Source organism: Mustela putorius, unplaced genomic scaffold (assembly GCF_011764305.1).
Source record: "Mustela putorius furo isolate JIRA1106 unplaced genomic scaffold, ASM1176430v1.1 tig00000738_pilon_pilon_pilon, whole genome shotgun sequence".
Classification (NCBI taxonomy): domain Eukaryota; kingdom Metazoa; phylum Chordata; class Mammalia; order Carnivora; family Mustelidae; genus Mustela; species Mustela putorius.
Genome location: NW_025421463.1, coordinates 1313714 through 1436945, shown reverse-complemented (window position 1 = coordinate 1436945; position 123232 = coordinate 1313714). Strand labels below are relative to the sequence as shown.

General features: G+C 57.5%; 1 protein-coding gene across 1 annotated transcript; it reads right to left on the bottom strand.

Moving 5' to 3' along the window:
- Window positions 1-15097: 15097 nt before the first annotated feature.
- Window positions 15098-96430, bottom strand: PHF21B (PHD finger protein 21B). Its single transcript, XM_004771132.3, has 13 exons — window positions 95930-96430; window positions 94930-94995; window positions 38994-39086; window positions 36284-36634; window positions 34020-34160; window positions 26358-26409; window positions 25127-25203; window positions 23769-23823; window positions 23002-23024; window positions 20827-20985; window positions 19078-19153; window positions 18612-18715; window positions 15098-16379 (listed from the first exon to the last, which is right to left on the bottom strand). The coding sequence occupies exons 1-13, from the start codon at window positions 95981-95983 to the stop codon at window positions 16161-16163; spliced, it is 1470 nt and encodes a 489-aa protein (XP_004771189.1). The 5' UTR covers window positions 95984-96430; the 3' UTR covers window positions 15098-16160.
- Window positions 96431-123232: the final 26802 nt, after the last annotated feature.

The following is a 123232-nucleotide window of genomic DNA, read 5'->3' as shown; positions in this document are numbered from 1 at the left end:
CCGCCCCCATGGCCTCCTTTACCCTCAGTTACTTCCTCTAGGGCCGCCCTGGGGTTTAGGGCTCAGCATAGGGGCTTGGGGCACGGGGGCACAGACGGAATGTGACAGGCCTCCCGCCACCCTTCACCGAGTGTCGGTGATGTATCAGACGCTGTGCTACGCGCCCCGAGCTCTTGCTGCGCGGGGGAGGGGAGGGCTGCGGGGCACAGAGAACAAACGTCCACTGCAGATGTCCCATCCGCCTGTCCAGGCCCGGGGCGCGGTGCTGACCCCCACGGTGCCTGTGTGAGTCCCGGGAGTGCCCCGGGCTCCATCCCGAGCTTGGAGCAAGCAGGTGCTCCCTCTTCTCACCCTCGTGGCGTTTGTTCCCCTCCCTGACCTGCCGGTGTGCTCTGCCGCTCCTGTCCCGTCTTCTCTGTCGTTGAAGATGGGGACATGTGACCTTGGGGCCGTCTGCCGGCACCTGTCTGTGGACGGCAGACACACCCCCCAAGGATTGGTTGGACCCAAGAGTGGGAGAGTGTCCTGCTACCTTCTCTGAGACTTCGCTGACACGGATCCGTCCTGTGTCACGGTTGTAGCATGACGCCCCTGGGTCCTGGCCATCCGTCCAGTTCATAAGGACACTGATCCCATTCAAGTCTCCAGACCAGAGGAGGTACCTCAGGGTCACAGGGTGCTGCAAAGGGGTCCCTCCTGCTCACTGAACATGTCTTCCCTGGGGGAGGAAGGCTCTGTGGCATCAGATCACTTGTGGTCGGAGGCTGGAGGACAGCAGACTGGCGATGCGGGGTCACAGGCCGGCGAAGGGCAGGTGTCTCCGTCCACTGGGTCCCTGCTGTGGGTGGCCTGGTTCTGGTTTGCTCCCTGCCCCCAACTCTGCTCTGTCTGTCCTGCTCCTTCCTGTGCCCTCGGCTAACCCAGACCAGAGCGGTCCCCTCATGCCCTTGGAAAGTGACCAGGGTTTCCTTTCTTTCCTGTTCTGCCACAAAGCCTTATTCTTTTCTTCCTCTTCTTCCTTTTTCTATTTTTTCCAACCCAGCCCTCCTGCTCCGACCCGCCCCAGCCTGGCACGGAGAGCGGAGACACAGCCCCAGCCTCTGGGGAAGCTGCCTGCCGTCTGCTCCGCTGCCCCGGGGAGGGGGTCTGTGCTCCCACAGTTCAGCACAAGCCCAGAAAAGCCTCAGAGCTCCGTTGCCAGGGAAAGGGGGGGGGGACACAAAACACAACCTGAAATAAAAATGATGGGTCCCTTAAGAGCACCCCGCTGTGAACAGCAGAATTAACAACGACATTAAATCAAGTCCGCGCGTTCCGCAGAAGGGTTTACGGTGTGGCGCGCGGCACTGAAACGTAGGTCTCAAATTTCCTGACTCCGAGAGGTGGCCCGGAGATGTCTTCCTACGGCTGCTTTGATAACCATCTCCCTTTCGCGAGCGATAATTGCAGAATCCCAGGTTCAGCACCGCGTGGCCTTGTCACCCTTCCTTGTATCAAAGCACCATTTCCCCGTCAGTTCCGCGGCAGAGGAGAGCGATTGCGGCACTAGTGTGCGGCGGGCACGTGTGGCGCGTTCCAGCGTAACACCATGAAATGTGATGTGGAAATGAGGACTCCAGGGTGTCTCTGTTGACAGGACATGTGGAATAAATTGTTCAAACATTCACTTTTGCAGGAACGACCAAGATTTTAAGTGACTCCGGAGATTAGGCAGGCTGCCCAGAACTTGTAGCTGATATCCGCAATGAATTATTGAATCCCGTCCAGAACATGAAAGTCGGTGGCAAAGCAAGTGGCTGGTGCGCCCCAGAGAGAGCCAGGCTGCCGCCACAGTGCGGGGAGCCAGGACCGGGCACCCTCACTTCTGCCGCCAGCGGAGAGTCACAGCTGTGTGGCACTGGGCCAGTCATTCGGCCTGCACAGGGAGTTCAAAGTCAGAAGGTTCTGCCTCTGGGGGTTCTGTCCCCACCACTTTGGGTGGGTGAGCAGGCTACGTTCCTCGAGCCTTTTCTCGCTGGTACAGTACGGAAGGCGGTACCCACTCTGCAGTCCCCTGTGTGCTTTTGAGCACCTGCTTTGGGCCAGGCAGCCCCAGTCTCACAGATACAGAGACGAGAGAATGCACTTCCCGCCCTCAAGGGGCTTGCAGAATGTTTGGGGAGTCGATAAGCAAAGAAATGCACCAAGAAGCGTATCGAGGGCTAAAGCAGTGTGCACAGGACACAGGCCGGTGCGAGGAGGGGACAGAAGAGAGAGTCCGGGCACCTCCCAGCTTTCCCATCTTGAGATACACGGCGGCTGAGGGCGGCGTCTTCCCTGACATGGAGAGGTTGGGAGAGGAAGGGCAAGTTCTGCTGGTTTGATCACAAAAGGTCTGCTGTTGTGTTGTAAGAACTGCTGCTCAGAAGGGAGAAGAAACTCAGTGACAGGAAGTGTAGAAAGAGAAGGTGAAAATCACTTGAAATTTTCCTGCCCATAGATAACCACTGTTCTTATTTTGGGAACGGGTACTTCTCTCCACTGCCGGCGGAGGTACCCGTTGGTCCGATCACTTCGGAGAGCAATTCAGCAAGCTGGTGAAGGTGAAGCTGCTCCAGCAACCGCGTGTCCAGGCAGGGAACCGAAGAGGTCGGGGCAAGAGCATCACGGCGGTGTTCTCATCAGAGCAAATGATTAGGTACAGGCTGAGCGTCCGTCAGTAGAAGAAACGGCAGATCAAAAAGCTGCATCCACGTGACCAAACAGGAAACATGAATGAGGTGGATCTGTGTATCCCAGCGCGGGTGGGTCTCTGAATAGTACATTGAGAGGAGGGAGAAAACCAGAGAATGATAAAGGCTGTGTGTTCTCACTGTGGAAAGCTCTGAAAGGCCCCCATCCTACATGCAGTTCATGAATTGTACAGTATTACACTTTTTTAAAAAAGACTTTATTTCTTTATTTGACAGAGATCACAAGTAGGCAGAGAGGCAAGCAGAGAGAGAGAGGAGGAAGCAGGCTCCCTGCTGAGCAGAGAGCCGAATGTGGAGCTCGGTCCCAGGACCCTGGGATCATGACCCGAGCCAAAGGCAGAGGTCTAACCCACCGAGCCACCCAGGTGCCCCCAGTATTACACTTTTTAAAGAAGTTTTAATTTTTAAGTAATTTTATACCCACCATGGGGCTTGAACTCACAACCGCAAGATCAAGAGCCACGTGTTCCACCCACTGAACCAGCCAGGTGCCCCAGTGTTACACTTTTTGAACAATATATGTAGAAATGTCTTTGCAAAAAAGTGAATGGGCAGGAGACATACCAGATTCCTCAGAGAGGAGAGGAACCAAAGGGTCCTTAACTGTTTCTGTCATGTTTTATATATGTAAGTGTTCTGTGTCCAGTGTGGCTGAATCGCGCCTACAGGACTTGACCTTTTCACAGACAACATTATGAGCTCTGGAAAGAACACAAAAGAACAAACAAACAAGAAAGCGAGCAATGACTTGAAGGCCCTGGAGAACGAACAAGGCCAGATTCTGGAGGGAAGTCCATGCTTAGAAAAATCAATGGCACAGACGAGCTTCCATTATGTAGCTTTGAAGCTGAGCCAGGGTGAAGTTGGCACTTCTGTTCGAGCGCCTTTATCTCCAGTAGAAATTCACAGTCTCTTTGGCCTGAAGAACAGAGGACAGAGTTTGGGAAAACAACAGTCACTAGAAAGTGGGTAGGGAATTCCACACAGGAGAAAGCCAGCTCGGGGGAGCCTGAATTCTGTGCATGCACTCTGCTCAAAGTTCTGCCTGCTCGCTGAGCCACACCTGTGTGGGACAGACACCAGCTCCGGATAAAAGACCCAGCCTGAGGTTTGCGCTCCCAATAGACAGCGTCTGTGGCTTGACTCCAGCAGAGCCCAGAGCCTCTGTGACGTAGTAGTAACAATGTCCAGCACACAATGAAAATGATTATATGGAGAACCAAGGACATGCAGTGTACTCTAAAATTATCAACAGACACCAACCTTAAAGTGATAAGGGTGTTTGGAGTGACTTCAAGGATGCTACAGTAGCTATTACACACATCCTCAGTATGTAAAGGAAAATAGGCTTACCATAAATGCAAAAAGATAGGAAATCTCAGTGAAAGATAAACATAGAAATCATAGGAAACAAAGGGGGAATTCTAGAAAGCCAAATACAATATCTGAAATACTCTGTCATCTCCATTACCGGGAAAAAAAAAAAGAAAAACCCCAAAAGCAAAATAAAAACACTGGCTGTGTTTAATAGGAGAATGGAGATGACAGAAGAGAGTTGGTGACCTTGAACGCAGCCTAATAGAAATTACGCAATCTATAAAGAGTAAGTTGGGAGTACCTGACTGGCTCAGTATGTAGAGCGTGTGACTCCTGGTCTCGGGGTTATGAGTTTGAGCTGCACGTTGGGTGTAGAGATTACATAAATAAATAAATAAAGAGTAGAAGGATTGAAAAAAATATGAACAGAGCCTCAGGGACCTGTGAGACAATATCAGAATATTTTATATATGTGTAATTGGTGTTCTAGAGAAGAGAGACTCGAGCACAAAAAAAAAAAAAGAAAAATTAAAAATTAATGGCTGAAAATATTTCCAGTTTGGTGAGAGACATAAATTGTCACATTCAATCATCTGTGAACCCCAAGCTGGATAAATGACAAAGAAAACTACACACAGGGATGCTACACTGGGCCTTCTGACAGCCAGAGATGAAAGGGAAATATTTTTTGTTTTAGATTTTATTTATTTATTTGACAGAGAGACTCACAAGTAGGCAGAGAGGCAGGTGGAGGGGGGGGGAAGCAGGCCCCCCACTGAGCAGAGAGCCCGATGCGGGGCTCGATCCCAGGACCCTGAGATCATGACCCAAGCCAGAGGCAGAGGCTTCACCCACTGAGCCACCCAGGCGCCCCAAAGAGGAAATCTTAAAAGTATCCCGAGAAAAACGAAACAGAAGACCAGCAGTTGAGGCTACCTGACTTACAAGCAGAAACTATGAAGGCCAGAAGACAGTGGAACAATATCTTGTTCCAATACGATACTAAGGAACAGTCGGAAAGGAACAATACTGCATTACTCAGAGGAGGGAGAAAGTGTCAAAACCCGAATTCTCTGTCAGCCGAAAATGTTTAAGACTGAAGGTTCAATCAAAGCTTTTTGGAGGGTGGGGTGAGGCCAACAGGGTGACGGGCAGTAAGGAGAGCACGCGTGGTGGTGAGCCCTGGGTGTTCTATGCGACTAATGAATCGTCGAACACTATGTCAAAACCTGGAGATCTACTATACAGTGGCTAACTGAACATGATTTTTTTAAAAAACACCTTTTTTTAGGTTAAAAAAAAAAAAAACTAAGGAATTCCTTTCATTGGCAAACCTGCACTGCAGAAAAAAATGCCAAATGAAATTCTTTTTTTTTTTTTTTTAAGATTTTATTTATTTATTTGACAGACGGAGATCACAAGTAGGCAGAGAGGCAGGCGGAGAGAGAGGAGGAAGCAGGCTGTCCATGGAGCAGAGAGCCCGATGCGGGGCTCGATCCCAGGACCCTGGGATCATGACCTGAGCTGAAGGCAGAGGCTTAACCCACTGAGCCACCCAGGCGCCCCCCAAAGGAAATTCTTCAAGGCGATAGGAAATGAGAACAGATTGAAACCTAGATATTTTAGAAATGATGAAGATCACTGGAAATGGTGAACATTTGGGTTATATAAAGGAATCCATTTCCCTCTTCATTTTAAAGAAATAAACAGGGCTGCTTAAGGCAAAAGTTATTAAGCTGTCTTATATGATCGAGGTAGATATTATACTTACAGTAGCTGTAGCATTGGGTCCAACAGGAACGAAAAGGTCCTTAACTATTAACAGGGGTTCAGGGTTTCTACCTTTTATGCGGACTGGGACAGAAGTCATCCCAAGTAAACTAAAAAGGTACGGGTGTATGATAGCCCTGGAACAGCTACCAAAAAATAATACAAAAAGATAACCACTTCAAAAATAGGTGAGTTCAAGTGAATTCCAAACAGTTTTTAAAAATCCAAAAGAAAGCAAGAAAGGATAAACGTGAGAGCAGAAAGACAATGGACAAACAGCAAAAAAATAATAAACCAGTAAGCCTAAATCCAACTGTGTCAGTAATTATCTTCTAATGGTCGTGCACTGAACTCCACAGTTACGAGGCAGGGCAGGTAGCGTCAGACGGGTGTGAAAGGTAGACATAACCATGTGCAGTTTATTGAGAGGCTGAAGGTGGCCAGAAGCAAAGACATACCACGCGCAGTGATCATCGAAAGCCCGGGGTTTCTCTACTAATAATAGATAAAATAGACTTTACTTTTTAAGGAACTTAGGTTGGTTTACTTTTATTTTTAAGTTTTTATCTTGATTCTGGTACAGTTAACGTACAGTGTTTCAGGTGTATAATACAGCGATTGGGCAATTCTATATGTCCCCCAGCGCCCAAGTGTACGCTTTAATCCCCATCCCCTGTTTCACTCAGCCCCCCACCCACCTAAAACAGACTTTAAGACAGTATTACTAGATCCAGATGGCCTTTTTATAATGACAAAATGGTTAGTTTATTTAGAGGACGTGGCTGTCATAAATGGGAATGCACCTGATAATGGGATTTTAGATACCTGGACGAAGAAATCCTGCAACAGATTTGAGGGATAAGTAGGCATTTCCATAATCATGGCCGGAGATTAGGGCACCCTATCTCAGCAGCCAAAAGACCGGCTCAACAAGAAGTTGGTAAAGTGATAGATAATCTGAACAACATTACCTATCACCTTGACCTCTATGATGCTTACACAGTACTGCCCCCGACAACGGAAAACACACTCCTCTCCCCTGCACACGATGTGATCACCAATATAGACCAGATTCTGGGGCATAACATAAGTTCCACTAAGTTCAAAAGATTTGAAATCATGTGACTACAACCATGGGATCAAGGTAGTAATAAAAATCCTATCTAGAGAAAACCTAAATATGTGAAAAAAATTTTTAAAGAAAGAAAAAGGAGCCATGCTTCTAAATAATTCATATGTCAAAGAAGAAAATCACAGCGGAAGTGAGAAGATAATTTGAACAAGACTCATGCAAAATATCAACATTTGGGGGGCGCCTGGGTTGTTCAGTGGGTTAAGCCTCTGCCTTCGGCTCGGGTCATGATCTCAGGGTCCTGGGATTGAGCCCCGCATCAGGCTCTCTGCTCGGTGAGGAACTTGCTTCCCTCTCTCTCTGCCTGCCTCCCTGCCTCCTTGTGATCTCTGTCAAGTAAATAAATAAAATCTTTAAAAATATATATATCAACATTTGGTAAACAATTAAAAATAGTACTTGGAGGAAAATCTAAATGCTAATATAAAAAATAAATAAAAATAAAAAGTCTAAAATCAACAACTAATGTTCTAACTTAAGCTATATATTTGTATATACACGTGTATATATGTGTACACACATGTACACACACATATGTGTATGTGTATATTTGTGTGTATATGTATACTTGACCCCAACCCTGGTCACAGCTGATTGACTGGGAGGTGCTTCTCACCCTAATGAGCCAATCTGATACACATGTGTATCAAAGTAACACATTCAGTAAAGAGAAGAAAATAATAACAGAAATAAACAGAAAATTAAAAACTAGAGAAAATTAACAAAGCCAAAAAAGTTAGCTTTTTAAAAAGATAAATTCAGGAACCCCTTTCTAGGCATATTAAAATAAACCCCAAATTAAGAATGAAAAGGCAGTTATCACTTTGGAGTCTGCAAATAGTAAAATAAGTAAAAATATTATGAACGGTTTCATGCCAAAAATTCAAGGTAGATGAGATGACACATTCTTTGAATAATTCAGCTGAACTGAACTTGACCCAAAAAATGGAATGTAGCATTCTAGTGGCCTTGTATATTAAATACATGAAAAATTTTTAATTACAAAATATATCTCCCCACAAATAAAACTCCTGGCCCAGATGTCTTAACTGGTGAATTCTAACAAACATAAAGATGTTCTATCAAAAAGTAGAGAATACTTTCCAACTTGTTTAATACCATAATCTAACAAAGACTTTGCAAAGACAAAGATCCATAGATCTATGGATCTATATCCCTCATAAACAAATACAAAAATACTTCATGAATGTTAGCAAATCCAGTAAATCAATATGAAAGGTAGTACACAATGACCAAGTAGAGATTACTTAAGGAATTCAAGGTTGGCTTAACATTTAAAGATTACCATAACTCACTGTATTTACAGAATAAAGGAGAAAACTCACGTGGTTTTAAAGAAATGTAGTTATAAGCATTTGGCAGAATTTAATGATCAGGATTTTTTAAAAATTTATATATTTATTTTAGCAGGGGGCAGAGGGAGAGTGAAACTACAGACTCCACACTGAGGGTAGAGCCCTACAAAGGGCTTGAACCTACGACTTCAAGATCATGACCTGAGCTGAAACCAAGAGTTGGACGCTTAACCGACGGAGTCACCCAGGTGCCCCTATCATTCAGGATTTTTTTCAAATGTAAGCAAACTAAGAACTACTCTTATCTGCTGAACAATATACTTAATGGTCAAACTATTGACACTTTCTCTCTGAACTCAGAAACACCCAGATCCTTAGTCTCACTACTTTCATTCAAATCCTATTGGAGGTCCTGGCTATAGAAATAAGGCAAGAAAAAATAATAGGCACAAAGATTGGAAGTCAGAGTAAAACATTCTCTGCAGATGACATTGTTGTTTATGTAGAAAGCCAGCTAGGATCTACAAAACAGCTGCTGTAACTAATGGATATAGCAAGGTTTCAGAACATAAGGCATGTCAGGGTTCGATCAGGGAAAGAAACCACACAATAATTTGAGACGTTAGTATGAACAACCACGAAGTGTAAGAGGGCAGGGCTGCATGAGAGTAACCGAGGACTATCCAGTTTGGGAGGACTCCCCATCCCCGTGGCTGGCATGCAAACTCCTTTGGAGAAGATGGGGTCATGGCCCTGTGGTTGGTGACGTGTGCTGGCTTGCCTGGACAGAGCTGGTCCACAGGCACTGGGCATGCAGGACACACCCGTGTGGGTTGCTGGTAAGTGGAGGCTGGTGGAGAGACATACAGAGGGAAGTGGAGCTTCAGTTGAAAGTTTAGAAGAAAAAAGAGCGAGAGAGAAGGGCCCTCGGTGTTCTAGGCTCACATGGGCTCTGAGGGCTGGCAGCTTCTTTCCTGATGTGCCAGTGAGGGTCCCGGGGAGCTCTCTGACTGCACGGTCTGCCTTGTACGGCCCCTCCTCTCATGAGCCCATGGAGCCGAGCTGGGCCCTGCAATCTCGAGTTTCAGCCAGTTCCGCAGGTGATTCCAATGCTCACTCAAGTTGGAGAACTGCTCCTCTAGAATGACCTTAAAGGCATGCCTTTTGTCCAAATTTTGGGTAATTTTTTTGATCCCCCAGAAAGGCTGGTCTAATCATGTTTTTGTGTTATTTGCCCAGATCCTATTCTATCCGTGCAGGAAGATGTGTTCATTACCCCATGGGAGACTCCTTGGGAAATCCGTGCAGTTTAGGGCCATGCCCTCTGGTCAGCGGCTAAAACCAGACGGTTCGCTTGTGTCTGGAAATCATGTAGGGAATCTAGCATTGCATTTGCAAATCCCGCACCTTTGGCCCATCCTGGACCTAAACGTCCTTTGGCATCACACCCCCGTCTCTCTGTCGTAGGCACCCGTGTACACACACGCATTTGCACACAGACGCACATGTGCATACACAGCAGCGTGCTGGTGAGTCTTTCACTACCGGCTCTCTAGGAATATCAGGCCCCGATCTGTGGCGTGTGCCCGTTCCTGCAGCATCAGGGTGCTCACCATGGACCGTTTCAAGCTACTGACACCAGGTCACCGGACATGGATTTGGGGGGAGACGCATACGAGTGGTGGCCCTTCCTGACCAGGCTTCCTCCCTTCCAGCTCCGGGGCCCCGGCCAGGGCCCCACCCGTGGAGGCAGTGAGGACCACTCTTGCTGACTTAACCCGGGGGAGGGAGGAAGCTGGGAGTAGAGGCTTAGCCACCCACGCCGGCCGCCAGCCCGCCCTTCCACAGTCCCATTTCCTACACTGCAGACAACCGTCTGCTGCCCCTGGAACAAGTCGATCTCTGTCACTTGACCTCAAAATGGACAGTTTGGAGCCACACTGTCCCGTAAGTGGGAGGGAGTCCCTGTGTTCTGTGTGAGACTGGGGACTCTTAGGGGTGGGTGCTGGGGCTTCATCCTAAGGAAGGGGGCGAGTGCAAGCCCCGGCCAGCACCCTCCGTGGCCTGGTGTGGGATCCTCCCAGGGGTCCTGGATTGGGCGAGGGACCCGTTGCACCCAGCTGCCTGAGGTCTGGCTCTGTGGGTGGTCTCACACTCTGGTCTCAGACTTCTCCGCGGTATGCGCCTGGGAACCCCCGGGGGCACCCCATCCCCATGCAGAGTGCCGTCACCAGACCCAGCAACACCACCCAGACACTGTCGGTTGTTTGGGGAGCCTTGGGGGACTCTGAGAACTGCGGCTGGGGCCAAGGCTGAGCTCAGTTTAAAAAGTGCTCTCCCACCACTGGGGACACACATGGGCAGGAGCTGGGTGCTGTGCTGGCCTGTGTGGTCAGTAGTGCTTAGTGGGCTTGTGCTCCTCAATCTGTCCCCTTGCTCCTGTGCACGGCATCACCCTGGGCCTGGGTCGCCATCCACAACCCCAGACTGGTGAGCGGCTGGGTCAGGAGTGTGCCTGCTCGTGGCTTGGCAGGGTGGCCTCCAGCTGTCCACCTGTGCCCTGAGAGGTGACCAGGGTCCAGTGGGCAGAGAAGCAGAGGTGCTGGGAGCGCGGGCACAGAGCCACAGACCATGCTGAAGCCACCTGCTAGCTGTGTCACCTTAAGCGCCACTCCAGGTCCCCGTGCCTCAGTGCCCGATGAGGGGCTGTGACATGTACCAGAGGGTCCAAGGAGAAAGCCAGGCAGGGCGGGGCGGGCCCAGAGCAGGCGGGCCAGGGAGTGGGCTATGCGGTGGGCCAGCTCCATGGTGTTCCCAGCCCATGGACTGTGTGGGGGCCGAGGAGGCAAAGGGGGTGGCACTGAGCGTCCCGAGGGCAGGGCAGATGCCGGAAGGACGCAGATTTCAGACACAACCCGCAGAAATACGTCCCTTATGGGCTGAATCGCATTCTGCAAAAAGAGGTTGGAGTCCTAACCCCCAGGACCTGTGAACGGGACCTTATTTGGAAGCAGGATGACTCAGTTTACGTGAAATCATGAGGGTGGGCCTAGTGTGTGTCCTTGCCCTTGTGAAGGAAGGAATTCTGCCTGAGACATGCCCACGGGGGGTGGGGTGGGGGTGGGCACAGGAAGAGGAGGCAGAGATGGGGCGATGGGTCTGCAGGCTGGAGAGCGCCACAGGTCGCCAGCAAGCTGCAGGGACAGAAAACAAGAGGACACAGGGAGAGTGGGCCACCCCCACGCCAAGGCGCGCCTGAGTGCCCCGGGCGGGGGGACCGGCCCAGCTCATGCCTTGAACTGGCAGAAAATTCCTTTCTGTGGTTTAAACCCGTGGTCTGTGGTGCTTTGTTACGGCAGTGTCTGGAAGCTAAGTGCCCCTGGGGGAGCGCTCTGTGAAGTGGCGACTCCCCATCACCATAACCTTGGGGAGCAGAGGCCACCCGGGGGATGGCCATCCCGAAGGCTGGCATCGGGGAGTCGCCCACCCCGAGTTTGCTTGGTGTGCACTGCCGAGCTCTGATGGGCCCTGCTCCCCAGGGCCGGGTCAGATGGAGCCGGGGAATCGGAAGGTGCTGGAGACCCCATGGAACCCTGGGATTCCTGGCATATGGGCAAGGGGCCCCGGGGTGCTGGTCGTGGCGGTGGAGGGACAGGAGGGGCCGCAGCTGTGCACACACTCTGGGGCCCCTTCCTAATGGCGAAGCTAACCCTGGAGGGGCTTCCCCAGGAGGCAGGGAGCTCTCATCACGGAGCAGGGGTGATGGGGGCCCATCCAGACTTGCAGGGAACTCCTGCCCTGTGTTGGGGTGCTGGAGCCCCCCAGGCCCCCACCTCACTTGTCCGGAGCCAGGTGGGCTGTCCTGGAACCTCCGTGGGATTAGAGGACAAGGACCTCACGGAGTCTGGGTTCACCTCTGCAACTGCAGGTCCCAGGCGATCCCGCCCCTCCCCCAGCCTCAGCTTCCTCCTCCCCTGCCCCCACCCTCACTGGACAAGTGGACCAGCAGCTGGACTGGGAGTGGGGCCCATGGGGGCAGGGCCCTGAGCCGGGACGGAGGCAGCCCAGAGGCCAGCAGCTCTGTCTCTCAATAGCCTCCCTCATTTATTCCATGACTCCTCACTGAGCACCTGTTTCCTGGGTGCCAGGCCCTCTGCTGGATGCTGGGAACTGGTGAGCAAAACCGACCAGCTTCCCCGCCTTCGTGAAGCAGGCAGAAGCAAAAAGGTGAGTCACAGAAAGTTGTCGGTCTGAAGAATCAAACAAGAGGGGAGGAGAGGAAATGCTGTCCTCATGAGGGGGGCTGGGGACAGCTGCACCTCAAGGGGACTATGGTCCAGTTCCCAAGCAAGTGGAGAAGCCAGTCCAAGAGACGGTGGGGCACGCCTGGTGCAGACATGGCACATGCAAAGGACCTGTGGCAGGAGCATGCCCAAGTGGGCTCCAGCTAGAGCAGGGAGGCTGTGTGGCTGGAACAGAGCGAGGAGAATGGAGAGAGGCAGGAAAGGAAGCCAAAGGGCCAGAGAATGTGGTGACCGCGGCCTTGGAGGACTTGCTGCTGAGCAAGATGGGCAGGACAGCAGGGTTTGGCAGAGGCATTGTCATGCTGGTGCTGCTAGGCTGAGAACTGAGATGGAGCGCATGTTGCGCCCACAGATGCGCTGGCGGGCTGAGACCATGGTGATGCTGGTGTGGGCGGTGACACATGGCCACCCCCCGCTTATATTCCAAGCACAGTGCTAACGGCCAGGTGTGGGGGGTGAAACCACTGGGCTGCTGGCTCGTGTATTAGGAAGATGGGACAGGGGCAGGAGGGTGGGCCTGGCAGAGTCAGATGCTTCCTGATGCCCAACGGGCAGGGGTGTGAGGCAGAGGCCCCGCCTGGAGATAACCACCGGGAGCAGTCAGCCCAGAGACCGAGAACCAGGAGGCTGGACGATGTCAGCCTAGGAATTCAGGACAGAAGTCGGAGCATAGACCTAGGAGAAGAGACCAACTGGAAAAACCAGGTGTGGGTCCTGAAAGTCTCCTTCAGCGGGAGGCCATGGTCAGCACGTCCCCCACTAGATCTGGCCACAGGGAGGTCACGACTGACCTAGAATTGGGCAGCGCCAGGGGAATCATGGGGCGAGGGGCAGCCTGTTGGAAAGGACACGAAAGGGTGGGAAGAAAACAGGAGACTGAGAACAATGGGAACCGTGAGTCCCCAGGATTGGCGGAGGGGCTCCTCATGGGCCCCAGGGGCTGAGACTGGGCCGGCTCTCAGGGAGGCAGTGGGGCGCTGGCGGAGGGTGCAGCCAGGGTCAGGCAGAGGCGCCTTGAACTCTAGGCCCCACCCAAACTACGGGATTCTGGACCAGCTTGGAAACAGGACAGGACTGTCAGAGACCACCGCTGGCTGGGCCGTGTGCAGCCCCGCCCGCCCCTGCAGCCCCGCCCACCCCTGCAGCCCCGCCCACCCCTGCAGCCCCGCCCGCTCCTGCAGCCCCGCCCACCCCCTGCAGCCCCGCCCGTCCCTTCCTCTTTGATTCCACCCTTGGCCACATCTGGTTGTCCAGAGGCGGGCTCCTCACCTGACTGGGCCAACTGGAGGCCTTTGAAGGGCCTGGGGTCAGGATGCAGGGGTCTGGCCCCCCAGTTGGGCTGGTCTCTTGGAAGGCCAAGGACAAAGCCCTGCAGTGATTGTAGGGGCTCATGTGCCACAGAAAAGAGCGGGTGCTGTCGAGGGGCTGAGGCGCGGGAGAGGGAGGGAGCAGCGTCCACACCGCATAGCGCTCCGCGGGGTGGTTTCCTGTTGCTTGTGACCACCACCCGGTCCCAACAGGTGCACCTGCCACCGGGAGGGGGAGGGGGGCGTGGCATCGGCACGTAGAAGGTGCCCACGAGCTCTCTCGTCCCTCCCTGCCTCCTGTCGGGGCAGGACCCTGACTTTCCACCTCCCCAACGTGTCCCACCTCCGCCCCTCGCGCTCCTGGAGGTCTCTCTGCTGAAGACAAAGCAAACCACGCAGCTTTGAAATCCTCAGTCGAGTTTAATACGTCGTACAGAAGGAAAACTACATCGGCATATTTAAGACAAACACTTTTTCTCTACCCTCACTATCCACTGGACGGTCCTCCTTGGTCCAAAAACACTAAGTCTCAAGACACGTCGGCAGCTACCCCTCCCGGGTCCAACCTTCCACATTCTCCCATTACATTTTTTTTTTTAATTTAATTCAATTCAATCCATCCAAGAAGAAAAACAAACCAACAAAAAGGATTCTGAAGACATTTACATCGCAAGCCACATGGGAATGCGTAATTGGCATCTAGAGTAACCAATATAGAAGACGTGTGTCTCACAGTTCACTTTGTTCATCAATAAAAGAATATAAAAATCTTGTTCAACCCAGTGTTAAGTGTATTAAAATAGATCTGTATCGTACAGCACAGTTTCTCCCGGAGTCGAGAAAATGACGGGAGGGACCATGGCAGTCTGTGGGATCCCGGCCAGCCTCCCCGCTCTGCACCTGTCGGCGTGCACGTGTGAGTGTGTGTCTGGGGCTGTGTGTGCACACACACACGTGTGTTCAATGCAATTGGGCACCGTGTGATATGCTGGGGTGGGAGCCCGGTGGCTTCCGGATGCTTATCCTGTTGTGCTATGTCCCTCAGGACTGGAGAGGCTGGGGGGTGAGCCTCCACCTCGGGAGGTGGGAGCCCTTCTATGACACGCGTGCCCCCAGCTCTCAGGATCACGAGGAGACAGCAAGAAGAGGGACTCTTGCGTCTCTGAAGGCCAAACCCTCCCGAGGCCACTGCCCCCCTCCCTCCCCACGCTGACCCCCCCCCCCCCGTCTGAGGGGACCCTCCGGATCTCTCCGGTTGGGCGGTCCCCCAGGAGGGGTTTCCGCATTCGTACCTTGCAGCAGAGACCACCGGAAGCAGGAAAAGAAGTCAGCAAGCGTCCCCCCTTCACATTAAATATCTTACAATAAAAACGCCATACAAAAATGTAAAGTTATTTTTTGGCATAAATGTCTGTACTGGCAAGAAAAGAGGAATGGAACACTTTATCGGCTCTTTGAAAGGAGAAAAGAAAAGGCTTCAGTCGTAAGTGGAGGGATTCAACCCCAGAAAGAAAACCCGCCACAGGCCTCCCCTGCAGCCTGCAGCTCCGTCTTGCCCAGAAACTCCGAGAAAACCACATCGATGGCACAAGGAGCCCAGAAGCTCAGCAGAGGGCAGGAGGCATGCAGCGCGGGCGCTCCGGAGACCCGGGGTGCGGAGGCCCTGGCAGGTGGAGACTGCAGAGTCCCTCCCCGGAGGGACCCACCTCGTAGTCTCTTTCAAGTTGGACAGCCGTGACTCGGAACGCTAATAATACTGACAGAGCGGGGCCCGCGTTCCAGGAAGGCGCTGGGGCGCCCCGGCCTCGAGCCCCGGGCCCCTGAGTGGGAGGGGCGCGGAGTCCTACCTAGATTCGCTACCCACGGCTCGTCCCAACTACTGCTACTACTTAGCTAGGTCTTCGGGTTCCTGGCTCCCCTCCCCACCTCTGCCCTTCTCTCTCCCGGGGGGCAGCCCGAAGCCGAGGAGACAGCGGTGCCTGGAAACCGGAGGCCTGGGCAGCCCCCAAAGAGCCGGGCGCTGACTGCGTCCCCGGCCGTCCCGTGCCCACCTGGCTTCCTTGGCGTCCCGTCGGAACGCGGACAGGACGACTCCATCCCCACCGGTCCCGGCTCTAGGACTTCCACCCGGTTCCTTCTCCCTCCTTTTCTCTCTCTCTCTCGGTTGGGTTTTATTTTCATCTGAAATTCATAGTGCTTATGAATTAAGGCGGACAGAAACCTCAGGTCTGCTGAGCGGGGTCCCAGGAACCTTCCGTGGGTGTGAAGCCGGTCCCGCGGGGTCAGTTGTGCCCCTGGGGGTGCTGGAGGGCAGAGTGCATGGCTGCGGCTGGGGGCTTGGTCCAGGCCCCGGTCAGCAGCGGGGCGGGGCTGGTGGTTGCCATGGTGACCTGCAGCCTCTGCCCGCCCTGTATCCGTCTCAGGAGGGCCCGCAGGCGGTCCAAGGACAACTGGGTGCCCCTCTGCTGGGCCAGCAGGCTCGTCTTAAGCTCTAGGCATTTCTGTCAGGGAGAGAGAAGGATTGGGGGCGGCGTCTCAGAATCCCACCGTGCAGGCCGCCTGGGGCTGCCCCGCTCGCAGCCCCTCTCCCACCGCTCCTCCCCTCTTGCGGCCAGAGCCTGAAAGAAACCAGCCTGAGGGCCTTCCACAAACCAGGCAGCCGTGAGGCCTGGAATTGCAGCCAGACACCCAGGAGAAGTTTGTTTCAGAGTTCAGGGCTAGAAATGGTGCGCCTGTGTGGGAGCGTGGGATGTTCTTCCTCCTGTGATGCTACCTCGCTGACCAGGTCATTTCTCCTCCTGCTGAGGAAGCTGGGAGCCACTTCTGGCTCAACCACAGCAGTGGCAGGAGATCTGCAGATGGCCAGCGGGCTCTCTGCTCTGCCTGCTGCCTGCCGGGCTCTCGTGTTTCAGTTGGCTTTATACTTATCACGGCAGCGCAGGGAGCAGCCGGGACGGGGCCCAAGCTGGAGTGTAAGCTACTTGCTCCTCAGGGAAATAACTTCTACTCCCTGAGACTGCACCCAAACTCTGAGACAGGAATAATCACAGAGCCTCCCCTTGGGTTATTCAGATTAAGTGAGACTAGGAGTTGGCATTGCCCTTGGCATCATCATTACAACCACCATCACTACCATCATCACCATCACCACCATCACTATCATCATCACCACCACCATCATCACCACCATCACCACTATCACCACAACCTCATAACCATTACCACCACCATCATCATCATCAACCATTATCACCATCACCATCGTCACTACTACCAGCACCCCTCAACACTATCATCATGACCATCACCATCACTACCATCACCACTGCCATCATCACTATCACTATCATCACCACCACCATTTTAATCAATACAATCATGACCATCACAACAATCATCACCATCATCACCACCATTATCCCCATCATCAACCATTATTATCATCACCATCATCACCACCCCATCATCACTATCACCACCTCAACACTATCATGACCATCACCATCACTACTGTCACTACTGCCATCATCACCATCACTATCGTTACCACCACCACCAACCACCACCCTATTATCACAACCATCATGACCATCACCACCATCATCCCTGACATCACTATTACCACCACCGTCACCATCATTACCATCACCACCATCACCACTATCATCACAACCATCATAACCATCACCACCATCATCATCAACCGTTATCACCATCACGACCTCAACACTGTCATCATGACCATCACCACTACCATCATCACTGTCACTATCATCACCATCATCAGCACCATCACCAACATCACCACCATTATAATCACTACAATCATGACCATCACAGCCACCATCATCACCATCACACCATTATCACAACCATCACTACCATCATCACCAACACCACCATCACCACCATCATCATCATCACTATCATCACATCACCACCACTACCACTATCATCACAACCATAACCATCACCGCCATCATCACCAACCATTATTACCATCACCATCACCACCACCATCATCCCCATCACTACCTCAACACTATCATCATGACCACTACCATCACGACTGCATCATAACTATCACCATCACGACATCACCACCATTATCACAACTATCACGACCATCACAACCATCATCACCATTGTCACCGCCATTATCACCATCATCAACCATTATTATCATCACCATCACCACCATCATCACTATCACCACCTCGACATAACATCATGACCATCACCGTCACTATCATCATCACCATCACTGGCATTACCATCACCACCAAACACCACCACTACTATCACGACCATCACCACTATCACCACTGACATCACTATTACCACCACCGTCACCATCATCGCCATGACGACTACCATCACTATCATAGTGACCATCATGACCATCACCATCATCACCGCCCTCACCACCGTCTTGCTGACCGCCACACTACAGAAAGGAAGTCATTATGTTCACTTTACGCAAGAAGAAACTGAGGTTCAGAGACAGGGCTTTGCCACCGATGAAGAGCTAGGTGGGAGCAGAGCTGGAGGGCCTCAGCTCTTTGATAGCGCTCTGCTGAGCAGGTCACAGAGCCACACTGTCTACCTCCTGGCTTGCTGAGTGATGCTGCGGAGGTTGTATTCTGGGGCCTCAAGAACAGTACAGCGAAGCTCTGGACTTAAATCTTGGGGCTCTAAGGTCCCCCGGCCTCCTGCCCCCACGCCCAGCGAACCTTCACGGCCGAGGCCAGGCGCCGGTCCCGCTCCTCCAGCTGCTGGTGCTCGCTCTGTAGCTCGCTGCCTCTCTGCAGCAGCTTCTGCTTCTCTTCTTCCTTGACTGGCGAAGAGAAGGCCAGGTGAGGACACAAGCCAGGTGAGCCAGAAGGCTGGGCCGCGGGTGAGCCAGAAAAGCAGTAAGAACCCAAGGTCTACACCTCCAGGCCGTTCTGCCATATCCTCCTGCAGAAGCCAGGGGCCCCGGCTGCATGCCCAGGGGCTGGGAGCGCCATTCCCCCCACGGGAACTACCTGGCACCCAGGACCAGGTAGTCGTGGTCCTGGCTACGGGACCCCTGGACCCCTGGCTGACAGGGTCCGGCTCGGGACAGCTTCGGATGGGCCCAGAGTGAGTCCAGAGGATGGGGCTGGGGTTGGAGAGAAGGGAGGCGGTGCCCTTCTCCACTGCCCGAGGCCGTCTTACCCGTCTTGTGGGTGACGTAGGAGTGCACAATGGCCAGCATCCCGGTCCAGGGCACACTGTCGTCTTTCTTTAAGGCCTAGAGAGTAGACAGGGAGATGAGCAAGTGGACGGGCCAGAACCTGCCACGGCCTGGCTGTGCCCCCCTAGGGGAGCAGGGGTGAGGAGCAAGCTCTCTGAGCAGCAGGTTCCTCAACCATGATGGGATGGGGCCGCCCCCGCCTCATGGTCGGCTCACAGGGCTCCTCAAGGGCAGGAACCTGTTTCTTGCCAGGGCCCCCCACGGTGCTGGCATGGAGGCCCCAATTCTTCCTGACCGAATGCATCCACGAATGGTCACCTGCCTTCCTCCCATGTCCTGGGGACCCGAGAGCAGCCCCAGGCAAATGGGGACACCTCGAGGGCCCAGTGAGGCCCCACCACCATGCCCAGGTGGGGAAGATAATCTTGTGTCCCTCGAAGAGCTGTGAGCCCCCAGGCAGCCACGACGCAGGGGCTGGTGGTCCCCACAGGTGACAGTGACAGAGGTCCCACTGTACCCACCCAAGTCCCCGGGGATGATGGGAACCCACAAGAATCAGTGTTTTCAGAAATAAAGGTGATTCCCCTATGATTATACAAGTAACACATACACATTATGTAGAAAAACATCCTTCACACAAAAGCATAGGAAAGTTCCCACGTGCCTGTAACACTTGGAAGGCTGCCCTCCCCCGTGTCTCATTCTACCTGCAGCTTTCTCGGGGAGCTGATGGAGCTAAGGAACCACTATAAAGCCTGGCACCTTCTTTCTTTAAAACTTAGGTGCAGGGCGCCTGGGTGGCTCAGTGGGTTAAAGCCTCTGCCTTCGGCTCAGGTCATGATTCCAGGGTCCTGGGATCGAGCCCCACATTGGGCTCTCTGCTCAGCAGGGAGCCTGCTTCCTTCTCCCTCTGCCTGCTTCTCTGCCTACTTGTGATCTCTGTCTGTCAAATAAATAAGTAAAATCTTTAAAAAAATAAATAAATAAAAATAAAACTTAGGTCCACATAGAGAACACGCCCTCAAAGGGTCACAAACTCTTTGTAACGACCATCTCCAGTAACCGTGTAACACAGTCCTGAGTGCACCTGCTGGGATGAAGTTCACTGTCTCCTACTGCCGCGAGGCAGCTGTATCTCTTCCTTTATAGACAAGGGGCGAGGGGTTTCTTCGTGCACAGAATTTTATCTGTATTTGGATTCCTTCCTGGGACTACGTTCCCCAAAGCTAGATTCTGCGTTTAAAAGATATATATATATATATACATTTTTAAGGTTCTTGATAAAAGAGTATCTACTACTCCCCGCATCAGCACCAGAAGGGAGTGTTTCTGTTTTTCCAAACCTGCTAGGTTTTCCTATGTATGGTGGCAGGGACATGGAACGCGTTGCTTAGCTAGCTTTGTTTTGCAGTTTGCGATGCTAGTTCAGGTTCTCCCCAGGGGGAATCTGGAGCTCAGAGCTGGAGTCATTGGGTCAGATCGCTGCAGAGGGGACACCTCTGCTCAGTCATCCCCAGTGGACCTCTGCCGGCAGTGTCTGAGATGGTCACTATGGGGGGTGTCCTGGCATCTAGCAGGCAGAGCCTGGGGGCACTGAGACCCTACAGTGAGCATGGGGCAACCCCACAGATTCCCCAGCCTCAGATGCTGTGCTGGGGAGGGTCCTTTTGTGCAGGGAGAGTCGGTGGGGTGCAGGAGGGCCTGCTGCCCAGCAGCACAGTCTCCCGTACCTTCTGCTGGCACTTGGGGCACCGCCACACGCCCTTGGGCGCGGTCTTGAGGGGCGGGTCCAGGCAGCTGAGGTGGTAGGCCCCCGGGCAGGTGCCACAAGGCTGCAGGTCGGCCCCTCGCTTGCAGGCAGCACAGAGCTCGTCATGAGCAATCTCGCTCTGGAAGAGAAGGGAGGCAGGAGGCGGGTCGGTGGGGCTGGGAGAGAGCTGGGGGGGCCCCGGGCAGCTGCCGCCCTGACCTGCTTGGGACCCAGTGTTTCTCAGCAGCTCAGGGAGAAAGACGAGCCCAGGAACTGGGAGGGCAAGTGGCTGCCCAGCACGTGGACTCCAGGGCACCACCTGGGCCGCGTTTCCTAGGGACACAGCCACTGAGTCAGAGTCAGACAGGGTGTGGCACCCCAGCACCCTGATTCAGCCCAGCTGGAACCCGGATGCCAGGCATGGGTCACAGGGCAGGTGGTCCCGCTGGGGCTTAGGACACAGTCCGCCTGGGCCCCTAATTTCCCACTGTCCCATATCCTGGGGGGGTGGTGCAGGCCAGCGCTCACAAAGCCTCCCTCCTGCCCACCGCCTTGGGGGGGTCTGCGGTCACAGCTCTCCAGTCCTCTTGATAGCATCTTGGTCTAACCTGGCATCTCCCAACATCCCATGTGGGTTCTTGCACTCCTCTGTGCCCACCTCTGTAATGGGGGTTAGTGCCACCTGCCCCACAGGATGCTGGGAAGACCCAACAGGACACACAGAACACACTCCACATAGGAGCCTGGTAAGGGGCAGCTTCCTCTTTCCCTGGGCTAAAGGAACTTCAGACGTCCCTTCTAGAGTCGTCCGCCTTGGTTGTTTGACCTCTGCTTACACACCTACAGGGACGGGAAGCTCACTACCTTCCCAGCCAGCTCGCTGCACTGTGGACAGAGGAGCCTCTCATCACCCCGTGCCTCCCGTGACCTGCAGAGTCTGAACAATTTCCCACCACCCACTAGAAAACCTTCTCCATGCACAGGAAGTATGTTCTCTGCCCGTGTGGACACAGTGCCTTCTGACTTCACGGTTGCAAAGGACCAGAGGGCTCTCATGGGGGTGACCCACAGCACGAGGACCCGGTCCCCAGGCTGTCCTTGATGGAGGGGGCAGCAGACAGAGATGAGGCCTCAGAAGTCCGTTGCCAGCACTCACGTCAGTGCAGGAGCCCCGGGCCAGTGAGCCATGTGCCCAAGATCGCTCAGTGAGCCAGAGGTGGATGCCAGACCAGTAGCAGGGTCCCCTTTCCCGAAGCCATGACCCCTCCAGGCCTGGGGTCTGTGGAGGCAGGGCTCAGGCTCGAGGCCCAGCCTGTGCCCTTGCTGTTGGGCACAGGTGTCTGTGGACGAGCACGACAGGCCCCCAGTACCAGTCTGACACTACACGGTTCTGGTGGTGAAAAGGCCAGGATCACTGGAGTTTAAGCCTGTCGCCTGCTGCTGCTCAGTGGCCTGACTGATATAGGCATGTGGGGGCTACCAACTCTTTTAGGATTTGATCCAAAATTTATTTAGAAAATGAGGACACAGGGCACCGGGGCGGCTCAGCGGGTTGAGCATCTGCCTTCGGCTCAGGTCATGATCTCAGGGTCCTGGGATCGAGCCCCGCGTCGGGCTCCCTGCTCAGTGCTGAGTCTGCTTCTCCCTCTCTCTGCTGCTGCCCCTGTTTGTGCTCTCACTCTCAGATAAATAAAATCTCAAAAAAAAAAAAAGGTCACAACCAGCTTGTGTCCTGGGAAAGCAGGGACACCAGTGTGCGTGGAGCGTCGGGGTCTCATAGGATCACTGAAACGGAGTCCTGAGGGGTGACACCCTGAGGATTACGGGGTCTAGACCCTCATGAGGTGGGCAGTGCAGACCCAAGAGAGCAGCTCCTCCTGAGGTCACACAGCAGGGCCGAGCCGAGCCAGGTCGAGCCTGGCTGGCCCCGGCGTCAGCGGCCGCCTCCTGGGCCTTCTTGGCCCCGGGGTCCCTGCGTCCTCAGCAGCGGGTGGAGAGAGGTCGTGTTCGAGGCGCCTGTGGGCTGACCCGGGGGGTCTTGCAAAGCTCTCGGTAGGGAGGACGGAACCCGAAGGCCCTCCCCTCTGCTCACCCCTGCCAGGAGCACCCCGCCTGCACCCGCCGCACCCCGACCTGCTAGCGAGGGGACACCTACCTTCCAGCAGGGGTCCTCATTGGCTAGCACAGGGAAGAAGGGCGGAGAACACGTTAGCGGGCACCGGAGGGGCACCACTCCGGACCGAGGCCACGAGGCCCGGGGAGGCAGGGCTTCCCACCCGGGGCAAGGCGGGAGCATCCCGGGCTCCGGTCCTCACCTGGGGCGGGACAGGAGCGTCACGGGCCCTGGGACGCCCAGTTCTCACCTGGGGCACGGCGGAAGTCAGGCTCCCTGCCCTGGTTGTGGCCGGGACCCACCCGGGGTCCTGCCCCACAGGCCGCCCCGCAGGCCGGCCGCCCTTCCACGGACCCCTCACAGGGACTCATTTTCAACTGTGTGTGTGGTTTTGCTCCATAACCCACTCTCCTTCTAGTAAGTGAGGCCAATCCACACATTTAATGATCACAAAACATGGTTTTTCTCAGTTGCTGGCTCAGAGCTGTCCACAGAGGACACTGTCCAGAGGGGAGCAGAGCTTCTGTGTGTAAGGGCTATTCGACCGTTTACCACAGGCTGTCACGTCCAGCCCTCACGTCATCGTCCTGGCTTGGGGCCCCGGCTCTGGCACAGGCTCCGCCGGCCCTCCTCCTCCCCACAGATGTCGGGGCGAGGAGGCCCCGGCGAGGAGGGCCCAGGAGCTAGAAAGCACCATCCGCCGGAAAGCAGCTCTGTTCCCACACAGGCCTGGAGGGAGCAGTCACCCACGCTGCCTTGGCCCTGGGCCCTGGGGCAGCCCTGGGGAGCCGCGGTCCGCGGGCACCTACCTCTTGCTGTGAGGAACAGGGGGGTGTTGAGATAGTTGGACGCCAGCCGTTTCCTCTGTAGGGGACGGAAAACAAAGCAAAGGCATCTCACCTGGAGCCCTCCTCGGGGACACGGCTCCTGCCCAGGACGCACCCGGCACAGGCTCCCCCCACGGCTCCGGAGGTCACCACAAGGATGGACAAGGGGGCAGCAGGGTGGGGGAGCGGTGGGGGAGCCGACTCTGCCCCGTGGGAGGCACGGAATCTCCCGTCCCCTGCGGGTACCTCCACCTCGCTCAGGAAGGACACCCTAGAGAGGTTTCTGGCACATTCCTCAGGAAGGACACCCAAATCAGGTTTCTGGCACATTCCAAAAGGGGGCTTCCGCCACAGGCCAAGCCTGTTCAGACCTGGTTTGGGGTGGCTTTGCTGTGGAGGGGAGATGGGTAAGTGGCGTCACCCCCTCCTCTCAACATGTGGTCGGGCTGTGCTCACAGCCAAGGGTGAGTGGAGGGCCGCCCCCGGAGCTACAGTGGGTCCTGGGCTCAAGGGTCACGGCGTCGAGCTGACTCCGGACTTGCTAATCAGGTGGTCTCCCGCCGGCCACCACAGACTTGGGACACTACGTATGGCTGGGCTGGCAGAGCGGTGGATGGCTTCATCGGTGAGCACAGCAAAGGGGACAGGGCCCTCGTCATACAGGTGGCACACGGCTTCCGAGTGCTGGTCAAGAAACAGCTCAGTGACAATCTTTCAGAAGGGGCCCAGTGCTTGGGACACCATCTCAGGGACAGAGCACGCTCAGGAAGAGTAGGGAAGCAAGGGCATGAAGACGGGCACTCGGGCACGTTCTCCGTGCAGGAGCTGGGGGGACAGAAGCAGAGGGCAGGGGCGGGTGGGCTCCCCCGACTGGGGCAACCATCGCTCTGGCCAAGACCCCTGCCCAGGGACGCAGGACAGCAGCCTGGACTGACCAACACCCTGGGGAGGTGAGAACAGCAGGACCTCGACCCTCCCACAGGCCTCCTGGGACCTGTCCCTCTGGCAGGGACAGCCCGAGTCTGGAACGTGCCGGACACCGGACTCTGGGGACCTCGCTCGGCTTCAGAGAGCTGCCGAGGCTGCCGGACCACGGGCCCCAAGGAAACGGCTCCCCTGTTAGGGGATGATTCTGGGGCTGCTCCCCGGGGCCTGGACAGGGCTCCACACCTGATCATCGGGGTGAAGAACCAGGAAACCTCGTAACCTGCACCCAAGCCACGCTCCCCCGTGCAGCCCGAGTGAGGACCTGCCATTCTGATGTGCGTCTGTTTCTCACTCATGGTCATGCCCTGAATGCCAGTCCCCGGACGGGCATGTGACGGGGGGCCGGGCCTCACCTCTGTCTCCAGGAGGCCACTGTAGGCGGGATTCGCTGTGCTTCTTCTCTTCCGCTCTTGGCGTTTGCTCTGGATTTCTGGGAAGGCACAGACACAGTGGTTGCTGGATCCCTCCTGTCCTGGGAACCCCAAACTCTTCCTCTGCAAACCCTCGGCGTCCCGGTCCCCTCCCCCGCTCTGCAGCCCATCTGCCCGGCGTCCCTGCCCCAGAGTGGCCTCCGAATCACTCACTCTGGGACAGACGGGTGGGCAGGTGCGCTCTCGGCATGGGAACCCCCATGTGCCATCATCCACCCCGGGGGCGTCTCCAGGGGGATGTCTGCCGGCCAGGCTAGTGCCTGCCCAGCTGCACAGGGAGGCTCAGGGCAGCCCCAGGAACCAGGTCCACCTGCCAGTCAGGTGGGCTCTGCCCACGTGAAGCCTCCCACACGAATCCTTCCGAGAGGGCCCTGGTGTGGTGTTCCCCGCAGTGACCGTGAGCACCCAACACGCACGGTCCCCCGCTTTCCTGCCTTCTGCTTTGCCTGCCACATGGAACCTTGAATCTATTTCTCTGAAAACAGCTGTTTTGACATGTTTTTCTAACTTGTCTTCTGGACTCAGTTTTTCCTTTTAAATCTTTGCAGTATCATTCATGTGTCTCCTGTAAGGCACCCCAGACCAGGCTCCAAATAAATAAATACTTGGGGACTCGTGGCGGGGGGAGAATATTCAGGAGAGCTACTTATAAAAAGCAGAACCAGTCAGGAGGTATCAGGAAAGCTTGTTCATCCCGACCTCACGACGACACTGCAATGTGTCAAGGTGCAGCCTTCCTCGTGTTGCGGGAAGAGGAGACGGAGGTTCAGAGTGGAGGGAGCTTGCCCATGGTCCCCGGGCTCAAAGCAGCACGAGCAGGACTCAAACGCAGACCTTTGGACGTGACCGGGAGGGCCCAAGCCCGAGTGGCTAGCAAGGGGCAGGGCCAGGCGGTCGGGCTCCAGCGACCACCTCCCTGGGCTGCGTGCCACGGGGGAGCACCGGACGAGCACGGGACACACACGGTCCCTTTGCCAAAACCAGAAGGCGGGCTCTGTGCAGACAGCCATGGAACCGGGGGGAGCAGGAAGGCATTCTTGGTCTTTGCGCTGATGACCCTGGCACTTGGGACAGACCCCCCCGGAGGCGGGTCACTGGTGGGACCCGCTGGGTCACCGGCCAGCACCCCAGCCGCCGCCGCGCAGAGCCTCACCTTCCAAGTGCTCCGTTGTGACCAGGCCCAGAGCTACCATGAAGGCGATTTTCTGAGGGAAGGAAACAGAAAATTAATGTTAATTAATTAACGTTTCAACACGGCCTCCGGCGTCTGTTGACTCGGTGAACGTTGGCGGAGCGCCTCCTCAGCCTCCTCACGGGGCCGCTTCTCGGTTCGGGTTTCCTTCGTTTTCACCTACCGTCCGTCCGTCCCAGGACCCCACCACGACCCCACGCTACAGTAAGTTGCTGTGTCCCCTTAGCTCCTCGGGGCTTTGCCAGATTCTCAGGTTGTCCTGGTCATCAGTGACCTTGACCGCTTAGAGCTTGGGCTGGGCAGGAAGGACGCCCCTCAGCTGGGACCGGTCTGATGGCTTCTCGTGATGAGACTGGGTTATGGGCTTGGGGGCGGGAGACCACAGAGGGGAACCCCTTCGCAGCCCACTGTATCCGGGAACACGTCAGCCATGTGACTCCTCTGTCACACGCTGCCCTCGATCGTGGGGCTGGGGTGTCGCTCTCTCCATGACACATCCCCTCTCTGCCCCCCGTCCACACTGTCCTCGTCGGGAGGACTCACACTTCAGGAGGCAGGAACAGTGCTTTTTTTGGCCACGCAGATGGAAAAACTTGGGTGTAGTGGAATTTACCAGTCTTCTCTTTCACAGTCTGGCTTTTTTTTTTTTTTTAAAGATTTTATTTATTTATTTGAGAGAGAGACAGTGAGAGAGAGCATGAGCGAGGAGAAGGTCAGAGAGCGAAGCAGACTCCCCATGGAGCTGGGAGCCTGATGCGGGACTCGATCTCGGGACTCCGGGATCATGACCTGAGCCGAAGGCAGTCGTCCAACCAACTGAGCCATCCAGGCGTCCCAACAGAGTCTGGTTTTTTGAATCTTGCGTACAGACTCAGGTTACAAAGCAAGCTGCCTGTGTTTTATTGTAGAACCTAACTTCACTGTTTACATTGATTTCATTATTACTATTTGTAAGTAGGCTCCACGCCCAACGTGGGGCTCAGACTCACAACCCTGAGACCGAGAGTCCCATGGCCACCAACCGAGTCTGCTGGAGGCCCTCATGGTTCACATTCAAATTTTTGATTTGGAGTTGACCCTGGGGTCAACGCTGTGAAGGATGGATTCCTTTCATTCCATCCTGCATTGGTTTCTTCCAATCCCACTTACTGAAAACTCCATCATTCCACTTTTTGCTGGTTTAAGGAGCCCTTCTAATCATATACTGAATTATCCTGAGTCTCTGTGGTTCTTTCCATGCCTCCTCTCCCGTTCCTAGCTGTGTGGGAGTGATGACGACACCTTTGGTCCCCAGGCGTCATGGGGTTCTGGCAGAATTCGAACCCTCTTCCTGTTCGTCGTTTCCTTGGGTCTTCTTGCGAAACTCAGAAACCATGAAGGACACCGAGGTGTGTTTACTGGGATGATGTGAAAATGATAATACATTAACTCGGGTCATGATGATAACTTTCGGACATAAAATTTTCCTTTCTGGAACCACGGTGCGCCTCTCCGTTCTTCTTCTGCCTTCGGGGGTTTCAAACGTACCCTCCAGTGGCTGTCCACTGTTGTTAGTGTGTTGATTTTTTTTAAATTTTTTTAGTTATTCATTTGAGAGAAAGAGAGAGAGAGTGAGAGCAGGGGGGAGGTACAGAAGGAGGGGAGAAGCAGACTCAACGCTGAGCAGGGAGTCTGATGTAGGGCTGGATCCCAGGACCCCGAGATCACGACCTGAGCTGAAGGCAGAGGCTCAACCCACTGAGCCATCCAGGCGCCCCTAGAGTTTTTTTTTTCCCTTTTCTTAAGAAAGGGAGAGAGAGAGATACCTCTAGAGAGAGGGAGAGGGAGAGAGAATTTCAAGGAGTTCCCTGCTGAGCACAAAGTCCAATGTGGGGTTCGATCTCTCGACCTCAAGATCATGACCTGACCAGAAATCAAGAGTCTGGGCACTCAACCAACCGAGTCCCCCAGATGCCCCAATCCCAGGTATTTTTATCTTGTTGCTGCTACCACAAGGAGGAGTGCCAGTGAGGCTTCTAACACCCTGCTCTGCATGTCTGTGACAATTATCATTGGTTTGCATTAATATTAACCCTGCCGTGCCCGATTCTGTCGGGAGTAGTTTTGTTTTTGTTTAATTGATTCTCTTGGGTTTTCTACATCATTTCAAATAGTGACTGCCTGCTGTTCCTTTGCTTTTTTCTTTTTTTTTTTTTTCACTTCTGTGCTGTTCAACATAGTTCTACTCCTCGATCTATCTGCTTTCTGTGATCTTCTCTGAGTCACTGAAACCCTCAGCTACTACAGAGAAGCCCGGCCGAGAGCTCACGCTGCCTCCCACCTTCTCCCGTGCCTTCCACGCAGGGTTACAGGGGAGGCCTTTGGACGTTGCTGGAAGAACATAGGATCTACAATCAGAGTTTCAGCTCGACTCGGGTCCCCCAGGTGCGGTGGTGCCCGGCGTGCTTCCTGCCTCTTGGCGGGGGGGTGGGGGGGCAGGCCCACAGAGCAGCATCTCCCGAGTTCATGGGCAGACTTAAACCCTGGCATGCCCAGCCTTTTAGCTGGAAGGACAGCTGGGCTGGACATAAAGGCCCCCCTTTCTTTCTTCAGGATGGGGTAGGTATTGCTCTACCGTATTCTGGGCTTGAATGCTGCCGGGATTCTTCCCTGTGGAGTGACATGATCGCTTTTGCCCGGATGCCTTCCGGATGCTTCTGTGCTGGGTGATGGGGCAGTGTGGACCCTTGGCGCACACGTTCATTTTCCCTGGTGCTCAGTACCCGGGACAGAGTCCGTTAACACGTACATAGTCTTTCTTCTTTGATTTCAGTCAACTTTTCTCAAATAAGGTTAAAAAAATTGGGATGCACCACCACGCCATAGAAAGGGGGGCGCGTCAACTCCTGGCAGGTGTGCACTCACATGAATGCAAGACTAACAAAATCATTAACGCGGCCACAGGGCAGATTCTGGGCTCCGGCAGATTCAGCCGATGGCAGTCCGGGCTGTGGTTTGGGGCCACCTGGCTTCAGTGCAGTTTCTGGGCCCTGGGGCTGACCACACGGTGGCAGAGACTCTAGGAGAGCCCCCCAGTACTGGTGCCTGCCTCGCTGACCCCACCAGGAAAGACTGGACTGAGCAAAGACCAGCAATGTGGAGACCTTGCTCCTGGCTCCCGTCACCCCATCCTCCACAGGAGGTCACTTGAGTCCACACTGGCTGGAGGACAGGAAATGGGAGAAAACTGCCTCCATGGAGAGAGCCAAACCCACATCACCTGCCCACGTGGTGGGAAGCGCCACTTTATCTCCTCATCTCCGTTAATTCTGGGCTCTGGCTCAGAAGCCTCCACTTATATGTCAGCTGGGTCCTCTTGGTTTAACTTCGTAGGGATCACTCTTGACTATTTAAAAACTCCTTCTTCCTTTTCTATTGTGTGTACTTTGCTCACTCGCTTCTGCCTCCTCCATCCCTCACTGTGTCTTCTGCTGTGTCCAGGGCCCCCTGAGCTTATCCACTCAGATTTATTTCCGTGCATAATTCCAGCTCACGCTTCATTCTCTCTGGTATGGTGACCACTCAGCCTTCTCCTCCCCCGAACTAAGCCTTGTAACTTCTTCATTAGTGGTGATTCTTTTCTGTTCTCTTTCTTTGAATACATAGTAAGGTGTTGATTTTTTTTTTTAATCTAGTGAGTATCCTTTATCTTATGGTAAAAATGCTCTCTTTCCCCTATTTTTTCCTTTGAATGGCTTTGCAATGATGCTTTGCCCCATGCCTCCTTTTGTTAAAGGTCACTGAAGGAGGGGACTGTCCCTGGATCGGCTCTGCGCAGGGGATGGTGGGAAGCAACTTAAAAGCTCCTTCGAGTGAATTGACTTCATTCCATTTATATTACAAATTATTGCTTCTTTCTCTGTATCTCTGTGCTGTATCTGTGGTGGTGTATTCTTTTGCTTATTTGTTTTTTGTTTTTCTGTAGGGTGGGTAGAACAGAGGAACAGGGAAAGAGAAAATCTTAAGCAGGCTCCATGACCAGCACATAGCCTGAAGTGGGACTCGATCTCACGACCCTGAGATCATGACCTGAGCTGAAGTCAAGAACTGGACGCTGAACCGACTGAGCCTCCCAGGTGCCCCAAAAGCACCTGTTATCCCTGTTCACTCTGTCCAGTACCTTTTTAAATTTCAACAAATTACATTCTTCATTCTCAGATTTTTCAAACCATTTTTATATTCACCCGATCTTACTTTGTTTTTCATGGTATTTTTTTGCTTCATTATTCCTTACTGAATTCAAATGCATGCTATTCCTTTCTGAGAAAAATTTGCGTGAGTACCCTAAGTGTGCTTCCATGTCCGGCGTTGCTAGAGTACGCCACAAATTAACTCAGGTTCCAGACGCTGACTGTGCCGGCCATCCTTGGCAGGGGTTGCTGCCCAGATTCCAGAATTTTGTCCACAGGGTCATTATGGGTACAACTCCCTTTCCTCTTCCTTCTGCATTTCTGTCTTCTCTGCCTCCTGCTCACCCATCCCTTTGGGCAGGACTGCCATCCCCCTGGCCTTGCCTTCCTCCCCAGGGGCAGCTGTGGCCTCTGGCTCAGGTTGGCTCCTTTCTTTCTTGGAGAGCTTTTGGGAACTTCTGGCCTGGTCACTTTCACCCGAGCCCGGGGGCCTGGCTTCGGTCCTGCTCACTGCTTGTGTTTCTGGGAAACAGCCATAAACAGCTGTCTTTCTGTCGCCAGCCAGACCCCGAGACCTGACCTCGAATCCACCCTTGAATCCACTTGAACTCGATAACCTCTCTTCTTCCCCAAGCTCTCCTTTTGGGATTACCTCTTAACTCAGGCAAATATGACCCGAAACTGCCCCTTGGTGGGATGGCCACTGCCCTGGACCATCTGAACCAAACTTGGCCCACACCTGCCCAGATGGGCCACGGAGCGAGAGTGCTCCATGAGAGAACCCAAACGATTACAGAGCTAACAAAGATCTCTGCTCACGGAGGAGCCCCAGCCGCATGTACATAACATACAATGTACGTACAGACGTGTTCCTTCTACACGCGTGCGTGACCTCATGCTCGCCTCTACAAACGATGACAAGGCTTCCCCATCTAAATATTCATCCTAACCCTAAACAAAAGGTACCCATTCACCCTGTCTTAGGGAGTCACTGCATGGAAAGGGACTCCCTGTGACTTCCTTATTTGCTGCAAATAAAGTTGACTTTGTGCGATCACTCCGCCTGGCACAGCTAATTTGCCAAGAAGTGAACTCACGTTGCTTTGGTTACATTCTAACATTTTATCTGCTGTTGCTGTCGTGCAGCTACGTCAGGAGCCCGAGCCCCCCTTGATGGGTTTCAAGAAGGGGAGGGTGACTCGGTTATTTCTGAATTTTAGGAAAATCTTTCTAGCTGCCTGGAGAATACATGGGGAGCGACCCCATGCGGGGGCAGGAACAGGGACTGTGGTAACAGGCATGGCGTGGAGGGAAGGAGCATGTGTGTGCACACCTCTTGCCCGGGGAGGTGGCTGGGCCCTTGTTCTGGCTGTCCCCCTGCAAGGCACATGCTGGTCTGAGGGTGGCCACAGTCTCAGTCGGATGCTGCCTGAGGCCAGGATAATGGGTGGCACAGAAAAGGCCACAGTTCTGTCCTAAAGGCCATGGACCTTGAAACAGGGAAGAGTGGGCAGAGCCTTGGAGTTGTCCTGGGTGCTGGTAAACTTGAGGCTCCTTTCCACCACCAGGCTGGCCTGCCATGGGCTTGCTCACGCAGCCCCGGGAGCCACCGACTGTCACCAGCTACCTCTGGGCTCCAAAGGGCTCATCTGAGGAAGTTTCTGGGGCAGCTGCCACTCTGGCCTCAAGGGCTCCTGACCTGGGTTCTTCATGAACAGGTTTCAAAGACGCCACCAAGCCCCGCGTCAGCACCACACAATGCTCCCAGATCTCTTTAAAAAGAAAGTTTAATAAGGATTTTTACGCCAGGACATGTTGTAATTACAAGTTCTATGTAAGTCATTACATGTATTTACACTAATTATGTTGTTAAATGTAATTATGCTAATTGTATAAACGCACCATAGCTGGATTCCATGTACTTTGGGAGAGCGCAGAGGATCCACCCAGAAAACCTACGACGGTGCAGTGGGCGCGAGGCAGCCCCGCGGGAGGACGGAGGGGTGCGCGGGGGAGCCTCGGGCTGCAAGCTGGCCTGGGGCTCACCGTGCAGACGGCAGGTGCTCCCACGGCACCAAGGGATGGAACTGAGTGCCTCTGGAGATCAACGGGGCTGGGGCCGCAGACCAAACTTTGTTGCATCTCAGCCTCAGTGAGTGGTGGGCTCTGACTCCCTGCAGGCTTTTTGGACACTCTCCTGCTCCAAGACATTCTGTGGCTCCCCAGTGCCCAGGGTCTAAAGTTCCACCTTGGCAGCCTGCATGTGGGTCCTCCAGGATGAGGCTCTGGTGCCCCTCAAGCTGTGTTCAGAATTTCTCATGCGTTCGTGCTGCCCGGGCTCCCAGTAGACCAGCTGACTCCCCTGAGCCTGCCAAGGGCCTTCCCACCTTCCATGTGACTGCCTGGGGAGCGCCCTCTGCACCATACACCGTCCCCCACACCTCTGCCCCTCTGTTGAGGCCCCACCTGCTCCCTGGGCCCTGCCGACCCCAGCCCTCCTCTGCAGAGCCTTCGCCGGTCCTCCTGGCTGCAAACACGCTCTCCCCCCAGCTCTGGATTTGCGATTCTCTGACGATGCTTGAGTTTTTTTTAGCCAAAGTTGAAGTCCTACTGGTCATACCAGGAGCAGCGAGGTCCCCTAGGGCCAGGACTCTATCTGCCCCATCTCGGCATCCCAAGCCTCAACACGGAACCTGGCACCCAGCCAACCCTAAGACGTGTCTGATGAATGATGAAGGGATGAAAGACTGACTTCTTCCGATACCGACAGCATATTGATAAAAAGAATCCTTAGGAGCTCTAGGAGCCCCATGGAGCCTCTTCTGCCCACTGAGGAGAGGTGGTCAGGGAAGGCTGCCTGGAGAAGGGGACGTGTGAAGTAAATCTTACAGGATGAATGAGTATTGGGTAGAGAGAGAAGGGGGGGGGCCCAGGTGAGGCCAAATGCATGGGAAAAGGCCCAAAGCATTGACTGTGACCCAGGAGGGCAGAGGACACAAGAGGAACACAAGAGGGGTCACCTGCTAGGACCAGAAGTTACCAAAGAGCTACTGGCCTCTACACCCCCACAGAGCAGGGGCTTCTGTGCTAACCATGGATTAGGACAGCACCACGAGGGCCCACATATCCCTCCTCCCTCCGGGGGTAGGTGGGGAGATGGCACGAATGCACAACTTCTGGGAAGTTCTATAGGTACTTTCAGGAGTCAGCTGCCCCTCCCGCGCCAGCCCTGGCTGCAGCTGACTTCTAAAGCATCTGCGGTCTCGCTCTGCCTGCCCTCAGATGCCCAAGAGTGGCCACAGGCAGGGAAAAGAGGCAGCGTCACGGCAGCGCCACGTGGTGCCAAGAGCCCTGCCTCCTGCCGGAGGAGACCCTGAGCCATGGATCCTCCCGGCTGTGCCCTGCGCTGTTGTCCCCACCTCCCACAGCGATGCCCAGAGCCCAGCCACCCTACCTCGGGGTTCTCCTGGCTCGGGGGCCGGTCCTCCTCCTTCTTTTTGGTCGCCTGAGCTCCCTGAGATGGCTCCTCCGTGGGCGGCCGCGGCTCCGCCGTGCTCTCGGGCTGCGTCTGCACCTGAGGCTGGATGATGATGACCTGGAAGGTGGGGCAGGGGCGCGGGGTGAGGGGGGCAGCCGCAGAGGGAGAGGGGAGCTGGGAGGGCCGGACCGGCATGGGGCCTTGGAAGGCAGAGTTACAGAGCAACGAGGCAGCCTGCACCAAGCCCTCCCGTCCAGCAGGCGCCTGCACCCGGGGTGGGCGCCTCCAGACAACCCTTTAGGCAGGAGGGTCTGCCTGAGAATGAGCCTGGTTGCCTAGAACCCCGAGGGGACTGGGTTCAGTCCTGTGCTACCGCATCACAGCTGTGTGACCTCAGGGCGGTCACTTTGCCTCTCTGAGCCTCACCTTCCTCGCAATCCTCCCTCCAGGGCAGTGGTGAAGACTCAGGAAGCAAAGACTCAGGAGAGCTTGGTTTCTTCATCCCCAGCTCAAGTGCAGCGAAACTGAGGCCAAGAGGGCTCAGCTTTGCCACCTGAGGTCATCAGGGGTCTGTCCGAGTACACTGCCTGGTCTGTCCCCTGCCCAGCCTGCCGTGTGCCCGAGGCTTTCAAACATGGCCTGGGGAATAGGGGTGGGGAAGGGGGAGGTGGACTCCAGATCCTGCTCAGCACGGCCCAGAGTGGCCCTACGTTGTCAGCTGTCCTCAGGGGTCACAGCTATTGTTTGGTTTGATGGAAGGGTCTGAGGCTGAGAACCTGAAAACAGCTTACACAGCCCAGCCGCTCCCTGCGGCAGACGCCCCTCCATCGGGGCCTCGATGACTTTATTCATCTTTTGGACGGGAAACTGGGGAGGAACCATAATCTCTCCTGGATCCAGGGGAAGGAATTCACCAGGAACAGTCAACCAGGGTTGCACCCAAGCCAAGAATAACCTGACCTTGTATTTGTTTCCCCTAAGAATGTGACCATCTTGTGAATTTGAGGCTTCTAAACAGGAAGGAAAAAAGGCACCCATTTTCCTGCTCACTTATGGGAGACTCTTTGCTCTTCTTTTTATCACAATTTTAAATCCTTAGAATTCTCTGGATGGAAAAAAAAATGCCCCTCTTTATATTCATAGGAAGAAAACCATTAAGATCCCCAGTAGAAAATGGCAAAAAATATTCTCAAACATGTCACACAGAAGGAGACAGAATTCTTGAAAAGTATGGGGGAAACATCCAAGCTTCCTAATAACCCAAGGAATTCAACTTTGAACAGCGAGCATCTGTTTGTACCAATTAAATGAGCAAAATGTGTTTAAAATGACAGCCCTGAATGCTGGTGAGCTTGCAGTGAAAAGGGCAAATGCATCCCACAAAAGGCACCCCACAGACACCCGCTAAGTGCGCCCAGGGACCAGGTATGGTCCCGAAGAGCGGCTCCCCATCCTGGGATGACGGAGAACCCCCAGGGCTCCCGTCCACAGGTGGGAGGACCCAGAAGCGTAGTGCGCCAGACACACACCGTGTGCCGTAAAATCTGGGCACTCGGAAGTGGAGCACCAGCTTTCAGGCTGGGAATTAGGAGGGACGCTGGCCCCAGACAAGAGGGGGTGCAGCCTGGCAGGCCCCAAACTGGGCACAGAGGCAAGGAAGCTAAGAGAGGTGGTACCTTTCTCGCAGCCCCACAGCCCCGAAGGCCTGACCTTACAACCTCCACGAGCTCAGAGGGGGACAGGGAGAGGACCTCAGTCTCCTTTTAAATCTCGGCAAGAAATCACGGACTTTCCATTCGGGCCCTGGGCTTTCCCCAAAGTCCTCGGCTATCCGACCACACCAGCCAGAGGCCCTGCACCAGCACAGGCATCGTCCGGCCACACTTCCTACTGGTTAATTCATGATTCCGAAGAGGAAAGTAATTCACTCACGGACCAGTCCTCCTTTTCCCCTGGTGTTCACCGTCCAGCCGTGCATTCCCTCAGTGACACACACACTCTCCTGCATCGTGTCACGCACCTGCCGACCCGTACCCACCCCCCGCCCCTCTCACACCGCCCTCCGACCGCCGGGTCGCTGGCTCCCTCCGTACTTCTCCGCAGCCCAGTCTTGCCAGCGTGGACACCCTCGGGGACCGCCCACTCACACCCCATTCATTCGAGGGCTTCTGGGTCCTTCCGCCAACCACGCACCCGCTCTGCTGGGGCAGCCGCCTCCTGGTGAGCCGGCACACACCCACCTTCTTGTCGGCGCTGATGAGGAGGGGCTGGACCTTGACGCTGTCGCTGACCACAGACACCGCGGTGCTGGGGGCGATGGCGGCGGCATTGCTGGGGGCGGTGGAGATGATGGCGTAAGCCACCCCGGCACTGCTCAGGGGAGAGGCGACGGCGGCGGGCTCAGCGAGGGCCTGGGGCTGGCTGCCGGGCGCTGGCACATGGCTCACGGTGTTGTTGGCGGTGGGGAGGGCTGGGCTGGGGTTCTTGATACTGACCACGGTGGCCTTCTGGAATGTCGGGGGCTGCTTGGGCGGCCGGTCCCGGCCTGGGGTGACGGGGAGGCTGTCTGGAATCAGAGTCTTTGGCCTAACCTGGGGAGGGAGGGACAGGGGCACGGTCACAGACACACAAGCAGGCAGAGGGGGCGGCCCTGAACAGACCCGGCACTCGGGACAGATGCCCCCTCCCCAGGCACTGACACGGCCAGGCTCAGAGACCTCCCACGCTAGAGGGGAGGGGACAGCAGTGGAGAGGCCCTGAGGCTCATCTCTGGGCCCGAGCCCGTTCGGCTCAACTCAGACAAAACGGTGAAGAACCAGGGAGGGGGATGGGAAAGCTGCCCGTGGACCAGTCAGGGGCCTTCTGACTCCAGCTGCAAAGCAGCAAGCTCCCTCTGACGCCAGAAGCCCAGAGCACTGTTGCTGGGATGGTGACCAGGAGAGGCCGTGGGGGCTCTTGGCCCGGCTCGGTGGGCTCCTTGGTCTGGGCGGGGCATGCAGTGCGTTAAAGCCGGTGCAGGAGGCTAGGACGTGGTTAGGCCAGGGCTCCGGGCGGCTCGATCTGGGCCGATCCCCCCTCCAGCGCCCGTGGTGTCGGGCACGCACCTCCTCGGTGCGCCGGGGGGTTGGGGGGGGGCACACACAAAGTGTTGTGTGCGTCCCAGCATTCCTGTGACCAGAAATGAGCCTCACGCCGACCCCGTGAGATCTGCGCCAGGGCCACCTCCTTGGGAACGAGCAGGCCGAAGAGGACTTGCCCTGCCTTGCTCATGTGAGCCCCGCTGTGACCGCACTGCCAAGCTGCCATGCGGCCGATTCTACAGATGAGCAAACAGAGGCCTGGAGAGGAAGTGACTGAGCCCCGGAGAAAACGATGCCCCAGACGTCACTGCTGGGGCAGTGGGACGCGCACTCAGGACTCCCACAGGCCTGCCTTGTGTCCACGAGGGCTGGCGGTGTCGGCCACACCCATCACCCTCACCCATCACCAGTGACCCCGTGGAGGGAGGGGTCAGAGTGGCTCCCTCGGGGCTCTCTGACCTGGGGTAGGTCATGTCAGGTGCCCTGGGCCCCTCAGCAGGCCGGCGCCCTATCTGCCTGCTCCTCTCCAGGGTCCGCCGCCGAGCTGGCCTCTATGCAAGGGTTCCTCCCTTCCCCTTCCAGGTGGGGTCTCCACCACAAGGGCCTCCCACCATCAGGGGACCCGCCAAGTCGTATAATCCTGTCCTGCTCTGTCCTTGGGGTCAGGATCAGAGCCTGACACCAACACCAATACTGAACGTGGGAACCTCGGACGGCCGCCAACTTGGGGACAGCTGTGCTCTGACTCTGCAGGGGACAGGTGGGGACAGATGGGGAGAGGGCTGGTTAAGGAGAATCACCCGCTGTGAGGTCAAGGGAGGCAGGAACTCTGCTGTCGGTCCCTCCTACCCCGGTCACTCTGGGTTCAACACCACGTGACCCCAACTCTGCACGTCGGGGAGCTGTGTCCAGGCTGCAGGGGCTGGGCTCTAAGCACGGGGGCCTCCAATCCAGAGAAAACCTATTCAGGGGACCCCAGAGCTCATGACTTTCAGCTGGTGCCACTTGGAGACAAGCTGGGTGCAGACCCAGGCCAGGCCTCCTCCCACGGGGGCCCCTGGGGGGCCTTCCCTGCCCTCCATGCTCTCTTCCTTCTCTGGGCCTAGTGGGAGTCAGCACAGGTGGGTTCCTGCAAAAGGCTGCCCCTCGGACAAGAGCTGCCGTGCATCACCCCCGAGCGTGGGGCGTCTGTCAGGAACTGTCCTCACCTCCAAGCCCCCAGTGTATAGAGTACACAGCACGCGCTCAACAAGACTGAGCGCTGGTTAATCGCCAGCAGGTGTAGTCTCACGGGCACCGGGCCACCTGATTCAGCTTCATGGCCACCAAGGAGGCCCCTGCACCAGCCCCTCTGCAGGAGGGGAGACTCAGCCCAGGAAGGTTAAGAGGCTGAAGCTTGGAGCCCGGTCAAGGATGCCGTGGACGGGACCCAGGGCGCCTGGCTCAGCATCTCGCTGCCTCCCCAGATGAGCCATCTTATGCAGGGTTTCCTGCACTGTCTAAACCTGACTCCGACCCAGGGTTCAGAATCTCTATTACCTCGTGACCCCGCCCAGAAATAAGCTCACCAAACCACACTGAAGGTGCGTCTTGATATTTTGTCGTACTCTAGTCTGCCTTTGTTTATTCCATTAAAGAAAAGAAAAAATCCTGGGTCCTGACCCACTGAAATGATTTTGCAATTCCTCATGATAAAAACCGGGTCTCACCGGAACAGGTCTCCTCCTCTGACGGGCAGATGAATCAGGACCGTGAAGGGACACGCCCAAGCAGGTCCTTGCCCAGCGCAGTGGCCACCTCAAACCTCAGTGCTTGGGGGCTGGGGACAGACAGACAGATCCCCCCCGGGGCCCTCCCATGAGCTGCTTACCTGAGGTAGCACCGCCGCTCCTTGCCCGGCCAGCCTCTGCAAGGAGCTGACCTGAGGACCTGTGACAGGCACTGCAGTGATGGCTCCCAAAGTCTGGAAGACAGGAGGGGGTACTGAGCCGGGACCGGGACGCTGCGCGGAGGCCACCGGGGCTATCTGGCAGGTGCATGACTCCCGCCACCTGGCTATATGGGGGACAGCACCCTGGAGGCATAAACTGGGCTACATCAGGAGTTCACAACCATGGAAGTATGTTTTTGTCACACAGAACATTCTGGAAGCCAGAGAAAGAAACAGGATGGCGCCGTCCCAAAGACACTTGGTCCTTGGCTTCCTTTTTTACAAGTAAGGATTGTTTATATCGATACCCGTCTACTAAAAAACAAACGAAAATTAACGTTAATCCATACCTTGCTCCATTATTTTTAAAAACAACAACAAAATGGAACAGAGACCTAAAGGTAGAGCCTAGAAAACTCGAAGAATGACAAAACTAGAAAAAAGACACAGAAGAAAAATCTGTGGGACTCTAGGTTAGGCAGAGAGCCTTAGCTGTGACCCCAATACTCAGACCATAGAAGACAAATCAACGACCTGGACGACAGGAGAATTTAGGAGCTCCTGAAGCTTATATGTGAATAGAGTGCAAAGCCCCGGACCGGGAACACACACTTGCGAGTCACGTGTCTGACAGAGACTGGCACCTGGTCTGCACAGAAGAACTCTCAAAATGCCATAATCACAGGGGTGCCTGGGGGGCTCAGTCATTAAGCGTCTGCCTTCAGCTCAGGTCATGATCCCGGGGGGGGCCCTGGGATTGAGCTCAGCAGGAAGCCCGCTCCCCCCCTCCCTCTGCCCCTCCCTCCAGCTTATGCTCCCTCCCCACACCTCAAACAAAAACACAGTCATCAAAGAACAACCCAATTAAAACAACCAACACAAGATTTGAGCAGACACTTCGCGAGGGAAGACGCGCACACGACAAGATGCCACCAGCGTGAGGTATTAGAGAAATGCGAGTTAAAACCAGGGCGAGGGCCCATGACCACCTCCTCGCCTCCTGACGGCCGCATTCGGAAAGACGGCCCGAATCAGGAGTTGGCGCTCACGTACGGCAGCTCGGCCACTGCCCTTGGGAACATAAAATGATACAAGAACACGGCAGAACAGCTCGGCCATCTCTCAGAAAATTCCACGTATGTATACTGCTATGGGCTGAATGTTTGTATTTCCCTCCCAAAAATTCTTGTGCGGAAATTCTGAGGCCCCCGGGGGTGATGGATGTGGACAAGGAGCCTTGAGAGGGGATGGTCATGGAGGCTTGCTCCCCCCCTCTGGGCAGTGGGTAGATAGGTCAAGGAGGGGCTTAGGCCAGAAGGGTGGAGTCTTACGAACGGAAGGGGATCGATGTCTTGTAAAAACAAGGCTCCAGGGGGACCAGAAGCCCCTGGCCCCAAGGGACGCAGTGAGAAGTCGCCAGCGCCAAGAGGGCCCTTGCCCGAGCTCAGATCTGGAGCGTCCGTGGGGGACGTGCCGCAGCAGACCAGCCCGGGAATGCTGGCACCAGCTCTGCTGCAGCGGCCTGGCACGGGAACGGGCCACAGCCCGACAGCCAGTGCCACCTGCAGAGGAATGTCACTCGGCGACCCAAAGGAAGGAGCTGCCGATATCCCAGCGGCAGGGAGGAACCTCGGGACGATCCGGCTGAAGGGAGGGAGCGAGGCACGAAATTTTTTTAAAAAGGAGGACAGGTGGCAGGATGCCGCTGCTATACGACTCCAGAAGCAGCCAACGGATCTCCAGGATCCGGGAGACGGGTCAGGGGTTAAGAGGAGGTGGGGGGATGGGAGGAACAGATGACGCAAGACACTGGGCACCTGTTCACCCTCTTGATCCTGGTGCCAGTTTCGTCCGTCCCCGGAGGACACGGCGGAGCGGCCACGAACCACGGGGCAGCTTCTCCGATTGTGGGACGGCGCCTCCCGCCTCTCGGATTTGCCACCTGCCCCACGGGGGCTCGTGTCCTTCAAGCCCGCTGCCCACCTCGCTGCGCGGGGCCAAACCCCCACGGGTCGCTGGGAATCCGCTGCGGACATTTGTCAGAACACAGCTCTACGTGCAAGGCGGAGAGCACTGAAGCAGACGTGGTCCCCCCGCGAGGACGCCTCTCGCTCCCGTCCTCCGTCTCGCGGTCCGACGCCCACATTTTTAAAGATTCTGCTCCACCTTCCGCGAGGGGGCGAGTGTAGAAGGTTTTGCCGTCCCCGGCGCAGGCCTGCGGGCGAACCGGCATCACTCGGATCCCTGGGCCGACCCAGGCGTGCCCGGGTGGAGGCAGGCACGGAGCCCCGTCTGACTCCCGAGCTTCCAGGGCCTTCTGCCAACCTGGGCACCACAGGCTGAGAGGAAGCCGGCCTGTGCCCTCTCGCAGGCTCTGCATCAGAGTCCCACACGGGGTGCTAGATGTCACCAGGGAACGATGCTGTATGGTCCCTGGGGAGCAAGGGACACCGGCATAGATGGGGCCGGACAGAAGACCCTGGGTGGCAGAACTAGGCACACACGTCCACCACTGACAGAAACCGAAGAACAGGCGCCCATCGACTTTCCCTGGGAATTCCGCCCGCTTGAATGCCCCCCAAACAAGTCCCCCAGATGCCGCCTGCCTCTGAGGGGCGGGGAAGCCCTTGCAGATGAGAGCTGAGCGCCACCGTGTGTCTCTTCTGGGGGTGTCCCTGTGCACAGCCCTTCGTTCCTCTGGGTGTCCACTCTGGTGCACGTGTCTCTGTTCTGGGCACTCTTCCGGCTCTCTGCCCACGCGCCCTGGGCTCCAAGCCCTTCATTCCTGGTCGGCACTTAGCTCTCTACCACGCTGGGGACCTCCATCCGCGCGCCTTAGGAATTTACCATCAGGGAGCAGAAGGACGGGGACCCAGAGAGACTCACTCGGGTGGATGGAAGCTGCTGGATGGAGGCAGAGGCCCGAGGTCGGGATGGGTAGCGGCGGGGAGGGAAGGACGGGGAACTTTGCTGACCTCATTCTCCACACTCAGTTATCGAGAGACACAATAAGCCATGGACGCCTGGGGGCCACCCACAGAACAAACGGCCTTCACCTGCGGACCCCATCAGCGGAAACACCGTCGGACTCCACCGTACCCCAGCCTGACGGCAGCAGGCACGCTGCTGCCGGGGCCGAGCTGGTGCCTGACCACGCCACGGCATGTTGGGGTCCCTCTGTGCCAGGGCATCGGGAGGGGCCCTGAACACGGGACAGCTCCCGGGTCGAAGCCCAAAGTCCCGGGCTTTTAGGAGGAGTCTGCTACCCAGCGGGGCTGCCAAGCCGGGTCCCTCCACTTCCCGCTTCTGGGAACGGTGCGTTTCGTCCGGGAACACCGGCGAACACCCCGCCCGAGGCAGGCTTCAGGCCCTCTCCCGGCCCATCTACTCACGTCTCTCTGAGGTCGGGCCCCGGAGTGCGGTCTTCCACGTCCTTACAAAGCTTTAATTAACGAGCTGAAAGGACATTTTATCTGGCAGGGGCTGACCTTTCTGCTCCGCGTCTGAATTTATCGATACCAGCAGAAACAATCACCTCGGCAGCTCCTTCACGAGCCTCACGCAGTTTATAGCCACACTTGCGTCAAGATAAACGAGCTCCCGAGCACTGCACTTACCGCTCTAAGCATCTTAATAGGAGAAAAAAGGGCCATAAAAGTCAAAGATAACTTCAAATTTTTCCTGCATCGGTGGAGTCCCTGGGGCAGCCTCAGAGAAGCTCCGACGCGGCCAGACAGGTATCGGGGGTCACAGCTGCCTGTCCATGTGCTGGGGACAGGCTGGCTCTGACACCAACGGCACGTGGCCCCCAGGATCTCTGTGGTCCCAGGAACTGAGTGGTGGGCCCGGCCTCGCAACGGCTGCTCCATCCCAGCCCCAGACCTGACGGATCAGAACCGGCTTGTACCTCTCGGCTCTCCCGCGGGGATGGCAGCTTCTGGTAGGCCCAGAGCCCAGGTTCTGGCCCAAGCGGGAACTCAGTGAAGGTGTGGGAGGTCCGTCATCAGACAGGGACGGTCTCAGGCCTCCAGGGCCCAACCCGGTGACCCTGCCAGCAGCGCTCAGGCAGCTGCCCAGGGACGGGGCCTCTTCTTCACACGTGCAGTCACAGCCACGCAGAGTCTCGTGAACACAGTGGGCCCGCCACCCGGTACCCCCACGGGCAGCAGACCTGAGCCCACTCTCAGTACACGTGCAAACTTGCTTCCCGCCCTCCAAAACAACTCCAGGCCTCACAGAGCTGCCCTCTCAATGGGACCAATGGGGTTTCTGAGGTCACCCCGTCCCTGCCATGTAAATGTGTTCCCGAAGGAGACAGAAATCCAGCCGTGGGGGCTGCCCCGCCTCCAGGACAGAAGTGGACAACCCATGCAGCTCCTCGAGCCAGGAATGGTGCAGGGGGCACGGGCACGGGGTCCCAGGGAGCCTCTCCCCCACACCACTTCAGGGACAGGAGGGACAGGGGGGAGGAGGAACAACCAGCACAAGTACTGGCCGGGTGGCACGGTTGTGTGTGTACGGTGTGGCCAGTGACCAGAACGGAAAGTGACCCTTTGAGGGGGACCAAGACAAGGCTGGGTCACAGGATGACCCTTAAGGACCTCAGAATTCATCACAGGAGCAGTGGCCCTGTGGAAGGAGGGTACACTGCCCAGAGACGGGCGTGACTTGAACCTTATCTGAACCGATGTGTCACAGACGAGGGAACATGCCAGTGGGGCTATGGTTTGTCGGGCACCCGGTTCAGTGAACGGCAGAGCCAGGGTCCGGGTGGGGCCTCCCCCACAGCCCTCTGCCCAGTGTGGACCCACTGTGGACCCAGGGGTAGGAGCTGCCCGGGGCCCCCTGCCTGTGTCCACACATGTCCCCTGTGACCTCCACTCACCTCAGCTGGGAGGGCACTGTCCAGGAGGGGACACCAGGAGGTCTAGAATGCCCCCTGCTATGACACAGCTCTGAGGACAGCAGGGAGGCCATGCTCCTGCTTCCCGCACCCCACGCGGCTCCCACCTCCCACAGCTGGGTGGAAAAGCGGGGCGGCAGCCCTGGGCCTCCAGAGCCACCCAAATGCCCCCCGGGAGGTGGCCTGGCCTCCCGCCCCTCCACGCGAGCCGCGTGGTTGTGTGTCTTCTCCGCTTGTGATTTTCCTCTCACCTTCCGAGAGTGGCCGCGACGTGGGGCAAACAACACAACAGACCGCCAACGTCGGGAAGCGCCAATACACAGGAATACAGCCGAGGCACCACTTTCGCTGTGGGGGGAAGCGGTTTACTACTCACCAGTGAACTCCACCAGCCGCCTTTACCGCTGCGGGGGAGGACCCGGGGAACTCCACGTGCGGCGGGCGTGCCCCCGCTCCGTCTGGCCGCGACCGCCCTCCCAGCCTGTGGCCCCCATGCCAGCTCCCGCTGACCCCAAGCCCGTCCATGTGGGACCCTCAGGGGCCACGGGGGTTCGTGTGCAAGCCCAGGGAAACGTACACCTCTTTTCGCTGCCTCATCCTGGGAGTCCCGGCTGCCCCGACCTTGTCGTCTGGGTCTACACCTGGGACTGGGCACACACACTGGAGCCACGGGCACCCGTCGGGCCAGCCAGCATGCGTGCAAATTTCATTCCCCTGCAGGCTTGTGTGCTAAGAAGTGTCCCTCCGGTCTGAAGCAAAGGGAATGAGAGGAGGCTTGGATCATTCCAATGACTCCTCCACTCACAGATGTGCACCAAGGGCCCACCGAGGCAAGCAAGAAGAGAGGGAGAGGCTGGCATGCAGACGGTGGCAGCAGGGCTGCCTGATGATACCCAGCTCTGCAGTTCACCTTCCAGACACACACCCCAGGGCCACACGTGCCCACGTGCCAGGGACACAGATGGGAGTGGCTTCAGGACAGCACCTGCCTCAGGGAGAAAACGGACTGTCCACTGGCAGGGATGGAGCAGCTCCGATGTCCTCATGGTGGGGAACATTCTCGGCTCCCAGCAGCCAGAGAGATGAGCCACAAGTACACACGTCACCACAGAGCCTGGGGACATGCCCTGGGTGACACGCACAAGGGCTCCCAACCACCTCACACCATTCACGTCTAGCAAGCCCCACCCGACTGTGAGGTTTGCTGATAAACAGTAAACACACAAAACCGATTCATGATCATAGCTGCCCTTGCCTAGGGGAGGGGGTGCGTGGAGGACACCTACTCCTTCTGTGTGTTTCACCTCTTCACAAAACGATCAGAGTAAACGTGACAAGATGCCCGTTTACCCGCTTGGGCAGAGACCATATGGAAATTCACTGCAGTTCCCTCTGTATATCCGTAGTTTAAAAATAAGCATAAACGGAGGCAGAGGGGGCTCTGCAGAGGGAAGTGGGAAGCCTTCCTGGAGGAGGTGATGTCTTAGCTGGGCCTTGAAGGATGGACCAGAATGTTCAGGTGGGCAGCCAGGTAAGTGCGTGGTAATCAGGAGGGACCAGCGGGTAGTAGGAGGGTTGAGGGCACCAGAAGCAGGGGCATCGAGGGGCTCTAAGTGCAGGGGACTGGACCACAAAGCCAAAAGCGGGTAGTGAAGGAGGAATGGAGGGCCAGGCAGGGCCTTGAATGCCACACGCAGGAGCTCGGCCATCCCCCGTGGGTGCCTGGGAGCCACTGGCCGTGGTAGACTCTTGGATGGTGTAGCCAGGGCAGGACAGGGACTTCTGGGTGGAGGTCAGACCGGAGGCCAGCTGGGAAGGTGCAGACCACAGGCCGTGGCAGAGTCCTCTGGGGCAGACAGGATGTGGGTCTCCTCTCCTCTCGCGTGATGGATTGCTGGCGGGCCAAGCTTCCGAGCAGCTCACAGCGGTGCAGAGGCCTGTCCAGCTCTCCCCCAGGACTGGCCATGTTGGGAGGTTCTTGCCCAGGGGCACCGACACCTGCCAACCCAGCCCTGGGCATTCTGTTCTCTCCTGGGTTCTGTGAGGGGTCCGTCCCCAATGCACAGCAGCTCCCGGGAGACGGGAGCTCTGCCCAGTGGGGCTCTCAGGAGACTGAAACGCTGGGTCATTAAAACAAGAAAGCCCTTCGGAAACCGGCTTCTCCGTACCCCACAGGAAGACATTTTCCAGAGCTCAGACCCAGAGATGCTGCACACGATGCCCCTCCGAGCAAACCCATTTACTGAGTGCGCCGCGGGGGAACCTGTATGGCCCCACAGGGGCGGCTCCCCAGGGCCACTTAACCAATGCAGAGGTCCTTCCTGGGGAGGCCATTCTTAATCGGAAAGTACCAGAAAACTCGAGCGGCTACTTGGCGCTGACATTTAAAACCCCCTCTCAGCAGCCTGCATTGCAAAGTGGTTTCATTAACTTGAAAGGGTGTAATTTTATGCTATTTAGTAGGAAATACACACTCTAAATGGCATCGTGGACTGATGACTGGGGGCTGTGATCTGGAGGGGAAGCCAAAAAGCCGGCCACCAGTCCCTGGCAACCACAGGTGGGGGACGTGCTGGAAACTTCCCCACGGCTGGCAGCCTCTGGAAGCCACGCCCATTGCTCCGTGTGGGGGTTTCCGTGGGACCAACCAAAGCAGCTGCATCACATCCCCCAAACTGGGAAAGAAATGCCATTTCTGAGAGAGCACCAGACTCCGAGCAAAAGCCAACCAGGTCCAGGGGGCTGGTCCAGGGCCCCCTGCTTGGCCCGGCAGGAAGCCCTGTTCCCTGAAGGGGGCTTGCCAGGATGGTAGGCCCGGATGGAAGGCCCCCAGAGCAGGCCGCCCCCCTCCCACTGCAGGGGTCCCCTCAGGGAGGAGCCCAGCCCCCGGGAAGATGTAGCCTCACAGGCCTGGAGAGGGCCGGGGGAGGCGTGTCGCACAGAGGACCCAGGGACAGCGGCCGGAGCCTCGCACCTCCGGGGAGAGTCCAGAGCTCCCTCTCCTTCCTCTGCAGCCCGGACCCTGCCATGACGGAGACAACGGAGAACATGCAGGAGGGAAGCAGGGGCGGGGGCAGGGGCTTGTCTCCGAAGCTGCCAGGAGAGGGGCGCAGGAGCCCAAGGCCAGAAGGAAACACGGAATGGGTGGTACCTGCCCTGCCCCGGGCCTTGGTTCCGCAGACCGCCTGCCCTCTGGCCTCAGGGCCCCCGCTCTCTGGGACGTGGAGTATTTGTATCTGCTCCTTGGCAGCAGGCCTGGGAGCAGCTGCCTGGGCCCTCTGATCCAAAGGCCGCCGTGTCCTCCAGCAAATCCCAGTGAACGCAGAATGCAGTCCATGGGGGTGCTTCGGATGGGGAACGCTTTCCCCACCGGCCTGCAGACCTCGGGAAAATACACAGTTGGTCAGGAAATCTAATCTCCACATATGACTGGGGATCACGCGCTCCCGCTGGCCTCAGCATTCTCATTCCGCACCTCCGATGCCCCGGAATCTAATTTAAGAGACGCACATCGGCCTGGAGCCCCAGGAAGCGCCCCCCATCTTTCCGGGAGCCTCCCCCGGGCCCTGGCCCAGACACTCTCGGCTTCCAAAAGGGGGCCCCAGTGCGTCAAACAGAGATCCAGTCTACTCATCGGGACTGGTGCAGAGCTCAGTGCGCAACCTGACGGATTGGGACAAACATCGACACCCAAGAAACCGCCACCCAGACCGAGATACGGAACATTCCAGCAAGCCAGGGGCTCCTGAGTGACCCTCAAAGCAGCGCCATGCGTTCCCACAAGGGTTCTAGTTGGGGGAGCAGTGTCCCGTGTGGTCGGACGTAAGCAAGACAAGGTTCCCAGCCAGCATGTGGGGGAACAGGCCCTAAGCAGATGCTGGGTCAGGATGTGAATTCAGATCTGGAGGTCGCGGTCAGCGAGCCTGTCCCCACTCGGCCCCCACTCGGCCCCCACTCGGCCAGCACAGACGGCGGTGGATGGGAGGTTCCTGCCAGCAGGAAAGGGTGTGGGGTGCGGTTTGGTGTGGATACAGTAACTGTGTCTAGCTGGTCTCCACAATCCTGGGAGCTGAGTATCAGGACCCAGATGGAGGTGTGGACGATGAAAACTTAAGGGGGTGAAGTGACCCTGCCCCAGGCGGCTGGAGGGAGACGGTTGAGAGGGGAGCCTGGCCTTCAGGCTTCAAGGTCACAGTTCTCCCACCACCCGGTCCCTGCCTCTCTCTCCCTCCTGACCCTGTCCTGCAGTATGAGACCAGGCTGTCGGTGGGGAGGGAGCGCACACATGGAGCGAGGAGCTTTGCTTCCCCAAGGGCTCAGTATGGCCATCTTGGACACATAGCAGGGGACTGGGGAAGACAGAGGAACACAGTGCCTGGAACCCAGAAGATGCTTAACAAGGCATAAGCCAAACCCCTTCCCCCTCAGAGGTATGTCCCAGCACCAGCCTATCCAAGGCAGGGCAGAGGGGGGAACTGTGACACTTGGTGGCCATGCTTGGGGACCTGGGAGGGGGCAGCCATGGTGGGGATTCTAGCACGTGGCCCTGAGTAGGAGGGGAAGGGTCCCAGGGTCTCTTGTACCAGATGGAAACAATCCCGGTGCTACCTCCACCTCAGAGTAACCTGAGACCACTGCTTCCTCTCCTGACTCAGTTTCCCCACCTCTAGGATGGGGTCACCAGCGTCTATAGAGGAGATGGTCAGCTAGAGCCCTAGAAAATGTCTTCTGAACTTGACATTGATGAGTCCGGCCTTGGGCAGGGCACACGTGCGGTGGGCGAGCGGACAGTCTGGCCACAGAGCATTCCACGTGCCAGGACAGTCCCTGTGGCTCTGTGGCAAGGCTGCCCCTGGGCCAGCACATTCATTTTGCAGGAAAGAACCCCCCACCCCCCACGTAATCTGCACTCCCGAGGGGTCTCTGGATGCCAGACCCACTGGACGCGGACAGACTCCACAAGGTCACGTCTGGGCAGGGCCCAGCCTCGCCCAGACCTGCCACAGGTAAAGGTGAGTGCGCGGGAGGAGGGCCGGCTGCAGCCCTCTCCGGCCTCCCCACCTGCCCAGGATGAAGCATCGGCTTAGGGGACGGGGTGGGTTTCTCAGGGGCCCCAGGCACGGCCCACGCAGACTCAGCACAGCTGTCCCCCGTCTCCGCAGGCTCAGCTGGCCGAGGCTCTCTTACACCCTTCCCTCCGGCTACCGCCCAGCCACAGGGGCTTTTCTCAGGAGCACGAGCATCCCCTGCGACGCTGCAGCCAGCAGGAAGGGGCAAAGGCATCTCCGGGCACTTCTGTGCCACGCAGACGTGTAACCTTCACCCCTCACACGACAGAGGCCTGGCAGCAGCTCTGACTTCGCGGGGCACACGCCTCAGACAAAAGGCTTTTCTGATACAAGAGTGTGCCCCAACAGGGGTGCTCCGTGTCCCAGTCGGTGAAGCGACCCGTGACCTGATTTCAACTCAGGTCATGATCTCAGGGTCGTGAGTTCGAGTCCCCAGTGGGGAGGGGGTCCGCGCTGGCTGTGGAGCCTGCTGGAGAGGCCCAGCCCCCGCCCCGCCCCTCCCCTGCTGGCGCGGGCACACTCTCGCTCTCCCTTGCAATACCAAAAATCTCACAATGAAAACAAAAACCCAACCCAGGAACCAGCCGTCGCGGAGCGTCTTCAGCCGGTCCGGCCGCACAGAACCTCCTCACACCTTCCGTCTCACACGCGGGGCGGCCGGGCGCTGGAGGGAGTGGGTCTGGCAGTCGGTCTGCATGGGTGGCGGGCTGGGACACATGACTCGACATGGCCAATCAACACACTCAGAATAAAAACCATACTTTTCCATAGGACTGGAGACAAGTGGTAGATACAGGGGGACCTTGAAAGACCAAGTTCCAAGATGAAGGATGTGCAGCGTGAATTGTGCTCCTGCGGTGGGCGCCCGGGCTGAGCCAGGTGCACAGAGGGGCACGGCTGCCAAGGACCGAGGCTCGGAGGCACGGAGCTCGGAAGCTCGGAGCTCGGAAGTCAGCCGAGCACGCCGGAGCAGCTGGGGAGTGGGAAGGAGGCGACCTCCCCCTCCCCAGGGAAAGAGTTTGGTGATTTCTTATGAAATTAAACACACCTGTGCCCTCGATGCTGGCAATTGCCCCCCTAGGTACGGACACTAGAAATGAAGACGTGCCCTCAGAACGAGGTGCACGCAATGCTCACAGCAGCTTTGTTCATAACTGCCGGAACACGGGACCAACTCACATGTCCATCAACAGGTGAACGGGCAAACGGGGGGCAGCAGACCCACGCCATACGGGTCGTCACTCAGCCACGCCCGGGAGTGAAGGGCAGGTACACCTGCAGCGTGCCGGGCGCTCGAGCTGAGCGAACGGAGCGAGACAGGAGGGCCACTTACGGAATGGACACGAAGCTCGGGACGGGCAGACGCTCAGCGGGCAGGTGCACGAGGGAACTTTCCGAGGTGCGGGGAATGTTGCGGATCTCGGGATGTGAGTCACTCAGGTGGACCACTGTCAAAACTTGCGGCACAGCACAATTAAGATTTGCATTTCAGTGTGTGTACATTATATTTCAAAGGAGAAAGCTGTATGCCTAAAACAGGGCACGGACTGCAGCTCCGACCCCCAAGACAGGAAGGAAAATGGGCGCAGCTGCGATGCCAGACCCCCCCCTCCCAATTTGGAGGCTTCGCAGCTACGTTTGGAGAGGAATCGATGTTTGTGGTTACCTACAAACCACAGGTGTTTGACACAACAGGTGTTTGACAGCACCTAAAAAGCAAGGTGCCATCTCAAGGAAGGAATTGTCCTAGGAACAGGATCAGTGAAACTAGGGTCGGAGGGAATCTCTAGGAGCCATTCACTTAGATTAAAACCCACACTGGCCTCACAGAGTACCGACAGGGCTTTGAAGACTTCTGATCCCACGTCTCTGATCATCGTGGGAAGCACCTGAAGCTGCAGAGACCAGGGGCTTCCCCGACCCCACATGGTTCTGGGCTGGGCGCACATGGCCCCTGGAGGAAGCAGACCCACAGGCCGGGCCCTGACCCATGGTGGTGTCCCACCTTCCCCCAGACCTCTGAACGGCTCAGAGCCAGACCACAGAATTCGGCGGACCCCGAGGGGAAGGTGACGGACCCCGAGGGGAAGGTGACAGGAGACCCTGGGGCAGCATTTCACAGGTGGGGATATGGAGGGACACCGGGGAGACTAGGAGAGGACAGGGCCAGGGGATGGGTTGAGACATAGCAAGGGCTGAGGCTGGAGTGGAGTGAGGACCGACCCCTCTGTCACAGCATCTCTGCACACACCTGGGGACCAGGACACAGCATGTGGACGGAGGAAGCCTAGCCCTTCGGTCCTTGGAGAGACCAGGGGGAAAGGGAAGGCTGCCCTTGGCCAGAGACTCCTGAGTGCAACAAGCCTGTCCTTGGTGCAGAAGGGAGGTACCCCGGAAGGTGGGCGTGCAGGGGGTGCCTGGTTCAGGTCCAGCTGGACCTCAGTTTCCCCACTTGCACGACGGGGGTGGGGCTGATCCCCGAGGTCCAGCGTAGTGGGTCTGACTCAGAGAGGGAGGAAGCATCTGAGAACCTTGGGACACAAGCCGGAGGCAGACGCAGGGGCCCAGGAGCCACAGCCCAGTCCTGCCAGTCCCAGAGGAAAGATCCGGAGTGAGTTCCTGCTCAGTGAGGCCCCTGACCACACAGCAGCCAGGCCCTCATGCCCACCCCATCCCTCCTCCTCTCCTTCCCCTACAGGTGCAACCCTGCCTGCAGGCCTCCCTCCCGGCATGCTCTCTGCCCAGAAGCCTGGAGACGGGGCTGAACCAGACAGGTCCCTGTGTCTGTCCCCCAGCAGCGCACACTGAGTGGCTGGGGGTCACCTCCACCCAGAAGTCTACCTGGGTTGACTGCCAGAGCGGCATGAGAATCCCTGGGGCAGATTGAGCCCCGGCTCTTGAGCAGGACACCCAGATGTAAGCTCCCCTTTTGTTTCACGCAGGGCCAGGTCTGTGCAAGCCCCCGGGATATATTTGGGGAGGCTCAGGACCTGGAGGCTAAGAGGAAGTGTGTGGGGCTCTGGGAAAGGTGCCTCTAGAGGTCAGGAGGCCTGGTTCTCCAGAAGGCTAGTCTCCGCCTCTATGTCCCCCGCAGAACGCGGCCGTCTCTGCGGTTTCCGCAGACACCCCATGCCATCTGCAACCCCCGGCATGCACTGTGACCACTGTGCCCACTCCAAGCCCCCTTCTTTGGAAACCTAACATTCAATCAAGTGACAGAGTTCAGTCCCCATGTGCAGGAACACATGTGACAACTGCCACCTGGGGCGGAGAGAGGCTCAGCACCAGGTTCCACATCCAGGCCGGCCACGCACCAGCTCCACGCAGATTCCCTGGCGCCAAGGACACCCCAACCCCCACATTCCAGCCCACGTCTCAGCACCTGGGGGACCGACTGCATCCCACGTGGAGGCACACCCTTGGTTCCTAGCACACAGTGAGTGCTCAAGAAAATGTCTTTGGCCTTTTGGCCTTGACAGCTCCAGAAGACTGTACACTTGAACTTGAGCGAAGGAGGAGCACTGGGCTTGGAGTCAGGAAACTTGGCTTCACCCAGGTGCCAGTCCTCTGCCTCCTCACTCGTCAATCACCCACGGGAACATGCTAAGCCCCGTGAGCCTCAGTTTCTCATCTGTGAAATGGGAATTCTATTGCTCCCTGCTGGTCAGACTCAAGGGGACCCAGGTTACAAAGTGCCTTGTAGACCGTGGACGTGGACGGACTTGTCCTTTCGTAGCATGGGGCAGCTCCCACCAATCCCTTGCATAATTAGGCTGTTAAAGCTTTAAATAAAAATTTGGGGGGGGGGTGCCTGGGTGGCTCAGTGTTAAGTGTCTGCCTTCAGCTCCAGTCATGATCCCAGGGTCCTGGGATTGAACCCCGTATCCGGTTCCCTGCTCAGCGGGGAGCCTTCTTCTCCCTCTCCCGCTCCCCCTGCTTGTGTTCCCTCTCTCACTGTCTGTCAGTTACATAAAATCTTTAAAAAAATCTTTAAAGATTTTATTTATAAAATTTTTAAGAGATTTATTTGCGACAGACAGAACACACGCAAGCTGGGGGAGGCGCGGAGGGAGAGGGAAACCCCAGCAGATTCCCTGCTGAACGCGGAGCCCGATGTGGGGCTCAATTTCATGACCCTGAGATCATGACCTGAGCGGAAGCGTCGGACGCTCTTCAACAGACTGAAGCCCCAGGCGCCCCCAGGCAGGTAGACGCGCTCTGCTGCAGACGCTGGAAACCACATCCCTTCAAGAGAAGGTGAGTGAGGGAACAAGCTTCGTTCCCGTGTGCGTCCCATTTCCGGGCTCGGTGGCGCGAGGCTTGGGCTCCTCGGGCCTGGACTCACATCGGGAGAGCCACGACTCCAGCCCACCGGCCACGGGCTTCTCACGCCCACTTCCTCCTTTCCTTACTCCCCCGTCCCTTAAAGGCTCTGACCACCGCGAGGCCACCAACTGCAGGTTTGGACAGGGACAAGCTGGGCACTCAAAGCAGGCAACAGCAGAGCCGGGAAGTGCGCTGACCATCCCGTAGGACGGACGCCCTGCCAAACCCAGCCCGCCGACCAGCAGGCTGACGCGACACGGGGCTCGGCTGGCGCACCCTGGTTCGGCCATCCAGAGCCATGTGGCAGGGAACAAGACCTTGAATGGGGACGTGTGCTTGGGGAGAGGGTCCCCAGGGCCCAGCAGCAAGACCGAGCTCCGGATGCGTGAGCAAATGACGCCAGAAACAACAAACGCCCACGCAGCCCACCTCACGGCGCGCTCGAAAGTGAAGAACGGAGCCGTGGACGCGGAAGGAAGGACGTGGGGGGAGGGGGCGTCCAGGCTCCGCAGTCAGCAGAGCGCGGGGCCCTGGCACGGCACTCACTCGGGCAGAGGTCCTCCTGAGCCTCAGTCTTGTCCTCCATCAACTGGGGAGGAAGACCCTTTCCTTGCAAGATCAGGAGACTCCGGCACGAGGGGCCGATGGCCGGTCTAGGCGGTGGTTAATATCAGCGCGTGCCCCTCCCCCTCCGGCGTAATTTCTTGTGAATTGCTGGTGATGACACAAAACATGAGGAGGGAAAGCACTCGTGCATGTGGGGTGCTGCAGAAATACTGGGTTTTATCAAGCTCTAATTCACGTGCAAATTATTTTACAATTTTTTTTTTTATTTAAAGCAAGCTCCACGCCCAACATGGGCTCTGAACTCATGACCCAGAGATCTAGAGCCAAACGCTCTATACTAACTGAGCCAGCCAGGCTCCTCCCTAGTTTATACTGTCCCTCCGGGTCCTCTGTGAAATGCAGCAACTTACCTCTGGCTGAACGACATGCGGTCTGGGGGTTTCCCAGGCAGACCCAAGCCTCGAATCTGAGCCCCTCCTAACCTGAGTGGGGAGCCAGAGTTCTACGGCTCTAGGAGGAACGTGGCAGTCCTCAGGCCAGTGAACAGCAGCCTGGGGCTTGTCTCCCTGCTCCTGCCCCTGGGCCTCTGAGCGGACTGAGTTGGGGGGACAGGCAGAAATGGGGGCATCCCGGGATCCCTCAACTCTAGCACCTGACAAGGTTCCCCCACATGTCGGTGGCAGGACGGGGGCGTGTCCCTGCCATCTCAGCCTCAGCAGGCAGCCGTGGGCAGGCACCCGGTGGGGCGGGCGGGACAGCCTGGAGCCAGGGAACGACCCCACTGCACCCTCCACGCAGACACCAAGGACCCCAGCCTGGCCAGAGATGCTCTTGAGGACCTGATGCTGCACCTGGGACAGGAGGAACTTGCTAGCCGGAGTGCGGCTTCCCAGCTTGCTACGTCTCAAGCGAAGTTCAATCTATTTGGAAATGTAACCTGCAACCATCCCGAAGGTCTCGGCAGCTCCTGTGAGCACCCCGCCCCCCACCATCCTCAGTCTCGAGCAAACCCAACAGGTCCCAGGCTCCACAGGGCTTTCCTGCCATGATCACTTCTCATTCCCTATGTTCTCTTTCATTTTACTTTTCCTGTTCTAATTCATTAATTAGTCTCTCTGCCCGCGACATCATCCCAGCCCCGGCATGGCTCCTTTAACACAGCCAACATCTCTGAATGTTTCTTCTTCTATGGCTCAGCTCGTGATGGGGGAGACAAGAGGGGGCTCCCTGTTAACTTGGAGACCCCCTCCTACCGGGAGGCCCCCAGCCCTCCCTCTGAGACCCACAGCTTCCCGGTGTGTGGGTTTGGGGCCCGAAGCTTCAAGCCCCATTTGATTTGGAACCAAGTGTCGGAAGGTGCCCTGTCTTCCATCAGCCGGGGAGGTGCCCCCTCTTCCATCAGCCGGGGCTGCCCCTGGAGCCTTCCTCCCTGCCTTGCTCCTCCTAGGGGTCAGGCTGAGTCCTCCAGCTCTCAGGAAGCCTCCTCCAGCGCAGGACCCCACTGCAGTAGGGTGTGACCCCCAGCGCTCCTCAGCCCATGAAGGGGTCCACGTGTATGGGTCACAGCCCACTGCAGCAGGGACCTGAGCTGGGGGAGGCCCCGAGTACACTGAGCAGCTACAGCTCCCCCCCCCCCAAATCTGCTCAGAAAATACTTCTGCAAGTACTCAGTGCTTGTTCTGTACTTTCCAGTCCCCTGAAGGAATCCAGGCCACCATGACACCTTCCCCCTCTGGGCCCACACATCTCTGTCTCAGAGATGCTGGGTGTCTCTTGTCTGAGCTCTTTCTGAATTCTCTCTCGTCCAGGTGCTTGCCATCCGGAAGTGCTCAAAGCCACATCGGGAAGGCACAGGGCAGCCCGCTGCCCCTCCCCCAGCTTCTGCGGCCAGGACCCCTCCCCCAAGCAAGCGCCCCTGAGCCTGGTGGGCTTAGATTTCTGCACGAAGTCCTGCCTCGACGTCACCTTCTTGGCTCCATCTCCTCCTGCTTCTCCGGGAACATCCACTGGCCTCCCTTGAGCGACGCGGGTCTACGGAGTAACTAACGGAGAGGTAAGAACCCACGTCACAGAAGTTGGCTCTGCAGGGGCAGATCCTGACGGATGGAGCAGAGCTCTCCCTGCCGTGGGGAGAAAAGGGAAATCCCAGACAAGGAAGGGCGCTGAGCGCCTCAGCCCCAAGGCACCAGGCCGAGGCTCCCGGCCTCCAGTGGGGGATCCCGGGTTCCCCCCGGGGAAACGAAGTGAGGGCAGGTCTCCAGGGAGGAAGACAGAGTTTCTCAGTCCTGCCTGGGGGAGGAGGTAAGGCTGCTGGGGGCGGCCCCCGCCACTCCGGCTCCAGATTTACAGGGCAGAGGCCTGAGAATCCGGACTTGTTCACCAGGACGAGTACATCTTTTCCTCATCACTCAGCTCTTAACGGGGATGACAGCCGGGATTAAATAGTAAGTCATCTCTAGCCCCATTACGGCCGCAGCAAGATGGCTCCAAATTAAATCTAACAGTCAATGAAATCGTCAATATTTAATTTACTCGTTGCAGGTGGCAATTCAGCCCTCGTGACGCTACTGTTTAATGGCAGAAATATTGGGATTTATCACACATTATGGCTCTCAGAATTGCTGGGCTTTCTCTATGAGGCGGCCACTGTCCCTGCGAGTGGGGCGGGGGTGGAGACCTCGGGGGACCTCCCTGCACTGGTCTGGGAGCCCAGAGGCCCAATGGGAAGCTTTCTCCCAGGGACCACGGCTGTGTCCACCCAAGGCGGTGGTTCCCATTCCTGGAATCCACCTGGCCCCTCTGGAAACTGGAAACAGGCAGAGGAAAGGGATGGGCGGTTCCTCCAGGTTCCCTGATCTCCCTCACGCCGCGTCACTAAGACCCGGGACAGGGGCAGGGCTCTGGGAGAGCAGCATCCCACGCACCCTGGGGCATTCAAGAGTGTCAGCACAAGCCCTCTGTCCACCACTCCTCCCACGCCGGCGCCACAGCCACAGCCCCCTGGGCACGCCCCTCCCCTCTGAGATCACCACGGCCCCGTCCACATGACCTTCCAACCGACCTCGCTCCCTGCGACCCCACACACCCACCACCAAGGACGCGTCCTGCTGGCCATGACCACCGCCTGGCCCGGCCCGGCCCTTGACCTACTGCAGAGGGACATTTCCCCCGCCGGGTTGAGCACATAGCCCTCTCACGGGCCGGCACGGGTCCATGTACCTTACAAGGATTAACTGTCTTTGAAGTTTCTATTCCCGGATGCTGTGTGTGAAGACGTGAAGATCTGAGAGCAGGTTCACCTGGTTGGCGGTTGGTCTGTGAAGGGCTGGTGTGATGTCCGGTGCCCAGGCTGCTCCTCCGGGGCGGGGGGTGGTTTCCAAATTCACTGTATTCGTATTTAAGTAACACACTTTCTCTCTCCGCTGTGACTTTTCGGTCGCTCAGCTTGCTACGGTCCTCTGCTCATTGTTCTGGAATTCCCTGATTGAATTACAAGTCCTTCTTCTGTACAACCAACCTCGTACTGGTTCCTTTTTTTCCCCGGAAGCTTCCATCTCCTGCTCCAACCTAAATGGGTTTCTCTCGAGGCTACTGGACCCCTCTCCTGCACTTAGATCTCATTTTTCTAGGCTTAATTCCTTTATTTTGGTGGAGCACCGGACCTCAAGAGTTCAGTGAAAAAGGCAAGATGCCAGGCCCTGGCCTGTCCTTTGCGGAGCTGTAGCTTGGAGATCATGGCCTGTCGGCATTTACGCTAACTGCCTGGCTGCCTTCTGGCCTCTGGGGCCGCTCTCGCCTTCCCACATCTCTCCGTGACCACGTGGTCCAGCTCCCTGGGTTCAAACCCTGTGTCTGGCATCTCGTCATCATGTGCCACCGTGTGGACCCCTACTTGTGCTAAGAACTCTGAGGGCTGGAAAGCTGTACCCTTTAATGATGGAGAACATCCGTATTTCTGTGACCTTCTGTCAAATTCCTGCTTCATCTGGAAGGCATCGTGGTCTGATACAGCTTCCTCCGTTTCCTTCTCTATCCATTTGTCTGTTTGTCACCTTATTCTACCTTTTGAGGGCGCTCTCCTTCCTCCTTGGGTTATTTAACCCCACGTCATACACCCGATTTCTGGCGGTTCTGGCTGTCTGGGGCTGTTCCGCTCCGCAGTGCCTGTTCTGATCCCACAGATGCTCCCTACGGCCGGATTTCTTACTTACGCTTAAATGGAGTTGTGGAAGGTTCTGGAAGCTTCGAATCTGCTACGATCCCCAAATTCTAGGTTTTGGAAGGTTCTGGAAGCTTCGAATCTGCTCTGATCCCTGACTCCTGCTCCCACTTCAGGACAAGGCACCAAAGTCTCGCGGGTCTACGCGGGGTCACGGAAATCTTCGATGAACGACGGTGTCCGGGCCTCCTCCATCTTCTCGTGCTCCTGCTGTGGGCCTCGTGCTTCATCTGCTGAACTCCTCCCAGTCTCTGGGCCCCTCGGTGCCTCCACACCTGTGCTCCCGCCGAGCCTTCTCCGTCTTCTAACCGTGGTCTGGAAGAGCGCTTCCACCCCTGAGCCCTCCGGCAAAGGGCTCCCTCGCCCAGGTGGCATCTCCAACACTCGACTGCGGCAGGCTCTGGCTGAGCGGATGGTGGCCGGTGGGGACGGTGGCCGGTGGGCAGGTCACAGGAGGAAAGCCAGTGCCTCCCCGGGGCAGGGAGAGCCCGGGTCTTCCCAGAAGAGCCAAGGGACCCCCTTCCCAGATGCAGGTTTCCATTTCCCGCTGTTTACTCGTAGTTAAGCCGGCCCTGCAGAGACACCCCTTCCCTCTGTGGCTTCCTAAATTCGCAGTCAGATGTTGTCTTTAAAAGATAACGTCGAGGCACCTTTTCATTCTCACTGCCCTACAAACTGGACATTCGCTGGCACAGGGCAGCTCTGCGTCACGTGTCCCCGGCCCGAGGCCCTCCCGCGGCCGCCCTGTCCTCCCTCCGCCGCGGGCGTCACTCCCAGCTCCTTCCCGCTTCCGGGCTGCCCTAGGGACTGTGCCCGTGCTGCCTGGAGCTGCCGCGTCTCCCAACGTCTGGTCTCCGGGAGGGCAAGTGACGGGTCATCCCCCGTGTCAGCTGGATGGCTGCCCAGACATTCGGCGCAGCACTATCCTGGGTGTGCCCGGGGGGCTGTGTCCGGGTGACAGGAACATTCAGGTCCGCCGGCGGAGTCACGCACGCGGCCCTCTCTGGTGGGGGGGCCTCAGCCAGTCTGCTGGAGGCCTGGGGACAACAGAAAGGCTGCCTACGAAGGAGACGACGGTCTTACCCTGCCTTCCGGCACGAGTGAGACTGGCCCTTCGAGCGTCCCAGGCCTGCTGGCTTTGGGCCGAACCCTCTACCTTTGGCTTTCCCGGGCCTCCAGCCTGCAAACTGTAGGTCTTCAGACTTGAGCCAATTCCTTGTAGCGAATCTCTTGTATACACACCCTTGTGTGTATGCACACGCACATGTGTGTACACACACGTGTGTTCACCACGTGTAAATGCATCATATAAATACAAACACACAACATACACACGTGCACACGTTAAGAGCTCCGTCCTATTAGTCCTGCTTCTCTGGGGAACCCTAGTACGAGCTGGGTCCCAGGCACCGTGTCTTGCTCGTAGAGATGCCTGTATCGAGGACACACGAACGGGGGAAGGGCGCTCTGTTCCCCCCAGAACAGTGGCAGGAGTGGGGCACAGAGGAAGCCCTCCCCTGCTCTCCACGTGGCCGGAGGACACAGGCCCCCGGAAGACCTCACTTAGTGCTGCCACTTTGTTCCAAGCACCGAGGTGATGAAGCTAAAACTAATCACGACCGCCCAGAACTGCAGTGTGTGTGGCGGCTACAATGATCGGCTCATCCATTCTCACTGGGTCCTTGGCAACCCTGAAGCAGACGCTTTGCAGGGGAGGACGCTGAGTTGTCTGGGGTTCACCCTGGCTCTCCTTGTAACAGAATAGGGTCTTGGCTCCAAGCCGAGCACGCCCTGCCAGGGGGACACTACCAGTGAGACGTGGGCAGCCGGCCCCTCATCCTGAGTGAGCGAGAAGGGAACTCTCCTGTGACCCCGGGCACAGGGACTGTTTCCAGGGCAGCTGGCAGTGGTGCAGGGAGCGAGGCCACGCGCTCACGGGCAGAGGGTGGGCGTCACGCTGGCCCACCCCACGGGACACGTACGCACCAAGGGCGGAGCTGCTCCGGCTGCTCCAGGGCCAACACACATGCTTTGCTTTTACCCAGGGACTGCTACAGGGACTTCCCCAGAGAGCTGGGTCCTAAGGATCCAAGGTGGGCCGACCCACATGGTGTCGCCACACCTCTGCAGGCCACTGGTATCCCTGTCACAGTCACTGCCACCATCATCCCGCGTGGAAAGTGCGACTCAGCTACAGAATGAAGAGAACGGAGGTGCTTCCTAGACCGCAAGGAGGCATCCAGACATGAACCAAAGACTTCATTTTCACTCCAAGAACCTCCAAGAACCTTTCCTTGATTAAACCCGGCGAGGCGTGCCTGCCGAAGCCCCTGCAGGCCTGGGCCCCGGGGCAGAGCCAGAAAACACCGGGGCAAACACCCCCAGGTGTTTCAGCGGGCCAGGAGGCATTTTTAAATACTAATTTTGGGGACAAAAACCACTGAATTCCTTGTGATGGAGAAAAGCCTGGAGGACAGGGGACAATCAGAAGGGCACCGGCTCCAGAGCCAGACGACATCCCAGCCCCGTCCAGCCTGCGGTGGGGGAGGGGTCCCACAAGCCCCAGCTTCCCTTCCACGCCAGCGGACCCATGAGAAGGAGCCAACACCTTCCTTACCATTACTACCAACCTGGGTGCCGCCTCTGGTCCCACCACGCAGAGGTTTACCGTTAGAGAACTCTAGACGCCGAGCCCAGAGCACGCGAGACAGACCAGTCACTCTTCTGACAGAGAGCCCCAGCCCCGAGAGGGCAGGAGCTGGTGCAGTTTACCTGGGTCCCCCGTTCCCGACCCACCTCACCCTGGACCCAGCCCCTCCCACCGGGAGCTCAGGCCTGACCCCTGGGCAGTCCCTACGCACCCGACCTCCAGCACCCGACCTCCAGCAGTAAGACGACGCCCACCCCCCACTCCACAGGGGAGTCTCACCCACTGAGCTCTGCATTTAAACAAATGGGTTATGCTAATGTCGGCTACAGTGATTAATAACTACATTTTAAGAAGAGATACCTCCCAGGGTGAGATCTTTGGGGGAAAGCTCTCGCCTGCAGCAAATGGTCTAATGTGACTTTAGACAAGAAACAAGTCTCCTTGGTTTAGTTATTTGTGAGTGGATAAGGGCTTGAGCCCCCTACAGCCCAATCGGGAAAGACACGCTTCCTGGGCCCCCTGGAGACTCTGCTGAGCTTGGAACTGCCTCTCTGGGGGGTCCTCGGAGTGGAGGGTGTTGCCCAAAACTGCCCTCACCGCTCCCTGCTGTGTGAGCCTGGGCAGGCACCTTAACCTCTCTGGTCCTTAGCTTCCCATCCACGCGCTGGAGAGGAGGTGGCTGGAAAGCAGAGCAGCCTGCGGCACCGGCGACTCCACCACTCTGAGTCTCAGCCTTGTGCTCTATCAGCCTGGGGATGGGCTTTGCTGGCTGTCCCCACCCGGGGCCACCACCGTCCAGAGCAGCTGCTCTCCGTCCCACAGCCCTGCCTAGCCTCAGGCTCACAGCTATCCCCACAAGGCTGGCCACTGCCCTCTCTCGAGATGCCCTCTCGTTGGGACCTGTGGCCTGGCACATGGCCACGGACAGCACAGCCCCTCGCACGCCCCCGCCCCCACCACGGTACCCATCTCTGTCTGGATCTCCAGTGCAGGCGTCCCTGGCTCTTCTGGGGGTGGGTGGTGGGGGAGGCACCGTTCCAGCCAAGACCTCAGTGCCCCCCACCCCCTGCCTCTTCTTCACCCCATGGGTCCTGCTGCTTCTGGCTTTTTCCACTCTCTGTGGTGCTGCTTGGTCTTGGTCTGACGAGTCCCCATCTATCCTTAAAGACGCGTTACAGTGTCTCCTCCCCAACTCCCTTCCCCGCGCCCTGAGCAAGGTCCGTCCTCGACTGCAGGCCCCCCGCCCTCTCAGAGCCACGCGGCCGCAGCGAGTACGGCTCCTTCTCCCTCCAGACAGGAGCAGAGCGCTGCTGCCCGCCCAGGGAGCTGGCGGGCAGAGGGGGACAGCATGCCAGCGGAAATGCAGCAGGGTGGTGAAGGAAGCTTCTGGGCCCTGGAGCGGTGTGACCTTGGCCAGCCTCCTGCAGGTGGACCCTCTGTCACAGCCCTGCTCAGCTCTGACTTGGCCCCGAGGGAGCTGAGGGCCACCCACTCGCCCACTGCCGTGGGGGGACGAGCCGCCCCTGGAGCCTGGGCACAAGCACCAGCCACAGGTGCCCTGAGCCAAACAGCAAGGCCCACCTTCATCCTGACACCCCCCCCCACCCCCACACCGCGGGCGGCCCCCTCCCAAACTCCAAATCCCAAAGGCCTCGCCTCCACATGCCTGCTCACCCACCCAGCATGAAGGCAGGGCTCTGTCCCCACATGCAGGAGGGCAGAGGGCAGGCTCCAGATGGTTCTAGATACGGCGGCTCACAGCCTTCCTGCTGTCCCTTCGGCCTGGGCAGCGAGGGCAGCCCTCGCACCGGCCACATCAAAGGCCCAACTCACCCGACTCCCTCCGAAGCCTGCCAGCCACCCCCAGGCTTCCCTGTGCCCCTGTACCCACTGAGGGCACGAGTGCGGCCTCCTCCTGCTGGGGTCAGGAGCTGCCAGGACAGGGCTCGATGCTGGAAACCTGCCTGGCCAGTACGCACACTTCTGGAAAAACAATGGGGAATAACGTCCCAGCCCGTGTGTCTGACCTGTGCTCCCCGCTGGTGTCCTCGGGCCCCCTAGGAGCACCCTCCCCGGCCTCCCAGCACAGGCAGAGAGGGGGGCTGAAGAGCAGGCCCAGAGCCCCAAGCGTGCCCAGCTCGGCCCTGGGCAGCCCTCACGTGGCCTCGGAGAAACCTCAGACACCTGACGGTTCAGCCCGTTTCACAGAGAAGCCTGAGCCTCGCAGAGAGGCTGTCACTCGCCCATGGCCTTGCAGAGGGAGCAGCAGGACCACCTGGCCCCAAGCCTGGCTCCTGCGCCTCGGAGGGCAGCCTGGATGGAAGCTCTGGGTCATGCGGGAAGGGCTGGCCTGGGCACTGAAGACGAGCAGGGGCTGGGGCCAGCCACGGTCCGCAGGGAGTCCCCAGGCAGGGAGGGGAGACGAGAGGTCCAAGGCCATCCTGTCCTGGGGCCCAAGCTGAGGTCCGTGGGAAGCAACTGACTGTGCCAGCCTCCGAGTGAGGGGACATTCCCCCTGTAGCCACGGCAAGGTGGCCACGGAGGCCACTTGGAATCAGCGAGGCGTGGGCTGGGAGGGCCCGAGAGGGACACCCCTCTCAAATCCGCGCTAGAAGGAGGGACGCCACAGTCTCAACGGACTCCCCGGGCGCCAGCGTCCTCCTCCCCGGAGGAGCGCACTCACCGCACCTACGCAGTCCCCTGTGTGCACGCGAGAAAGCCCCAGGCAGAGGCAGCACATCCAAGTGTGCTCCCCAGAACACGCGATTCCCCGTGCGACTGAATCAGGAACTTAGTCTGGCCAGTCCCCTGTGATGGGAGCGTCCCCTTGCTCGGCTGGGGGGGTGGGCAGCCATCGACACCCCCTGCACTGGGACCAGCAGGGCAGGGCACTGGGGCCACCACCTGAGGAGCACAAGGGCCGGCTCCTGAATGCTCTTTTTAATTCTAATTTAAAAGAAAAAAATAACCTTTTAATTTTAGAGTCGTTTCCGATATACAGAAAAGTTGCCAAGACAGTACGAACTCCCAGTCAAGTTATATTCCCGGGGCGGGACTGGGGTCGCGGGGCTGGGAGGGAGCCCCCAGGTGGCAGCGCCCTCTCCTCTGGCCTCACTGACCCCCAGTGTCGACTGCCGTCGGGGGCTGAGGAGCGCATGTCCATCAGGCTTCTCCTCCGCGAAGCTCCCCTCTCCTCCATCTCCACCTGTCGTCCGGAGGGAGTCCGTGCGCGCGGCCCACACTGGAGGCGGGGGTGAGGGGTCCTGCCCCAGCCCCTCCAGGGCCGAGCTTTTCCCTACTTTACTTGGAGTTCTTCTGTGCAGGAGACTTTGTCTCTTCTCTGTTTAACTGCTTATCTCTATCCGCACGAACTAGCTGATGCTTACTTTATACTTGGGACTATAACCCAACACCACGTTTTGGGGCCCCAACAGTCCCAGCTGTGGCCACGGGAGCTCCAGGTTGGCTCCAGCGCCCCTTGGTCACAGTCCCGTAGTTGTGATCTTGTCAGTCTCTTTCCAGCACAGCGAGATGCTCAGCCCTGGGTCCCCTTTGTCCATTGCCGTGGACGACACAGACACTTCCGAGAGCCACCCTGGCTTCACGGAGCTGACACAGGGGCAGTGACGTGGTCTCCACGTGGCGCCAAGGCTGCAGGGCCCCCGATCACATCAGTGTGCAGCACGTCCCCCTGACAAAGGCTGTTTCCACAGGCAGCGGCACGAACTACCAACCACTAGGGGTTCCTGCCCCTCGCAGTCCCCCAGCCTGCAGGACCCGCCCCCGGTCAGAGGCCAGACAAGCCACAGCAGCTGCGAGTCGGGAGGGCCTGGGGCTCAACAGAAAGACGGAGCTGCTTGAGGATAACAGTTTGGATGTGAGAGGCTGAAACCCAGCACGTGCTTAGTAAGAATGAAGTCTACCCTTTGTTTGGGTCTTGCTCTGTCTGGCACGGCCACAAGTGCAGAATTTCCACTCTTTCTTTCTTTCTTTCTTTTTTTATTTGACAGAAAAAGAGACCACAAGTAGGCAGAGAGGCAGGCAGAGAGAGAGAGGGAGAAGCAGGTTCCCCTCTGATTGGAGAGCCCGATGTGGGGCTCAATCCTAGAACCCTGAGATCATGACCTGAGCCGAAGGCAGAGGCTTAACCCACTGAGCCACTCAAGCGCTCCTCTACTGTCTCACTCAATCCTTGCCACAGTCCCACAGGAGCCTTTACTGAGCCCACTTTACAGATGAGGAAATGGAAGGCACACAGAGGTTAAGTAACCAGCCCAAGGACACCCAGCTAGTACATGTTGGGGCCGAGACTGAAACCCTGGAAAGCCTTCAGTCACTGCTCCATTGTCCTCATGCCATCGGGCAGCACTGTCCTCTCGTGAAACCGCCGGTGGTGTTTGCTACCAGAGCCCAGAGAGGCTGTGCAGCCAGCCCAAGGCCACACAGCTAGCTCACCAGAGAGCTGGAAGGACATCCCTGCCTCCCCGCCCAGGACGCCTACTTCTAGAAAGATTACAACCACCTCAGAGGGCAAGCATGCTGGCAAGTCGTGGCCCTCCCCCGTCCAAGCCCACGGGCAGTGTGACCCGGTGGTGTTGCCCCAGCCCTTCCGGCTGGCTGGTCACGCAGCCTGCTGGACAGCAAGGGCAGGGACATCCTCTCCCGCACGCACGCTGTTTCTGCAGGAGAGACTCCAGCAACTGTGCGTTCATTCTGCAACACTGCAAGGCAGACCCTGGGCAGCGAGTGAGCTGCGGGCAGGGGTGGGCACGGGGCTGCCGCTTATGCCTCCTCGCACGGCCAGCCCTCAGAGCTGAGGAGCAGCCACCGCACCCCCTCCCCGCTGATCTGCGGCCGCACAGCCCCCTCCAGCCAACTCAGACCAGCTCTGAGGAACGAGGGCCTTGGCACACGTCCAAGTAGCATGTTCTGGAACTTGAGGCCTCTGCATCTGGCCTTGGCAACCACTTCCTGCCCCAGGGCGTGACGGGGCACAGGAGCTTCTGACACACCTCAGGGCATCTCCGCATTCATGGCTAGATGCACGCAGCAAATCCCCATCAGGGGGCCCCCAGCCCCGCCACTAGGTGCCAACAAAGCCTGTTCAGTGGGGACGCTCCTGATGTCCTCACCAGTACTGCTCACCTGGCGAGATGGCTCTGTCCCCCCTTGAGTTTTCCAGCCCATTCCAGAGGAGGACAGAAGGCCCTGGCGCTGGTAAGCAGCTCCGTTCTGCAGGGTGCCGGGTCTCTCAGGAGCCCATCGGGGCCGGTGGGAGAGGCGGCATGCCGAGCACGCGGTATGCACACAAGGGCTGACGTTCCGGAGTCGGAGGCATGGGGAGAAGCGGCTTCACTTTTCCGCTCAGAGCTTGGCTGACCTTGGTAGACGTGGAGTCAATCATATGCATCCACCCACTGTGTCCCTGGGTCCCTGCAGACATCCGTAGGCCCCAGCGCAGCTCTAATGAACTCTGGGATGTGCAGTGACTCCGTGCAGCAGAGACAGGGTCTGGCCCTTAGGTAGCTCTGCCTTCCAGATGCTGTCCTGTCCCCTGGAGAACGCACACCTGCTAGGACCTCCACATCAGGATCCCCACCCCCTAGCCCAGAGGCTCCCGGCAGACACCATCCTCTTCATCACGGCGTGTCCTGTCTAGAGTCTGTGCTCGCCGTTCTGGGGCAGGCTGGGGATGTCTCTCCACTGGGCGGGGAGCCCCCCGGGAGCATGTTCCCTCTGCACCCCTCCCGGCTCCCTGCAGACTGGGGCATGCAACAGGTGCCCATGGCTTCTGACAAACAAGTGAGACTAAGGAAGCCATTTCGGGAGGCCACGCAGCTCTGCCCCCGAGTCCCTAGGTGGAGGTGGGGAGTGGGGTGGTCATGTGGGCCTGGAAGTGGGGCTACCCACACGGTCGGCCCCGAATGCTTTAAAATGAGCATAGATTCCCCGTTTGCACAAATTCACGAGCTCCCCTAACTGATGACACGGCTGGGTCTTGGGGGAGCCCCCACAGCGGAAAGCATTAATGAGAGATAAAGGCTTGGCTTTGAAATTCAAATTCCGTGGCGTTCTTCATCCACTTCTTCCAAGATGACTACGACTCAGACTGGTTTTTGCAGAGCTAATCGCTTTGATGTTGTTAATGAAAATATGAAAGGTGATTAAGGGGGACTCTTTTTCTTTCTTTTTTTTTTTTTAAACTTTGGGAGAATGTACAATAAGTTACGGATTTGGGCATTTCGGCCGAATGTGTGTTTTCATCACTGCGGTACCAGGGTGAGTGCGAGGAAGCCCGGAGTCTTGGCTGACGCAGCTTCCCGAGGGGACCCGGAGGAGGAGACCGGTGGGCGCCCCCGTGGCACAGAGTGCCGAGTCGGGACTCCACGGTGAGGGTCAGCGCAGGGGTGCTCCGGCAGAGCGAGACACAGAGGCAGCACCTCAAACCCTCAGCCATTCGGCAAACACTGAAGGAGCGCTCCTCCGTGCTGGGCCTGGCGGTGACCTTGTCCTAGAACCAGTTCGCCTCCAGCCCTTTTTGTCCCCAGAGAAGTGAGCACCAGAGCCGCATGTGTTGGTCCCTGGACAGGGAGCTCCTCCCACGCAGGGGCTGTTTCTCTGCTGCCAGACTCCGCCCTGGCACAGGCCTGGCATCTGGCAAGCTAAGAGAAGGAGGCAGGAGGCTGCCTGAAGACGGGCAGCTATGGATACTCTAAGCCAACTTCGAGCAGAAGCCACCAGCCAGGAACTGGTAGAACACTCAGAAGGTGAGTTCAGAGAACCGCCGAGGACTGACGTGGACGAGCTCGAGTTACAGTCTCCTAAGGGTTCAGTCTAAAGGGGCCCTCGGATCCGTGCGGGTTTACCTCCAGGAACCCCGTCAGGTTCTCACAGTAAATACTGGAGAGAAATCCTCTTGTGCTTGACAGAGAAGAGGGGGAAAGTAACCATTCTGAAATATAATGAACATATATTGGTCACTTACTGTTTTCCCAGCTTTGGCGAGGCACAATGGGAGGAGACTGTGTGGTCCCTGCTCCCAGAGCTGTGCAACCAGCTGAGGAAGACCAAGCCCAGCACTGTGAAGTCAGGGAAGACTTCTTGGAGGAGGAGGTGCCAAATCAATTTTTAACAGCAATAAGCCAGGAGAAGAGGCAAGAAAAGACAACACAGAATTAGCAAAAACAATACTAACTCCGTACGTTTTGGACATTGGTGACCCGTCCAAGTCTAGAGCCTGGGGGGAGGGGTGGGATTGCGTCCCAAGACCCCTGGACTAGGTTAAACCCACCTCCTTGCTCAGGACCACAGACAGCGCTGGGCTGGGGCCAGAGCAGTTATGACAACAGACAGGAGTGAAACACCAGCGCGGCTCTCAGCCCTGGAGTGTTGGTGTGTGAGGTCGTAATGGGCTTAAGGACAGAACGGTCTGCATGAGAATGTCCCAATGTGTGATTCACGCTTACACTTTCACATACACAACCCACGTACTTGAACGAGCTGCGGCTCCACAGCACCAGGTCCTATGTCCATCCAAGTTATGGCGAGTTTTTGCACTAGACAAACGCACGGTGCCAATAGCAGATCACTTCTGGGACCTGCCACCGCCCCATGGGTGCCCACAGGCGTCACCGATGCTGTACCGCGTATGTCGAATCAAGCCAGAAATCGGAGGAGAAAGAAAGATCGCTCCTCCAACAGCAGGTATCCATCTACCATGCTGGGCTTACAGTTCAAATCAGAGCTGCCGAGTGCCGAGTGATTTAGATTTAATAAGATCAGGGTGGTATACGGAGAAACAGACGCCAACCAATTCGTTCCAATTAATGGTATAACGTTCTTACTGTTACTGAAAGTTTAGATCCTAGAACACTGCTCGGTGCCCAATCACTGAACAAATAAATCAAAAAGAAATGTGATTTTACAAATGAGTGGTGTTGTGCTGGAAACAAATGGCCTAGAATTTAAAGCTGAGAGAATCCCGAGATCTTCCCTCGCCTTTGCCTCTCCTGCAGCACAGAGCCCTTTGCTCCCTGCTCACCCCTCTCCTCCACCTGCTCCCCATCCACCCTGCAGCCCGACGCTCAGCTGAGGGCTCTGCTTCTCATTTCACTAAGAAAAGAGAACAGAGCAAATGACTTTCCAGAAGCTGCCGCCACCACCATCTCACTACCCTCCCCAAGTCCATCAGACCGCGTCCTCTCCAGGGACTGAGCGCCAAGGGTCCAAGCTCCTGGCTGAGATCCCTCTGCCTCATCACTAAGACTACCCCAAGGCAATGCCTGCACCCGCCTGGCCTCACTCCTCCTCTGGCCGCCCTGAGGTTAAAGTGCAGGTGGTGGAGGGGCAGGTCCCACAGAGCCACGGTGGAGCTCCTGCCCACTCCCCGTCCCCTACCAGCCAGCCTAGAAGCATGTGCAGAGCTTGGTCACAGGAGTCACCACTCACGGTGGTGACAAAGAAGTCCCTCACAAGTCACGTGGTTCCAACCAGCAGGACTCATCTGGCGCCATGCGCCCTGCCCTGCCCATCCCGGCGCCTTGACCACCCTTCCCCCCCTCCCATTCAACAGCACAAAGGGTTCTCTAACTAGGATGACTGTTTCTGGAGCACAGAGCCTGTGCTGGGTGCCATGGCAGTAGCTTCCTTCGTTTGATGTTCCCCGACAAGGCTCCTAAGTGACTTGCCCAAGGCCACACAACTCACCACTGCAAGAAGCAGGATTCCAGCCCGTTATCTCCAGGCTTGTCGTCACGCCCCACTGGGGAGGCGAGCCTGGCCAACATGGGACCAAAGGTGCTGGCGTTGTCCGTGGTGCTGAAGCAACAGGCCCCCGCGGTCCTACCACCCGGGACACAGGGTTCCACCGGGCCTTGCCCAGGAGAGGGCGCTAAGCGGTTTTGTTGGATTCACAGAATTTATCCTAATTAAAAACAAAACTTTTAAAATGTGGCCTTTATGGGACGCCTGGGTGGCTCAGCTGGTTAAGCTGCTGCCTTCGGCTCAGGTCACGATCCCAGGGTGCTAGGATCAAGTCCCGCATGGGGCTCCTTGCTCAGTGGGGAGCCTGCTTCTCCCTCTGCCTGCTTTGCCTGTCACTCCCCCTGCTTGTGCTCTCTCTTTCTCTAATAAATAAATAAAATCTTTTTAAAAAATGTGGCCTTGAATCCACCTCTGGAGGAAAAAAAAAAGCTGATTTAGGACTTACATTTCACAATTTACACATATGGAATGATGCTATTTTGACCGTTCTGTCTTCCAAAACTTACACAGCTCTCTTCAGGGAAGCTGGAAATGCCCGGTCCCTGGAGGCTCTATGGCCAAGGACAGCCCTGCCCCCCCCCCCGCCCGTCTGCCTGCTCTAAAGCACACCTCACCGTGCCTCTGAGGCAGGACCCTCCACACCTGCAGGCTCACTACTGAAATGTACTCGTGTTATTACTTGGCGCTGAAGATACACCAGAAATGGTAAAACACACATATTGTTTAAAGAATAGCAAAGCATCTGTGTACCTGGTACCCAGCTTCACAAAGTAAAAGGAATACTAGCTTGGAAACACCCCCGGTGCCCTCCCCACTCTCGCCCACGTACAGGTAACTGTGATTTTGTATTTCTCACTCCGTGAATTTTCCATTTTTGTATCAAAATAGATGTATCAAAAGATACAGCTTTGTTCCACACATTTTTGAACTTTACATAGATGGATTCCTACCAGAGTGCTCTACAACACCCATTCCGGAGGCAAGTCCACGTTCCTAAGACTCGCGGCTGCTGCACGTGGCCCGGCTGGCCTCTTTGCTCCCCTACGGCCCACGCGCACTTACTGACCCATTCACTGTCAGCACATGTTTGTTTGCTTGGTTTGGGCTGCTGGGAACGTGCTGATGTCCTGGGTCGCCAGCATCAGACTTTCTTGGAGCCATGCACCCAGAAGTAGGACTTCTGCTTACAGGATACGGGTGTCTAGCTTTAGCTTTACTGAATGACTTAATTGTCTTCCAAATCCCCCAATTTCCAGCCCTTCAGCACACGTAGGAGGTTGGGCTGGTCTGTGTGCTCACCGGCACAATCAGCGTCTTTGGGGGGAAAGAATCTCACTGTGGTTCTTATAGGCGCTATTTCCTGGACATGGGCAGGGCTGAGCATCTTTTTAGCACCCCTGGGTACTGGGTTCAAGCTTCTGTCAAAAGGCTGTGGACCATAGGTGCATTTCGAGAGGCCAAATACATGTCATTGAAGGGACTGGACTGGCTGGTGTGCTGTGCAGGGTCTGCCCAGAGCCCCCGAATAAGGCCCCCGAGTGAGGCAGACCCAGGGTTCCTCACCTCACAGAGCCCCATGTTCCCACTACATACCTCAATGCTTTCTTGCTGCCTCCCCATCAGTAACAAGAGTCCCTAAACTCTACTCACACTTTAAGTTCCGAAAGCATTTTCTCGAGCTGTATGCCTTGCCGGCTCCCCCAGACACCCCACCGCTCAGGCTTGGGCGGCTCTAGGCTGACGGCCCCCGTGGGCAGACCACACCTGTCTCACCCTGCGGCATGCCCACATCAGGCCTGGCACAGATCTGGATCCTCCAGAGAGGATCCTCCTGACCGTGGGGAGCCGTGGGGGATGGGACGGGCATCTGGGGCCGCCTCTCCAAGCAGGCCTGGCGGATGCCGCTGCTGAGGCCAAGTCCACCTTGAGGCCAGGGAAAGGACAAGCACACTCCAGAGGCTGCTGGGCTCTCTAACAGGCACAAGAGCCACTGGTGGCGACCAAGCAGGTGGGGCTGCGTCCCCCGCATGACGGAGGCTCCCGCTGCCCCTTCCTGCAGCCCCTGGAGAGCAGCCAGAGGCGGAAACTTAACATGCTCGCACTTGGGCTCATTCCTCTTCCTCCTCTTCCTCACTCTTGCCCAAAGGATCGCACCTTCTGCACTGGGTCTTCCCCATGTCCCTGGGAGCTTGGGTGGGGGGTTTTCCCCTCCTCACCCCTGCACTCCCTCCATCCTGGAAGCCACTCAGTTTCTGTGATCATTTCCAGTACCTGCTCTGTGTTTTCAGAAACTTTATCTCCCTAAAGCGGCTGAGATGTGCTCAGTTTACAGGGTTTGGGCTTCCAAGACACACGTCTTAGCAATTTGCAGTTTTAAAAAATTCAGGTGAAATTCACATAACCCAGAAAGAACTATTTTAAAGTGAACAATTCAGCGGCCTTCAATACTCACACCCACCTACCTCCAGAACGTTCTCTTTACCCCACAAGCAGCGCTTGGCTTTTCCTGCAGGATGCCATCAGGACTGAGGCCCCCACCGGGAGGCGGGGAACTCCTGCCCCATCCCACAGCCTGGTCCAAGTCACTGACAACACAGGGCGGAGGATAACACAGGCACGCGGGTCAGCGTCTCTTAAGTCCACGCCCAGCACCTTCCCTGTGTCCCCACGCGCCCACCATGCACAGCAAATGTAACCACGGGCGTCTTCTGCAGCCCCAGCCAGGCCTGGGACACCGCCTGGGCCCTGCTCTCCGGGAGAAAGCCCACAGGGAAACCCAAGTGAATGGGGTACGCGGGGCCAGGCCACGATAAAGTCGTGTAGAGAGAGGAGGAGGGTACTAAGGAATTCACTGCTGTTGTCACCAACGGCGCCAAAGCGAAACAGCCTGGAAGGTTCTGGTTCCCCAAAAGTCAGGCCCACTGCCCCCCCCCAACCACCACGAAGTCACTATGTAAGTGGGCCCGGCACACCTGTCTCTGGGAAGTGACTAATTAGCTGTGACTCAGACGTGCCGATGACGGGGCGGGGGTCCCGTGTCTCCAGGGAGCCGAGTCCCTTCGCAAGGGTAAGGTGCCCTCCCAGCCTAACCCGGGCCCAGGAGGCAACAACTGTCACCCCGCACTACTACCCAGCCGTCAGCACCGCTAATTACCACTAATTGTAATATCGTTTCTGTCTTGCTGCTAATACACTTAGACTTGCTAATCAAATCAGACTATCCACCTTGCCAAGCTGCTTCCGAATACACATTTTTGCAGAGCGAGAAATAAATAAATGACTCCTGAGCTCTGCTCTGTGTTCTCTGTAGCTGCCGTCTGCGGGGACATGGCGGGGGGCGTCCATTTATCTGTCTCCGGGACCCAAGGCATAGAAGAAATCTGAGGAGGAACTGGCCGTTTTGACCAAAAGCTTCCAAAGAGCCAGGGAGAGAGGGGCGAAGATATACCAGGAGCTAGGAGAGAGGGGGAGGCAGGAGGAGAGGGAGCGAGGAGGCGAGACACTGTCCCAACAGCCTGCACGACCCACGGAGCCCATTTCCTCCGTCACCTCCACTCTAAGGGATGCTGTCTCCTGCGGCCCCTGGCTGGGACCCCTCAGACCTGAGCTCTCCCTTTAGCTCCCCAAGATGGGGTACCCTGACGTGTCTCCAGACCTGGCTACGAGCCTGTAGAGGGCAGGGGCCCCATGCAGTTGGTCTGTTTTCCTAGCCCTCGCCTGAGGTCAGGCACATAGTAGGTGCTCAGGAAATGCCAACCCCTCCTCGATTAAGATGTGAACAAACAGAACAGCCGGGTTAATGTTACTCTCCTGCCTGCAGATGAGGAAACCAAGGTGCTAAGGGACATGGGGTCACTGCCCAGTGTCCGTTACCAGCACAACAGTTCCTAAGGACCAGTCCTGGGCAGGTCTGGCCCTGCACCTGTGCTCCTTCAGGAAGCAGGTCAGGGGAGGTGGCCCTGGCTCCCCCGTGGCCCTCAACAAGAGCCACCCAGGGACCAATAAGGAACTGGGAAGGGCTGGGGGCTCTGAGCTCAAGGACACGCTGGGGTGATCCTGAGAATTCTGGAACGCTCCTGTTACTACAGCCGTGCCGCTGGACTCACCTGGGCACATCCCCTCGACTGCTGAGAAAGGGGACTGTGTTACCCCAGGGGTGGGGCGGGCAGGGGAATCGCAGAGCTGGGGCCCTCGGCTGGCTCCTTCTGCCCTGGCCTTGGCCAACTCCCGATGACCCTGCCAGCCTCCCAAGGCCAGCAGTGTGGGAGCGTGGAAGGTTCACACCTGATGCGGCCAGGCTTCCCCACCCCCAGCACTGGAGTTTTCGTCCAGAGGACAGGATCTCTGCCTGCCCTGTGCCCCTGCCATGCGTGTCCATCGGCTTCTGTTTAGCTCACGGCACAAGTGAGCAAGGGAATGAGCCAATGATATGACCCCAACAACTGATGCGTAGGGTAACCTTCCCAAGGCTGGTCAGGAGCAGGGAGAGTGGGGAGGACAGAAGGCTGAGACTAAGCAGGAACCACAGCCTCTGAGCGGGCACCGGCTCACCGTCCCCCTCCACCAGCCATCTGGGAGGCCGGCATTAGTAAACCCATTTCACGGATGTGGAACTGGAGGCGTGGAAAGTCAGCCAGCTGCTCTAAAGAGGAGAGAGGCCAGCAAGCCGGGACCGGACGAACCCAGACCTGGGAAAGGGCAGCTCAGCTGCTCCTCCAGCAAACTCCCCCCACGACCGCCTGCCCAAGCAATAGTCACGTGCTTCTGCCCAAGCAATAGCCATGTGGCTCACATACGTAACTAAAAAATGAGAAGCACATCCTGCGTCAAATGAGGCTGTCGATTTTAATTAGTTTCAGACTTTGTGTGTTTCTGGCAATTATTTGTAACAAGGTTTACAGAGGGCATTTAAAATTAATTGTGATTTTTATCTAGAAATCAATGCTTATTTTTTAAGTAGCTCATTAGGGTTAAGTGTGTATTACGGGAGCAGCAGGGCCTGTGTCAGGAAGGAGGCACCTGGGGCCAAGAGGACAAGTCAGCAAAGGGAGAGGTCTACACTGTGACAGCGAGATCAAAGCCAGCAGAATTATGAAACGAAGCTCCAGCAGATAAAACAAAATCTGATTTGGACGGAGCAAAGGCAAAGTCACCTACCATGGGGAAAGAGAGCTTCTCAGCCTCGGCCGGGAGCTCTCCGGAAGTCCAGCCGTCCAAGCCACTCGGCGTGGGCTGCTCGCCGACGAGGGCAGAGGCTGCGGAGGCTGCGGAGGCTGCCGAGCGCCCGGCAGCGGTGCCCTGCGGGGAGTCCGGGGCAAACCCTGCAGGGAGGGGCCGCGGCGGCGGGGGGGGGGGGGGGCCTCCCTCTTCCCAACACCACACCAAGGGGCAGGCAGTGGAGGCTGGGCTGCCGATCCTTTGTTACTTTCTGTGGTTTTTTTTAAACAAATTTTTAAGGAAACAGGTTTTAAAGTCCATCCTAAGAAAGATGAACGCAGACACAAATGTCTAAATACCAGTGACGTAAAACATAAGCGAAAACAGTCTCGCATCACAAAGCATTCTCACCACTGTCCTCTTTCCTCCTCTACCCCTTTACGTAAAATTGAGCACAATCCTCTAATTATAATAAAACCCGGAATATTTGGACAGGCTTCGAGAGCTTACAAAGATATGGCTACTTCCATCTTAGAAGCAGGGAACCTGACGTTCAGGAACTTTCCGTACCCTCAGAGTGCAAGGAGAGTACTGGGCGCCTCTTCCATGCCCCAAACGCCCCAGCCTTTCCCTGAGGGGAGCAAGGCAGGACCCCATCACCACCATCATCTTGACAAAAGTCCCCGTCACCACCCCCGTGACCACCCTCACCCACATTATCACAAGAGTCGCCACCCTCGTCTTCATCATCTTTGTCACCACCACCCCATCTCCGCTATTACAGAATCGCTGTCATGGTCACCACACCATCACCAGCACGGCCACCAGCACCGCCGGCCGCTCCACCACCATCACCATCACCACCACCACCAGCGTCGCGAAAGAGGAAGAGGCGGACGCGGCGCGCCGTCCACACCTTTCCATCTGTCAGGCGGCCAGGGGAAGGGTAATCCGCACTCAGAGGCCTGGTTCTCACACTTCAGAGGCTCCGGAATCTCGTGGCGGGGGTGAGGGGGGGCGCACGTCACACACACCTCTGGGCTCCGTGTGGAGCTTCTGTTTCTGCAAGCAAAGAAGAGCGCCAGGCGCCTGCTGGCCGCTGGGGCTCCCCGGAGATCCAGACGCAGACAGACGGTCCCGGGCCGGGATCCAGCGGACCCCGAACAACGGTCCAGTCAGGGCCCGAGTTTTTGCAAAGCACGAAAACACTGTTGTGGAGAGGAAAAGAGTCGTCCGAGAGTTAAAAAACCTCTGTTAAGTGTGATAAGTAGCAATTGCGTCAGTGAAGGACATGTATGTTTGTGTTTATTTAAATCTCTCGCCATAAACCATCAATTAAATTCGTAGGGCGGTAGGATCGCTTACTTGTCCTTTTTTCATTTAAAGTTTTAATTTTCAAGCGGCACCTGGCCGGCTCAGTCGGGGGAGTGTGTGACTCTTGATCTCGGGGTTGCGGGTTTGGGCCCCACACTGGGTGTAGAAAAGACTTAAATAAATACGTAAATCTTTTTTTTTCTTTTAAGTTGTAGCTTCCAAGAAAAATCACATTATTTTCTGTTCCTGGGACTTCCTTCCAGAACCTCAGCATTACCGTCAGAACCGCAGGCTTGGTCAGAATAGGAACAGACAGTTACAAAGAGACCTACTAAGCGCCGACGTGTCAGACGCAGACAGCGCCCTGCACGGCCTTCAGTTTACAGAGCCGTCTGACCGCCCGGAAGGAGCAAAGCCAAGACGGGCCACACGGGCCCCGGATGCCAGCAGTTTCCTGCAGTGTAGGGCGGAGACAAGACGTCTCCGCAGGGACATGGGGTGATGACAGGTCAGGTAGCTCGTTAACACTCCCACCCGCACGGTAGTAGCTCCGTCATCCCTGAGTCATCCTCGGCATCGTCACCGTTCACGGTGATCCTGTGTCCCCATTCTCCGCACCCGTATCAGCGTGGCCACCACCAGCCCCACAATCCAATCCAAATGAATCCAAAGGCGCCTTCCTCGGGAGCGGGGAGATGATGTTGACCTTGGGGGGATCCTGCCAGATCCTGCTAAGGAGAAAAGGGCCATCCACAGGCATTTCACGTGTCTGAGACACGGTCAGCAGCTCCGTGGGGGGAGATGAGGCTGAAGACGGGATCTGAGGTCAGACGAGACGCCCGCCATCAGAGAATTTCTGAGTCTTCTTCCCCAAGTCACTGGCCTCCACACTGTGTTCCCTGGAATCCCACGTGGCCCTACTCACTGCGGCCCCGCAGCTGGGCAGAAGGCCGGCTGCACAGGGGTCCAGCCCCAGCCCCACTCCAGGGACTGACACCCGCGTGAGCTCTGGAGCTCTGTCGTGGGCTGTAAACGGAGGTGTCCAGATGGCCAGTTCCTTGCTCAAGGTCACGAGACTTACATGGTCAGCGACAGGACCTGAGGGTTGAACCCATGGAGAGCTGTTCAGGGTCAGGGTCCAGAGCCACAAGTGTCCCCCTCCTCCAATGGCCTGGAGCTGCTGTCCTTGGCTGTCATGCTGTACCCTGGGCTGCTCTACGCCTGTGTTGGGGCGAGGCAGAGCTCCTGGGGGGCGGCTGTCTCCTAATTCCACGAGGGCTGCCCCCGGGACTTCACCGTGGCTCACCACAGTCTCCCCCGGGGGGTGGATGGATGGATAGGAGAACCCAGAACCAATACAGGAGACCCAGATCTGAAACAGAAACCAAACCCTCTCCCACCAAATCCCTCTTTTCGTCCTCAGACCGCACGTGCGTGGTGAGCACTGAGCCAGGGGTCGTCACGGAGGGGCTCAGCCCTCTACAAGTACGTTCTGGCTCGGCCGCCAGGGGACGTGGGGCACCCAGCGGGGGCAGGGAGGGGAGCGTGCCCGCCAGCCAAGAGGTCACGACCCAGGGCTGCACGCCGCATCCCTCCACCCCCATGTGTCTGGGAGCCGCACAGTCCGGGGAAGGGGAGACGGGGCCGCGGACCTGAGCACCGCCATCTAGGAGGTGGGTGACTGGGGAGAGTCGCTGACCTCTCGGGGCCCAGTTTCTTCATCTGTAAAATGGGGACACGAGTGCCTGCTGGGGTCAAGTAGGTGTTTCCGGAATCCTGGCACAGCCCCTCCCTCCCCACGGGCCTCGGGCAGGTCGCTCATCTCTCTGCCTTAGTTTCCTTATGTGCACTACGGGGAGGATGACACCGCGATGCTTCCCAGAGAGAACCGAGCGCTGCTCCCTGGAGCGGCCTCCGTCCCCGGGAGGCTGAAGCACATCCTCTCGAGTCGCTCTGTCTCCCCCTCAGAAGCCGAGTCTGGTTAACAGCCACAGGCTGACCCCTGCCACGTGGCCGGGACCGAGCGAACTGGGAGGTCCGGACTGGGCGGGAGCAGGTGGCAAAGGCCACACGAGCACTTCCAGGGTGAAGACTTTTAGGGACGATGCCCACGACACCAATCCCCAGCCACCCCGCCCCTGCCCCGGCCAGAGCACACGAGGTTCACGCGAGGTTAACACGAGCCCCGACGGAACAGCAGACGTTCACTGCGGGCCCAGATGAAAAACTTAATTAAGGAAGAGCTTCAAAGGCTCGCCGCCTCTGGGGTGCACAAGGACTCCCTTACACACGACAGGGAGCTGTGTCCCCTGCCGGCCCGGCCACCCTGCCTCCCGCAGCTCCTGCTCCACCAGTAACCCCAGAGCCGCCGGCGCGAAACAGGGCCCCCGGCACTGGGGGGTCACGGAGCCACGGCCTGAAGGACACACGGTTACTCCTGGCCCAACAGGCGAGCCGGATTTGGGAGCGGGGAGAGCACACGTGTGCACGGCGCAGGGAGCAAGGCGGGGATGGTTTCCACAGGACCGACGGCTTGTCGCGGCAGGGGCAGGACACAGACCCGAGTCTGTGGGCTCCAGAGGCCACCCTCTCCCAAGCCCTCCCACCGCCTCCTACTGTAGGCTCCACGACCCCAGAGGGGTGCTGGGAAGTGGGTGTGGGAGGGGCCACATGAGCAGGCGGCTGCCCGACTGGGCGGGATGATCCCTTGGCCCCCGTCCTGCCCTCTCAGGGCCTCTCTGCTGGCAAGTGTGGCCACGCGGCAGGCTTTGGCTGACGGAACAGGGGCTAGAGTGACATGGGACACAGCCCAAGGGCTGGAGGCCCCAGATGAAAGTGCTGAGCAAGGGCAGACACCGGGGGCCTGACTGCCGCAGCCTCACAGCAACCATGCCCCCTCGGAGCACAGGCCGGCTGGAGCCGTGCAGGACGCAGTGGGAACACAGTGCGTCTTTCCATTAGAGCATGGAAGACCAGCCCCTTCTGGACCCGCTCAGTGAGGGGACAATTCTGGATTCTGTTACCTACCAACTAGCCACGGACACGCCAGCCTTGCAGAATTTTCAGACACAGCGTATGGTGCCCAGGGTTGGAACAAAAGGATCAGAACCACGGTCTGCAGCAGTTTCTTCCTTTGCTTCTTTGTGGCCTCAGGCAGCAGGAGCTGGAGTCAGGATCAGGTTCCCCACCAAACCCGAGCGCACCCCTCGGCCTCGTCTTAGAGGCTGCCAGACCTGAGCCCCCAGCCGGCCCTCGGGAGCCGGGGAGACAGCCACCCCACAGCTTTGGCCGCCAGCCATGTCTCCGGGTCCTGCTTCACTGCGGGCGGCTGCAAAGCAAGGGTGATGACAGGCCAGGGATCGCTGCTGAGCGTCTCTCGCGCACCAGGAACGAAGCCGCCTGTGGAGGTGCGGAACGGCTGCAGGGTTCACACCAGCTCCGTCTGAGCCTGGCCCAGTGCCGCCCTCCACACCCCTACAGAAGGGCTCCAGCGTCACTTCCTGTCGCCGTAAACAGGGACCACAGCTTTGTTCCAGGGAGTAAGAGCACTACAGCGTGGAAGACACCTGGCATACAGTAGGTGCAAACTAAATGGTGGGGGGGTGGGGATGGGGAAGACAGCGGGCACTGCAGCCCACCCACGTGGCCCCAGCAGCCCCACGCCCAGCCCTCCGAGTCCCCAGACCTCCCCTCGAGTCCCCACTTTGCTTTTGCAATGACCCTGCAGAGCACACACTGACCTCTCGTCCTCACTTCACAGGCGCAGAAAATGACGCAGAACGATCGATGCCGGACCCAGCAGGGCCCTGCGGGCCTCCGGTTCCTCACTCAGTCCCCTGGGACTCCCACCACAAGGCACCAGGTACAGGGAAGACCCGTAGGAACCCCAAGTGCCACACCCACAAGCAGTGTCCCCAGCCCCTGGGACGTGTGGCGGCCAGTGTGACACACAGACTGTGCAGGTGCTCAAGCTTGCACCTGGAGGCCGACTGGGTTCACATCGCAGCTCCAGAGCTGAGTCTGGGCTGGGTCCCCGCGCCCAAGCCGTGGCGTCCTCGCCTGGCAGACCGGAGTGCGAGCGGGAGTGACGGTCGCTGGAGGAAGGCCGGGGAGCAGGCGGCCAGTCACAGGAAATACTGGCTCCATCGTCTTGCCGGTGACGATGGCCCTAGAGTGGCCCGGAGAGGACGTGGCCTCCCGAACGTCCAAGAGAGTGGACCAAAGCCTCAGGGCAGCAAGGCCCATCCAACCCCCACACGTGGCAGGTCACGGTTTACAGCGGGCTTCCGCGTAGTCAATTTCATCCCCACCACGGGCCTCAGACGCAGGGTCCCTCATCACAGCCATTTCACAGATGGGGAGGTTGAGGCCTGTGGAGACGTATGCCTGGCACAAGGTCCTAGAGCTCCTGGGAGGTGGGAGCCCACAGGAGGAGAGCCTCGGGCTCCAGCTGGGGACCCCGTACCTTCCTACAGGACAAGCGGGGGCTCCCGTGCCACCGGGCAGGCGTGCGTTCCTGCTCACTGTCCACTGTGTTCTAGAGCGCACTTTCCCTGCGACCGAGTGAGAACTGATCAGGGTGAAACCACCAGCTGGCTGGTTTTCAAGCCGGAGTTTCACGTCCAATTCTCCACTTCTGCTGAGCCGCCAGCCATGACAAAGGACACATGTAGGTTTTCCAGGGATGGTCCCGATGTCCAGTATTCACACCCACTGCCGGGTGACACACTGAGAAAATACGGCCACTTTCTCACGATGAGCATGGTTTCGGCGGCTCCCCTCTCAGCTCCCGGCTGCAGGGAAGGGTGGGCAGGGCAGACACTGGGGGGCCCAGGGCATTCATGGCATTGGGCCAGCACCAAGAGGCCACCATCGACTCTGGTCCCCCCAACCCTCACCTGAGGTCAGTGTGATTACCTCAAGTGGCAGGTGCACTGGGTTGAACAATCTCCCCCAAATTCATGTCCACCCAAAATCTCAGCATGACCTTATGTGAGCGAGGATGTTTGCAGATGTGATCGGTTAAGTCGAGGTCACACGGGATTAGGGCAGGCCCTAAATCCAACGACTGGGTCCTTATGGGAAGAGAAGACAGACACACAGAGATGATGGCCACACGAAGCCGGAGGCGAGAGCCTGGGGAGAAGCAGACACAAGCCCTAGAGTGTCCAGGAGCCCCCAGGAGCTGGCAGAGGAGGAAGGACAGTGCTCTGGAGCCTCAGGAGGGAGCTCGGCCGGCCCACACCGGGGTCTCAGTGCGCTGGCTCCACACGGGGAGAGAGTGAACGTCTGTGGCTGTGAGCCCCCGGTTCGTGGTCATCTGCCCCAGGACGCGCACACAGCCGACAACGAGGGTAAGCTCGGGAAGGTCAGGAGCGGGCTGGGCTCCCTGGGCTTCCGAGCCGTGGACCCAGGCCCCGAGTCTCAGTCCTCCTTCCGCCCCTGCGGTGCCCTCCCGACCGTGTCCACTTCATCTAGAGCTTTCCCCCATCCCCGCTCACAGGCTGCTGACGACCATGAAAGATCTGAAAACATCCCCACTTCTACCACATCCAAATTAGTGTCATTACAGGGAAGGAGTCCAGATAAAAACACCCAAACCCGGGAAGCACCCAGGAGAGGCTGGGCACCTCTACGAGCAGCCCGCAGCACCAGCATCTGGCCCGGGGGCAGCCCAGCTGCGAGAGGACCGCCGACCTTCCAGACCAGGCCAGGCTCCCCTCCGTGGCAGCTCCAGCTGCCCGCAAGGTGCCCACTCCCGGGGCCGTGTTTGCCTTTCTCATCAACCAAACAAAGCAGGAGAGATGCACACGGAGCCTCGGGAAAACGGGTCGGGACATTCCTCCCTCCGTTGCCCGAGCGCGCCGGCGCGGGGCCGCCGGGGGAGGGGGATGAGTTACCGCGCGTCCAGCTGCACCAGGAGGTAATAAAATGTGTTGCTAAGAGACAAGTGCCAAAGAAGTTCATTAAAGGACACTTTAAACCAAGCTGCCAGACTCTTCTCCCTTTAAAGGCTACTTATTTGGTCCTGTCCCTCGTGTTTATAATTAGATTGACAATATGAGGGCGGCAGTCCCCATCCGAGCCCACTCAGCAGAACCTGTTAATAAAATAACTTGAACAAGGCACCGACTTCGGCCGGGGCACGCGGTGCTGCAGGCCTGTTTTATTTGCGGGAATAGACTTGAGTTCCACTTACTTACTAAAGGAGAGCTGAATGTTCCTGAAGAACTTCACGGCCCTCAGCTGGGCAACTGACTGTTTTCCCCTAACGGGGGCTGGGTCGGGGGGTGGGGGGTTCTCTACGGTCCAGAACTGCCATCTCTCGGGGCTCGCTGTCCTAGCCCCTGAAGGTTACAGAAGCTGAGCGCTCAGTCCGTGGACGCCACGTGAGATGGTGACCGGGGGAGAGGGAGGCAGGACACTGCTAGATCACGACCCAGTGAGACGGAGCCGTGAAGGGACACCAGCCCACCTCAGCTAGGCCTGGGTGATGAACGATGAAGCAGCAGCAAGCGGGGCTCGGGGAAGGAGCTCAGAAAGGCGGTCAGAGGACGCATGGCGGAGGACATGGCTCGGAGCTGGCTGCAGGAGTGCCCCCCTGGGCCAGCAGCGTTTAGAAAAGGCCTTAATGCGTGCACGACCCACGTCTACCCCGCACGAGATCTCACAGATGCAGACTTTCTGGTTCCTCCGGAAGTGTCAAAGGAGAAGGCTGCACGGGGCCAGGCCATGGGCTGATGGGGGATGGGCGGGGCCGGGCCACAGTGTCTCCCCCCTCCAGAGGGCAGGGCATGGTCTGTGCAGGGGTCCCAGCCCTCAGCAGCACCACGCACTGCCTGTGGGTCAAAGTTTGTGATTCTGCGTTAGCGAGCGTCTCGGACTGGAATGAGGCAGTTACGGAATGCGTGATGAGCCTTAGCGTTTCTGAACAGGATCTCAGCGTAGGGAGAACCGGCCTGGTCTCCCCTCCGATCGCCATTGGTTGCTGCTTCCCGTTGGCTGATTAGATGCTGGTTTGGTGGACAAAGGACACAGAACCACCGATTCTATCCTGGGACAGCGCATCAGGGAAGTTCTCCACACTTGGGGAGTTAAAACTGCCCGTCTGGTAACTTGCAGTCTCTATTCAAAATTCTGCCCCATGGAAGGTCTGCTCCCTCTTTTATTTATTTATTTATTTATTACTTTATTTAAGAGAGAGAGAGATCACAAGTAGGCAGAGAGGCAGGCAGAGAGAGAGGGGGAAGAGTGTTCCCCGCCGAGCAGAGAGCCCGATGCGGGGCTCCATCCCAGGACCCTGAGATCATGACCTGGGCCGAAGGCAGAGGCTTAACCCACTGAGCCACGCAGGCGCCCCAGGGCGGCTCCCTCTTACACATTACAGCCAGTCGATGATTTAAGGGCAGGGGTCAGTGGTGCTGGAGAGGACAGCCTCCCCCCACCCTGTCCCATCAGCTCCCTGACCCCCCTCACGCTTACCTGTCACTCTCTCCCAGCCACACCAGCCTCCGCTGGAAAAGTCAGGCATGCCCCACCTCAGAGCGTTTGCACAGGCTGTGACGTCTGCCTGGAACACTCTTCCTGCAGAGAACCATGAGGCTCCAGCTTCTGCAGGTCCGTGCCCCACAGCTGCCTTCTCAGTGAAGGCCTTAAGTCACGGAGAACTCTGTCACCCTGCTCCCTTCAAGCCCCCTCCCCAAGCTAAACACCCCAGTGCCTCCCCCCCACCGCCACATCCCAGCTCCGGCTTCAGATAAGGTGGCTCCTTGTGACCTCCCTGTGACAGGCCCACTGGCTGGAGCCACAGCCGTGACCACACTCAGGACGTGGTCTGGTCTCTGGTCTCTGGTCTCCGCCCACAGTGATGCCCACAACTCTCAGGTCTCCTCTCCCATCAAGGCGGGATGAGCCCCTGGAGAGGCCTTCCTGAGCACCTGTCCCCTCGGCTGTGGCAGCTGGGAGGGGCTGGCGACGCGGGCATTTGGGGAGACTGTCAGACTATAGTCTCGGCGGGAACTCTGGTATTTAACCGTGGTGTGTTTCTTACCGCCCAGACGAGACGCATTAATCACAGAGAAGAGTTGGTATCACTGATTGTAGGAGATGCGGCTCGTCACTTTGTAACTTGCATCTCACGTTAAATTCTGGATCACAGTCTCTAATATGTATATATTTTTAATTGCATTTTCAAGTTCATTTACATGCGCAGATTGGCTTTCCGCCTGAATGACATCAAAGAGAAACACATCTCCCTCCTCCCTCTCTCTCTCGCTCTCCCCATGTGCCTTTTCCTCTTTTGTGGGGCAAAAAGCCTCTCCCCAGATCCGTTGCAGTATCACCTGGGGCAGCCTGCTGGCGCCCCCCAGGGAGACCCCAACGGACCTCTCCCAGACCTCTCCCAACCGCTGTTTCAAGTAACTTTTTGCTGCTTCCACACAAGAGATGAAAAGGCAATCCTGGCTTCCCTTCAAGACGACTGCTCCCCTCATATCACAATTTCTTAGCACCTTTTCCATTTGGGAGAGTGACTCACCCCACGCAAGCCACCATCAGTCTCTGAAGGCGGGAGTGTGGGTGGGAGTGCGGGCCGGCGGCCAAGGTCATGGACAGCCCTGCAGGGACTCGTCCTGAACCAGCGTTTTGAAGCCCGCCCGCACCAGGGCTGCGATCAGGTTCAGTGAGATTCACAACATGGCAGTCCTGGAATGGGCTGGTCCTGCCGGCGCTGCCTGTCCCCTGCTTGTGCCAAATGGGGGTCACCTGCTCTTAAAGTCTAAGGACGGCTCTGAAACACCCCCAGGTATTGCCCCAGGGTCTTTCCTTGGCGGTCCTGCTGTCAGAAAGGACATCTTGTGCAAGAGTCCGGCACGTTACACAGCGGACCCCCACCAGGATGCTTCCCCAAAAAACCCTCCGATGAAGGAAATGTGACTGTTTGAACAAAAACAACACACAATTCTTGCACAAATATGTTGTGTGGTTGGGAAGACCGCCATCCCCTGGGGCTTGTCCTGGCTCCTGGGTGCCATCTCCAACTCCCCGTTCAGGGCCTCAGTTTCCCACATGTGACACGGGGGCTCAGCAGAGGTGCCCCGCAATGCCCCCCCATGCCAAGTCTTGGGGACACACATCCTAACTTTCCACGAAATCCCAAATCTATGACCCAGTCCCAGCTGTGGCCGCACCAATCCTTGGAGACAACAGCAACCCAGAGGTTTCCGTCCCAACAAAAAGCCCCCTACTTCTCCATGGCAATAGCATCTTTGGGGTGCCGCCAACCTTTGGCTTTGCACATTATGGTCGATCAAGCGATACTGCAAAGAGCTCCGTCTAACTCCACTGCCCTGCTGCGTGCTGGGAGTTACACCACGCACCTGGTACTCGGGTCCTCAGGACAACCTTGCCTGGGAAGCAGCATTACCCCCACTTTGAGATAAGGACTCGGCCACCTGCCCCTCCTATTGTCATTACTTGGAGGCTCAGGAGCCACTCAGCCTTGGACCAAAAAAACCCTAAAGTCCCCCGGGGAAGCACTTCTTCCTGCTGTTTTAACAAGACCAACACAGGTGCCAAGCGAAAGGAAAAAAAAGTGAAGTGTGGCCCATCTGAGCCCGCACAGGACGCCTGCTGTTGGCCATCGGACACTGAAACCAGGACGGAGCTGGATGAGCATCTTCTCACGGTGCTCTGGAAACCGCTACCACCAAACAATAAGCCACAGTTAAAAAAAAAAAAAAACACAACTTAAGGAAGCAAGTCTCTTCCTTTGGAAAACAGAAGCCGTTTCAAAATGAGAAGATGTCTCCTCATGTCAGTGAGGACTAACCCTGAAAACAGGAATCCCAGCAGCCAAGCCAGAGGGGGCCAAGGTGGCACCAAGAGAGTGGAGGGCACGGCCCCGGGGACTTGCCACCCAAGGGTGGGGAGGACAGTGTGCTTTGGGGGCCAGCCCGAAGCTCGGCTTCCACGCTGCAGAGACCCTTCCCTGCACCCAGCCTGCCACCCACTCCCCATCCCGGTGCCCCAGGCAGAGACGAGATGCAGAGCCAGGGCCCTACCAAAGTTCTAGGACCTTGTACCCCAGAGTAAAGGTCCCGCTCATCATCACGGACCGGCTACCTCAAATTCACCGGCGCTTGTCTCTGATGTGCTAATTCCACGCAACTTCTATCTGAACGCACGCCCTGGCCACTTCTCTGAGTCGTGGCATGAAGTGCGCTCATCCCTCTCCCGACCACTCCAGCGGAGAGGTGAGGACCATGAGGCCCAGGCTGGACAGCAGCCCCGCCACTCACCGCCTGTGTGATGTCAACAAGCCCCTGACTCTCTCTGGGCTTCAGCCTGCCCTCAATTAAATGGAAGTTAGGAGCAGGCCTTTCCCAATGAGCTATGTGAACAGGGAATGGGTCGGTCCAAGAGAGCCCTCGGAGGGACTCGGCTCAGGCTAGCCTCGAACAGGGAAGCTGGGACTCAAGATGGAGAACAGAGGACGGCCAGGCCCCGCCTGCTGAGGACCCAGGGCTGAACGCATCGTCCTGCTGAACCCTCCGAGCACCTCTCCCAGGTCGCTTCTTGTGCACTTACCCTGTGCCACGCTCTGCAGCCTCATTTGTAAGGGGCTGTGCTCCCCACGTTACACCCACTGAACGTGCAGTGGCCACAGGAGGGTGGTGTGAGGTCTACAGCTCCTGTCCGTCCAGTTGGAAAGCTCGTGCTTTTTAACCTCTTTGTTACGTGCCTCTGGGAGGCAGAAGTTAACAGCCTTCTTGGCGGCCCTCTTCTGGAAGGGAAATCAAACCCAGACTCCTTGTTCCATCAACAACGTACATTCTGAGCTGCATGGCCACGCTGCATCCCCTGCAGAAACCCGCCACTTCCACTAAAGTCCGCCTGTGTCTGGGTGGGGTGAGGGCCTTGGAGGCTGAGCAGACTGATACCCGTGCCCCCAAACAGGCCTCCCTGCCCTCCAGGTGTCACCGACACGTGCCAAGACTCTGCTCAGCGGCAGGAGCCCAGGCTGCCGGGGAAGGCGGGCGCTTTCTCAGGCCCAGGGCGAGCTCCGGCGGGTGAACAGGCAGCGGCACCTTCAGTGTGGGCTCGTCCAAGTGATGCAAAAGCAGCAGCAAGCCCGTGACGTGGGTCCTGGACAAAAGTGTCAGAGGAAAAACTTGCTAAATCACAGGGCTAATCATCATAGCCGGCAGCTCTAATGAGGCATCGTGGGATTACCAAAGTTATTATCAGAGTCATCTCATTGAAAAAATTCAAAGCTAATTGAAATCAATTGTACAGCCCCGTCAGCAGCTGTTTTAAGAGGCTGAATATCAAAGCGAAACTTGGACTGGCTGGAGAAAAAGGCACAGCTGATGTCCAGCTCTACCGGGAGCCACGGGGCAACAGGACGCCCTGGCTTGAAGAACGTGGGGATCAGGGAACAGTCGTGAGCAGCAGTGCAAAGGTGGCGCCCCCGAGGCACAGGGCAGGGCTCAGTAGGTGTCTCCTCTGGTCTCCGGTGCAAGGACCACAATTCCCTTTGCTTCCTGGTTGGGATGGGTCCCGTTACTACACCCACTTTACAGACAGGAAGCTCATGGCAGCAAAATGACTCGTCCAGAGCAACTCAGCCAGATGCAGGGTGCTAGGTTATGAACGGTGGTGGGGAACTTTAGGGTCTCTGCTCTTGTGGCTACGGGACATTTGACTCTACAAAGCAGGGGCCTGTCGGAGATGAGGCAGTGGCTACAACAGAAGGCCCCATCTCGGTGGTCCTAAGCTGTTTGACCTTGGGAAGCTGCCCTTCTCCAAGCGGTCCAGCAGGAGAGATTCCCCTGTCCGGCCTGCCCCAACTCATGGGATGATCCTGACTATTAAATAAAAAGACAGCATCAGAGAGGTGATGGGCCAGACAGACCCGCTGCAGAGTATGGAGCAGCAGATAGCCACCTCTACGAAGTTTGTCTCTCTGCTTCCCTACAGGTAGAAATGTCACCTCCTTGGAACGGTCCTCAAGCACCCATCAGAGCACACCCCCCACCTGCCACCAGCGTTGGTCCAGCGGTTGAATATCTCAAGCAGATGCCTCACCAGGCTTCAAGGAATAGGAAACCGTGGGGACACCTGTCTCCCCAGGGATATGTGGAAATGTTTGCAGACAATGAAAGCACTTTCTAAGTGTAAGGAGCCTTACAAAATGAGACGTCCCCGTTGCTAATAACAGCGCCCCACCCACCATCCCCTCCACATCCCCAGCACTTGGTGGCTGCTCATCCAAGGCTCATGGAATTCAACCGAGTTCTTCCCGAGACAGACGTGCGCTGGATGATGCCGAGTGTAGGAAGCACGCGGAGGCACGGTGAGCTTGGTGCGCTTGGTGCCCGCACCGTGCAGGTTTATGCGGGTTTCGGGCGTCTGTGCGCACAGAACGCGTCCTGCTCTCAGCCACAATCGAGGACGGGGCGGAAAGACGGGGGCCGGGGTGGTGAGACCTTCAGATTCATACTGTGAGCCTTTTTCCAAGCAAGCATGTGTTGCTCTCACAGTAAAGACTTTTCTGAAAGCGCAATTCTTATCTTCTCACTGATAAGAGAGCTAATGAGAAGAACAGCGATCACCACCTTACTTCGTTACGGGTTCACTGCAGGAGAACGGCAATCGTTCTCTTAGCTCGAAAATGAGTCCCTCATCTTCAGTGCGGAATCCCGAAAAGTCAGTAACTGACGTCACATACGGGTTACGTACGCTTCGTGTATGTATTTATTGATTCAAATTAACATACTCATTACTTACTTTGCTTATCATATGCTCCGTAGCCAAAATAAAAGCAGTAACACAGACAGAACCAACAGATACGTGCATATGTACGTGGAGGTACACACATATATTTGTTTTTAAATCAACTGGCCAGACTTGCCAACTAGGTTTCTGGAAGCGCCACGGCTCCCAATGAATTTCTCAGCTCGAAAAAACTCTGGTGAAGGCGGGAGGAAGAGGACCCCAGCGGCCCCCGGCCCTCGCAGCCTGTTAGGTGCTGGTCGCCCAGGGCTATGGGGCAGCAGGTTCCCAGCCTCCTCCCCCATGTCATGCCCGGACCCCATCATCCGTGTGAGATCCTCCCTGCGCAGGTGACAAATACCCGAAGAGCTCATATGGCCTGGCCGGGCCAAGCAGGGAGGCAGGTCAGGCTTCCTTGTCCCTCCTCCCTTCCCATGTGCCCAGCACCATTCCTGGGGCTCTCGGCCTGTGTGCACTAACAGCCCCGGGCTCCATCTAAACCTACAGTGTAAAATCCAGGCCTTCATCCAGGCAAGTGATGCCTTCCTTGCTCTGGTCCCAGCTCGCCTTCTCTGATGCCCTCTCCTGCTGTCTGCCATGGTTTTACTGCCAGAAAGCTCACAGCATCTACAGGTTTCTTCAAGCCATTGTCCTTCAGCAGGCTTGGCCACCAGCTTCTCCTGTCCACAACCCCAGGCGTCCTCGAGGACCCCTCCCAGAACCCCCTCCAGGAAGCTATCCTCAGTCTCCAGGCCAGGAACAAGGCAGGTGCTCCCACAGCGGGACTTCCCCAGAACTCTTCTGGGCTCTTCTGGAAACACGGTTATCTACGGCTCCCTCTTTGGTGCGGTTTCCAAGGGCCGGGAACTGGGCGTCTTACTCGTTTCTGTCCGCTCCTCTCAAGCATACAATAACCTGCCATTTATTGCACGCCTACTACAGGCTGGGGATTCGGTGAATCACTACTAATCCTCATGCCCGTCTTGTTACAAGGTCTTCTGCTCGCTCAGCAAATGTGCAATCCATCCCTACGGGGCACTGCCTTGAGAATACAGGGTCAGAGGAGAGCAGACGGGCCCCCACCCTTCACAGAGCTTACAGTCCAGCACAGAGCATAGGAAAAGAGAAACAACACCCAGCACTCTCTAGAGGCAAGGAGATGCTCACGGTGCCAGAGAAGCTGCTGAAAAGCAACCACGGAGACAGCGCTGCATGTGTAGGAGGGAGATGGGAGTAATGCCCTGAGTGCAGATCAAGAACATACCAGAAGGGGCAAGAGGAGATGCAGTATGTTATTCATGGAAGGAAACGGCCCAAACACCATCAGCTGGTAAACGGCCACGCAGACTGTGGTCTCTCTGCACGATGGAATATTATTCAGACACGAAAAGGAATGAAGGGCCTCTACCTGCTACGGCTCGGATGAGCCTGGACAACGCTACGCTCAGGGAAAGAAGCTGGTCGTACACACCGCACGTCGTGTGATTCCATTCACAGGAAACACCAAAAATAGGCAACTCTCTAGAGAAAGAAGGCAGATCAGTGGCGGCTTAGGGCTGGGCGGGGGTGGGCAGCCAGTGACAGCGTTCTTTTTGAAAGATGAAAATGTTCTAAAATTGATGGTGATGACAACTGCAAATCTCTGGGAATATATTAAAAAAAAAAAACACAAAACACTTAATTGTGCACCTTAAACGGGTGAGTGATACACTAGGTGCATTATACTTCAATAAATTGTTTTGGGTTTTGTTGGTGGTGGGTTTTTTTATTTGTTTTTCGGTTTGGTTATTTATTTATTTATTTATTTATTTATTGGTTTTTATAGGGGATGTATTGTAATCTTCCAATTAAGAGATGATTGGGGAGGGACCTGGGTGGTGGAGGGGGGAGGGGGTAGCGGAAGAGGGACTCTAGGAACAGGGCTCCGGTGAGTGTGGGAGGGACACGGGCTGCTGAGGGCAAGGGTGGTGGTGAGCCAAGCCAGGTGGAGGCTGCCACCCTAGTCGGTACTCTTCCCTACAGGGGACAGAATGTGGAGCTTTGGGACATTTTCTCTTTAGCATGTGATGATGCTATATCAGAAGCGTGACAACTTCCAATCGAAGTCAGGAAGCCGAAAATTTACCCTCCTGGATAGGGACGGACTTGAAGAAACTCTTGGAAAACGGCTCTGTCCTTTTACCGAGGGACTGCAAACAATCGGGAGCTTTCGGAATAAAACCCAGCCTGCAATTCTGTCCGGTGCAGTCCCTCCGGTGCCCACCGTGGCTAGTGAATCATGGTGAGGACATGATTCAGCGCCCGGGGTACGTGCCACATACATAATACCTTTCAAGAAGACAGTTTTATTGCTGCACTTAAGGACAGTCCCTCAGAATCCAGAGTCCATCAAACCGATGGATCCAGAGGTATGAAAGGCCCCCAGTTCACCTCTGGGCGGGTCCCTCTCTCACAAGGCCACACCTGCGCAATCTGCAGTTAACACATGGGGCTCTTCTCAGTCTGGTGAAGCTGAACTTCATGAAGTTGAGGTCTGCAGACGCCCGGTACACGTGGCACCCAAATGTCGTGCTGAGAGCTCCAAAGAGGGAAGGAAAAAAAAAAACCAACCAACCCAGTACTTATGATGGGTCTGTTATTTACATGGAAGTGCTTGTTGCTTGACAATTTAGATAAAAATGTTCCTGCCTCTCTGCGTGTGCTGCAAATTCATGGCGTAAAACCACTGGAGCAACTAATGGAGTCTTCACACATCATATCTCCTTAAAGACGAGGGGTCCGTCCTCCACTGGAATTCAAAACCTTGGCAGCCAGGCGCGGCCACACCTGGGAAGGCGGCCTGGACTAATGCAGCTCTGACCAACTCCCCACACCTTTTTTTTTTTTTTTAAAGCAAAAAATATGAACTCTGTTTTCAAACAGCAAGGTTCTATGGAAGCTGGCTTCCTGGTTATCCCCTCATCCACCGATGGTGGGAGACACACTGGAGAGTTATACAGGATTTGTATCTCTCTACTTCTGACCAACAACCAACCTATTTACTTCTGAGTCCTTGATAAACATCTTTAAACACTTGTTCATGTTTCTAGAAATCACTGAAATAATTCCAGCGTCAAGGGCATGAATGGGAAATTGATGGCCCGGCACCAAAACATATTACTCAGCGGCTATCGTGTTTGTAACAGATGTGGAGATGTGGGTAACGGGGTCCTCGGTCGGTTCCCTTTACTACGTCGCTCGTCACCCGCATGTGCACTTTTAATGGAAACTTAACCTTTACAGCCCACATTGCAGCCATTCCAGGCGGGAGCAGCACAAAAACACGTCTTCGTAAGTGTAAATGGTCTGAGTTTCTTCCTGAGCGAAGCCACAAATGAGCACTACCTTTCATTTTATGTTGAGTCAAAAACAAACTCGAAAAGACTGGCCTTTCCCTACCTGCTCCCACATTTCGGCTTCTCCCGGGGAAGCTTCCGAAGTCACCAAGCAGAGCCCCGCTGCTCCTCTTCCAGACCCTGGGTGCAGCCCAGAATCACCTCCAAGGGCTTGTGCATGGACCTTTCCTCAGCCGAGCTGCCAATCACCACCAAACTCTCCCAAGGAGGGAGAGACGAGTAAATGTTAAGTCTACCCAACTCATTTCATAGGTGACCTCTGAAAGATTTCACCTCGGAGCTGGGGAGAGACCAGGCAGCTTTATTAGCATGCCGCACCACGGCCTCAGCCCCCTCCCCTCCCTCTTTTATGAGCCCTTGTTATATAAAATGCCACAAAGGGAAAAGGGGGGAAAAACAGACAGTTCCAAACACAAGTTTCCATGGCCAGGCCCAATGCTGGCTGCTTACCAGATGTTATATTTAGTCATTTAAAAAAGAAACATTTTTAAAAGGCCAGAGAACAAAAGTTTTCCTTGTTTCCTTTCTTTTTGAACACACACTTCACACACACAAAAAGATGGAGGTGCAGTCCTTTCGCAAGCATCTTTCCTTCCCCGAGTTCAGATTTAAAGGCAAAGGCAGCCTGGAGTCGGACAGCTCCTTCCCCGAAGCTGCACCGGAGCCTCCGAGCAGAATTTTCAAATGTTTCCCTCAGCCTCATCTAAATTCCGGCATGACAGATAATAAATAGCTACTCATTTACTATCATCATAAAATTTTAAACAGCCTTGAAACAGTTGCTACAATACAGACGAAATGATCAAACCCAAGCTCTGAAAAGCCACTCCAAATAGTGAAACTATTGCCATGCAGAAGCACACATAAAGACATTGTTGCCATAAAAGCTGCGGGATTACTGGATTCTCTCTCCCTCTCCCTCTCCCCCCTCCCTCTCTCTCTTAAATCTTCCACTCAGAGCCTAAGAGTCAACAACTTGCCGTTTCACCCAGTGAAAAAAGGGCTTAGCAACCCTCAGCTATCACCCCGTGCGGGATTTGATGATGGGGATTTTTTCTTAAAAAAAAAAATAAAGTATCTGATTTGATTCTGCACAGTGATTAAACATCTTTGTGCTCAGCGAAGGGTCTTCCAACCCCTCCCCCTCCAAAAATGGCATCAAAGCAATCAAAATGGTAATGCCGGGCCTGGGTCCCCTCCCCCCGCGAACTCCCCGACTTCGCCGGGGCCGCGCGCCGGACCCCCCTCCGGCGGGAATGGAAGCTTCCACGCCCGGACGGGGGCGCGGGCCAGGCGGGCGGGCGGGCGCGCGCGGCCGGGGGGGGGGGGGGGGGGGGGCGGCACCGACAGAAAGGGGTTAATGCATTCGTCCCAACCCTCCCGTCCAGCCGGGCGCCCCCGACCAGGCGCGGACCCGCGGGGACAGCCATCTTTCTTTCCGCAGCCCCCGGCCACCTCCTCTCCGCACGCCCCCTCCCATCACTTTTCAACTTTAAAGACTCGAAATTTACACCCGGCTTCCGAGTTCTCCGGCTCCACGGTCGCCGCCACCCCCGCCGATCTCGTCCACGTCTCTCCCTCCACCGAAAACCCCTCCGGGGAGGGGCCATCGGATCGGCGGCCGGGAGTTGGGAGAGGACGGAGGGGGCCACATCAGCGGCCGCGGAGGGGGCGGGGGCGACGCTGTCCAAGTTTGGCGCTGACGGCTGCGGCCGGCATTCCGAAGGAAGCGCGATCGATGGCCAGGGGGTGCGGCGGGGCGGGGGCGGGCCCGCGGAGGGGAGGGGCCGCGGGGAGGGGCGCCGGCGCCCCCGCCCCCGCCAGCCTCGGAGCCCCGGGAGCGCCATTGGCTGCGCCGCTCAAAGTTCTCGGCTCCGGGCGGCGCGGGGAAGGGGCGGGAGCGCGTGTGCGGGGAGCCGGGCGAGGAGGGGGAGGAGCGGAGGGGGAGGGGCGCGAGCGGCGGGGAGGGAGGGGGCGGGGGCGCGCGGCCGGCCGCGCTCTGGCGGCGGCATCTGTTCGTGGTGCTGAAACCCCGAGCGCTGAGCTCAGCGCAACTAAGTCACAATGGACAACTTTTCCTCCCCGGAGGGGCCGGGAGGGGGGTCGGCGGCCGTGCCCCACGCCGCGAGGAGCTCCTCGGGTGTCCCAATCTACGCCTGGAGGCCAGAGGCCAAAGTTGGGGCAGAACTGGGGGGTCCTGGGGGCGCCTTTCTTTTGTTCCCCGCGAGCTGGCGTCAGGTTCCGAGAATAAAAAGTGATGCTGGAGAAGTGGAGGGGAGGGGGGAGCCCGGAGGAACGACGCTTTAAATCAGGTTTGCAATGGAATCCAGAAATCGCTTCCAAGGAGTTTGGTATCCAGGCCTGAAATAGCGACCCCCGCCACCCCTACCCTCACAGCGGCGTGAAGTGGGGGACACCCAGCCGGGAGAAATTGCTACATTCCAAAAACATGTCCACCAACTCAAAATGGACGCCGGGCTGCTCGCCGCCTTTTGAGTGCAGCTTCTCTCTTTCGGCCACTGCCGGAGCCTTGCTCTCCCCCCCTCGGCCTCCAAGAGCCCGGCTCTTTCTTTCCAGAAAAGAGGGGGCGGGTAACTTTGAGGGCTGCAGACAGACTCCTTTGGGAGTCTGAGCGTGCGGCGCCGAGGCCGGCACTTTTTAGGGTGCTGCCAAAGTGCCGGGCGACCCCTCCTCCCCACCGCGGGCGGAGTTTGGGGGCGCAGGCTCCAGCTCGCTTACTTGTTTGTCGCTGAGCGCGGCGATCCGCGGTTGCCTTTCGTGGAGCTGCTTCTTGAGGTCGCCGTTCTGCGGAAACACGGAGGAGCGGGCTCAGGCCGGCCACCCCGGGGGGTCGAGTGCGCCCGGGGCCCCGCGGGCCGCAGCCCCCCCCCCACCCCCGACAGCTCGCGGACCGGGCTGTCCGCAGCGCCCCAAGTTCCCCGGGCCGCGTCCTGCACGCGCGGCGGCCGGGCAGTGCCGCGCGGGGCCGCTTACCTGTGGCTGCCGCCTCATCGGGGCAGCTCGCGGGGCGGGGCGGGGGCCGCGGCCACCCGGCGGCGCGCCCCGAGCCGTGCAAGTTTGCAGGCAGGGGTGCGTGTGCGAGTGAGTGTGAGTGTGACTGTGTGCCGGGGGAGGGGGGAGGAACAAAGAGCCAAGTAAACACGGCGAGTCCGTGTCGAGCAAAGCTCATAAATATTCAAGTCGCGTCCTAATCTCCCCAACACACACACGCGCACGCCGCAATTCCGCTCGGGCTCCGGCCGCCACGCCGCCGCTAGCCCGAGCAACAATCGCCAAAACTACTTTTGCAAACTGTGCCGGGTTGCACGGGGCTGGGGGCCGGGTGGGGGCTCGGTGGGGGCCGGGTGAGGGCCGGGTGGGGTCGGTCCACGCTCCCACACAAACACCCCGGGGCAGGCTCTCGAAGGGGCCCCTTCCTGGCACCCTCAGTCCTGCAGACCCTGCGTGGAGAAAGAGAAGTCGCGGGGCTCGGGTCCCACGGGGTTCGGACCCCACCCCCCAAACTGTGCAAGATTGCGAGAGAGGAGGGAGGAGGAGGAGGAGCTCGGGGGGCGGGGGGCCGGGCTCGTAAAAACTCCCCCCGGCCCCGGGGCAGGCTGGAGGAGGAGCCCTCTCCGGGCACCTTCAGCGGTGGAGACCCTGCGACGACGAGGAAGAGGACGCCGGGCTCGGGGCCCTGAAGCCCCCCACTCCTGGCTCGGGGCCCCCGGCCGCCTACCTGGTGGCGCGCGAGTTCCACGGCGAGCGCCTCGGGCCGGCTCTGCAGCTCCATCCCGGCAACTTGGGCAGCACTTTGCGCTCACTTTGGCCCCGGCTCCCGGGAAGTTGCGCGACTCCGCCGGGGCGGGAGCCGGCGGGGGCGGACCGGGCGTCCGCGGCGGGGGGCGCACACGAGCCCCCTCCCCCGAGGCCGAACCGGAGGGAGCCGGTGGGGGGCGAGTCTGGCGAGGGGGAAGAAAGGCGGCCGGGCGCCGCGGCGCCGAGCTCGCGGCCGCTCCAACTCCTCAGGCCGGCCGGCAAGTTGCGCCGGGTCCCCGGGCCCCCCGCGCTGGCCGGCGCATGGCCCCCAGGCGCCCGGGAGCCCCGCGCAGCCCCGCGCGCGCCCGCCCCGCCGCCGCCGCCGCCCGCGCGAGCCGCCGGCCGGCAGGGACTATATTTCCTCCGGCGCGCGCCTGGATCTCGCAGGGCCTCGGCAAAGTTGTGCCTCGGCACGATGCTAATTCGGCAGTGCCCGGATGGAGCGGGCCGGGGCGGCGGGGGGCGGGGCCGGAGCCCGCCGCCCGCCCCGCCCCGCCCCCGCCCCGCCCGCGCGTGCGCACTGCGGCCCCGCCGCGGCCCGGCTCCCCGACCCGAGAACAAAAGTGGCGGCGCGGCGGGGCGCGAACTGGCCGGCCCGCGGCGGGGGGCTTCGGGCCCCGGGGCCGCTCGGGCCGGACGCCCCGCCGTCTCTCCTCCCCCGAGCCCAGCCGCCCGCGGGGCGAACGGGCGGCGCAGCCTGAGGCCGGGTCGTGGGTACTTTCCGGTGGAGGGTAAAATGCCCGTTTCTTCGTTTCTTTCCTGCCCCGGCGCTCGGGGCCCTTCTCTGCCCGCTCTCCCGGCCTCGGGCAGCTCCGTCGCCGACTTCACTCACGTCGCCTGCCGGCCCTCCCGCCGCCCTGCACGCCCCGCGGCTCCCGGGGAGGTGGCGCTCGTGCGGAGGCCGGGGTCCCCCTGCGCCCCAGGCCCGCCGCGGTGTCTGGACGGGACGAAGACGGGTCTCCTGACCGTCCCTGTAGTGGCTTTTCACACTCACAGTTAAACTCTCGACAGATGTCACCAGACTTTTTTTAAGGCTGTTGTTAAAAATCGTAAAGGCGCCCGGTCGATGTGACATGGTAGGAGCAGCCGCCGAGGTCGTATCCCCAAACTCCCAGCCCACGGCCCGGAGGGGACTGTCCCAGAGCCGATGTCTCTGGCTCGTGAACATCCCAGTGCTTTGTGCCCTGCCCCGGCGTCCCGGTACCTTTGGAAGACACTGGGGGTTGGGGGGACCGAGCAGTCTTCTCTCAAAGGAAACGTTTAAACTGATAAATCATTATAGCTTCATATTCCTGCACAGCCCAAGAAATACCTCGGCTCACACAATCCCCCAAAGCCCCATTCGACATATGGCCCTCATCCCATGTCACTTGTGCCATCAGAAGTTGTTGGAGTGTTTTTTCAGGTCAGGACCCCAGCGTGGCTCTGGCCTCTGTTCAGGCTTTTGCCAAAAGTGACTTATGTGTTGGTGCCTTGGACCCCAGACACCAGGGGCCTCTCATCTCTGACCCCAGCACTAACCTTTAGGAAAAACTCAGTAATGAATCGCCGGCGGGTCATCCAACGCCAAACTAATGCGTGTTCTAAGTGGTCATGATCCATTTGGTCTAGCACGGACCAGGGACAAGCACGGTTCACCGAATGCAAAACAAAAGGTCTGATGCTGGGAAGAAGTTCTGGCTCCTTCCACTCTGGGTTCAGCCCAGCTCAGGATGGCATCCTCCTGCTTCAGGGCTTTCGTTGGCCCCGGGCGCCAGTTGGCCCCAGCCTGGTAACGTGGACGGCCCCAGGGAGCAGTGTGTTGCGAGAGCCTGGGGCAGCTGGCCAGTGTGAGCGCATTCCTACTGTAATCTCTGTAAACTTCACTGGCTTTTTGGTAAAGATTTATAATAATCTCATTGGCCATGTATGTAATTAAATCAGCAGACAGGACTCTCAGGTCGTCTGTGACCCAGGTGCGCGCTCCGGCAGGTGCCGGCTAGAGGAGAGGGCTTTCTGCCGTGGAGCCTTTGAAATGCTGTCTGCAAGTTTCTGTTAATTAATTCAGGGCGCAGTAATGATGTCTGCTTGGCCCTCTGTTGTTTTCCTAGCTACCTAATTCCTGAGCAAGCAACGGAGGCCCAGGGCTGGGACGCGCTCTGACGATGAGGGAGTTGAAGCTGAAGTTCTTGTGAGCAAACGTGCAGAGTCTGGTGCCGTCACCGCGGACTTCCCGCTCTCTGACTCCGTCCTGCTCTCCAGGCCGCCCTCCCTTTGCCCATGCTGTGCCCTCCATGTGGAGTGCCCTTTCCCTCATATCCTACCTTTAAAAAGCCTCTTCATCCTCCCGTGTTCACCTCAAATGCCCCATTTCCCAGGAAACTTACTCTGGTTTCTACACATGAGTTCTTCACTCCTCCCTGGGGAGACCGGCCAGGTGGCGGAGCTCCTTAGTGTGAGGCACTTTCTGTCCCGTAAGAAAAGGGATTGCTTTTCTCCCCACGGGCGCCCAGGCCAGCTCCGAGTCTGGTCTGTGAGCAGAGCTCGGCATCTGTGTGCTGACAGATGACCCCATGTGCCCGGAGCCAAGCAAGTGCTTAACGGAGGAGGGGCGTGGCTGGCTGGCTGCTAGGAGAAACACAGTCCGTTTCTGCAAAGATGGAGAATTAATAATTGCCACAGAAGTGAGCAGTGTCTACATACCATCCCATCACCCATGTTTCTCTTCCCCTGCATCAGTGGACAGGGGGCCTGGATTAGAGCTTGAATACCTGAGTTTGAGACTCGGTCCGTCCCTTAACAGTCTCAGACCTTAGGCAGTTACTCCACATCTCCTACCTCTGTTTCTTCAGATGTCAAATGGGAATGAGAATTATCCGGCCAACCACAGTCACACCCAGATCCACTCAGCTCCTGTAGCCCCAGACCTTGGCTACTAGCTCAGGGGGGAGCCCCAGTCCCGGTCCATTGCTGGCTTAACCAGGCAGAGGTGAAGGCCGGCCTGCAGCATGGTCTCCACCCCACAGCTGCCATGGCGGGAGCTGCAGCTCCTCCAACCCTGTGGACCCCTGGGGGCCTGGCTGCTCCCCACCTCCCCTGCTGGTTTCTGAGTGAAGCTTTGCACCTTGGACATGGATCTGGCCTTCACGCTCTTGGACAAAGGGTGAAGGAACACAGACTGGGAAGTCCGGGGACCTGGCTAGTACTCCATCAAATGAACTTGAAGCAACCAGAAGCTGATTCACGCAGGAGCCAGCAAATCAGTATCACTCCCTTCCTTGGCGGGTTGGATGCTCTGGGGGAGACCCGCTTTGTGTGAAGTGGCGGGCGTTGTGGGAATCCATCACCTTGACTTTGCTTTCCTGCCTTCCCTCCCTTTCCCCACATCTTGCTGCCCTAGGATTGTACCCCAAGAAAGAGACTGTAAGGTTTGTGTTGTCTCTGTTTTCAAAGATCCCCAGCTAAGATGGGGAAGAGCTACAGGGTTCTGATGAGGGTTCATGGAATCACATATAAGAAAGACCTTGGGGCATTAGAACGAACTGAAAGTGTTGGTGATAATTCTCAGACTAAAGAACGGGTCTTCAGTTTCTCCCCTGCATGAAAGGTTCCCATAAAAAGACAAGGTGCATCTTGAAAGAAGACCTTGAAAGCTCCTCAATAAGCATTTAATATGCACCTGCATTGTACAGGGCCCTGCACCGGGTGCTGTGTGACAGACATCCAGTTAGACAGGTCTCAGAGCCCTCGGGGGACCGTGGTGTATGGTGAGGCTCCAAGAGAGAAAACACAGACGTGAGGAATGACCATCCCAGGGACCCTGCATTAAGGATAGCACAGAGTGAGGGGAATGGGGTAGTGGGGGAGGGAAGGGTTAATTCTGGGAAAGGTGGTCTGAAAGGGGCTTGTCCAGAAGTGATTTGAGCAGAGCCTTGAAAAGGTAAGAATCGCTTTGTTCTGGATTTTACCATTCAAGAAGCATTCTCCATAATCTGTGATCTCACTGACCCTCAGCGGAGTTCCAGGACGTAGGTCGGGTACCCCAGTTTTGAAGGTTGAAGGACCAGTGCAGAGGGCTCTGGCTTGACTAGGAGGGAGGCACAGACTGAGGCAGAGGAGACCCGGGCTCTTCCCCTCAGGAGCTGTGTGATCTTGGGCAAGTTGGCTGACGACAGCCTGGGTTTTAATGACAGGGAAAGGTACTGTAGCTGAGGTAGCAGCATAAGCCAAGGTCCTGAGGCAGAGACATCAGAGGCCTCTCAAATTTTTACCCTTTTCAAGGCTCTGCTTTAATGGTGGAGAGGAGTAGGATAGAAAAGTTCATGAGACCAGATCACGTGGGTTTCAATGTGGCAGGACGGCGGGGGGACCTGCCCAAGGTTTCTGCAGGGTTCCGGTGGAGTCTGTGCTCTGAGATTACCGCATGGTGATGTAAGGGATGTGGACAGGTGGGGGCAGCTGGGAGGTGGAGGCCAAGACTCAGGAAGTGCCCATACTTGGCCTGAAGGAGAAGAGAAGGAGGCAGGTTCCAATTCCTGGGGCCACCCCGGTCTCCTGCACAGATGAAGGAAGGGGAGCAGCAGGAAGGAACTCGAAAGTCTGGTGCAGGACGCACCCGTTATGAGGGAGTTCTCGGGGAGGCTTTAGACTTGACTTTTCATTAGGTGCTGCTGTGGGGCCCGTTTATGGAGAGCCTTCCCTCTGCCCTCTGGAGAAGACACCCTTTGTGTCAAGTGATCCTGTGGAGGTGAGAACAATTATCCCCACTTAATAGACAAGGACACTGACGTCCAAAGTGGTTCCAGAACCTTCCCAAGCTACATAGCTATGGATGCGGTATCCACACACTGCCTACAACAGTCCCATTCACGATTACTGTCCTGGGTAATATTTAAGTGTCCTTTTTTACTCTGCAATGTGTCCCAGCCTGGATGGCTAATTGTATGGTCAGCTCACCATAGGGACTGCGGCAAAATTCACCCCCACCCAGGTCTCATGGCCCCAGAGCCTCGTCTTCCCAGTACTCCGCTCTGTCTCGCCCAGCACGGTGCCCCATCGTCTGGAGCAGTGGCCAGAGGTCAGGATTAAAGCCTGGGGCACTGGTGCAGGGGACTCAGGTTTCAAGGGGGCGAGGCCCAGGAGAGCCTCAGCGTCACAGACTGTTACTCTGCTCCCTGAACATGGGTGGTCAGAGCCTGTCCCATGGCTTGCCCACAAACTCAGAGCCTGGCTGCAGAATCTGAGAGACCTCTGCCACACACGGACAGGCTCAAACTTGGAGCCCGCTGTCCTGGAGCATCTCCTGGGATGTCACTGGGCGCCTGCACTGACCAAGCCCTAATCTAAGCTCAGAGGCCCCAAGGGTAGCAACACCACCCACCGACCCTAGAGTCAGCCTCGCCTCTGATGTCCCACGTTACACGCAGTTCAGGTAATTAGTCCAGTTCAGATCATACTGGATTAGGGTGGACCCGATCTCCCCTATGACTGACGTCCTTATCAGAAGAGGAGAGGAGGGACCCAGACACACACGGGACGATGCTGTGTGATGACAGAGACAGAGATTGGTGTCCCTAAGCCGAGGAACACTAAGGATTGTCAGAGCCACCAGAAGCTGAGAGAGAGGAGGCCTGGGAAGGATTCTCCTCTTCTGGAAGGACCAGCCCTGCAAACACCAGGATTTAGGGCTCTGGCCTCCAGGCTGTGAAAGGATACATTTCTATTTCTTTAAGCTCCCAGTGTGTGGTACCTTGTTATGGCAGCCCGGGAAACCCACACTCGGTCGGAGCCTCCTTTCGGATGAGCAGACAGGCTCTGGTCCCCGTCCCACTGCCCCCCCCCTAGTCCTGCGGGCACGCAGACCCTCACTCCTGCATCTCCCAGGGAGAAGAGGGGAGCACAGGGCTGGTCGTATTCAGGTCCACAGTGATCCAGAACCTGTCAGGTTTTAGAAGTCATAGGATGCACTTGCCAGACATTCCCGACAGCCCCCCGGGGACCAGTGCATCACTCAGCAATCACACCCCTCAGTATTACTGCTGCCAAATGTGCGAATGTCCAACAGAAGGGGAAAGAGAGCCACTGGACGACCTCCCGTCAGCTCACATCAGGGTCTGCTGCCAAACAAGCGTGAGCATCAGACTCATCGGTGTAACACCGAGCCTGGTTGGGACTTCAGAACCCCACATAAGGGACGGCGCACACAGTCCGCCCACTGGGAACTCTGATTTCCCTTCCTCGCCAGGCTGGCCTGGGCCCCTCCATGTCTCTAACTGATTCCATCTACACAGCAGCTCCCGGGCCAGGGAGGACAGGAATAATGGCTGTCCGGCTACCAGGGGGGAAACTGAGGCAAGGGGATGCTCTAACAGGACCCACTCGTGGTCACCAGGAGCCCATCACAGCACAGCCCCCATATCTCGGCCCCCACCCATGGTCCCATCGCCTCTAAACACCAGAAGCATCCGCTCACCTGCAAGGGTCAGGTCAGGGTTCATGTGTATTCGTTCCAGGGTCCTTATAAAGCTCCTCGTGCTGGGGGACTTCATCTGCAGAGATCTATGCTCTTGCTGACTGGAGGCCGGAAGCCACGAGCAGGGTGGGTTACTTCTCAGGCTGTGGGAGACACTCTGTTCAGGCCTCTCCCAGCTTCTGGGGTTTGCTGGCATTCTTAGCATCACCCCAATACCTGCTTCTGCTTCCAAATGACAGGCTCCCTGTGGACGTGCCCCTGTGTCCAAAGTTCCCCTGTTTATCCAGGACCAGTCACCCTGGATTCAGGGCCACTGTCATCACTTCATTTTAACTTGGTGACTTCTCTAAAAACCCTATTTCCAAATAAGGTCCCATGCTGAGGTACTGGGATTAGGACTCCCACGCGGGAATACTGGGGACCACGGTCCAACACAACGGCTTATCGGGAGATTTCTCTCGGAGATTTCTCTCTGGGGAACACTGAGTTTCCGTTCATTCCCCACGCACCTATGAAGCACGGTGCTGTGAGCTCTTAGTCCTTGCTCCTGATTTGCGTATCTAGTCCTACCTAGCAGGCGTGCACAGGGACTCTGGCGGGACTTCAGCTTGGACGTTTTGCTAATTTGGGAGGGAGTCTGCTCCTCTCCTTCTCAGCCCACCTCCCTGCCCTCCCCTCTGGACCCACATGTCCCACCTGGTTTGTGAGTGGAAAAGACGGGACGCCCGTCCATGCGCTCTGGGAGCCCTTTACCGGACAGAGGAGACGTGGAACCGAAGCTGGTGGGGAGGCCTTGGCTGACATCACGATCATGACCTGAGCTGAAGGCAGAGGCTTAACAACTGAGCCACCAGGCACCCCAGGATTTTATTTTTAAGTAATCTCTACACCCAACGTGAGGCTGGAACCCATGACCCTGAGATTGAGTCACGAGCTTTACCAACTGAGCCAGCAGGGCGCCCCTACAGTTCAACCTTTTTTTTTTCCCCCCAAATAGTTATTCCCAGGAGTCTTCAAAGGTTACGTGGCTTCACAGGGCATTTCCAAACTATATACCTATTGCTACGTCAGCTAGAGCAGGACAAGTCCTCCACGTGCGGATTATATGTTGACAGTGAACTGGAGAACGGCTAGGTCCTGTCGTCCAAAATCCCTTCAAACACGAATGGGACGGCCTGGAGGCTGAGCGAACGCCCCCAGAGCACCGTGGTGCCCCTTTCCAGACTGGGGAAGGTTCCGTGGGTCTGGTCCAAGGCTGAGGCTCCCTGTGTACCTGGAGAGGAAGAGGATGAGGCAGGAGCCTGCATGGACGGGTCACCCCTCACTGTGTGTGCCTACCCCAGGCTAACTGGGCTGGTTCACCACATCATTATTCCAATCAACCTTGGGCCCTGCCCCCTGCATGGCAGATGTGATTGCCCAATGTTTGAAAGGCAAGGCCAGGGAAGCTAAATAGTGGTCCCAGATCTTGGCCAGTGTGGGCTGGGGTCAGGATTCAAACTCAGAGCTGTCTGGTTCCAAACCCAGGATGGTTCCACCGCCCCCAACCACCTCCCCTGCTAGCTGGGTCTCCATCCTGGTGCCATTACAAGTTTAGGGTCAAAAAGCTACGTGGGGATTTTCTCTCCCCCAATGCGTTTTCTTATCTCTCCTGCCGACAACGGTACAGTTTTCAAAGGCAGAAATCAAAACCCAGAGAAACCCTGTTCCTGAGGCAAGACCGACCCACAGACAGCTGTATGTCCTCAACGTACGCGGCCTGGTGAGCTGGGGGCAAGTGTGCACCCATGAGACCATCACCGCAGTCAAGGCCATGAACTTGTCCTTCATCTCCAAACGTTTCCTGCTGCCCTTTTTAATTTAAGACTTTTTTTTCAAAGATTTTATTATTTGACAGAGAGAGCCACAGAGACTGAGGGAACACAAGCAGGGGGAGTGGGAGAGGGAGACGCAGGCTTCCTGCTGAGCAGGGATGCGGGGCTCCATCCCAGGACCCTGAAATCATGACCTGAGCTGAAGGCAGACGCTTGAGGACTGAGCCATCCAGGCACCTCATATTTAAGACTTTTAAAATTTTTCCTTTTTTTCTTTCATGGTAAGGGCACATAAGATCTAGCATCTCAACGGAATTTCGAGCACTCAGCCTGGTACCTCTAACTACAGGTCTGTGGGGGACAGCACCCCCCCCCAGCTTCCTTCGTCAGCCTCCGCCCCTGTGAATGTCTCTATTCCCTCATGCAATCAGCCCTAACACGGGGAGCAGAGATGTGGACTGGGCTGAGAGAGACGTTCAGAACTTGCGAAGTGGGCGCTGGACGGACGGGAGATGAGACTCAGCCGGTGCAGAGAACTTTCCAGGGGCAGCATGAAGCCTGTCCACACGTGCTCTTTGATTGATGATCCCATAAGAGCCCCATTCACAGAGGAGAGAACCAAGCAACCAGAGTCACCCAGCCTGCAGGTCGGGCGGGAGCCCTACATTTCAATCCGGGTCTGCCGGATCCCAAAATGGTGGCCGTCGAGTCAAGAGGAGCCCCGGCCAAAGGGAAACCAAAGGGAAGCTCTCTGGGCCCCCAGGCTGGGAGTGGCAGCGGCGGATAAGGGGACCGGTGTTTGAAGTCTTCAGCCTTTCTTCTAGGAGATGTGGCCACCGTGCTGACAGCCTCGGGGTGAGGGGGGCGTTCGGGCTCCTCCTGGTGAAAGTGGTGGATGTGGACAGCGAGTGAGAAAATGGCCAGGGAAGGACAGGGGTTTCCAGCTGCAGCCGGACTGCCTGGCACCCACGGCAGGAGCCGCAGAGACACAAGCCGTCCCCGCCAGGAGCCAAGCTCCGGTGCCACGTAGAATGCTTCGGTCCCAAAGCCTCTATTATTAGCAGAACCATCCTAATTAGTACTTTTAAGCCCACATCCTAGACTCCAAGTTAGAGCTTCAATTCTCTTCTGAGAGTGAGTCCGTGTGTCGCACATACATGTCCAAGGAGGAGGATTCCTCCAGCACACGCGGTGGGCTAAGCCCTGTTCCTCTCTCACCTTTACGCCTGGAAGCCTCCAGAAGCCGCAAGAGCGGAATTGCTTCTCTGATTTTCTTTCTCACATTTGGTGATGTTTTTGCCTCCAGGCGTCTGACCACGCGGGGACCCTGACCCTGGGACCTCTCGGCGGAGTCATCGCGAAAGGGACGTTTCCCTATCCGCCCCAAGCCTGGTTCTTCTCTCTACAGACAAAGCCAAAGGGCATCCGGGGGAGTAAGTGTTGGGAAATAGAGGGAGGGAAAGTGGGGTTTCATTCCAGGGCATTGTGTGTGGGTCCTACTGCGCGTCGGCCGTCCTGCCAGAGGCTATGGGCACATGGGATCCCTCTAGGGCCTCCCAATCTGATGGGGGTAACAGGTTCCTTCCCACCACCTCACAGGGGGGCCCAAAGTAGATGCTGGCAAGAGGTATGAACAGGGGCTGAAAAGCACCCAGAAGGAAGTGCCCATTCTCGCTGGCAGGCTTCACGCACCATCGATCCACTGGCCCCTGCAACACGAGGAGAAGGAAGTGGGGTGTTGCTATCACCTCCACTGTTCCTGGTTGAAACTGGTCACCTCATTGGTGGGTGTCGGCGAGGATTTAGAGACACAGGTGTGAATGTCCAGGTGGGTTTGGGCACCCGCGTGCCGAGAGAGGAGACGGGTGGTGACTTGGCTCAGATGTGAGCCTGAAGCTGCCCCGAGTAGGATTCGAGGGGAGGAGTCCAGCCGGGAGGTGCTCCCGGAAGCACCTGCAAGTAGGGAAAGTGGCCCCGGGGGGAGGAAGGAAGCCCACGCGAGGCGAGGCGAGGAGCAAGTCACAAGGGTGGGCCCCAGGGCTCTACCCGGGAGACCACGTGGACCTCCCTTCCGTCTTGTCCCACTCAAGGGGAGAGAGCTGGGGGAGTTCGTCCCCAGCACCCCGCCCGCCGTTGGTCAAGGGCCTCTCTGGGGGGAGAGTCTCCTCATACCCGCTCCCAAGGCCGCAGAGTTGGAGATGTGCGCAGTAGAAGCTCCAGGGCACGCGGGAGGAAGGCAGGAGAGTGGGAGGCATGGGGCAGGGCATGGCAGCCTCGGCCTAGCGAGAGAGGGTTAGCGACACGCCGGGAATGGAGACAGAAGCCAAAAGCCCCCGAAAGCATTAGGACAGTCGGTAGACACGGCAGAGTGGGGAAGGGTTCTGCTGGGGTTATTGTCTGCGGAGTTCAGACGTGGGGTAGGGTGGGGCGTGGTCTAGACCTGGCCTCGCTCTGGTGATGTGGACGGGACAGGGTGAGGGGCTGCAGAGTGAAGGCCGAGTAGACACGAGCACGGGGACAAGAGGTTCCAAACTGCGTCTGCCTGTCGGGCCTGTGAAACCAAGTGGCTGATGAGGTCGTCGCACCCCAGCTTGGGGGCCGGCTGAGAGGCCGGTCCAGGGCGGCTGTGGCCGCGAGCAGGCGCTGACGGTTAGGGCATCTGGGTGGGGAGGCGGAGCGGACGGCTGCAAGCTTCGTCTGGAGCGCCAAAGGACGAGCCCGGTGGCTCTCGGTTGTCCCCGCCATGCTCCCTGAATCTTCCCTGGACATTGGCCTCTCCGGGGGCTGCTGCTGCTGCTCCTGTGATGTCCCTCGGGGCGCTGCACTTGGCCTTTCTGAGAGGTCAAAGAGCGGGACAGCCGGGGGGCTGAGGTTGGGGGGAGGTCCCCGGCTGAATGACCTGCAGGCAGCTGTTGGCTTTGAGTGTCCATCTCTCCCCGCTTCGGTGGGGGTCATCCATGCTGGAGACGGTGGCAGAGAGCGCACCATGTGCCGGAGCGAACATGAGTCAGTGGAGAGCCTCACCCTTAGCGACACGGGACCGCAGGTCCAGGGCTCGGCTGGCTCCCGGAGTGCAGGTTATGCACCTGGGAGGCCGCCACCTAGCAGAGGGCCTGGCATCAGAGGCCAGGAGGACGGGCCTTGAAGGTCTGGGGCCGGGAGACCTGCCAGTCCTGCGCTGTCCTCATGAAGGGGTGGTGGTCCCTGACCCTGGTGGCTGGGACCGGACAGTATCCACGACAGAGGGAAGCAGTGGGACCCATGGGGTAGGACGGGTGATGGTGACACAGGTGGGCAGGTGAGCTGGGGGACAAGGGAGAGGAGGGCATCCTGGGTACCCTGGAGGGTCCCCAGGAGGAGGGTAACCAGCACCCGGTCTCTGGCCTGGGTGACTGGATGCTGGAGTGGGATTGGGAGTGCGGTGGGGGAGGGGAGGCTGGCGAGATGATGATGAGGCGGGGCGTTATGGCCCTGCCCTCCCCCAGGCTTGTCCGGGGGACATGCGGTGGCCCAGAAAGGGCCAAGTTCCAGTGCTGGGGTAGGCAGGCAGCGGGAAGTGAGGTTTGTGGTCATTTCCCCCCGTGTATGGGGTTGGATGGGTCCTCACAAAATTCACATCCTTCCCAGAACCCCAGAATGTGGCCTGATTTGGAAGTAGGGTCTTTGAAGATGTGCCCAAGCTCAGATGAGGTCACTCTAGGGGAGGGTGGGCCCCGAGTCCAATGTCTGGTGTCCTTACTATTGCTATTATTAGTATTATTTTTAAAAGAGTTATTTAAAAGTGTCCTACAGGGGCGCTGGGTGGCTCCGTGGGTTAAGTCTCTGCCTTCAGCTCAGGTCATGATCCCAGGGTCCTGGGATTGAGCCCCGCATCGGGCTCTCTGCTCAACGGGGAACCTTCTCCCCGACCCCCGCTTGTCTCTCTGCCTCCTTGTGGTCTCTGTCTGTCAAATAAATAAATAAAACCTTTAAAAAAAAAAAATGTCCTGCAGCTCTGTGCCCACAGCTCAGATGGGGCCCTGGAGAGACAGGGCCAGGCCGGCCTGGCAGCCCCCTTCACCTCAGCAAAGCTCACGGCTCATGTCTGACTGCACCCCCAGCACGCATCCCCTGAGAGTGTGGGGGCGGGCAGAGCCCCTGGGGAAGGGGGGCACTGCTCTCTCCAGAGTCACAGAGCATGGCAGACCCACCTGACGACATGGCAGTAAATCCTCGACACAGCTTTGTTTCCTTTAAAAAAACCCAAAAAAACAAAAACAGAAACGCAACCCAGGAAAGTTCAAATCCACAGAGTCCCTGAATGCAAAGGTGGGAGGCCCCAGCCGTGGCCTCCTGGGACCCGCCCTGTTCGAGCTCTGCCTGAATCCTGTCGCCTGGGAAGGTAGGGGTTCCACGGTGGAGAAAATGGGACAGAGACACACCCAGCGAGGAGAAGGCCACGCGGTGACAGATGTGGGGGACAGCAAGGAATGGGACAGAGACACACCCAGCGAGGAGAAGGCCATGCGGTGACAGATGTGGAGGACAGCAAGGACAGCCAGCAGCCCCAGAAGCCAAGAGAGGCAGGAACAGATTCCATCCTAGAGCCTGTGGGGGAAGCACCGCCCTGCTCACACGCGGGGTTCGGACCCCAGAGGTGCTGCCGTCTGCGCCGCCGCCTGACCTCGGTGCTCCATTGCCCTGGGACCCCGCCCGTTCCTGCTTCCGCAGCCCTAGAAAGTCAAGTTTAATTATTCATGCGCACAGTCAGCATATATTTCCCCCATAGTTCAGTGAAAACTTCTAAGGACTTTCCAAAAAAAACCCCACAAAACCCTCTTTTATTCTCTCCGCATTTTAGTTAGCCGAATGCCAAAACAGCAGAACAGAACAGCATCCGGCTTCCTGCCCCCCGCCCCCACCTCCCTGCCTCTCATCTGAGCTTGCAGATTCCGAATCAAAGAGCATTTGTGAAGCACCCATCATGTGTCAGGTAGCATGGTAGATGCTGTACGTTATAATAATAGTAGGAAAGTTTATTGAAAGCACGCGTGTTTAAATGCCCAGCAGCATGCAGAGGGCTTTCGCGTGTTCTTATTTTTTTGATCATCTTCTTCCTTCACCCAGACGCTATGAGGTTGGTATTGCCCCATTGTATAGATGTGGAAACTGAGGCCAGCATATGAGTGACTCAGCTAAGGAAGCACAGCTGGTAAGTCAGCTTCCGCCCGAAACTCCGCCGGGGCCAAGCCAGGCAGCTCCCCATACCTTGCAACGATGTTGGGCTCGAGAGGGTCGGGCAGCAAACAGTGGCCGGCAGGCTGACTGCTGTGGCCCACGGACAGCACAGGCTGGGGGAGCTGCATTACAGGCTCCTAGCTTCAGCTTTTCACCCTCTGGGGAGGCCATAGGTGAAAATCTTTCAATGGCCACGTGGCCGTCACCGGTGAGGATGGTAGGTAAGGAGTTAGTAACATTTATAACAACGAAATGAAGACCATTATTAGAACCACGAGAGGTGCCATGAACTAAAGTTAATTGCAATAATTACTCACTTATTGGGGAATTAGAAGATAAGTCGAGGTTTGTAGATCAGGGAGGAATGAGAAAGGAAGGATGCGTGAGAATGTGTGCACTGGGAAGTTCTGGAGGTCTGCTGGACCGCGGTCAGAGAAGAAGTCCAAAAGCATTGCTTACCCAAGCATATGCCCCCCAGGCTAGCTGCTGATAGATCACAGCTCCTAAAAGTGCAAAAAGGAAAAAAAAAAAGAAAGAAAAGGAAAAAAGACGGTGACCTTGGACCCCGGGATCATTCCATCCCAGCTAAGATGACAGGTAAACCGTGGGGCATACGGGGCCCGTGAAAGGTCAGGGGCGTCGTGCTCCCCACCCCACACCTACCTCCAGTACCAGCCCAGCGCCCACATCAGGGCAGGCGATCACCGACGCGGCGACTGCGATTTCTGTGAGTTGTGTGTCATGAATGGGACCAAGTCGGGGGCATTTCATGCAGCTGACTACCGGCTTGGCCCCCGGTTGCCTTGGGTATGCCAGTGCGGGCTTCAGATTGTACACTCGCAGGTGTGAGTGTGAGTGTGAGTGCGAGTGTGTGTGTGTGTGTTTATTTGTGTACCTCTGTGTCCCTGTAGGAATCCAATTCTGTGTTCAATAAATATGTTAAAAACTGGAAAGCAGTGTAAACTTGGGGTTTGTTGCTAAATTTCCCATTGGAATCCAGGCACTAGGAAAGAGCCAAGTTGGAAAATCTTGGAGATTGTCCTAACCCCTGGGTCCTGTGTTTGTGACTTATTTGAAAGTAGGGTCTTTGCAGGTGTGACGGAGAGAAGTTAGGGCGTGTTGGATTAGGGTCCGAGGGGCATGCAGACACATGTGGCGGAAGGTCGCGTAGAGACAAGTGGAGACCGGAGGGGATGCCAGGGTCGCCAGCAATGCTAGGATAGATGCATGGGTTGGATGAGGTTCCAGAAGGAACAAGCCCCACCGACCTTTATCTCAGACCCCGTGGGCAGGGCGGGGGTCTTGGTTTAGCTGGGGCCTGTGTTCCAGGAGCCCATGGTGCCTCCCACACCTTCCTCCTAGAAAGAGTTTCAAAGGAGACCGATGGGAACTCTGTAATAAGTCCCGGGCGTTCAGATCTGGGGTTGCCAAGGGCATCGGTTCGAGGCTAAAGGCTTCACCATTGCAGTCATAAAATGAATGATGTAATGTCTCCTAATCAACCAGTTTAGCAAGAAGTTGGAATGAGACGCTCCTGGGTGAGGTTTCCGGTTGAGAGGTCCCAGATGGGTTGATGAAGCCTGCCGGGGGTCTGTCTCGCTGGCATCCGTGACCTTCAGCCATACAGAACAGCAGGCAGAGGCTCAGCCTGACCACCGGGCCCTCGGCCCTGCTGGGAGCCCCCCAGTGGTTCCCTGCAGCCCCGGGCTACTCCGTCCAGACCCTCCCTGGTTAGTCCCCGCCAGCCCCTGGGCATGGGCCCAGCCCCTCCACACCAGGGCAGGCCACCTAGCCTGTCCCCGGGATGGGCTCTGCATTCCCATCTCCCCTTTCCCCTGGGAAAGCTCAGCCCCTCTCTCCACTCCAGATCCTTGCAGGGAGGGTGGAGCGGGGGAGGGCTGTTTGCAGGGTTCTGGCCTGGCCTTTCAGTGGCCAGGCCTGGCCCCCTTCAAGTGAAGCGGCTGGTCGTAGCTCCCCCATTCCTCCTAACGTGGATGGACGGGGAGGATATCCATACATTTGACTGACTGATCAATCAGTTGATTTTTGACATAAATCGATCAATCAACAATCAATTAATTAATTTTCAGTGCCTTGCAGGAGCCATGCTGGGCACTGTCCTGGGGGCTGGACATACAGCTATCCACGAGGGAAGCAAGACAGAGAGAGAGAGAGAGAGAGAGAGAGACTCTTCTTCTTAGAAGGCCACCAACCCTATGCGATTAGGAACCCACCCTCATGCCTACAGTTAAACCTATTTACCTCCTAAAAGCTCCATCTCCAGATAGTCACGCCGGGTGGCAGGGCTTTGACCTATGACATTGGAGGGAAAGCAGGTCAGTCTCCAGCCAGCTGTATGCAGGAGAACGCAGCTGGGACAGGGAAGCGGGTGGAGACGCCCGCAGGAGCCATTTCTGCTGTGTCGGGCAGAGGCTTTTGGAAGAGCTGATGTCGGAGCAGAGGCCTAGCTGATGGGGTGAAGGCAGGGAGGTAAAGAATGGGGGCAGGGCAGAATAGCTGGAGGGATAGTCTGTGCAAAGGCCCTGGGGCAGGGACCACAGGGAGGCCAGTGTTACAGGAGGTGAGTGAGTAGGATAGGAGGGGGAGGTAGGGGATTAGGTCAGGGAGGTCACCAAGCCTAAAACTGGTCAGGCCTGGTGGCCCTATGGAAGACCCTGGGTTTGATTCTGCCCGTGACAGGGGCTGTGCAGGGGACGCCGTGCTCGGGTGGGCTCAGCAGAGAGGTTGGGGTGCAAGGGGGGGGCGCAGATGGATGGTCAAACGGTCTAGGAAAGAGAGGACTGGTCTCGGCCGGGAGGTGGTGAGACCCAGATCCAGGAGAGAGTGGGGAGGCGGCGTGGGGGCTGCTGGGACCGCCGCTACGGCAGAACCCCATGCACTGGCCTGGGCCCAGGGTCTCTGGGCTGTTCTTGAGTGCAGCTGGCTAGAAGCCCGCCACTCCCGCCCTTGAGGGCATCTTTGCTTCTGTCCGCCCAAACCTTTGATTCTCTTAGTGCAAAGACCTGTTGAAATCTATTCCTCTCCTACGGGTAGCTCAGGACTCATTTCTACCTGCTGTTTTACAATGGACAAAACCCTGTCCCCAACCTGAGCTCTCCATGGTCCTGTCTGAGGGGATATTTCGGATTCTGCAATGTTGAAATTTTTGTCATAACAATTAGAAGGATTATTGATTATTTATTACCTGTGTCTCTGTGTTGGGACAAGCATTTGCTGAAGAAGGTCATGTCATTGTCCCTGCGATACTGCGGGCCAGGGACCGCCTGACCCAGTGCCGTGGGCTGCACAGTGCTGTGGGCTGTCCCCCCACGTTCATGGGTGGGAGCCCCAACCCCGAGTGTGGCTGGAACTGGAGGGGGCCTTTAAGGAGATCGTTAAGGTTAAATGAGGTCGTGAAGCTGCAGCCCTGACGCCACCGGACTGGTGCTCTCCTAAGGAGAGGGAGAGACGCCGAGAGCCCTCGCTCGTTCGTTCTTCCCCCTCCCTTTCTCCCTCCTGCCCTCTCTCTCTCTCCCTCCCTCCCCATAACCCCCCCACCCCGTGTGCCTCCCTGCACCCGCACAAAGGAAAGGCCGTGTGAGGACGCAGTGAGAAGGGGCCGTCTACACCAGGGAAGACAGCCCTTGCCAACTGTGGTAGCTCGCTGTCACAGCAAGTCAAAGGCTCCACCCAATTTTGGATAGGGAAACGGAGGCACAGAGCAGTGTTCTGGCTTCTTGGATATGAGAGAAGCCCTGCCAAGTCCCCTGTGTGGCTTCCTGAACCCCGTGTACCCCCCCACCCCAGTGCCGGGCTATCTGCCGGGCGGTGGGGCCGCCCTCAGCGGCCTCTCTAGCGGCCCAGAGCCCCCATTCAGTGCTTGTTGGACTGGCCGCCCCCAGAGTAATGAGCCTCTCTGTCCCCCCCTCTGGGCACCCACGGTTGGGTTTCCCTTCCCTGCCTCGGGCTCCCATCATGTGGGGGCGTGTCTGTCTGTCTGTCCCAGCACAGAAAGCTCCAGGGCCTCAAGGACGGCGGCCCGCTCCTGCCCGGCAGGAGCTCAGCCCGGGCCCGGCCCGCTGAGGACCCTCTCACCCCGTAGGAGGAGGGGGCCTGGGGCAGGAGGGTGGGGGCGCTAGGTGTGGGCGTGTTGGCAGCTCTGGGCCCAGAACTAGCACCTGGCTGCCATAAATAGAGTCTGAGGGGTAAAAATAGACCTGAGAAGAACACGAGGCCCACAGAATATAGGCAGTTTATTTTCCCTTGTTGGGGTGACGGGGAGACGGACCTGAACAACGTCACTGGGCCACCTGGGCGTGTGAGCTCAATTCTGCTGGAGCAAACGACCCCAGGCCCCGGCCACACCCGCGCCCGCTCCAGACCTTGTCTGCTCCGTGGTCTTCCACGGGAGCTTGGCAAGTCATTTGGGCAGGGGTACTAAGCAGGTATCCCAGGTATACAGTAGGCATTCAATAAATGCTGGTCTGGAGTCGACAGTGGGGAGCTCTGAGGAGGCACACAGTGGGGAGTGTGGAGCCTGCCCTCCCTGGGGGCTCCCGATCACAGTGTCGCCTGCCTACAGCTTCCTGCCACCAAGCCCAAGGAGGCTGTCCGCCATGTCCGGAGCAGTGGGACTTTACTCCCGGTCCCCTGGGCCTGCATGTGTGTGCTCATGCGTGTGCACACACACATACACAGTCATACAGACACACACACAGTCACACACAGAGTCACACACACACACACACACAGAGTCACACAGAGACTTAGTCACACACAGAGACACAGTCACACAGAGACACAATCACACCACACCCAGACACATACAGACATAGTCACACACAGTCACACAGAGATACAGTCACACCACACACAGAGTCACAGACACATAGTGACACACACAGAGGCACACAGAGACGGTCATACCATACACAGACACATACACAGTTTCAGACAGACACAAGGACAGTCACACCATACACAGTCATACAGACACATATAGACACACAGAGACACAGACACAATCACACAGACACACAGTCATACACACAGTCATACATACACACACATACACATAGTCACAGAGGTAAACAGTCATATACATGGAGACAGACACAGTCACATCACACACAATTACACAGACACATACAGAGTTACACACACACAGTCACACAGACACACAGTCACATATATACAGAGACACACACAGTCACATTACACACAGACATAATTACACACACACACAGACAAATACATACACACAGTCACATAGAGATACAGACACACACAGACCTACACACAGTTACATCACAGTCACTCCACACACACACAATCACATAGGCATACACATACACAGTCACATACACATAGCCACACAGAGACACAGTCACATCACACACACAATCACATAGACACACACACAGTCACACACACTCAGACACAGTCACAGTCACATTACACACAGACACAACCACACACACGCAGACATACATATGCACATACACACACGGTCCCAGAGACACAGACACGGACCTACACACAGTCACATCACAGTCACACCCACACAGACATACGCACACACACACAGAGACCCAGACCCAGACACATACTCACACACACACACCCAGACACACCTCCTGACTCTACACAGGGACACGGAGCTGCCTATTTAATCCAACTCAAAGTGAAAAGACACTTGCGATCTCATCTCAGATAAAGGCTTCTGAGAACTTTGAGGAGCCCAGGTCTGAGCTACAGACGGGGCAGGAGCCGGGCTTCTCCGGGAGCAGGAGCAGGGGCTTCCCCACCACCCCACCAGCTCCTCGCTGCCAGCCGCTCCCTGCTCGACCTCCTGGGCGCGGAGCCACAGGGGAGCCAGACTCCCAGGTTTGTGCTCCAGAGTTGAGGAGTCGCCCGAGCACAAGACGCAACACTTCCTCCTGTCACAGGACCGGTCTGTTTGCTCAAGAGGACCAGGAGGGGCTGTAGTGTGCGCTCCCCATGGGGATCCCTGCTGAGCGGGGCGTCAGCTTCTCCCCTGACCCTTGCTCTTCTCATGCCCTCCCTCTCTTTCATTTCTGTCAAATAAGTAAATAAAATCTTACAAAAATAAAAGAAATGACAGCAGGGCTGGTTGGTCCTTCGTCAGTTATTTGAAGCCCTTTCTTGTGCTTAACGTCCTCCGTCTGATACTGGACCCAGGACCACGCGCATCCGACCGGAGGCGAGACCCGCTGCGCGGAAGTCCGTGTGCTGTGCACTCCGCCGAGGGACGGGCCAGCGCGGGGGCGGCAGGTGGCGGGCTCGCTCAGAGGCTCCCTCGGAGAGCCCCGTGTGAAGAGGGAGACGCACAAGACGGATCCCCGGGGTGGAAGGTGTGCAAAGTGGCTCCGGATCTTCGACGTGCTCCCCCAGCTCCCCACCCCCGCGCCTGACCCACATGGATGCGTCAGCCTGACCCCAAGACAGGTGCACCTGTGGCGCCTTCTCCCCGGGGGGCACCTCCACACTCCAAGACCTGCCCCAACATCCCTTCTCGTTTAGTTCACAAACCAGCCCAAGGAGGAGGCAGAGGAAGCATTATTCGTATTTTACAGGAAACCCCCCCACTGAGATGGGAGTTCAGTGTGACTTGCCAGCGGCCGGGTGTCTGAGGCTCCGAGGACGCGGGTGGGAAGCGGAGCTCGGATGAGATCAGATCTCCAGCCGCAGAGGGGCCGAGAGGGCACGTCCTGGGAACAGCCATGGGCACACCCACACCCACAGTGACCTGACACTGTGTTCTCCAGACTTAACACTGTCGTTGGCACCAGAGCAGACCCCCGTGGACGCTCCCCACTGCCCCAGGAAATCCTACTCTGTCAATGTTGCCACACGGTTGCCCACGGAGGCAGGGACAACCCAGGACCCGGCTGTTCTGACTCTTCACCTGTGTAATACCGACCGACACCCGCTGCCCGTGGGACTCAGCCTCCCCATGTGGACAGAGAAGGTGGACTGGGAGCCTGAGAGTCCCCCAGCCCTGCAACTCGACCCCGCGCACCCCCTTCCGCAGATCCGCCCTGGGACCTTGCTCTGCGGGTGTAGACACAGCCTGCGCCCAGACACCACCAGCTGCGCCTCCCGAGGTCGGTCACGAGAGAAGGCAGCATCGCTCACCAGCCCTCACCCGGGGACAGGGGACTTCTCCCTTCCGGGTTAATGGTTATGTTTCACGTGTTACGGATACGATATTTGTTATGCTTTGTTTTGTTAAAGGCCACCGTGACTCCTTTTCTAGGTGCACAGGATGTAATTCCAAAGACACACGCGGAAGGGGAAGGCCGGGGAGGGAGGGAAGCAGGGCAAGGATGCAGGGGTGCGGGGAGCGAGGGCGGGGTGGGCTCGCGCGAGGCGGCAGATGCCTTCGAGTTGGCCTGAGACTGGACAGTTCTCCGTTCCTGGCCAGCTGACCGCCCCTCCTCCGCCGGGGGTGGCCCTGCCTGCCCCTCCCACCCGCACACCCACTAGAGGTTGTCATGAGAAGTGCCTGGAGGCCAGGGGCCCGGAGCCGGCGGCAGCCTTCGTTTCTCTAGAAGGACTCAGCACCTCGGTGATGTGGGGGCCTGGAATTTTCTCTCCCCTCCTCCTGCCAAGGGCACGGAGACCCCGGGATGCTGGTGCTCTTGGGGCAGGGGGACAGGAATGAGCAGCAGGGGGCCGGGTGGTCCTGAATCCCGGACCTAACAAGGGCCCCGGGTTCGCTGGCGTTAGGAAGGTCTTTACCCTACTAAGCCCCCAGATCTCTCCAGAGCAGGTTTTGGAGTTCTCGCTTGGCGCCTGGGGAGCAGCGTCCCCCACCTGCGCAGGAGCCCACGGGAACAGGCACCGGAGCCTCCCAGCCTCTTTCTGCTCAAAGAAAAGACATTTGTTCTGCAAAGTTGGTTCTCCTGCCCACGGTTTGCAAATATCCCAAGCGGTCCTGACATGTCAAGCCACCAGGTCCCTCCGAGGTCTCAGTGAGCCCAAGTCAGGTCTGAGGCCGCCCCGCAGAACACTTGGAACAGGAGCTCACCGGCCCCCGCGCCCAGCCCTCCGATAGCCTTGGACTTGGGCAGCGCTCAGAGGCTGCTTTCCTCGCGGGCGGCTCATCCTGGGTCTCTTTGACCTGGCACAGAGCGAAACTAGAAGAGAACGCTCCGGTCTGGACCCGTCTCCCTTGGGAACAGACGTCCGCATCCGCTCTCCCCGCGCCCTCTCCTTCAGCTGCTTCTAGCGGAGAACGGGTTCCGTCCGGCGGGCCAGGCCGTGAGCCGGTCCCTGCGGGAGGCCCGCGCGGGCTCAGGTCTGGAACACACGAGACTGCGTGGGGGCCTCGTGGCTCGGTTCTCACGTGGGGCGGCGTGAGAGGGACGCACCCCCTCGCTCTCCAGGGCGAGTGCCGAGTGCTGAGGCTCCAGGCGGTGAATCATTTGCCAAGCTCCCGGCGGGTAGAGGTGCGGGGTAGAGCCACGTCTGCCTTCTGGGGCCACGCACACCTTCCACGTGGGATGTGGCTGGGGGCATGTGGGCTCTCTCCGGTGCCTAAAACCCTCCTTGCCTTGTCCCCAGCTCGGGCCCCTCACCTGTTAAATGACAGGGGTCCTGGCCATCGCCGGCGATGTGGCCTCACCCCTGCCTTTGGCCACGGCCACACCTGCCTCACTTTCCCAGACCAGACCTTAATTCCCTCGTGCCGTCCCCACCCCACCCCACGGGCCGACGCTGACTTCTTCCCCATCTGGCTAAGCGGGGGAACGGAGCTTGGGAGCGGACACGGGAGGGGCCCACTCGGGGGTGCCCAGTGTGGACACAGAGTAAGCATGTTTTTTTTTTTTTTTAAAGATTTTATTTATTTTATTTGACAGAGAGAGAGATCACAAGTAGGCAGAATGGCAGGCAGAGACAGAGGGGGAAGCAGGCTCTCTGCTGAGCAGAGAGCCCGATGTGGGGCTCGATCCCAGGACACCGAGATCATGGCCTGAGCTGAAGGCAGCGGCTTAATCCACTGAGCCACCCAGGCGCCCCCAGAGTAAGCATGTTTGAGGGGAAAAGAGAAGAAATGTCACCCACCCTGAGTGACCCCCCCAGGACTATGGAGGGTCCGGCTGGGCGATGCTCCAGCCCTTCGGAGTCTCTGATGACCGGCCAGGCGTGGCCAGACGCCGTCCTGCAGAGCCAGGGGAAGAGAAGTCGCTGCTTGTCCCCGGGCATCTGGGGGAGGCAAGCTCTGGTCACACAGAACTCTGGCTGGAGGAAAGAGCATCAGCCTCCAGAAATAAAGGTGCCCTGTCCCGACCTGCTGAAGTGTCCCTCCTGGCTTGTGGCCCTCACATGAGGTTCTTTGTGACACTGGGGACACCGCGTTTCTCCCCGGAAGTGGTTTCTGGCCAAGGCGCATTTGGATCTGTGACGCCTCTCCCTCCTGCCCTGATCCTGGGACAGGAGTGGAAGGGGCAGCACGTGTGGTCCTCCTCCGGCTGTACAGGTGCTGTCCCCAGGACCCTTGGGGGACTCGGTCGCCGGCAGGGCTCCCGTGCTCAGCAGCCTCGAAGAAGGACAGACCAAGGACCCTGCCTTCGGGCTTAGCCCCCACACTGCACGGACTACTGTCCCTCAAACCTGCACGGGCATCCAGAGCCCGAGAATGTCACTGGTTCACAAACAGGCTTTGCAGCTGCCATCAAGTTCCGATGAGGCCACGTTGCCCCGGGGCGGGCCCGAGTCCCTTGTCTGGTTTCCCTCCTGTCCTTGATTCCTTTCGCTCTCTGCACCCACCGGAAACTTCAGCAGAACAAGTCCGAAGATGGCAGCCTCCTCTCCTGGCCCGCGTGCCCCCACGGGTTCCTGTGTCACGTGTTCATGCCCGAGCCCTTCCCTTCGCTCCGGCTTTGGTCTGAGTTAGGAAATGCTTGGCTGTTCTCAACTCTACCTGCCTCGCCCCCGAGTTCCGGGCCTCGGTCCCCGTCTGAGGCCACTCAGAGATGATTCTCAGAGCCGTCCCCCTCCGCGGTGCCCAGGGCCTCTGACTCAGATGGGTCACACGGGCTCTCCAGGTCATCACAGCCTCTCACAGCCCGCCGGCCACTCCCGGCTGGTGGGGCCCCGATCTGTCTTCCGGCTGCAGCCAGTGATGTCCCCGGCCCCCAGCTCCGGACGTGACAGTCCTCAGGTGAGCACAAAAGCCCTTGCTCTCTGCCAGCAACGGAGCCTCTCCCGACTCATCCCTGTGGCAACCCAGGCCACACAACACGACCTCCCAGGGTCCCCATCCGTCCCTGGAGCTCCCGCTCTTACGGCTTCCTGCCGGGCAAGCCCCATCTCCCTGCTTGGGGAAAACATGCCCTCCTCCCCGGGCTCTGGCAACACTGCCCCGGGCTCCGTGCCCACTGGCTTTCTTGCTCACGGCAGAGCAGGGGACCGCTCCCCAGGTGACGCTCCTCTGGGAGACCCATGTTTCCAGAGCACGACCCTGCTAGGCAGGAGGTTGGCATGCGGGGACGGAGGGGACGGACGGGAGAAGACAGCATGTAAATCATTGCTAATATGTCAAAGCACATTGAAAATGCACTGGGAAGGCTGGCTGTTTAAAGGGATGCCGCGGGGCACCATTTCCTAAAAATGAGAGCCTCTCCTTCATGGGAATAATCACCCGAATTCATACGGTGCCCGTGGTGGACTCTTCATCAACCATACTGCCTCTCTTAATAAGAAGAACTTCTTACAAGGACAGACTTTGTTGCCAGAAACTTGATTCCCAGGGGCAGTCATAACCCTCATGAACAGCTGGGCCGGAAAACACAATGAATTGTTAACTAAAATGATGTCACTGGTCCCAGGAGCTCTGAGGTCCATCCGTGGGCGTCTTTGCTGGAGGTGAGAGGGTTACGGCCAGGTCAGAACAGGCTTGGGGCAAAATGAAAATGCAGACCCTTGTTCAAAAATGACGAAGAATTTCAAGGCAGTGACAGCAGAGTGTCAAGCCAAGTGTGGGACCTTCCAAGCCCAAGAAGCAGAGCCACTTCCCCGGGGGGCACGTTCTCCGAGGCAGCGCTCCATGGGGAGCAAAGCCACGCTCCAGGGCCCTGCAGAGGGGAGTCCTGGCTTGGCTGGGAGGCGGCCCAGGGCAGGATTCCGCTGCTCTCGGCGCTGGATTATGAAACAGATGATGAGTGTCACTGGCATCGGGGTGAGAGAGAGGTCCGGGGACCCAAGCCCTTGGGGGAGGTTTTGTGACGGCTCTCAGTCCATCCTCCTAAATACAGCTCGAATGTCACCACCCCAGGTGTGGCATTGGTCACCCCCTCCATGGCCCGCCCCGTCACCTGTACCCCCATCATCCACAGGGCTCCGGCACAGGGCGGCGTCCTTGACGCGGGGTCCGGCGCCCCAGAGCTCGGTGGTCCTGGAGCACGAGGTGGAGGAGTAAGCGGACAGAGCGTGTACGTGTGAGCACAGGGGACTCGGGAGACCCTCTTTCTCACCTCCTCACCCCACCTTCCTTCCTGCACGACTCTGAGCCTTTTGGACTCCTCCCCACCTCGCCGGGGGGGCTCTGGTCCCCGCCGCTGGTGTCCCCTTGCTCCTCTGCGTTGGCCTGGGTCCGAATGGCTTGCAGTGGGTCTGGGGGCGCCCCACTCTCTTTGCGTCCAGCTCTCCTGCCCGCAGGTGGTGGAGGGGTCGGGGAAGGCTTGGGTCCCCTCGTGCTGGTGGGGCAGCACGTCCCAGAGACAACAGGGCCTTCCTTCCCTGCTCACTCTGGCCTGCGCCTTCCTTCCCAGACCAGGGCGAACAAGGGGCGGGGGAGTCCTCTCTGGGACCCTCCAAGGGGCTGGCAGGGTGCGCCCCAGCACCGGGGCTCCCTCTTTTCCGGCCCGGGTCCCTGAGCCGGTGCCCTCAGCAAGGACAGGGGACGTCAGCATGGAACGTGCCCTGTCTGTCCCCTGATAGAACAGGAACGGAGGAAGGATGGAAGCCTGTGGAAGCCCAGGGAGCGCTGCAGAAGGGTGTGCTCTACGACTCCCAGCTTACCGATGAAGCCCGAGGGCAGCCAAGGGTGGGAGCTCCTCTCCCCCCAGCACTTGCCAAGACACACAGAAGTTCAGGCGGGGTCAGAGCGCCCTGCCCTGGGGAGATGTGTGACTCTACCGCCCACGCTCATCTAGAGGGAGAGTGGCTTGGACCACCCCCTCCCCGAATCCTAGACCTTTTGCCAGCCTAGGGCCAGGAAGAACTCTGGGGCTAGGACCCAGAGGGGTGTGGGTCCAGGGCCGCTCTGTCCTGCTTCTTCCAAAGAGTCTTCCCTCTGCCCACACGAGTGGTTGACCAGACATGGGCTCAAAGGAGCTTGGATGGGAGTGGGGTGTCCCCTCCCAAGAGGTTGGGGCACTTGGAAACTCCCTGCCAGGCTCCCATGTGGCCCGCCTGCTCTAAGCATCTAGATCTTTCCAACTAGGGAGTGGGTAGGCGAACCCTACGGAGAAGGCAGGCGAGCCCAGGAAGCAGGGCCCTGGCAGCGCCCCCAAAGCCTAATTCTGGGGTTCTCACTCGACTCCTTTCAGAGGGACAAGCCTGCAGGTGGTCGACCTAGGGTAGGTGAGGGACCTACCCAGCGCCGGGGTGCTGCCCCTTCATCCACACCGGCTGGGCTGAGCCCTGGGGTGTCCGTCCTGTGCTTCGGTGATCCTGCTCTCCTCGGGCACTTTCCATCACAGACGATGGCCGTCAGGGGTCCCAGGCCCCCCAGGAGAGCCGAGAGGCTGCTGCTTGCGGAGACGCTGCTGGGCGCGTCCTAGCCAGCTCCACCCTGGGCTCCGGAGGGCTCCCCTTGGTCCCCCGTCACTCCGGCAGTGAACAAACCCACCCCCATTCTGCCACGAAAACTCCTGGAAAGAGCTTCGAGGAAATTTGGTGCAGTCCCCAGCAAAACCGTAGAAAGAAATTGTGAGATTCTAGGAAAGAATCCTTACCACTTGCCGCTACGTGTCCATGCTTGTCAGAAGAGCCATGGAGTTGCCTTTTTTGTTGTTGTTTTTCGTTACTCCGTGTTGTCCTACTGATTTTCCAGAACCGATGTTCACATCCCTTTGTGGGTACGAATGGAAACACCATCTCCTAGCCAGGGCATCCCCTGTGGACAGCGGGCCGGAGTGACGGTGCGCGGTCTGGCATTCGGAATCGTAGCTGCCCTGCTCGGTGACACAGTCCTGTGGGTGTGATCATTCCCAGCTGACAGATGACGGAATGGAGGCTCGGGGTCCGTGCTGGGCGCCCTTAGGTCCTTTGGGCAAATGGGGCCCCTGCCTTGGGGGGAGACTGCCCTTCTTGGGGTTCATCCTCCACATTTTTAATGCCTGGGACTGACCGTGCCAGCTGTGCCATCCGGGCAGGGTCCCATGTGGGCAGAGGGAGTGGGCGCTCCCTCTGAAGGCTCTCAGGGGTCCTTCCTTGTTCTTCCCGCCTCACGCTCGTCTCTGCCTCGGCCGCCCCACCTCTTCCCCCTCTTCACCCCCTCCCCCCATACGTCTCTCCTCTGTGTCCCTTCTAAGGGCTCTCTGTCATTGCCTCTAGGGCCCCCTCGGCCAATCCCATGTTGAGATCATTACTTAGTTACATCCGCAAAGACTTTTCCCAAATAAGGTCCCATTCACAGGTTCTGGGGCTTGGCGGGGGTTTGGGGGGGCACTTGGTCCAGGGCAACCTGGAATGAAAGCCCAAAGCTGAC

Excerpts from the sequence above, each read along its gene's own strand:
- PHF21B (XM_004771132.3), bottom strand. The coding sequence starts at position 95,983 with ATGGAGCTGCAGAGCCGGCCCGAGGCGCTCGCCGTGGAACTCGCGCGC. Across the intron at positions 26,410-34,019 it reads CGAGCCAGGAGAACCCCGAG|AAAATCGCCTTCATGGTAGC; the intron begins GTAGGGTGGCTG and ends TCCTTCCCTCAG. Across the intron at positions 23,824-25,126 it reads GTGGCCTCCTGGAGACAGAG|AGGAAACGGCTGGCGTCCAA; the intron begins GTGAGGCCCGGC and ends CGTCCCCTACAG.